This window comes from Rattus norvegicus, chromosome 16 (genome assembly GCF_036323735.1).
Source record: "Rattus norvegicus strain BN/NHsdMcwi chromosome 16, GRCr8, whole genome shotgun sequence".
In the NCBI taxonomy this organism is placed as follows: domain Eukaryota; kingdom Metazoa; phylum Chordata; class Mammalia; order Rodentia; family Muridae; genus Rattus; species Rattus norvegicus.
In genome coordinates this window covers 83,515,668-83,625,788 of record NC_086034.1, presented here as the reverse complement: position 1 = coordinate 83,625,788, position 110,121 = coordinate 83,515,668, and the positions used below count along the sequence as shown (strand labels likewise).

Sequence of the window (110,121 nt, the reverse complement as noted above, 5' to 3'; positions counted from 1 at the left end):
GAAACGCCTAGATTTGCATGGGAACTTTAAGTTCCGTGACTTTCCTGAACACTTCAAATGTGTGGGTCCCCAGAACAAGTGTTTAAGTAATATGCAATTTTAATTTAAATCTAAGTGGCCAATTGGCCGCTTGCTCTCCAGCTGCTATGAACGGACAGTTGGGAGGCAGCTTTACCTAAGCCCACTAACCATGCTCCTAGGTTAATTGGCTGGCTGTGGAGAACTGAGATGTTCCAGGTTGGAGCCAAATTACCTTTCGTCTCCTGAAAAGTCCATTTCTGTGTCTGATTTAATATCCACGTGACTATTAGGCAAATCCTTTTGAAACATACTGACCTCTAACTTCTGCCAATTCAACAGATAATTGTGTCATCAGACAGCATCTGAGGCCTGTCACAGAAGCTTCCCCACCTTCACGTAACCCACGGTCTTGGTTAGGGTAAACTATCACTACAATAGAACATCATGACCAAAAGCAAGTTGGGGGCTGGGGGAAAGGGTTTATTTGGCTTACATTTCCATATCGATGTTCATCACTGAAGAAGTCAAGATAGGAACTCAAACAGGGCAGGAACCTGGAGGCAGGGGCTGATGCAGAGACCATGAGTGGTCTGCTGTCTACTGGATTGCCCCTCCTGGATTGCTCAGCCTGCTTTCTTATAGAACCACCAGCCTAGGGGGTGCCACCACCCACAATGGCCAGGGCCCTCACCCATGTAACATTAAGAAAATGCCCCCACAGGTTTGCCTACAACCCGATCTCATGGAGGCATTTTCTGAATTGAGGTTCCCTTCTCTCAGATGAATTTAGTTTTGAGTCAAGTGGATATAATACTAGCCAGCATGACTGGCCTCTTGTCAGCCTGGCACACAAACACATCAGTGGTAAACCACATTTCCTTTCTTGTTCATCCCCAAGATCACACACTCATAAAGAGTATCTGTAAAAACATTTTACAGATTTTTAAAGTCCCACTGCCTTACAAATTCAAACGCCTTAACGATGGTTAGCTCTTTTCAAATATCTAGACTCTTCTAAAAACAAAAGTCTCTGTGAAACTCCCAAATCTCTTTTAAAAGTTTGAGTCTCTCAACTGGGGGGCTCCTGTAAAATAAAAAAATAAATTACTTTAGGAGAGAACTAGGGGGCAGTCACAATCTGAACAAAGCAAAACCAAACTTCAACAGTGTAAATAATTCAATGTCCACTGTCTGGGATTCACTCATGATCTTCTGGGCTCCTCCAAAGGGCTTGGGTCACTTGTCTGACTCTGCCCTCTGTAACACACACAGATTGTCTTGTGGGCTCCAGCTGGCTCCACTCCACCACAGCTGCTCTTCTCGGCAGTCATCCCATGGTACTGGCATCTCCAAAATGCTGGGGTCTTCGGCTGCTAGTGGGCTACTCTTTCACCAGTAGCTTCTCCTGTGCTCTCTTCATAGCTCAAAGCCTCAACTTTTCTCAATGACCCCTAGAAATCCTGAGGCTTCAACTGACACTCCAGCTGCCCTTTTCACTAATGGCCTCTCCTAGCCTCTCACGGTGCCAAGCCTCAGCTGCTCTCCACAATCCCTTCATGCCTTCAAAACCAGTACCACAGTTGGCTGCCAGCATGAGGTACAACCTCGGCCACCTCCAGACCACAGCTTCTGCGTGCTGGCCCTGAGCAAACACTTGCCAGAAGATTTCACCTCAGCCACGCTGGTCTCTCCTTAATCACTGCCAGTTTCTCAGCTCCAACTGACCAGCACCTGTGTCCCAGTAAAGCACATGTTTTACTTGAGTGGTTCTGGACTCTTGTTAATCACAGCTGAGTCTTCAGGTCCAGCTGACCAGAACCACAGACTCCTCACAGAACAAACCTGGTAGAATCTTTACTTTCCCCAAAGCTTCCTAAACCAGTCCTCTGTAGTCTACAGTGCCCTCAACATTCCTGTCTTCCAAGCTCCTACAGAACAGCCACTGGCTTTTCTACCCCCAAGTTCCTTCTGCAATCCTCCCCCAAACTACGTGGTCAGGCCTGTCACAGCAGTATTTCACTGGTGCCAATTTCTGTCCTAGTTAGAGGTGTCTTGGGGAGGAACGGGTTTATATAGCATGTCCAGAGCCATGATCCATTGAGGGAAGCCAAGACAGGATCTCAATCAGGGCAGGACCCTGGAGGCAGGAACTGATGCAGAGACCAGGGAAGGGTGCTTCTCACTGGCTTGCTCCTCATGGCTTGTTCAGCCTCCTTTCTTATAGAACCCAGGACCACCAACTCAGGGGTGGTGCCACCCACAATGGCCTGGGTCTTCCCCATGGACCATGAAGAAAATGCCCCACAGGCTTGCCTCCAGCCCCATCTTAAATGGGGGCATTTTTCAGTCAAGGTTCCCTCCTCTCAGTCATCTTTAGCTTGTGCCAACTTGACATCAAATTCGCCAGCACACTTATTCTCAATACTTAAAATATTTTTAATTATCTGTATGCATTCATCTGTGGGTTTGTACATATGAGTTCAGTACACACAGAATCCCTGAGTGTTTGAGTGCAGTACATACGGTATTAAATTCTCTGGAGCTGAGGTTACAGAAATGTGAGTGTCACCCGATTGGGGTGCTGAGAACTGAACCCCAGTCCTCTGCCAGAGAGGCACACACCTTAACTACAGAACCAACTCCGCAATCCTCTTTGTTCTGCTGCTGCAAACATTTCATGAAACACTTACCATGTTGAAGCATGGGTACTGGGGTCTCCTGGCCCAGGGTCAGAATAAGCTCCCTCTCTGCCCTTTGTTAAAGTGGGGGCTTCACTTCCCATGTCCATGCTCCCCAGCACCTCTAAGCAGTTACTGTGCCCCACAGGGCCCCACGGCTCTCCTAGGACAAGTGTCATGGGTCCTATCCACTGCACCAGATGTTTTCCAGTGTGTCTCCTGTCCTTAGAATTCCTTGGACAGCAGAAGCAGCCACACTGCTTCCTGTGGAAGACAATTTTCATCTGGATCTCAAAGGCTAAAAGCGTCGGGCTGGCGAGATGGTTTAAAAATCCATCCGGCTGTTCAAAGTGGCTGACTACTTGTAAGAAGAGCTTTCTAGTTGAAGTTCCTCAGCTCCGTTACAGTCGTGGGGATGGAGTGTTACAGAGGGCGGTTCTCCTGTAACAACACCCCATAAGCAAACATGGGCCTCAGGGTGTGTCTGGGAGGGGACCTCGAGGCAGCCCCAGCTCCCTCACAGAGTGACCTACATGCCTAGCTGTCACGGTAACCTCCGAGCAGAGTTTGTCTTTCCTCAAGACTAGAGGTGACAGATGTGACTGTGGGAACCAATATAGAATGAAAAACAGAAGTGACACATTTAAAATATATTTGTAATAACTAATAGGAAAACTGGCGGGTGTCTTGTCAACTGCTGAGGCCGGCAGGTTCGACGTGGGGGACATGAACAGCCAGGCTCTGAGCTACAGTCACAGAAAGGAGACATCCCCTTCCTGAGGGTGACAGTCTTTCCCTCTGCTTGTCTAGTAATATTGTTAATTTGGGGACATCCAACTGGGATCCGAAAAAAAGAAAATACGTGGCTGCTTTGAGCTAGCCGTGCGGACACAGGAACCTTCACGTGGCCAGCTGCCCACAGCCCAGGTCACGGACTGGCACCTGAGACAAGCCAGCACTCTGCTTCTGATCCAGGCGCTGCCCTTGTCCAGGACCTCAACCACTGTCCTGCACTGCCTCCCCATGGATCCTCCAAAAACAGCAGCCACGTTGCCAGTCAGGGAGGTCGGATCTGGCAGGAGGCCACTAGAGGGCCACAGCTCACCTGGTCCTCTGGGTCCCACACTCCCACCTGAAGGCTTTTCATACCTGACAGGAGGCACAGGGTCTCCAGCACTCCTGCCCCTCAGCAGCTGTCAGGAGGACCTGTTGCTTCACATCCTGGCTCCCCAATCCTATCTCAGTGTGTCTGCACCAAAGTTCACAAGGGACACAGAACAGGCCGCAGCTGACCCTGAGAGACCTTTAAGGATTTAGGGCTTGTCTGGTTTGCAGATGGACCTGGTTTGAGACCTTCCCCATCCCATCCACAGAGACATGCTTTCATGGCGGGAGGGACGAGAATAACAGGGCTGCCCTGTGGTCGTCAGGTGCATCTAAGGGGTCAAGCCTGGGAGGAGTCACCAAGGATGTTCCCCTGACACCATCCGTCCAGCTCTGTACACACCACCAGATGGAACCATGAAAAGTGATGCCAACATGGCCTTCAAGAAGGAAAATGGTTGAAGAGCTGGGAGCAGAACAGGGAAGCTGGAAGGTAAGAGCTAGGTGTCACTGGATGACCTATAATGACATTTTCCCTGTCTGGGACAATGCCCCCCTTCATTACAGCATAAAATCTAACAGGGACTGTAGGACAGCCCCATGGTGGACACCAAGGCTTTAGTGACATCCTCAGTGTGTCTACTCACTGCTGGGGATGGGAGAGGGGGTGGGGGGACACTCTCCAGAACTCAGGGGTGCTGGACACCTGGACAGGGTCCTGGTGATCGGGTCCTCCCAGGGTAACCCTGACCCTGTGGACTGTCTCACAGGGAAATAGGCAATTCTGGTCTCATCCTGCCTGTCTGTGACCTTGGTGTTCTCTCTGCGAGGGTACCCAGAGCTGAGACAGCTCTGAGGTTTTGCTCTCTGGAAACATAGTGAACTAGCTGCCAGAGTTTCAGGGGTGCGGGCAGAGGAGGCTAGACTCCTCGTCACTCGGACAGAGGCACCCTGATAGTTTCAGGGTTGCAAGCAGAGGAGGTCAGACTCCTCACTCAAGCAGGAGGCAAAGGCACCCCGACCTCCTGATGCAGAGGACACCAGTTCTCTCTCTGAGTCAGCCTTAAGAATTAGAAGTCACCATCTCACTTTCTGAGCAACAGATGTGGCTGGACGGGGTGGGGGACATGCTCATAGGTCTGCTGGGCTGATCTGGGCACAAAGCCGAGGGGAGCCAGGTGCTCCATGTGCAATGTGGCATGAGCTGCAAGTGACCTCCATGATGAGATTGTGGCAGTGCCTGCAAGGACAACCTTGGGTCCTTCTACACTAAACATGTCTTCCTGGGCTGGGTACCTGCACATGCCCCTCACCCACTGCACTCCCAACACTTCCAGTTGTCCCTGCAGCCTGGGTCTGGGTGCCAGTTGAAAGCGGTAGCTGTCCCTGCACTGTTTAGTGGCAGACGGAGCAGCCGTGCAGAGGGCTCCTGGTCCGCACGGTATTTCTCACTGTCTGCGGCACACAGCAGGTGTATGAGGACGGCAACCTCTCGTTCTGATGACTCGTGAAGGCTTCCAGCCTCTGAAACCCCACATTGCAAGCCTTCCCCCATTCTGCCCCTGCCCAGCATCTCCTTGCATTTCTTGTCAAAGACACCCTGGTGTCTCTTCCCATTGCACTCCCTGGGGACTCAGGCCCCATTCCATCAACTTTCCCCACCTGTCACTGAGCACACGAGGACCTCCACGCAATTTCCACAGCTTCCATCAGAAGAGTTGGGTAGGGCACACTCTCACCTCCCCTAAGAAGGTCTGGGTAGTTTCTATCACATTTGAGTCTATGGCTGAAAGTCTGTAACTTCAAGGATCTTAACACGCAAAGTGAAAAAAAAAAATCGGCAAGTCACAGTAGATCCCCGCTGATGTGTTATCTATCACAAAAGCTGTTTCCCCCAGATTTGTCAACTTAGATACTTGTCAATGTGTTGCACAAACACAGCTCTGGCTGGTGTTGCAGTAAGGGGATGCCTGAGAGGACCATGCAGATTTTCTGCTGCCTCCAGATCCCACAGGCCACCGTGTGCTGTAGGGACTCTACCCTAACCCCGTGTGCACAGACCTCCAAAGACCCGGCACTGGCAGCAGAGTTCCATAGAAACTCTCTTTGCTCCGTTCTTTCTCCTCAGGGTCTGTTAATTTGAGCACCATCTTTCTCAGGAGGGTTTGCTCTGGGCCTATGACTCTGCGTCGCCCACCAGCTTGGCCCCCAAGCTCATCAGAGAGAGCAATTCCACGCCTCGTCAGACAGGAAAAAGACACGTGGCCAAGGTTTCAGCTTGGAGTTAAAGAAATGGGCAACTGTTTAAAACATGCTCCCCTCAACGGAGACATACAGCAAACATGCTCTCCTCACCGGAGACATACTGCTCACTGCTGTCTGCCATACAGAAGGTATCTGTGGGTGTGAGACCCCAGGAGCCGTGGAGGGAGCATCCCTGTCCATGGAGCCTGCACCTCCCCTCACCACCATTCAATACCCGATGGGGGCATTGACACAGCTCTTTGAGCCCTTGTTCTATTTTTAAACTCTCGATCTGTGCCTTCTCGGTTGGGTCTCATTCAGCTAAAACCCGCACTGTGTGCTCAGCTGAGCAAGGGTAAACATCCCCCAGGCTGTGGCAATGTGTTTGCACAGACCTCAATTACAAAATTAACAGGGCAGATTGTACTGTCTGTTGAGCCGAAGAGATGACAATAAAAACCTCTAATGAAGGGAGACATGAGAAATAAGACCTAAGGACAAATACTCAAAAGAATGGCCTGTTTATTTATCAAATCCGATTTACTAGCCAGCTGTGTGACTCCAGTTTAGAAACACCCCCCCCCCCCAGAGAGAAAGGTCTCACTCCACTGCAGCAGAGCCCCAGCCTCAGTCAAAACAGGAGGGAGAGGAGAGGGAGGGCAAGGCAGAGACTGGACGAGGGCTGGGTCATACTGGCCCAGTGCAGAGCGTCACGTGAGGCCTGACAGCACTAGACAGGCCTGCCTGATGTATTCGTGGGGTCACAGGATTGGAGGGAACAGGACTGAGGCTCATCCTCTCTGGTGCACTGAAGTCAGGAAGCCTGGCTAAGAGAGCCATAGATTCCGCAGTCCCACTCCGCAGCCCTGTCCAGAACGCCTCTCAGACTCAAGTCACAGAGGAATGCACGTCAGGCAGGATTGGAAGGTACCCAGGAGCCTGACTCCCCACAACGGGGAGGACTGCAGGTCCAGCCCCAATGCAGAACCAGTGGCATGACGGGAGCACACGCCTGTGTCCCGGGTCCCTAGCTTCAGGCTGCTCCATGCTGGCATCTCAGGAGGACCCAACTGAACTAAGTGGATGTTCTAGAGCCATCCCAGAAGTTGGTCTCCTGAGTCCCTTCAGACTAGGCATCCACGCGGTCCTCTGAATCGCCTGATCACAGGGCGGCAGAGATCCTGATTCTCCAACTCTCCAGGACTCAGCCTCTGAGGGGGAGGCTGAGCACGGTGTCTGTAGACAAAGAACACGGTCTCTGAGCCTCAAGACCACAGCCTGTGGAGCCACAGAGCAGCAGGGAAGGCATAGGCTTGGCAAGGGGTTCTCGGAGGTGCCAGGCCGCTCTCTGCTTAGCAGGAAATTAATAAATGTGTGTAAACTACACCAAGAGCCCCTCTGAGCCCGCTGCAGTGAGGGTTTGAGATGAACTGTGGGGGAGCTGCCAGGTACTGACTGCTAAGGTGTCAGGGACAGGGGGCTGGCTCAGCAGGGACGTCCCCAGATGGACATCCCGTGAAGCCAGACAAACTGGTCTCCATCCCAAGTGTGGAGGCTCCATGGCAAATTTGGACACGAGACTGCTACTTAAACTGTACTATGTGCCTGTGTTCTCTATCCCATCCCGCGAATCCACGCGTCTATTCCTGTCTAGCATCATGGTATCTTGTCATGACTCCCCCCTTGGGGACAGACAGACCACTGTTGGAAGTTATGCCTGCAGGCTGCCAAGACTCACATTTGTAACAGTGTGGACAGCAGTCTTCACTGGACGGCTGACTCTCAGAACGCCTCAGCGTGGTAGCTCTTCTTCGTTCTCTACTCCAAGCCCAGACCCCAGTCTGGGAACCGACTCATCCTGGGGTCACCTGCTGCACTGCCACGCACTCCTGACCCCTCCCATTTGCTGTATAGACAACACTTCCAAATGCTCCCCCAAATGCCAGGTCAACATTTCCCAATTTCATCTCCAGGAAGAAACCCCAGCATGGCCTGGGTAGCCCAGTGGGTAGATCACCTTCGTGTTCTCCATGTTCTATGTCCACCACATAAAACCCAAAGGACATCCCTGCCCACTTCATCCTGCCTCAGGGACACCACCTGCAACCTCTGAGCCCTGCTGTGCTGCTTGGGGCGTATCCAGTCCTTTCCCAACCTGGAGTCCGGTCTGACTCCACAAACACAAAAACACAGGGTGGGCCCAAAAAGGTTCTCCTGTGCACGGAGGAAAAGACATGAATACCGGGTCCACCACCTCCTGTGGCTGTTCAGCCCTGCTCGGACGGAATGAATACACGCACATGTATGGGGCTGGGGACACGGGGCAAAATGAGCGACATCATACCAGGAGTCTTCGGAAAACAGGGGGATTGGAGAGGTGGCAATCTTGTGTGTATCTGGTGACAAGGAATGCAGCCATGGGTGACTTCAAGGTCTGCCCATCTATCGAGACCGCATTGAGCAAATCAGCACCGGTGCACAGGAGGGAGGTGTGTGCACATGCATATTCCTGCAGGGTCTAAATGACCCATTAGGCCCCAAATACATTCAGAGTCCTGCTGACCAAGGAGGTGGGGACTGGGACAGGTCTTTCCCAGTGTCCGGCCTGAGATTTCTCCCATCCCCTCAACTTCACCAAGAAAAAGGTCAGAACAAACATCGAAAGGGGAAGTATGCTGCTCTCAGAATGGCCCTTGTCTGTCCATCCACTCTGCCTATGGCAAACAAGCCACAGGGCAGACCCACGGTGGCACGAGCCACAAAAGCCTGCTGCCTGTTGCCTGCAGTCATGCAGCGGCCATCGTCTAAAACATAAGGAGAGACAGAAGGTAGGAGACTGTACTATTTAACGTATCTGAAACATTACCAATTCAATATAAAGGGGAGGAGTAATACCTTCCCCGGGGAAGACTCCCCACACTCCTGGCCCAACAGTTGTTGCCACAAGCTCCTGCAGTCCACCCCTCGAAGATGTCAGGGTTGGGACTCAGGCCAGTAGGCGACAGACCTTCATACCAATTTCATGGGCATCATGACTGCAGGCTTTGATGCGCTTTCCCCGAGAGACACATAGCGGGCACCGCCCCCCAAGCCTCCCTCATCGCCCTGGTAATCTGTCCGTCCCTCAAGGGGCTTCTGGGGAGATGTCAAGGAAGGGCTCCCTGCTCAGGTTACACAGCACAGGGAGGGGACCACGTGCTTCTGGATAGCCCCGGCTGAGACGTCTGCCCCTGTGGGACACAGAACCCCATCCTCCCAAGATCCCAAACTGACTGCTTTGAAAAATGTGAAGGCAGGGCTGGCACCCGGCTGCGGTCCTAGCTCCAGGGAGGCCCAGGCAGAAAGAAGGGCAGCGAGTTTGAGGTTGAGTACAGGAAAGCGTTTGTCGAGAGAACTGTTAGAACACTGCGCGCGCACACACACACACACACACACACACACACACACACACACACACACACACGCTATTGAACTAAAACAAACCCCCAGAGGACAAAGACGAAATTTTAAATCTTGTTAGCCGCCATCATTTCTTCCTTACAGGAAAACAAGAAGAGCGGGTTTAGTGGGAGCTATGAAGAGGCTTTCCTGTCAGACGCACTTGGATTAACACTGCAGCAGCGCATGGTGTGGACTGACTGATACATCAGGCCAGTGGGTTTTACTCCTTGGTTCTCATGACTGTGATGCCTCGGGGATGGGGGTGGGGTAACGGTTCCCCAGAAGGACAGAAGGCAGGCCAGAGGAGCCATGCCTCAGCGGCTATGCTCCAAACTCACCAGGTGTCCACCCACACCGCCAACTCTGCTGGGCCTGTGTTGAATTGGACCAGTAAATATATCTATGCTCTGGGGTAATGTGCTAAGCTATAAATTTTGACAAGTAGTGGCAGCTACCAAAACTCACTGCCTTGAGCGTTCTGAATGAGTTTTAAAATTGCATTTCTGTATTTCAGAAAAGGCAGAGACACACATCATCTTTATCAAAAAAAAAAAATCATAAAATTTTGTTTCCGGAAATCCATTTTCAGAATGTTTCTCATAGATGCGTGTCTGTCTTTTGAGAGGTGTTTTCTTCCCCGTTCACTGTCAAACCATCACTTGTAGCATCTACCCAGGGGAGGGGGATATGGTGTTTCCATGTTTTTCAAAATCTGCCCAGGGGCTTACTCACGGTGCCATCTGCTACACACATAAGACTGGTGGTTTCTTTTCTTCCACACTTAGATTCTGTGAGATGAAATGCCTGTTGCACAGCTGTCTCCTTGCCATGCCACCATGAGGTCGATGGCAGACCTGTTGCGTGCCCAGGAGAATGTCGAACACTCTCTCTGAGCCCGCACCTCCCTCTCTGTATGGTGAAGGTGTGTGTTCTTGTAGATCTTAGAGAGCAGCAGTCATTGGTAAACCCAGGTAGTGCATAGTCCGGCTGGGCCAGCCAGCCTCTCCCGACTCCTTGCCCCAAGGTTGCCTCTCAAGAGCAGGGCGTGGGGCTGTTATCGAGGACTGACCCCAGAGCAGCTGCGGCCAAGACAAAAGCAGTACTCATCACAGTCGAATGACACTGGAAATTCCTTATGGAAATAAACCACACACCAGAATTTCTGGAAGGTCTTGCAGTAGGGAAACTTGCTTCTAAGTTCTGATTTTATGATTTTTTTTTCTCTTGAGGTCTCATGTATCCCAAAGGTTTTCAAACTCCCTGTGTGGGAAAGGGTGACCATGAACTCCTGGTCTTCCAGCTGCTACCTACCACCTGCTGAGGTCACAGGCATGGGCCTCCACACCCAGCTTTGCATTTGTAAGGTTTTAAGGTAAAATTAAATTAAAGCTATGTACTAAAAACTCCTGGTCTTCATCATGTATTCACTACTGGAATACCAAGACTTCCCAGTGCCCTGGAACTTTAAACAGAGCTAGACGTGCAGTCAGCTGGTAGAAGGGACCAGTGTGCAGTAACGACTGCTTGTGCTCCATTGACATTCCAAGTGATATACACATTTCACAAGTTATAAACCACTCCCCACTGTAGTACAGTCGATCAAATTCCATCACTTTCCACCCACAAACCCAGCAAGTAGACAGTTTTTCCAGACTACTCATAAACCACGTGAAACACCTGAAAGATAATGGTTTTTAATTCTCTAAGTTATCACTTATGCAACATAAAAAAGGCATAATTATATGACTGGATAAGACATTTTTACAAAAAAAAAAGTTCCCTCCATCATCTGGTCAGTAGTATATAAATATTTACAATGAAAAAATAGGCAAGGAGAAGGGAAACCTTCAATATCCAAGCTGACTTCTTCCTAACACTTATCAGAACTTTGAAAATAAAACAGTCGGCCTGCTTGGTTCACATCCGCTCAGCTGGTGGTCTGTGGCTGGGCGAGCCGAGGAAACCTCCCTCCACATGGCTCCCGCTCTTTGAAATGTGATTTGAAGGGTAAAGTAAATATAAAAGTGTAAACTCTGGGAGGAAGTGACAACAGTGGGGGGCGACGCTTGGGGTGGATGTCCTCACGCAGGCTCGTGTTCTAAACACTGAAGCCAGGTAAACAGCCTGTGTATTTCTCAGAGACATGTTTCATTTAGTGTCATGATAACAAAAACTGTCTCTACAGAATGAGAAAGAATAGCGGTGACATTACCTTAGTTTATGAACACACCACTGACCTAGTTTTTTGTGGTAAGAAACAGTTTGTTGTTGTTGTTGTTTTTAACTGACAAATATAAATTACGTGGTGGAAGTAAGATGTTCCGACATATCACAGCGTCTTTCGACTACGAAGACTACATGGTAGGTAAGTGGCCTGTTGAACTCGGTGGTGTTACAGACACGCAAGTCCAGTGGATAACAAGACTTCTTCAGCGGACATGGTGCTGAACACTGTGGCCTGTGTGCAGACAGGAGGCTCCTGCAGCTCACACCAGCCTGAAGGTCCCGGCTTGAGTAAGCATCTACTAGCCCGTGCCAGCCTCACGTGTGGGAACTGCGCCGCCCCCTACTGCCCAGAGAAACCCGCAGCCTGGGTTCTCTGGCTTTGTAATGTTCATTGAAGTCCAATCTGAAGCTGAGAAACTGGAGACTTTCATCAGAGCTGGTTGTGAGCAACACCAGAAACTGCTGTACCACACCCTGGGATGAAAGCACAGGGAAGTCAGTCAGAACACTGCCCGCCCACACATAGCCCCTCAAGACACACTGGTACCAACAGGCCTCCAGCAGGAATGAGCATGGAGTCCAGGGTTCACAGGCCTGTGTTGCTCTCCTCAGATGCCGTCTGCACAGAGAGGTAAGCGGTGCACACATTCTGTGTCAAAGTAACTGACCACCTGACTTCCTCTGCACTCACACTGACCACCTGACTTCCTCTGCACTCACGCCGACCACCTGACTTCCTCTGCACTCGCACCGACCACCTGACTTCCTCTGCACTCAAGCCGACCACCTGACTTCCTCTGCACTCACACTGACCACCTGACCACCTGACTTCCTCTGCACTCACACCGACCACCTGACTTCCTCTGCACTCGCACCGACCACCTGACTTCCTCTGCACTCCCACGCTACAGGATTAAGCAGTCACGGATGCTAAGCACCCTTCTCTGTGGTGAACAGAAATCTCAGGGCTCCCCTGCTAATCTCGTTCATCTCACTGGCTGACTAATGTGTGCTCAGTCATCATCTAGTGGGGGAACAGACTCCAGACCACTGTGAAAAGCAGCCTTCCTGTAAGACATAAGTTCTGACAGATCGTGATTTAGTAAAGTACTCATGGCTCCGATCTCTCACTGCCCACACACTGCCTGCACCATCCAGGCAACGGTGCTCTGATGAGCATACGTCACAGGTCCCCAGTGCCTATCTCCCATCGAGGCTCTCTCATCCCAGGTGCACGGCTGCCCCGAGGAGAGCCCAGCACTAGGGCACCGCCCCCCAGGAACTCCATCCCTAGTGCTGCACATCCCCAAACCTCTGGACGAAAGCACTGGTCCCAGGAGACGACACCACGCCTCACACTTACTCACCTGGTAGAAGTGCGTCAGTATTCGCAACTGGGAACACATTTTTGGTATGGAGTCCTGGAATTCTCGGATCCTCTTGTTCTCTTCCTCTTCCTCTGCCGCAGTCACTCCCCACTGGCCCTGGTTGATTAGAAACAGCAAGTTTAACTGTTGGATGCCTCCTTGCTTCAGCACAATGTCACTGTGAGATCTTGTCTTTGTGGCTTCATGCATTGTGGTACAGTGGGCCCCGTGTCCCCCCACATGCCCTTACTCAATGGGCACAGAGGGACTTGTCAGTTCTGAGTGCTGACAGCCTGACTATCATAGTAACACCAGACAATCTTACTGGACCTCGCTTGTTGTTTCTGAGACATACATCTACTCTCGTTCTAAAAGGCCATTTTCAGTCAGACATGCATGTAGCCCACACCCACAATCCCATCTGAGGCATGAGAATGGTTAAGATGAGGCCAGACTGGGCTATCTACAGTGAGACCATATCTTAACGCCCTTTGCCCCTCCCCTCAAAAAGAATGTTCAGTGAGTGGTTCAGCCAGCCTGTATGGGAGTTACCAAGTTCTCTTTTCATCTGTGAACACAGCAAATCCCATTTACTAGATTTTCAGATCTGAGCCTTGGCATTCCTGGCATACACTCTGGTCTTGGGAACATGTTCCTTTTGCTAGGGCCTCTTACTTGCACGTTATATGAGTTGCCCATTGGTATTCAGAACTCAGACTTGTTCTTTCTGAGTCTCACTGGCCTCCTCAGGTGCTTCACAGTCTGGCGTGGCCCTGTTGGAGCTGTGGCCTCACGGGAGGGTCCCCAGCAGGGCCAACTGTACTTTCTGCAGTTCGCATCCCCACAGCACAGCTTCCTGCAGCCCACTCTGGGCACCCGCAGACCATCCGTGTCCCTCACAGACAGCACTGTACTTACATGCACTTAAGGAACTGACATGCTAGTCCTTCCCACTTTCTTACACGTGCACTTTCACCTCTTACTAGGCCTTAGACTAGTTCACAGCTTGTTTACCCACTCCCTCCGCAACCCAGGCCTGGCTGCTGAGGCCTCCAAGAACAAGGACCGTGTGGACATGGGCCAGGGACAATCCTATGATATTTCCGTAAGGATCTGGCTTCATTTTGCCACCACCACCTTGAGATCTTGACTGAAGCCGAATTGAAGATAATGAACTATTTGTTAGAAAAGTGTGTGGACAAGCTTCAAGTCTTTGACAAGGAAGTGCAGACAACAGAGCAGCTACAGGGATCAACACCATGAGAAACCTGGACATCTGCACTGGGACGTCAGGAAAATGTCTCCTCACGGTCAGCACACACAAGCTCAGAGAGCTGTGGTGCATGGTGGCGAGGCTGCACCTCTAAATGGTGGCTCTGTCTGTGTGCTGTTGGTCTTGAAAGTGTGAAAGACACAAGAAGGAAGGAGTGGTGGAGAGCAGCTGAGGTCAGGCACCGTGTGCAGTGTCGAGGTCCCCAGAGAGAAGCTTAAGCTGTGGTAGAGACCTAAAAGTGTTGGGGATGCCAGGATCACAGGACATGTGCTGGAGAAGCTTAGGGCTGAAGGAGTGGGGCTGTCTGAACCCTCTGGAGCCCAGGCAGTTTCACCATGAGCCCAATGCTGGACAGGACGGCAGGGTTTGGTTTGGCCACACTGGATGGGGATTTGGGTGATTATCCTCGCTGTGCCCTTGACTGTTTCACTTTAGAGCTGGATGTTTAACCTGTGCATTGTATGCCAGAAGTGTGCAAGTTCATTTAACCTGTTTAATCTGTGCATTGTATGCTAGAAGTGTGCAAGTTCATTTAATCTGTTTAATCTGTGCATTATATGCTAGAAGTGTGCAAGTTCATTTAATCTGTTTAATCTGTGCATTATATGCTAGAAGTGTGCAAGTTCATTTTGATCCTATAGGAGTTCACAGTTCAGTCTCTGGACCTCTAAAACATTGGAAAACTATAGAAACTTAAAATTGAACTGTATTTTACGTTATGAGAATAACATAAGACTTTGGGGAGAAGGGTAAATGGTGTGCTGGTTAATTTTATGTCAAACTGGCACAAGCGCTTGTGATCTGAGAGAAGGGAACCTCAACTGAGAAGGTGCCTCCAGAAGACAGTGCTGTAGTCAAGCCCGTGGTGCATTTTCTCAGTTAGCAATTGACAGGAGAGGGCCCAGCCCATTGCGGATGGTTCCATCCCTGGGCTGGTGGTGCTGAGTTCTACAAGAAAGCAGGCTGAGCAAGCCATGAGAAGTTCTCCTGTAAGCAGCGCCCTCCATGACCTCTGCGTCAGCTCCTGCCTCCTGGCTCTTGCCCTGAGTTCCTTTTGGTGACACAGTGATGTGGTAATGTAAGCCAAATAAGCCTCCAAGTTGCTTTTGGTCACACCAACTATGACAGAAAGGTGTGGCTTAAAGTAATGTGTCCATGTGTCGGGTGGACAAAGCAGGGAGTTGTAATGAGTCGTTCTAGTTATCAAATTGACAAACTGTGTGATCGCCTGGGTGTCAATGAAGACCGCCTAGACTCGGCTGGTCTACAGGCAAATCTGTGAGGGGTTTTCCTTCAGTGAGGTGGAAGGGCTCACCCTGGCTGTCAACAGCACCCTCTATTTGCTAGGTCCTGGCTGATGCACAGGAAACCATGCACTGAGCCCTGGGACACTCACGTTCTTCGCTCCCTCAAGCTTCTACCACTGTGACTTCACCACTGAGAAAGGAAGCTGGCCCTGTGAGCTGAAGCTAACCCCTTCCCCTGAGTTACTTTCATCAAAGTATTTTGATCCACAATTGGAAAGGAAACTGAAGAGCACCAGGACCACAGCGGGATGGGCCCAGGAGCCCTGCTGGAAGCAGCCATCTACGTTTCTTATCGGATGTGCAGGCTACATTGGTTTTTAGTGGCATTTCTTTTAAACTTTCATCCCAACTGCTACTGATACAAAGAAAACAGACTGTTGCATATTTGATTTACAGATACCCAAACAAACTCACTTTTACATTCCAATAATTCACCTCAAGGTTATTTTAAATTTTAACCCACAACCAACTTTTGCAAAAAAATCTGTTTTCTCTGTCCCGCTTCCCCCATGCTCACACTGGCGGGACCAGCAGTTCCCCCTCTCGCTCTCATCCTGCTCTCAGCTCTTCAGTGACAAGCAGACCTGCCATACAGCTCTTTAATTTGGAATTGATTAACTTTTCTTCTTTATTTTGCAAATGTGGGTTATGACAATTTTATTAGACCAATCAAAGAGTTCTGTATTCTTGGATAACTTTGAACATTCTGTAACCTGTTTCCATTTGGTACTTCAAGTAGTAAAAGTCTTGGAGTTTCACATTCATGTTCTGCTACACAGAGAGCAGCAGAAATGTAGCCAGTTAATCTGAGACGACAGGATAACGCTGCAGAATCACCACTACACAGGACAGGGTTATGTGGATTCGGAGCACACTTACTTGGCAGAGTAGATTCTCAGCAAAGTAGTACTAGTCACTGGATTTCACTTACGCAGCTGGTACTGCTTCCTGAGTCTTACTGAACAGGGGCGTGTACAGAAGTGTGGGCGTGAAAGGCAGCAGGAACTAAGTATGCTAATGCTAAAACCCGGAGTGTCAATGTATAAAATGTATTTCTTAAACTAAAAGAAGTAAAAGCCCTTCAATCCTAAATTTGAATTGGAAATATCATAATAACTGAAGGTTTTTGAGAAGAAACGTGGGAAGAGAGTGAAGAAGAGCCATGAATTGCAGAAGGAAGGCCTCTGGGACTGCCCCGCCAACAGCGGCATGACAGAGTGCGGAAGCCAGCCCTCGTGCGAGGCACTCAGGATGCTGAAGCCCTGCCGGGAGCCGGCTCCGCCTCTCACAGGTTCAGTGGACCCACACCTGAATGACTGCTGCACACTATTTCACCTTTTGAATTTAAGTTTTGCAGGTGGTTTCAGCTTTATAGCTCTCCCAGGCAACCACGCGTCTCCGAATGAAACACAGTGGATGACCTGCACTTGGTGTGTGGCTGTGTCCCTTCTGTGCTGACCGCTGACATCAGGTGAGACCGCCACTGTGCACACAACTAGCCACCATGCTAGTATCACAATGGCAAATCGTGTTTGTTTGTTTGTTTGGCTGGTTGGTTGGTTCTTTTAGGACAGGGTCTCACTATATACCTCTGGCTGACCTGGAACTCACTGTGTGGACCAGGCTGCCCTCAGACTGGGAGATCTACCTGCCTCTGCTTCCTGAGTGCTGGGGTTAAAGGTGTGCACCACCACTGTCTGCCTAGAACAACAGACTCTAGAGGCTGGTTTCAGTAGGTTATAATATACAGTAAGAACTTTCTAGAAGGGTGACAGTGAGGTCACACTGAGTATCATGATTACAAGTCACACCACAGATAACAACTGTCACCATAGAGACATAAATGATAGCTAGGGCAGAATCCTGGGCTTGTCAGTCACACACAGGCTGGGCATGGATCAGGAGCTCATGTGTGTGGAACCCCATGGCTCCTTAGGGTTACTCACAAACCTCTGCAGTCAAGAGCTATACCAGCAGCACCAAAAGGAGACACACTTCTGCTTCCAAACATCACGTTTTGGCGCCTGTGATGTGGCTGCTAGACACGGCTGCTCACATGGGCACTGTTACTGCGACAGGCTCAAAAGTAAAACCAACCTGACTGTGCCAACCACACAACTTGCCTTCCACTACCCCAAGAGCAGGTGCCCAGAGAGAGAGAGCAGAGACCCAGAGAGAGCAGAGGCCCAGAGAGAGCAGAGGCCCAGAGAGAGCAGAGGCCCAGAGAGAACAGAGGCCCAGAGAGAGCAGAGGCCCAGAGAGAGCAGAGGCCCAGAGAGAACAGAGGCCCAGAGAGAGCAGAGGCCCAGAGAGAGCAGAGGCCCAGAGAGAACAGAGGCCCAGAGAGAGCAGAGGCCCAGAGAGAACAGAGGCCCAGAGAGAGCAGAGGCCCAGAGAGAGAGAGAGCAGAGGCCCAGAGAGAGCAGAGGCCCAGAGAGAGCAGAGGCCCAGAGAGAGCAGAGGCCCAGAGAGAACAGAGGCCCAGAGAGAGCAGAGGCCCAGAGAGAACAGAGGCCCAGAGAGAGCAGAGGCCCAGAGAGAGCAGAGGCCCAGAGAGAACAGAGGCCCAGAGAGAGCAGAGGCCCAGAGAGAACAGAGGCCCAGAGAGAGCAGAGGCCCAGAGAGAGAGAGAGCAGAGGCCCAGAGAGAGAGAGAGCAGAGGCCCAGAGAGAGCAGAGGCCCAGAGAGAGCAGAGACCCAGAGAGAGCAGAGGCCCAGAGAGAGCAGAGGCCCAGAGAGAGAGAGAGCAGAGGCCCAGAGAGAGAGAGAGAGCAGAGGCCCAGAGAGAACAGAGGCCCAGAGAGAGAGAGCAGAGGCCCAGAGAGAGCAGAGGCCCAGAGAGAACAGAGGCCCAGAGAGAGCAGAGGCCCAGAGAGAGCAGAGGCCCAGAGAGAGCAGAGACCCAGAGAGAGCAGAGGCCCAGAGAGAGAGCAGAGGCCCAGAGAGAGAGAGAGAGAGAGCAGAGGCCCAGAGAGAACAGAGGCCCAGAGAGAGAGAGCAGAGGCCCAGAGAGAACAGAGGCCCAGAGAGAGCAGAGGCCCAGAGAGAGCAGAGACCCAGAGAGAGCAGAGGCCCAGAGAGAGCAGAGACCCAGAGAGAGCAGAGGCCCAGAGAGAGAGAGCAGAGGCCCAGAGAGAGAGAGAGAGAGCAGAGGCCCAGAGAGAACAGAGGCCCAGAGAGAGAGAGCAGAGACCCAGAGAGAGCAGAGGCCCAGAGAGAGCAGAGACCCAGAGAGAGCAGAGGCCCAGAGAGAACAGAGGCCCAGAGAGAGCAGAGACCCAGAGAGAGCAGAGACCCAGAGAAAGCAGAGGCCCAGAGAGAGAGAGCAGAGGCCCAGAGAGAACAGAGGCCCAGAGAGAGCAGAGGCCCAGAGAGAACAGAGGCCCAGAGAGAGCAGAGGCCCAGAGAGAGCAGAGACCCAAAGAGAGCAGAGGCCAAGAGAGAACAGAGGCCCAGAGAGAGCAGAGGCCCAGAGAGAACAGAGGCCCAGAGAGAGCAGAGGCCCAGAGAGAGAGAGAGAGAGAGCAGAGGCCCAGAGAGAACAGAGGCCCAGAGAGAGCAGAGGCCCAGAGAGAACAGAGGCCCAGAGAGAGCAGAGACCCAGAGAGAGCAGAGGCCCAGAGAGAGCAGAGGCCCAGAGAGAGCAGAGGCCCAGAGAGAGAGAGCAGAGGCCCAGAGAGAGAGAGAGAGCAGAGGCCCAGAGAGAACAGAGGCCCAGAGAGAGAGAGCAGAGGCCCAGAGAGAGCAGAGGCCCAGAGAGAGAGAGCAGAGGCCCAGAGAGAGCAGAGGCCCAGAGAGAACAGAGGCCCAGAGAGCAGAGACCCAGAGAGAGCAGAGGCCCAGAGAGAGCAGAGACCCAGAGAGAGCAGAGGCCCAGAGAGAGAGAGCAGAGGCCCAGAGAGAGAGAGAGCAGAGGCCCAGAGAGAACAGAGGCCCAGAGAGAGAGAGCAGAGGCCCAGAGAGAGAGCAGAGGCCCAGAGAGAGAGAGCAGAGGCCCAGAGAGAGCAGAGGCCCAGAGAGAGAGAGAGCAGAGGCCCAGAGAGAGCAGAGACCCAGAGAGAGCAGAGGCCCAGAGAGAGAGAGCAGAGGCCCAGAGAGAGCAGAGGCCCAGAGAGAGAGAGCAGAGGCCCAGAGAGAGCAGAGGCCCAGAGAGAACAGAGGCCCAGAGAGAGCAGAGGCCCAGAGAGAACAGAGGCCCAGAGAGAGAGAGCAGAGGCCCAGAGAGAGCAGAGGCCCAGAGAGAGCAGAGGCCCAGAGAGAGCAGAGGCCCAGAGAGAACAGAGGCCCAGAGAGAGCAGAGGCCCAGAGAGAGCAGAGGCCCAGAGAGAGCAGAGACCCAGAGAGAGCAGAGGCCCAGAGAGAGCAGAGGCCCAGAGAGAGAGAGCAGAGGCCCAGAGAGAGCAGAGGCCCAGAGAGAGAGAGCAGAGGCCCAGAGAGAGCAGAGGCCCAGAGAGAGCAGAGGCCCAGAGAGAGCAGGCGCCCAGAGAGAGCAGAGGCCCAGGCTAGCAAGAACAAGAACCCCCATCAATTCCAGGTCACTGGGAACACACAGAAACGTTCTACGGAAACGTAGCTCATGTGTGAGCTAGTAAACAAGTCAGGGTCCCTCAGCTTCAGGTAAGTGACAGAGCAGCAGGCTGACTGGAGGCTGCAGTAGACACTGGGGCACCACCTTTGTGGGCATTCTGAAGCTTGACGATAGCAGTGAGAGGAGCACTCACTGACAGCACGCAGAACTTCAGTAGACTCACAGTGGACCGCATGCTGCCTCAGCAGAAAAGCTACTGCCACCGCTCGTGGTGACTGGCCAGCCATGAGAAAGCAGGAGTTAAAAACCTACCTCAGTTTCACGCTGTTTCTTCTTCTCTTCAAATTGCAGCCGCCTCTGCAGCTCCTCCAGAGCAGCTCTGTACATTGTGTCTTGGGCGTTCTGAAGTTCAATGATTTGATCAAACACGGCTCTCAGTTGGTTTAAAAGCACCTGAAAAACCAGCATTTTAAGTGAGCCTCAGATGCTAGCAAGGAGTGTCTGCTTAAATACACATGTGCTTTGGGGCTGCCTCCTCTAACACTCGGGGAGACACGTCCCCAGTATAGCCATACTGGAAGAGTGGTGGGAGAGTGGAAGCACTGGGCCATGAGGCCTCCACCCTAACAAGGCAGCTGATGCCGTTCACAGGTGGCTCTCGACGACGCTCACAAAACTGAATTCTGACTCTCGAGAGTGGACCGCTCTAAAGTAACATCTACTGCACAGAGTGTGAACTGAGGACATAGACATATTAATACCACATGTGTGCCTAGACTTGTGTACACATCTCCAGAGCCTCACAGCAACACAAAAATGGACAAGTTCCTCCTAGTCCTTGCTTTGTGTCTGACTGTTCTGTTGCTGTGTGGAGACACCATGATCAGGACAGCTCATGAGGAGTTTAATTGGGGTTTGTTTACAGTTTCAGAGGGTTAGTCTGTGACTAACATGGTGGGAAGCAGGCAGGCATGGCACTAGAGCAGTACCTGAGAGCTTTACATCCTGATGCCCAAGCAGCAAGCGGAGTGGGGGACACTGGGCCTGGCATGAGCTTTTTGAAACATTGAAAGGCACTCCCAGTGACATACCTCCTTCAACAAGGCCACACCGCCTAATCTTTCCCAAACAGTTCTACTAACTGGGGACCACGTCTTTGAGCACAGAAGCCATCCTCATTCAAAGCACCACACTTCTCTCTAGCCAGCCTAGTCCTAGAGAGAAGGATATCCCACACTCCAGTTAATGAGCTATTCCTAGCACCCACCTCTGGGCCACAAGAGTGCCCTGTCCTGTTGAGATGTCAGGCAACACCAATGACGGCTGAGCTACCTGTGTACCCAAGTGAGACTGCAGCAACTCTGAGAGCATGAGAACCTAAGAACACAGGTACTGCAGAGGGACCAGTGCACAGTTCTCATTTACTGCAATGCATTGTGTGAAACAGGGCCTTCAGCCTGCACAGTACTGCAGGAGACAGAGGGCCTGATCAGGTGATGTCACTGCATGACACAAGCCATGTGGATCCTGCTGAATGCAGGCTCAAGCAAGTGTCCTGTTCTCTGTCTAGAACACTGCGTCTCCTCAAGGTCACTAACTGATACTTCACTTAAGTGGAGTATACGCTGTGGGCTTCTGCGTCTGCTCCAAGGGCCTGAAGTGCACACTCTGAGCTGCCCTTTACACTGCGCTGCACAGGTTTTCTCCTCAATGTTGCACAATCAAAGGGGTATCTGCAACTGGATCATGACAACTGATTTTTCTCACAACGTGAAAATATGAAAATACCATATTTAAAGTTAATACGTCCAAAACAGATTGCCTTGTTTTCTATACTAGACTTCTTTCCTAGGAACAAATAATGACAAATCACTCCAGAGCCAGTTACGTGGCCCATACCTATAATCTCGACCCAATGGAGGCCAAGGCAGGAAGATCACAGGGCCCAGGCCACTCTGAGACCCTGTTTCTAAAGCAAGCAAACGACACCCAGTTGGGTTACTACACAGCCATAAGGCACAACCTCAAGGCTAATGGAGTCTAGGGCAGAGCTCCTTCAGTGCAGCTGGCTGGGACCAACCCCAAACACAGAGCACATGGACTTTGCTCACACCCACAGCTACTCTACAAACTCAACAACTAGGATGACCAACTTGGCTCACACAGACACTGCCCAATCGTGTATGAGCTCAGCCCGCAGGTTAGCAGAGCCGTAGGGTACAGTGGGCCAGTGTGGGTGCAGGTCTTAGAATTCCAACATTTTCTGAAAAGCAATACACCTGGTGACTTTCACACCTGCTTCCTATGCAAAATGACATAAAATGTGACTTGTGCAGCTTGAAAAGAGAAGCTGCTACATTTATGAGTTGGTTACCATGGTATCATATAATTTAATTCCCACAAGTTTACACTGTGCCTCTGAAGACAGGAGAATCTGGAGTCACAGTAAGAGGCTGGCATCTGCCTGAGCGCTGACTTTGACCCATGTAAGGGTGCTTCATGTCTTTGGCACGTCAGAGAATGGTCAGGACCTGTGGGACCATTATGTGCTCACCACCATACTGATGCCATCACAGACACCTTCATAACAAACATAGGTGCCAGGTAACAGACGTGAAACCCACCGTACTATCAACCTCACAGAGAACGGACTTAGTAAGAATGGACAGCAGGGCCCCAGGCGACTTCAGGTGCCCATTTCATGAGTTACTAATTCTGTTCAAAGGATATTAGCGCTCTATGCCACCTTTTCAGCATCTAGAAAGCAAATTCCGTACCTTCAATCACTAGACACTGATATATAAACTCTTTAATAATTAAGTTTAATCCAAACACTTCTCCCCAGCATAGGCTAATGCAGACGAACAGAAGACAAACAGAAGTCTTGGTAAAGTAGGCAGAAGCTAGACAGAGACCTGGAATGTGTCTCAGGCCGCTCACACAGTGAGAAATGCTCTCGGGGAGTCAACCTGAGGCAGTTTACCTGCCTGATGCTCAGAATGTGTTCTCTCTCAACCCAGACCTTTAAAGGAAATCAGAACTCCAGAAAGCCTCGCTACTCAAAAACAGGCACCTTTCTAGAAGAGGCTCTCTACAAGAAAAGAAACCAAGCCAAAAGCCCTGAGCTATCAGGTCCTCACAGCCCTGTGCACACAGTCTGTTTAAATTCAGGCAGCCACATGCCATTACGTAAAATACCACTATCCCTAGACTAAGAAAAGGAAAGCAGGAGTAGGGTGTGGTCACTGTGAGAACGCCTGTCTAGGCTACACACGGCCTAGGGCTGAGCCCAGCATGAAGGAGGAGGAAGATGCCCGAGCTCTAGATGCCTCCCTTTACACAGGCCACCACCTGTTCCAGTGTTTGGATGCCCTTCAGCGTCCATCCTGTCGCAGCTCCACAGGGTGGCATTCCCCATGACTCTCCTACTCCGCACGCCATCAACAGTGTACTGTTGCTTCCCATGATGTCACCGCCATGTCAGATGTCAGAGCACACTCACTCACCACCTTTATTCCAGTTCTGCTAGGAAGTGATTCTCAAACCCCAGTTTAACAGACCTTTCTCAATCACTGACGCGGCAGCCCCGGACAAATGGCAGTTTCGGTCCCGGCAGGCAGGACTGAGCCTTACCCTGGAGTTGCTGTCCAGGAGACAGCGGGATGTGATGGTGTCCAGGAACGCCTCGTGTGCCGCGATAATGTGGTCCAAGTCCTGGGCTTGCTGCACTCTGTTCCAGAGCTCATCCCAGGAGCACTCGAGAACCTGGAAGGACAAGCTGAGACTGTGGGAAGGGCCTGCTGAGCTCATACCACTGCACCACACTGCAGGGCAGCAAGCTGACTCACCTCAAAGGTGATGTAGTACTGCATCTGATGGATGAAGTGCACCATCTCCGAGGCCAGGATGTGGCACTGGTGAAGCACCCCGGAGAACTCTGCAAAAGATGAGTGTCATCAGGGAAGGGGGTGCTGGTGTTTGTACAGACCCCTATGCACGCAAGCCTCCCGCTAACAAGGCCGTAAGTAAGCCTTACTCCAGATGCCAGAGACCAGAAGCTCTCCGCCCACTCTTGTGCCTTAGCGAAAGGGCTGGACTAAGAGTACTTGCTTTGAAGGCATGTGGACTCGACTTCACACCCCAGTACCCATGTAACGGCCTGAGCATGGTCGTGCCCATAACTCCAGCATTGGAGGGTCAGGGAAGATCTCAGGGGCTGGCTGGGTGACAGCCTAGGGAATAAGGTGCAGAGTGACAGAGAACAGCACATGTCCTCTTCCTCTTCTGGGGCTCGCTCACTGGCACATGCAAATGTATGCACATACACACACACACACATATCACACACACACACATACACACACACACACACACACACACACACACACACACACACACACACACACGGCTAAGTAGGAAAGTTTGATTTATAGAAATGAGCACCATGTCTAACTAGAAGCCTTATTTTATGTTATCTGCAACTAGCCCATCTACCACGCAAGGAATGGCTATTTCTCCCTATTTATTCAAAGACAAGAGGGTCTCGGGTGGGCCCTAACTCAGTAGGAAGAAAAGGGAGGGATCCCAGGGAGCGGCCCTGCATGTGCAGCCCGAGGGAGCAGAACAGTACTGGCTTCAGCTGCACTGTGGATCTCTGGCCTATAGAATGTTAAACAGGATTAACATCTGATGGTTTAAGTGACCCAGCTTGTAGTGCTGGGCCCTGATAAATAACGTCAGTCTTCACAAGTGACTATTAGGTGACAGGTGAGGGGCTCTGAGGGACTGCGGCCCCCAGAGAGAGGATGACATCAAAAAAGACGCACCTCTGGGGACAGAGACCAAGAGGCACTGCTGTCCTAGGGCAGTGAGCACATTTGCTCAACAGAGGAAAGATCAAAACACAACCCCAAGTTTAAAACAAAACAAAAACAAACAAAAACCTTAAATTCTTCGATGACTGTACCCAGAGCGTAACACAAACCAGCGTGTGCACACAGACTGCACATGAGTGCACACAGTCACAGGAACAGGCAGCAGCAAGTCTGACCCTAATGAATCTGAGGAGGGGTCAGGGAAGCAAGCCTTTAGAAAGTGAGAGGGAAACACAGAAGGCGGAGACTGCTCTCCTGGGCTTCCTGATGAGGGTGCCAGACACTGCAAAACTACCCTCTGGCCATGAATGGCCGGTGCCATTTTCAATCAGAGCAGCTGTCATCAGCCAGACTCTCACAAGGTGAAGCCACCAACAGCTCCTAGGGAACAACGGTCTACAACCTGCACTGAGTGTTCCCAGCCCTTCTCCAGGAACACAAGCGGTTACCAATCACTGGAGGGACAGGAACTCTTCTTGTTTAGCCACATGGAATGCGCCCTTACTCCTGGGTGTAACCCAGTAAGTCCAGTGATTCACCCACCTGGACTTCAGGGTGAAGAGACTGCCCAGGAAGGGTGAGGCAGCAGATGGGCACAAGGTTTGTACAGAGGCAGGCAGTCCAAGGACTCCCCACTGACAGGCCCCAGGGTCCCCATGCTTCCCTGGTCAGAAGTCACAGCTTAGTTGTTAGAAATGTATCTACACCTTCCTTAGCAAACACCAGAGTCCTCAGACCGCTCAAGAGAGCTGTGTGCCCACACCATAGGTGTCATTCCCCCGTGGCTATTAGTCGCCTTTGACCAGAAGTGTGGCCATCCAGCACAGGACCCTCAGAAGAGCAGCACACTCCACAGGTCTCCCCCACAATATCTATCAATGAATACAGCTGATCTGCAGCAATTTTCTTTGAATAGAAACAGTCCCAGCAGACAGAGGAGGGACGTGAGACAGTTAGCAAATAAACTTTCACCGTCCAGAGAGGCTGGGAGGTCCATCTTTATAGGAGCAGTAAACAACTGGCTGGGAGGAGGCCTGCCAACCTGTTGAGCGGCCTGCATGTCTACAGGGTGCAGGCTCCAGGAACAAGCTCTGGTTAGTGGTACCCAAGCCAGGATGGGTCTTCAGTGATGCAGCTGCATTTGAGTCACATGTGCTCCTTCAAGTAGCCTCTCGCCAGTACCAACCCCAATAAACTCACTGCTTTGCTACGCTGGACTCAAGGTAACTGTTACTTTGGTCTGTCTTGGTTCCCTGTCTGGAGTGAGCAGACATCCGTTCCCATCTCCCTAGGAAAATGTCACACAATGATGATCTGACAAGGGGGGTACGCTTCCCAGTTCTCTTGAAGGTCTAGAACAGTGTGGTTTTCCCCATTGAAACTAGGCTATCTAACCCAATTCTCTAGTCATACAATTGACTTCTGTTTCCCACACAGAGGACATAGCCACTCTATAGGCATATACGTTTTACAGCCTACTTTAACAAGGGCTCAACCTGCCCTCTTGCCCACCACCCACTAGAAGTTATTAGGATTCGGGGGAAGTGGACCTGTTTAGAAATAGTTCTTTGGGGGCAACTGCAATCTTTGTTGTCAGGATATCAGCAGTCCGGTCCTCTAGCAAACACCAACACAAGTCGGCAGCAGCAGAGCCTACTCAGCAAGCACCACCCAGGGATCAGCAGGGCAGTTCAACCACAAGAAACCATGAGGCTCACCAACCCACCAGAGACCACTGAGGAAGCGGTAAGAAGCCACAGAACCTCACGAGAAGCTCTTTGGTCAGTTTCTCTCTACAACATTACCACAAGCAGAGCTCAGCAGCACAGTGTAAGGTGAACCAATATACGTGTGTAGGTTAGAGAAGAACAGCGAAGCAGAGCAGAGCAAACCAATGCTTGAGCCCCGTCCCCCACTGTCTGTCAGTCATATTTATGTTCCTTCTAAATATCACGTGTCCTTTCATGTGTCTGCTATAGCAAAACATCCTTTCACCTGCGTACCCCAGCAAAACATCATTCGACATAACTGACTTCCAAAGAAACCGGAAGTTTCCACTTTACCACCCTCTGTCAAGAGGCACTCAGTCACGCACGGCAGTGCTCAGTCACGCACAGCAGTGCTCAGTTATGCACAGCAGTGCTCAGTTATGCACAGCAGTGCTCAGTCACGCACAGCAGTGCTCAGTCATGCACAGCAGTGCTCAGTCACGCACAGCAGTGCTCAGTTACGCACAGCAGTGCTCAGTTATGCACGGCAGTGCTCAGTTATGCACGGCAGTGCTCAGTTATGCACGGCAGTGCTCAGTCACGCACAGCAGTGCTCAGTTATGCACAGCAGTGCTCAGTTATGCACAGCAGTGCTCAGTTATGCACGGCAGTGCTCAGTCACGCACGGCAGTGCTCAGTCACGCACGGCAGTGCTCAGTCACGCACGGCAGTGCTCAGTTATGCATGGCAGTGCTCAGTCACGCACAGCAGTGCTCAGTTATGCATGGCCATGCTCAGTTATGCACGGCAGTGCTCAGTCACGCACAGCAGTGCTCAGTCACACACAGCAGTGCTCAGTTATGCACAGCAGTGCTCAGTCACGCACAGCAGTGCTCAGTTATGCACGGCAGTGCTCAGTCACGCACGGCAGTGCTCAGTTATGCATGGCAGTGCTCAGTCACGCACAGCAGTGCTCAGTTATGCATGGCCGTGCTCAGTTATGCACGGCAGTGCTCAGTCACGCACGGCAGTGCTCAGTCACGCACAGCAGTGCTCAGTCACACACAGCAGTGCTCGGTTATGCATGGCCGTGCCCCCAGAAGAAAATACTCTGCAGATCTACTGTGAGTTTTCACCAAGAGCCAGATGGAAAGGAGACTGCCTCTCCCAATTTGATGGAACTGTTCCAGGGGATCCTGAGCACGGCAGTGTACCCTAAAACTTCCTTGTGTACTGGAGTATGTCACCTCACGTTTGTGCACTGTGAGGTTCTACAGCAGCCTCCAGGCTGGGCGATCCCTAGGAGAAACTATGCATGCACATTCACCCCAGTCCTCAAACCCCGCCCACAGACCTGCGTGACAGAGCTAACACTCGTGCTCGTCCTTCAGTCTCCACTACGTGATGGACATGGTTTTCTTCCTAGGAAAAGCTGTCCCTCAGCCCGTGAAGGAAACTGCATTGAGAACATGGCCCCCAGGCATGACTGCAGTCTGTTACCCTCGTAGCTGTCCTTGTGGCAGCTCTGTAGGCTCTGAGGACCATGGACTTGATTCAAAGTCCTTTAGCCCTCGAGATATAACCTGTTATCCCTTAACTCTCTACCCAGCGTCCTGAAAATGCGTACCAAATGCATGCTTAAAGAATGTTTCATGACTGGCCCAGAAGAACGGTCTTGGTCAACACCACACTGAGGTACAATGAACACACAAGTGTGCCCTACTGGCTTTACACACAAACTTAGGAATGTCTATGGGGGGCTGGAGACATGGCTCACACTTGTTGTTCACCAGGTTCAACACCCACATGACAGCTCACAACTGTCAGTGATGCCGACTTCAGGGGAGCCGACTCCCTCATCTAGTTCTGAAGACATCAAGCACACACGCGGTGCACATACACGCATGCCAGCAAATACATTAAAATGAAAACAAGGACCTTCCTTCCCTTCCACTTATGTATCTAGAGATGGATTCATTCCTGGTTGTCTACCGCCCTCTAAAGGCCACTGAAAGACCTTCAGTGTGAGCTGAACCAGCGGCTCCGTGGCCCAGGCATGTTCAGCAGGACATACCTGCAGCAGGAGACACGTTACCACCCAAGGTCCAAGATTTCAGTTTAAAGAAATACCTTAAATCCCCTCTGCAACCTGCACTTCCCATGGTGCTGCTCCGTTTAAGGTGATGAAATAAAGTCCTGTCCATTTTCTTTTCCAAAGCTTTGGATTTAAAAGATGCTTTAGGAGCCAGCACTTTTCCGCATGGCTGCAGTTCAGCCCCCCTCGCCCTCGTGCCCGTCCTAACGGCATTCGGCGTGTGAGAATTACAGGCAAGTGCCACTCACAAAGACAACAGCTCACTGTTGGGCTCAGGCTGGGTCTGAGGACCTCTTTGCAAGTTTAATCCCAGAGACCCAAGGCAATGACACTGTCAGAGCCAAGGCAGGCACAGAGAGCTGATTCAACATGTCCTTAGACGACACCACCTTTGTACGATATGTAAGACTAAATACATCGCCACAAAGGAAACAGCTGCCCAGAGGGCTGGTCCGTGCTACACCCAGTCTGCAGCTCAGCCACTGCTCAGCGCCCGCCCTCTCCATGCCGCCACCAGTAATGCACACTGCCCTTCCTACACCGCGGCCTAGAGCCACTGTGCCACCTTTCCAAAGGCAACGGCCAAGGCTGCAGCTCAGCAGCAGCAGACACACCCCGAGAAGTAAAGGCAGAGCAACCATGCTTACTTCAGAAGTGATAACTGCGGTTAAAGGAAAACCGACAGATGAATGTGGAGAGCTAACCCTTGGCTGCTATGGCTTCCGGTTTGGCCTTCCATTAGGCTTGAGAGTCGACCCTACATACAGATATTCAGCAACAGGATCCTGCCAATGCCTTCCCTAGCTCAACCTTGGACTATTGTCCACTGGAAGGAAAGAAATGTAACAGTGAGGTCTCTACAACGCCTCCTGGGAGATGTGACTGACGGACAGCGCACCTGAAGCGGTGCCTCCAGGGCAGACCCAACTCTCGGCAGACAGCCAGCAAGGGCGAGCGTTATAGTGCAGTAAGAAAGGTCAGAGAGAGAGGACCATGTGGTACTTCATACACATTATTGCAAACAAATTATTAATTTCTTTAGATTTATCTTTACTATTTAATGATTTACTATTAATTTATCATTAAAAGTAATTTATTAATTTTATTATTATTATTTTATTATTATTGCACAGCTGTTCTTCCTACATGTATACACATAGGCGTCGTCGGGTACCAGAGGCTGTCAGAGAGAGTGTGGAATCCTCTGGGGCTGGACGCTGGGAACTGAACCTAGGTCCTCAGGAAGAACAAGAGCTCTAAACCACAGCCGACTCTGCAGTCACTTCCACCTCTGAAGCTCACCGAGTTCTGCAGTCTGACTGCACTGCACTCACAGACTGCACCCACCACCCAGTGGACATCGTCACCAGCCACCCCAGAGGATTAGCAGTCTCCTGCACTTCTCTAAAGGCCTATGTCTAGACACTTTTCATCTCAACAAGTGGGCAGTTTAAACAGAAGGAAATACAGCTGCAGGGTCAGACTTGGGGGGCGGGGAAGACCCAGGACACCTCACTGCACAAGTCTTGCCTCACCTCCACAAGAGGACCTTGTGCTCTTTGACCTTGAGGACCTAGAAGACCATTTTCTCTGTGGAGAGAAGTCTCTGAAGAAGACCAGTTTGCCCACCACGCTGTCAGTCACCATTTCAAACAGGCAGAAAGCTACATTTCCTTACTTCCTTCTCGGCCACCGACAAGGAACCAGCTGTCAGTGAGTACACAGAGTGGTAAGACCCAGGTAAAGGCCAGTCTGCTGTGGCCATGCTGGCCTGGGTGGCCGCCACTGCCTGCAGTCTGCTGTAGCCATCACTGTCCAGACCTTTGGTATTTTAGAGTTAGCCTATGACCCGCCCAAACAGTAGCGACGAGGGAACCTCTTCCTTCAGACACCGGTTCCACGTTATCCGTAACAACTGTTTTATTGATCGAAGGGCAGGTTCACCTTAGTTGTTCCTTAGAGAGGTTTATGAAATGCTCTAGTAATCAACTTCCACATAACGAACTCAAATCACTCATAATCGAAGTCATTCAATATTGTAACATTAACAAAATCTTGACTGTCTAAACTATAATTCTAAACTATAAAATGTAAAGCACGTCCACATACTGGAGTATGCTGAAAAGAAAAATTCACAGAGAGCACAATTAAAGCACTAAGTGAACTTGGAGTAACCAGGGACCTAGTGAAAGGCATTCCTTCTTTGAAAATTGGTGATTAAAAAATTGAACTTGGGGCTGGAGAGATGGCTCAGCAGCTAAGAGCACTAGCTGCTCTTCCAGAGGTCCTGAGTTCAATTCCCAGCAACCACATGGTGTCTCACAGCCATCTGTAATGGGGTCTGATGCCCTCTGTTGGTGTGTCTGAAAACGGCGACAGTGTACTTATATATGTAAAATAAATAAAAAAACTTTAAGGAAAAAAATTATACTAAGGACTAGAGAGACGGCTCAGTTTAGATTTCTAACACCCACATGGCAGCTCACAACTATCTGTAAGGCCAATTCCAGGGCATGCAATTCCTGCTCTGCCTCCATGTGTACCAAGTGCATACACAGATTCAGGCACTTATACATGTATTCATCATCATCTTCATCTTCTTCATCATCATCAAACTACACCCATTGTCATCGTCATCATCATCATTAAACTATACACATGATCATCATCATCATCATCTTTGTCAAACTACACCCATGAACCAAATGCAATTTTAAAAGAAACTTCATGTTGTGAATCCAGTGTGACTTAATTTCCTCTTTGTAATGAAGTCCAGGCAAGGATACAAAGAAGGCCCTCATAAACCAGACTCACAGTGCAACAGTGAGTCCGTTCACTCATGAGTCCGTTCACTTGTGAGTCCGTTCACTTGTGAGCCCGTTCACTTGTTACTTTAAGGCTTTAATGTCTGATGCAGACTCAGTTGGCCTCTGAATTTACCTGGCATGTTCCTCAGGAGTTTCGCATTGCACATGTGTCCTTTCCGGATGTCAGTGAGGATGTACTCCATGCGCTTGGCCCTCCACAGGAAATTAAACACTCTCAGGTAGTGGCTCATGCACTCTCGTGTGAACACCTAGAAAGACAAAAGATGGGTGTGGCTCTTGTGCAAAGAAGCTCCTAGCCCAGGCCCTAGCCTTCCGATAATCAGCAAACACAATTCCAGCCTGGTCCACACACACAGAAGGAAGGAGAGTTGACAACAGCCACCTCGTGTCTTAGGTGCACAGCAGAAGCTGCCAGGTATGTCTGCTCAGGGTGGACACAGGGCTGAAGGTGGTGAGACAGCACAGCTCAGTGGGACTTCTTCCCCTCCAGTTCTCTGTCCTGGAATTCATATGCAGACCAGGCTGGGCTCCAACTCAGAGACCTGCCTGCCTCTGCCTACCAAGTGCTAAGATTAAAGCATGCAGCACCATGCCCAGCTTTCTTTTTGTAAACTGTTTTATGCTTTGTATTTGCCGATATGTGTGCCAATGTGCCACATGCATGCCTGGTCCCCTTGGAGGCCAGAAGAGGACAGTGGATCCCCTGGGACTGTAGTCACAGACGGTTGTGAGCCATTGTATGAGTGAGTACTAGGAGTAGAACATAGGTCCTCTGGAAGTGCAGTGATCTTCCTAACCCCTGAGCCAACTCTACAGCCATAACTCTCCAGAGCTTTAGACCCAGTCCACATCAGTGTAAACTTAAACCCTTGACTGCAACCCCCAACCTGTAAGAGACACAGGCAGAGGACTCGCTTGCTTTAATGATAACATTTCCAAGGGCAGAGGCAGGCACAGCAGCACTCCACCCTGACAAGTCTCAGGTCCCTGTCACAGGCCTATGGACTCAGTACCACAGACATGGCTTTTCAAGCAGGTGATGGGTCCTGGTATAGAGACTGTCTTCAGCCCTCCTGTCTGCCCTCCTGTGCTGGCCAAGTTTTCAATTGCTATCCAATTATACTTCAACATCAGGAAACCCATGAGTAGTTCAAGTAAGTGCCCTTCACACTAGACAGTGAAGGAACACACACACACACACACACACACACACACACACACAGACACACACACACAGAGCTACAGACAGTTACAGCTGCCTGCACTGACTCTGCCATGGGACAAGGGCTCATTTCATTCTGAAGGAGCTCTGATCTCCAAGAAATCTTGCTGCATTCATGTCTGTCCTCAGACCTTTCCACAAGACCCTGAAGTGCTCACCCTACCTTTTCACTTCACCTCCTCCCAGTGAGCATAGGACTCACACCAGTGAGCACAGAGCATTAATCATCCTTGCTCCTTACACTTTAGCTTATCTTGTTCTTCTGTGTACCTCATGCATCTGTGTAACACGGACTGCCTATGCATCCTCCCCTCTGACACCCAGTGGTAAATCTGGGAAGGTGCATGATGAAGACGATGACAGACAGATGGACAGACAGGTAGACTGACAGACAGACAGACAAGCAAACAATGAAACTGCTCTGAAGTAATTCCAAAATCAAATCTAAGGGGATTATCCCAGGGGATTATCTGTGTACTGCTTGCTTCCTACACTGTTATCACTCTTGTGATAACAGAATTACGGATGGCTGATTCAGATGTTACCATCAGTCATGGGATTCTTCTCTATAGCCATGATACATCGTAGAGTAGCCTTTGAAGTTCCATAGTCCTATTGCTTTCAAACGTTCAGTGAAGCCGTGGTCCTTTAAGCACTAACTACGTAAGAGGAAGACGTCTACTGCTCTGACCTGGAACCACAGCAGTTTTACCAGGTGGCTACGCAGTTCACTTAAGGGAGACTACAGTCCGGAGATACAGTAAGCTTCAGACTCCTCATCTGCAGAGACCTCAACAGCAAGAAAGTCTCCAGCTTGTTCAGTGTGGGAGAGCAGCCCTGATGAGGCCCTGTTCTCAGCCTCCTCACCAACCTCAGGCAATGCACACAGCAAAGCCCTCCAAATCAGTCTTCTGTAGCTGGAATCGAGACTCAGTGACCTCGCCACTCTTAAATCTGGATGGACTTTACCACAAATAACTTGAGACTCATGAAAAGCAGGGTCAACCAGAAATACTGCACATAGTTAACGAGCTGCATTTAGCTAATGCGTTCTTCTGCAACCTGGGTTGTGAATTTCACAATGTCCCAAATTAGACTAACCCAAAAATCTCACTGACATTTTACATCTTAGAATTAGTAGAAGCTAATGCTGCTATTATACGAGATATAATTATATGATTGCTATAGGATATATTCCTACTATAATTAAATTCTGTTCAAAAAATGACAACCTCAATTAATGAGAATAGAACGGAAACAGGTAACACACAAATTAACCAAGGGAAAAGCAGAAAAAGGCTGTATTTATACACTAGGCTTCCCTTATCTTTTGTGTACTTTTTCCTTCTTGCATGTGTGTACATGCCTGGACATAGCTGCATATGCATGCAGATGCCTTCATCTTCTACTGTTGAGACAGAGTCTCTCTGTCCTTGAACCCAGAGCTCGCTAATTCTGCTCAGCCACACAGCCTGCCCATTCTGGGGATCTCACTTCTGCTTCCTGTGCACTGGGACTGCAGGGGACTCCAGAACCACTCAGCATCTCCATGAGAGCTGGGGACCTGGACTGCAGCCATCAATCCTGTACAGTAAACTCACTTAGCTGGCTTCCTACACCTTCTTTCCAGCCTCAGTAACATCTACAATTAAACCTGACAGACAACCGCTAATGCTGATTTGAACACATGCGCTTTTGCAATAATAAGCCCATGAGGATAGCAATGGTAAAATAATTCACCACCCACAAACAGAAACACCACAAGTCATGCAGGAGAACACGCCCGGCACTCTGGTCCTGACTAAGCTATCACACCACCCCTTCTTTTTTCTCCATCAAGCAGACCAGGCTGCTGACACAACCAACTCAGCTGGTGTCTGAATGGATACCTGTGGGCCAGACTGGGCTGTCACAGATATGTCATAAAATGTTGTTCTTCAGTCCTGCTAAAGATGGATTCAAAACCTGAGTTTTAGCTATCCACAGTACACGGTGTGCAACTGTGGCATGCCAGTGAGGTGTGTGACACCATCAATAAGTAATGGCCTGGAGATGGAGCGTAGGAGCCACTCAGACACACTAGGGGAGTGCTCCAGTACTGAGCTGTACCCTGAGCCTTACTGTGTCCTTTATGCATACAAATAAATACTACAGCCACAATCTAAGAAAGCACATATCAGTCCTAACTTGCTGATGTAGCACACACTTGGGCACAGTCCACCACACAGAACAGCAACTCACAGCACAAGCCCAGGGCCACACTGAATATGGTAGTGGGTAAACTTAAGAGCAATTGTGGAGTTAAACTAGCAGCTCTGACCTGATCAAAGTCAAACATGGAATCCACAAGTCAAAGAAACCTCCTGAAGCTCTCAGGCCCCGTGGACTTACGACACAGCTCTGGGTGGCACTCTGTGAATGTGGCCTACACAGAATCATGCCAAGGGACTCGACTTATCACGCAGAAGGGACAGTCATGAAGCCACCTGCGACACCCACTAGAGAAGGGATTTTAGAGCCCAGTCATGCTTAGCAAATGTCCCCAATAATAAAGGAAATGTAATCTATTTCCCTAGCATTTCAGACGCAGAAATGACTAAGTCTCAGTTAACCCTACAGGGCGGGAACACGAGCTGGAGGCGTGTGGAGGCAGCTCCTCCAGCCGACGCTCCGTGCCGCAGACCAAACCGCCCTCCTCAGTGAGTGAGCGAAGGAGCTCACTACGGGACAGCTCTCAGCTCATCAGCCTAGATGAATGCTAGATATCAAACTCACCTAAGGAGAAAAAATACGATTCTCCTAAAATATACTTTATGCTTCCTTTCAAATTATCCTACATTACTTGCTACAGTCTAAGAATAATGGCATAAAATGAACAATGCGTTTAATAAGCACCTGCTGCAACCTGTGACAGAACAATGATATTTCTAAGAATTCTTAAAATCACCGAGCGTTTCCGCTCTCATTAATAACTCTCTGAACACAGCCTTGGCTTATGCAACCCACTCAGTGGGTAGACCCTGACATCACAATTCCTTTGAACCTTAGCTTTTAGAAAAGAAAGCCAATTTGAAACAATAAAAAGCCCAGCAATCCAAACACTGCGCATACTTCACACAAGCACACAAGCACACAAAATGACCTTACAGTGGCAATTGGTCCGTCGACGTGGTAATCCAGGCTGAAGACATCCCACCCAGTGTCACCAGGAGAGACCTAAGAGTAATAAAATAAAACAACAAATACTGGAGAGGCTTTGTACTCACTGCTAAGGAACCTGCCAACTGCTCTAAGGAAGGGGAGTACAGGAGGTGCAGGCTTTAAGACCAGGAAGCGCTCTGCTGTGCGAGCAGGGATCTGCCCCGTTGGCACCAGCTCAGAGCGAGCGAGGGGAGAGTAGCGGAGCACATCCCAGGCGCTCTGTGATCATGTGGGAATGAGCAGCACTGTTCTGAATGAGCAGTACAGACACACGCTCGAAGTTCAACCTTTTCATGATGAACCCACACTGTCTCCTATCAAGCTCAGAAACTTAAAAACAAAAAGCCAGTGGGTTTAGTGATGAGGCAGATCAGGCAGTGAAGACTCATGCTCATGCTAAGCACAGCCCTCCTACCAGACCAGCTCCAGACTCCCGTGGTCTGAGGAGCAGACACAGTCCCTGCCTGCTGACCACATGCATGCATCACCTCCAATGTACCATTAAATGTGGTTCACGCCACTAAGCACCGTGATGCTCCCATGACCTATGGGGACCTATCCCCTCAGAAAGATGTGCACCCTCACACGCCCCCAGCACGCTCATGCACCCCAGCACGCTCATACGCCCCCAGCACCCTCACACGCCCCCAGCACCCTCACACACCCCCAGCACCCTCACAGGCCCCCAGCAGCCTCACTTACTTCCAGCAGCCTCACATCTAGTCTCTTAAGGATCTCCGGGCTGTCAAACTGGGCATTGGTGGCTCTTACAGCAGTTTCAAGAATCCCCGTCAAGTTATGCTGATACAAAGTTGTTGCGGGCCGAACAAGTTCTGGTCTTTTAAAAAGGTGTTCAAAATTAAAGATACTATTACTTAAAGTTTAAAAAAAATAATTAAAGAAGTAAAAGCTCAGAAATGGAAAAGGAGAACAGTTAGACATAGTTATGAAAGCACCATGGTCCCAAGCAATTGCTCTGTGGTCTCATTCAGGTTTCTGAGAAGGCTCTAAGAGCATTGCTCCAGACCTTGTATATGACCACTGCAAAGACAACAGAGAGACCCTCTGAGGCGCCCACACCACACTTTGGAGTGTTTTACTGTCTTCCTGCATGCTTCTTTCTCTTACCCGTGTTCACAATTTAATAAAATGCTTTTAAAAACCTCACTTCTGCTTCATTAAGAAAAGCTCGGGTTGGGGATTTAGCTCAGTGGTAGAGCGCTTGCCTAGCAAACGCAAGGCCCTGGGTTCGGTCCCCAGCTCCGAAAAATAGAAAAAAGAAAAAGAAGAAAAAAAAAAAAAGAAAAGAAAAGCTCATGACATTTACTGCCAACAAGGTTGTAGAAAGCACATTTCTTCAAAATATTAAAAACATTAATTTTCATTCAGCTTAGGCTGAGAGTACTTATGTGTGCTGTAGCATTGTGATAGTTTTCAAATTATGGCTGGCCTACTACAGGATCATTACAAATTCCTACAAAGACCCTAAGTCTAGGCAACTAAGTATGACATCATAGCTCCAGGGGGCCCAGCACCAGCACGCCGTCATCCCAGCACCCAGGCACACATCCTCAAATAGACCTGCAGCCACCAGGAGACAGGCGGATGGCTCTGAGGAGAGAGCACTGCACCACAGATGACACACCAGGAGGGGAGACAGTAGCCGGGGAGCGATGCCCAGTGCTGAGCAGACCTGCGCTCTGCTCTGCCTGGCTAGGCTGCCTGCACTTGTCCACTCTGCACACCCAGGCCTGTGACTGCCACTGTGGGTCGGCACCACGAGAGCATCTCTCTAACAGCTCGCGTCCTCTTTAACTCTCCAAGGACCCCTCCTTTACAGTGTGGAAATGCTCTACACTCGTGGGCTTGCTCCAGGGCACTACCACCCAGACTCCCCACTGGATGAGACAGGACAGCTGGGGACACCCTGGGAAGTCAGACGAACCTCAAGGTCACAGGCCCAAAACATCAGCAAGGTGTAAAGGTTTCTGTCATTTATTTGTTCTGAGGGGAACAACTTAGTAAGTTATTAAATTATTATTAAAGTGAATCCTGAGACACAGCAAGGATGATGCCCTTCAAAGGCTTCAGTGAAAGCACTGGACCTACTGTGACCACATGAGGCCACTCGCCATCAGCCCTGTGCAGAGCCCTGGGCTACCCCAGGTCTTTATTCTCCACAAGAGGAGGAAGGCCAAAGGCAGTGAAGCGGGCAATGCTGTCAAGCGGCATAAAGCATGGACTAAGACACCAATTCAAAATACTTATCTATCAAATTAATTTCAAACATTAGCCAAGCTAACTGTTACGAGCTCCTGACTCCACCCACGCAGGGAGCCACTGCACACATCGTGATATTCACAGGGACGTGAGGCCTCCCGTGAACTTGGCCTGGTACACATCTGATGGTCTGCTGGCTGCCAGACACAACTGTAAGGAATTAATCCATGAAACTCTTATCTATGTAAAGCTTGCTTTAAACACAGATTTGTAAAATCAACTCATTTCCTCCTGATGCTACTTGTTCCTTTAAAGAAAACCCGTTAGGTCCTTATCATGTTAAAGACGGAGCTTCTCACTTTAGCAGATCCATTAGGTGCCGTATGAAGTCTCCTTGGCCAAGCAGCAGGTACCGGCGCATGGCCTGCATGTGCTCCAGCAGACTGTACTTTCTGTTGAGGACATCCAACAGGTATTTGCTGGTCTCAAAATAAGCAGCATCAATTTTCCCTTGAAATGCATTTTCTAAGTCTGTGAATAAGTCCGCAGCTGTAAAAACAAGAGGGACAGGCACACGTCCATATGCAGCACGTATCATAACAGAGGAACAGTAAAGGCATTATGGAACCCAAGCTAGCCCATCAATGTAGACCCAACCCAGGCACGGTCAATGAAGGCATAGCAGTCATGAGCCCAAGAGGCCAGCGCACCTTGGACCAAGAGCAGATGCTGGCACTTGCTGTCCAGGAGGAGCGGCCCCAGCACTGCGCGTAAGCGCAAGGCTCACCCTGCAGGCAGTAGCTAAAGTTGTCTCACTTATCTTGTCTCACAACCACAGAGCATCAGAGTCCCAGCAGGACTGAGAATCTGGGGGCCACCTGCACCTCGTGCATGATCTAAGCATGGTGGAAAGGTCATAACTCCAATACTACAGTCTTCCAACTTCTTAACTGTCTCTATCTCTTAAACACAGGGATCTTCCCCAGACTCAAGATAGCAAGAACACTAGTAACCTGGAGATAAGCTGCTGGGAAAACAGAGGCTGAGGCAGGAAGCAAGAGAGAAGAGGGAGAGGGACAGGTGGCAGATTTCCACTAGCTGCCAAGGGAACCTGTAAACTGCGGCAGGCAGATCCTGGAGTCACGCCTCCCACCTGCCTTACCTATCAACCGTCTTTTCATCGTCACGGGAATAAAGCCATGCAAATCACTAAGGAGGTAACAGCTTGCTTGATTCAATGCCACTAACTCCATGTTAAAAAATTTGAGTAACCACACAGTAATAGGTATTTCACACGTGTTCACATACACTCTGTATGAACGTATTTTAGTGGTCCAGGTATACAGATGCTACGCAGGAAAGAGCTTTAAGCAACATTATCATGGTCACCACTAGGGTTCCTACCACTGTCCATATCACCCTCTCACACCATCATAACCACATGACCACCCCCACCCCATCCCTACCACCCCCACCCCATCCCTACCACCACCACCACAATCACCACTACCGTCACCACCACCGTCATCACCACTACAGCTGCCATACCGTCACGAGGTGACTCTGCCGACTTGGTCACAGCTATCATTTTTGTAGTAGGTGTCTGATCATGACAAACTTGGTGCAAGAAATTTATTGACTTTCCTATCAAAAGGACCTAAAAAGAAAAATAAGCTATGATTCATCTTTACACAAGTTAGTGATCCAAACACATCGAATATTCCCACATTGCACATTAGCTACGGATTTTAAAACACAGGACATAAGCACTGGATCTCCACCAGGTAAGTTCTAGGAGCTCAAACAGCACACCAACAAACACACATCACCATGGGCCACCAGCAGAACACAACCAAACTTCCTTAAGTGACGCTCAGCTGCCACCCACCTAGTCCAAGCACTGAGCAATGGCGGTCAACATTGAATGGGGGTGTCCTGCCCCACCTACCTTCCTAGACTGGTCCATCGTAATAAAGGAAGGGATCATTGATTTCCTCAGGGTGTACTTGTCATGCCACAGACGGTCGGTTTTAACTGTTGGATCTGACGCCACAAAAAACTAAGAGTAAAAGAACACTGGGCGTTAGAAATAGCTCTGAAAAGACGTGGTGGTGCACACCTTTAATCCCAGCACTTGGGAGGCAGAGGCAGGTGGACTCTTGAGTTCAAGACCAGCCTGGTCTACATGATAGTTCCAGGTCAGCCAGGGCCAAACAGAGAAACTCTGTTTCAAAAAACCAAAAATTAGAATGAAGAAATACTTGTGAAAATACTATAGTAACAAGGACATTAATATAGTTACTCTATAAGTAAGTTCTTCAGACACAAAGAGTCCACTCGCTTACACAATAAACTTATTTAACAAAGCACTCTGGATGGAAAGCTAGGCTGTGTTCCAGATAATTTAAACCAAACCACAACAAAAGCAAGTTGCACTTCTCCGTGAGGACTCAGGAGTTAGATCCAGAGTGAGGGCAGTGAAGCCTCTCCCTGGCAGCCTCCAGGACCCGTGTCCCGAGGGTTCTGCTGCCGTGGCATCCGCACGAAGCTCCAGCACTTTCTCAGCACTCAAGACCAGTGGCCCTCATTTGTGCGCTCATGACCACCTCCACCTCAGAGTGCAGTGCCACAGGCTGGAGCAGCAGCTGACACAGTGTCCACAAACGACAACACAAGACAAGAGTCCACAACACAAGAGCTCCCATGCCAAGGCCACCAGCAACCAAGCAGCCAAAGGGCGCTAAAGAGACTTTCTTATGAGCCTCTCCCGGCACTACCTATGAGAAACACACCTTCTCCCTCATCCAAGTCACAGGAAGAAGATCCCGCGGCCACTGCCCCCCTTATCTACAGTACAAAGAGACCACTTTCAGGTGAGCTACGAGGCTTAGTACCACTGCCCTGATCCCTACCAACCCACTCTCCAGAAGCAGAACTGACGAGTGAGTTATGTCCAATTTCTATGTATCTGACAGCACACACTTGTGTGCTAGCACGCCCACCAGCAGGGCCCCTGTATTCTATACCCTTAGCTAAATGAGACAGCAGACGGCCACAGTGCCAATGCCCTTTGGTGGTTCCCCCGGGCCCTGACCTGGTCTGGTTGCTGCTGTTAGAAGTGTAAGCTTCCTATTCTCATCCCACTTTCCAGATTACAGAAACAGCATTCAGTGTACTCTTACCACTCTATTTTGTCCTGTATTATATCTATCGCTATTTACCTTCAAAAAATATTACCCTTTCATTAGGAAAGCTTTTTGATTGAAATACATTACACTCTAACATGCTACTAAATGTCAAAAGCAATCCGGGGTAGTACATGCTTTAATCCCAGCAATTGGGTGGCAGACATATCTTTGCAAGTTCTAGGCCAGCCAGGACTACATAGCAAGATTTTTGTCTCAAAAATAAGTAAGTAAATAAATAAACAACCTGTAAGTGAGAAACTACTAGATTAATTAACTCCAACAGTGGTTTATCTTGGGTTTTGTACTTAAACAACAACACAGTTGATAATAAAGCCAGAGTTGCTGGGGAAATGCCAAGAACAAGCGAGCATGCCAATGACCCGTAACGACCATGTGAGCACTAACACAGCCTCTGACTTTGTCACAGCCTTCCAAGGACTCAAAGAAGAGTACTAATCCTTCCAGGAAAAACAAGATGCAAATTTACATTTATAAATACAGGGCATACTAACAGCTAGTCAGGATTTCAAAGGAACTTTATAAGAACTGGATGAAGAATAGCTGAGTGTCAGAAAGTGACACTCATCATTTACTTCCAAGAAAAAATGAGGTAGGACATGGTGCACAGTCCATGTGAAACTGAGAAAACACAGCACACTCCCAGGCTAACTTCTGCTAGAAGTGCTTACACCAGCAAGACATTTAAGTTGCACAACTGTGTAAACCAGAAAAGCTTAATAACTGACACCACATAAACATTTTGCTGTTTTTGTTGTTTTAGATGGCAACATTCTCTCAGAGCAGTTAACGAGTTTTCTTCTGCAGAAATCCACTCTGAGATGATAACTGTCATTTAAGATGAGGTCTCACCCATGGGTTTGCAGGCTAAGCTTTTGAATGCTGACACTCTTGTGACCAGATTATTTGTTTCTAAGGGATTATTTGTTTATAAGTAACTAATCTAACTTACACTCTTGCTTAAAATACATTACGGAGGCAGCTTGGAGAAATAAACGCTCCATTAGGATGAGGTTATCATGTAGCACATACTGAACTAGGAAATGCTCTAAACCCACCGTAACATCTCCCTGGCGACCTTCACCATGCCACCACTGCCCTTTGGCTTCCCATTCAACAGATTAGATTAATTGCATATAAATTATATTCCTGTGATTCACTTAACCACAAGAGCTAGTTTTTATAGACAGCACACCAATTCATCCTGATAGTTTGAGTGCAGCTGGGTTTCCATCAGTCTGAACAATAAGAAATTTTAATTTAAACTATTAAAAACCTCCCAGGCAATTCAGTCATCTTTGGAAGTCATGAACACATTGCTTCATCTAGGGCACAGGAGCGTGCAATCACTCTACGAGCAGCCAGTGGCGAGCACAAAGGGTGTGCTCATCTTTAGAATATAATGAGCTCTGTGAGACATATATGGTGGCAGAGGAAGGACCAAGGTCGGGATATAATTGCATAAGTCTGCACTGTAGTGATGCACTGCCCCTCAAGGTCCTTTAATTTCTACCATTGTGTCAATCACAGAAAGAATCCAGGAAAAAATAAAACGTCATTGTACCCTGATTTCTCATTAACTGCTAGACAAAGGCACACTCCCACCCCAAAACAGGAGCAGAGGGGTGATCCTCAGCGTGCAGCTTCGTTTCTAGGAACCAGACACATCGGCAGATGACAGAGGCTCCCACAGCAACCTCCCTCTCCCAGCACCCACTCAGGGCTCCAGCTTAGTTCTTAAGAGAGCTCACGTCCCCTTCCGAGGTTGAAATCCAGCAGCTTCCTGATCACAAAGGTCATGGACAAGGCAAATGCTCACAGAACAGTACTCAAAGGGCTTGGTGGGCTAAACTCAATCCAAAGCATCTCATGTGTGGGATGTGGGTGGAGCTGTTTTCTTTATGTCGTGTTGGCAGCATTTACTGACATAGAGAAACAAGGGGTTTTGTCACTGTCTGATGGTCCGTGAGTCTGACCACCTCCCTCCCGATGTACTTCCACACACACACGATGTACTTCGCCTAGGGTTTCCTCATGATAAGACCACGTGACCTAAGACGGGCTAAGCCAATTTCTTCCTATCTTTTCTCCCGGACTGGATCCCTCTCCACTCCTGTCTTGCCAGAGTGAACACAGTGCTGAGTAGGAGTGATGGCAGCATACACACTGTCACGTTCTTCAACCAGAGACAAGTGGGACAGCCTCTTACCAGTCAGACTGTAACTGACTGTCCCAAAGCCAGACCTTTTCTGGTGAAGGTTTTACCACCCAATTGTGCTAAACGTCAATAGACAATTCTCTAACATCAACAGAGTAGACTGGGCCCCTAAATTCTTATCATGCCTGTCACGATGGTAGACTAAGGTCCACACCTATGTAATGAATTACTGGGATAAATCTCCGTTTGATAACAATGTTTTCAATATGTGGAATTCTAAATTCTGCTTTTAGAGGCTTCTACACCTAAGAGAATATCACACATTTGTCTTGTGTGGTGCTACGCTGGCCTCATAAAATGAACTTAAACCTTCCTTCCTGTTGTACTTTCTTAAGTTTGATATGCAAACAAAGGGACTGGCAGACAAAGGACTAGGGACCTTGGTCTTGCCCGTGCCCTGTGCGAACTCGGGTTAGACATTGGTCTCTGACTGTAGAATCTTTAGTGTGGGGAGGTGTGGGTAAACTGATGGATCAACAGAGGAAGATGCTAGCTCTTAGCTAATCCAGGAAAGGGTCCAGGAGATATTTGCAGAACTCATAGAACTTTCTTAAACTAACTCAAAAGAAAAGCTTGAAAACAATATAATCTTGCCGAGGGATGAGAACTGATTTTATGCTTGCTGAGTGCAGAGATGGACTAACTCTGGCACTCAGCAGACAAACACGCTCACTGAGTAACACATAAAGCCCAGGGCTGGAGCCCTGGCTCAGTGAGGAGGGGCAGCTCCGAGCTTAAGAGCAGGTGTCACAGTTGCAGAGGATGGAGTTGATCCCCACCACCCACAGTGGATGGCTCACAACTTCCTAGAGTTCCAGCTCCAGGGAGCCAGAGCCCCCTTCCATGGACACCGCGCTCACCCACACACAATTTACAAATATGAAACAAGGCTCTTTTTTCTTGGTCTCACAGTCGTTTGCATAAATGTTACGGTTTCCAATGCTGTTGTGAGACTTCTGTCTGTGCCTCTGCATCTTTATGTTTCCGTGTCCTTCCTTTGGCTCCTTTTCTTCTGTTTGTTCACTTATTTCTCCTATTCCAGCATATTCGTTTTTATTTTACCATATTTTATTATTTTCTAGATGCCAATTTGTATTCTAATGAGAGGAAAGGGCGGGAGAGGAGGTAGGGAGGACCTGAGAGGAGCTGGGGAGGGGAAACCATAATCAGAATATATTATATGGAAAAAATAGAAAAAATAATAATATCATTAAAAAACAGAAGCAAACACCCTGGATATAGTGACACATATCTGCAACCCACATACAAAGACACGCATGCACCCATGCATGCTCACAATAAATCAAACGTTAAGTCTTACTCGTATTTCAAGCAACCAGGTATCTTCAGAAAAATACCCCACATGTATACCTACAGCGAGCGCATCAGTCTGAGAAACGTAATCAACAACTGTGTACGCACATTTCAGAAATCCAGACAGAAGCTTGGTGATACAGGTCAGTGGAGCGTTTGTCTGGCAAACATGGCCTGGATTCAACCCACCGCCCACCTAAAAAATATCTTCTCCTACACCCACTTCTGCAGCAAACAGCAGGGTTTCTGCTGTGAGTGCTGTACATTGTGTCTGTGAACGCCTCAGCCTCTTAGCATACGTGGACTTACGATACAGCTCTGATCGTGTTTCCGTCTTTCCTTTCTTACTGCTGCGGACAACACTTTTGAGTGTGTTGTCCCTGTTCCCCAACAGCCAAAGTCCTCTGGTTTACCACACAGTCTGTGCCAGGTATCTTAGGAACTCACATGTTGCCTCACACGTAACTACTGTTTTCAAAAGGAAAACAGACACGAATGCAGTAGCTTGCTTTACTCAATCAGCAGCACCTAGGGACCAGGTTTATAAAACAGCCATGTAAGAAGACCGCTGCCCTGGGCTGAGTCGCCAGGCCCCAGAAGAGCCGCCCTCCCTGTGCCATCAGTCCGCTGACTCCCAGCACTGACACTGGAGTGCGGGCACAGTGCGGTTCAGAGCGGAGATAATGGCTGAGAAAGGCACACTGCAGAGGTGGTAGCCATGCCCCGTAGCCCCAAGCCCCCATACTCACTTCATGGTAAGTGTCCTCCAACTCCCCGTCGTATATCCATCGGTAGAGGAAGCTCAGGACAGGGTGAGACACTAAGCTCAGAATGTGCTGCACCAGGGACTTCATGTAGGGGTCCCCTGTCTTTGTGTAGGCGTGAACAGCAGAGGCCAGCTCACCCCCCTTCCGTCCTAGGGGAAATGGGGGAAAATACACAGAAATAGCCACATTTGAATTCATGGCACAAACCAATCAATAAACACTAACCAAAGACAGCCAAGTAGCAGAGATAAAATGCACCTGCTTTCTTCAGTTAGCGAGGACTTCCTATATTCAACACAGCAGCAGCGGGCCATGCACACGGCCTGGGCACTAAGATTCAGAATCTGGCTTTATACAGAAATACTCAAGGAAGAGTCAGCCAAGAAGTTTGTCAGGTGTAAAACCAGCTGCCCAGCCTAGACACTTGAGTTCACACTTCATGTTGCACTTTAGTTCACATCTAAGTACCCATGAGACGCAGACGGTGTAAGGATCAGGAGTGACAAGACTTGGGCTGTGGCACACAAGGCCCAACTCCCTGCAGTGCAGTGCAGTGCAATGGTTAGTGTGACACTGTTCAGCAGGACCCCTGAGGAAGGTGCAGAAGCCACAGAACCGGGTCCCGGCAACACAAGCACAGCAGTCATCAGTTTGTGTCAGAAGCTGAGGGCTTTACATGGCCCCTAGTTTTATACAGACTGCTCCGATGTGCAAGTAAAGGAGTATGAACAGACACCCAGGATTCCAGGAGCAGGTCTTACAGCAGTGTCTGCGAAGACCAAACAGGACAGACAAGACTGCTGCAAGACACAGAGCAGCCTCACACAGAACACCTCCTTCCCAGCGTCATCTCAGGCTAATGGCAGGCTGCCCTGGTCCCAGGTTACTTTCCCTGTGAGCCTGTAGCTATGATCTGCAGTACCCTCAGCCAGAGCAGAATCACAGGCCCTACCTACAGACAAGTTTTCACTCAAGCATGTCTAGAAGCACAGAAAAGAGGAACTCAGGAGACCTTGGCAGTGATCTACCAGCGCAGCAAGGGTCTTTAATCTTATTTTGGGATCATATGTCCAAACCAGGAGGCGCCGCAGTGTGAGGCTACTCTCCAGTCCCACATTCACACCCTGATCATCTTCTAGCTGGAGCTAAAAAACAACAGGAAAGGTTAAGCAGAAGTGAGTGAGTACAGCCCATCACCCCTAAACCCACACACGGTGAGAACAAGGCCTCAGCTACCCTAACAATAACGTCACAGTCGTTTGTAAAACTACAGCACTCCCAGGCTACATATGGTAGACGGGCCCGGAAATGGACAATTAATTGGCTCTAGGCTGCAATGAACAGATCTGATACTATGGAAGCCATTACTCTTGTATACGTACGAAGTAACAAATCCTCTCTACATTATTGATTTTCTAACTCTTGAAACTTGAAGGACTCACAGGGGAAGTCCTTACCTGGGAGTGCAGAACAGAGAGGAGCCTGTAGTATTCTTTGAGCTCTTGGTGCAACGCAGCACAAAAACTCTGTGAGGGAAGACAGGCAAGGTTAAAAAACACGCACACACACCTCGCTCTTCGAGAGGAGACAACGCCTTCCCACAGAGCTCAGTGCAGCTGAGATCCTGAACCTGTAGCATCTATTTTGATAACAAGAAGCTTGAACCTTACAGAAGAGAAATGGAGATGTGTCGGATTTTCATGAAGCTACATGTGTGGGTCACTTCAGAGAACGGCCCTTTAACATGGCGTCCTTTCTAAGTTTTAGCAGTTACAATAACTTTCTTGAATGCTTTTCCAAGCATTAGGAACTTCTGCCAGCCTCAGTGTTGACACGATTTACTTTCCCATGCAGAGCACTGAACACTGCCTGCTCTCTGCATCTCTGACCTGAACTAAAGACACTGTCAGAAGTGGGAAAGAAGGACCCGCTGGCCTGCAGTCCAGTGAAAGTGTCCTCTGGCATGAACCCAAGGCTATAAACAGAGCACACAGTCCAAAGTCTGTCTGCAAGACACGCTACCATCAACAACCATAAGGCCTGAAGCCTTACCCCATTAAATAAATATGTGGGCTCCATGGCTCCCCACCTTAGGGCTATGCACCAGCTCATAAATCATGGGCCTGTTTTGCCACTCAGAAGAATGAAATGCCCTTTTAGTTTTAAAAATGAAACTAAAATACAAAATACCCTTCTGGTTAAAAAATGAACACAAAAGGAACATTTTAATCTCCTGTAGTTATAAAAATAAGCTTTGCAAAACACACCAGCCTTGCAGACACACAACAACACTTCAAAGGTCAGACTTGCAAGATGAACTGCCCCAACCTAGGGAACCACAAAGTCCTCAGTGAAGTGCTGGGCTCCCAAGGAAGGCTAACACTTCCAAAGCTCCCACTCCCACAACCACACACATACACACGTGGATAGGTTTTATATACAGAAATAACTAGCATGGGACATAGAAATCCTCACTGACTAGCAGTTTCACTAATGTTCACAGAGGCAGCAATGCGGAATTTGTTCAGGTACAACATCTCATTTTACAAAACCACCACCCCAGAGTCCAAAAGGACAGAACCACAAACATATTTATATAAAATATAAACAATTTATCAAATGATCAAGAGTTCACGTTGTAGTCTGATGTGGAAAATGCAAACATGCAGACTACACAGCTGAAATTACTAGTTGGTCCACATCAAAATGCCACACAGCAGGGTTCTCTCAGCACATTCCTCTCCCACAGCCAGAGGGAGCCAGTTGGGCCGCCTGGGCTTGCCAGAGGAGGAGCAGAGCTGAAAACTGTCTGTCCTAGGAGCCAGTGTCCCTCTGCACAACCCGTCCCATGTTGAGTCTGAGAAGGGCTCTGCTGAGGCCTCAGGGAGAATGTGCATAGAAATGACCAAGACAGGCACAAAGAAGACAGTCCAGCAGGAAGATGGATCCCCAACAAGAGCAGTCAAGCAGGCTAACACGGACGGCCATAACTCCTTGACAGCAGCAGCAGCAGAACAACAGACAGAAAAGGCTTCATTCAGTACAGGAGTCACATCACCCTACCTGTGCTGTGAGACGCTTATGATGCTACTACAGTGGTAAAGTATCTAAGATACACATCTGACAACTTGTCAATACCCAGGCTGTATAAAAGGGTGGAGAGAGCCACACTGTCTGAGTTTCAAAAGAATAGAACTGGACATTTCTCAAAAGGCAAAGCCAATAAGCATATGAAAAAAATGTCCAAATCACTAATCATCTGGGAAATGCAAATCAAAATGTGAAAGACTCCAGTAAGAGCCGGAATCATCAGGCGGACAGGGAGGAAGGGGAGCCAGCACACTGCTTGTTGGGGTGAGCCCTGGGTCAGCTACTAAGAGGCTCCGCAGGTAAGTACCCAGCACAACTTCAAGTGGCAACACGCCATGGGCCCTGCAGACAGTCAGTGTGCTGAGGGGACAGCGGCACTGTCCATCCTGGCTGCACTATTCACAACAGCCAAACGTGGACGTGGGTGTCACAGGCAAGACACACCACATCTTCCACACGACCAGAAAGGAGTGAGACTGTCATACAATGTCATACATTCTCCTAGACAGGACTACGAGTGAAGCAAAGAATGGACTCTGCCTCTGTGCTACAGGCGCTGGCCCCAGGCAGGCCTGCTTCTAATATCAGCCCTCAGAGGAGGAGAGGAGCAATGGCCAGCAGGCCAATTTCCTAGGCAGAACCAAGAGGAAACTGCTAGGCTCAAGGCCAGGGGCTAACTACGCAGTCTCTCCTCACCTTCAGTTATAGAAAGAAACTATGGTGAATGAACAGAATCTGTGTAGGGTGACAAATCTGTGCTGTCAAACTTGAAACTTCAAAGTCCTATTCCTGACCACAAGCCATGCAGCCCTCCCATGCTCCTGACCACCAGCCCCACTGCAGCATCTCTCTGTGCTGTCTCTGAGAGCCTCTCAGTAAATTTCTGTCAGTAACACCAGCAGCAATTCCTACCTAAGAATCCAACTGAGACCAAAGGCATGGACCACTAAACCTGTCCAAGAGGCTGGGGCTCTGGAAGTACTCCACACTCACATTTTATTCTGCTGCTCCCTCAAGATCCAGCAGTCAAGAGACAAAGGTGCCTGCTTCAAGTGACACTGCAGTAGGTCCCTCAGTGCCCACCGTGGACACCCTGGCAGTGACACCTGTAAGTCCCCACTTCCCACATCCGTGGCATTAGAAATGGCAGTGATTTCTACAGGGCAGGCCCAAGCTCTTCCACTTCAAAGTCCCTCCCCCTCTCAAGCTCTTCCCTCTGGCCTTGAGGGACCTCCCTCTGCCATCCCCTCACAGTTCCTGCACACTCCCGGTGGCTCAGGACTGACACTTTCCTCAAGAAGAGCCCTGACGGTGTCTCATACTTGGACCTTACTTAGATGAAGCACCTACCTAACGAGGATGAACATACCTGCCCTACAAGTCCAAACGAGCGGTCCAGACTCCTCTGGTCAGCATACTTCCTGATTTTATTATGTAGCCACCCCAATTCAGCAAGCCGGACCGCCGTGTCCCGCAAGGACTTACTTAGATTTGCCTGAAAAGTAAGCACAGATAAAGTCAAAACTCAAAGATAGCGGTAGACTCATCGTCAGCCCTGCCACTTGTCCTAATATCCTCACGTTAAACACGAGCACAAAAGGTGGTTAAGTCACCAGCACACCACAAGCTGAAGAGAGCACAGGAACAGGGAGGCCGAGGAGAGGCTCCAGGCTCCCGCTGTGTGGCTCCTGCAGGACCACTCTGGGATGCCCATCAGGAACCCTGATAGTCCTCAGAGACTGGGGGACGTGATGACCTCTGTCCTGCTGAGAAGAGCTGAGAGCGGGCAGACTCTCGTGAGCAGGGATGTGGGAAGACTGCATCAGGGAAGCACTGCCACAGAGGGACTGTGACCTCAGCCACAAACGGTCACAAAAGAAGTCAAACCGGGCTGCGAAACTTGTTTACTGCCAAATCTGCCCAGCCCCAGGCACAGCACTGGGAAGACTGTGTGGACGCTATCTCTGGACGCTACAGCGGGGCCTGTCGCTTACCTTCGCTTCCACTTTGTAACAGTTTTCAGTGCTGCTCATTTTGATGTTTTTGCCGTCAATGCCCTGGAATACGTAGAGAATGTCTCTCACAAGAGCTGCTTCAGTTACTTCCGATGTGCCTGCAGAATGATTGCAAAGAAAGTAAGGAGCACTCCTGGCGAGCGGCACGACTGATTAGCACCTCTTACACATCTGCTCCCAGATCACATAGACCAACTCGGGAAGTGGGCTCAAGAAACAAAAGAAAGGTCACATTTCGGAAAGGTGAGGGCTTTCTGAGGGGCGGTGCTCCTACAGGGACCCCAGAAGGCCTCTTCCTGTGACCATCAGACAGGTAACAACATAAATGAACCAGAAGGAGTGTAAGATAGGGAGCTTGTAATACCAGCTTACTACATGGTGACAGCAGGACAGGATCCTCCTAACGCCACTACAAATGGAGTTCAGAGTTCAGAGAAGACATCGGCCTCCCCACTTCTTCTGAACAAATATCACAATAAACTTAGAGTGTTAGCCAAAAATGAGGGCAAAGAGGCACAGCACCCAGAACCTGAGGGAGCCCGAGATGGTCATGAGGAGTCAGCACTCAGAGCCATGGCAGAGAGAACAGCTGGGACACATCCTCACGCTGTGGAGAGGGCTGTTAACCCTCCATCGGGTTAACGGCGCCCTTCCCATCTCACATGGCATCCCTGTCCATCCCCACTGGGGCTCAGCTACTGAGAAGCAGCTCACATGGACTCCTCTGCTTTCTTTCCCCTACTAAAGCTCCTTCAAGAGGAGACCGTCCCTGTTCTAAAGGCCCACCTACACCTCGATGCTTCAAGTCTCTTCTACAGAGGCTCTGCCCCTCTGTGGGTAGTTTCACAAGCATATACCATCCACCCATTTACTTTTAACCTGTTTGCAACTCTCTACTCAAAATATATCTCTTGTACGCAGCAGGTACAACTCTGGAATTATTTTTTAAAACTGTCATTGAAGAGAAGTATTTGTGCCTTTAACAAGTACACCTAGGTTAAAGCAGCCAAATTGCTGTTGTTCCTACTCACCCCACCTCCCGCCCGCCTGCCCATTTCATGTAGTCCACTCTGGCTATATGGGAAGCACAGGTCTGAGGGCTAAGGACAGGCCACTGGTTTATTCCACACACCTGAGTGCACACCCTTACACACTGCAGGATAATGTGGCTGAGAAGGTTCTGCATGAGGACAGCTGCACGGGCAAAGGCTTTCATATACCTTGAGCTACAAAGGGCACTGGCCCCTTGGTTACTCTTAAGGAGAGGAAGCAGCAACCCCAGCCTCAGGATCAGCAGACCACGAACCAAAGCAAAGCCCGTTTCACAGTACTAGTGACTCAGAACTAGTGACCTGCCAAACACTGCTACATTTGGCACTCATGAAAGACACAACTCCCTGACAGCCTAACGCAATGGTAAAACCCTTACAGAGGTCTTCATCTCACACCTCAGAAACACCTATGAGCTCCCTTCACAGTACAGGCACTGTGATAATCCCCGCCCCACAAACGAGGTGGATACCACCCCCCTCAGACACAAGCAACCTTCCTGACTTCCTGTGTGGCTTCCCAGGAGGGATGACAGATAGATAGAGATGGGAAGGGGACTGGGTCAAGGAGGCATCAAGGACAAGAGAGGGAATAGACCAAGCAGACACCAGTGACCAACAAAAAGTGACCTCACAAGGCATCTGCCCACAGGGACCCCGGGTTTCAGTCCATGAACACTAAGGAATCACTACAGATGGGGTGCTGAATTCTAAATAACAAAACATCTTACCACCTGGATCCCCTTCTCTCCTTGACCTTGTCAGGTTTCGAGAAAGAGCATTTGGGAAAGCCTTGGAGGTAGGGGTCTGTGAAGGCTGATTTCCAGTCAGAGTCCATGCTAGACGAGGCCCCAGCTGCTGCCGAAGGCCGTCACCCACTCCTGGAGCTTGATGAGACTGTCTAGAGAGTAAGAAAGAGACATTTGTGGCTTCAGCTAAGCAGACTACCCACGAGAGATAGAAACGTTCCAGGGATTCGCCTATGTTATTATACTATGTTACTTTATAGATCTGATACAGGGCTCTCCAGAACCACATGTCCCCATAACAGTTGGTTCCAGTCCCCTGCACTGACCCGGTTTTCAGACCTACTCCTAACTGGGCATCTCGTCCGACATCCATACTTCTCCACTCGAATTCTCTACAAACACACAGCACACACCACGCCTACACAGAGAAAGTTTGAAACCCTAGTTTAACTACAAGATCATGGCCTTTCATTCATTCGACATTTCCCGAGCTGAGAGGTCTTAACACCTGGGCCCTGTCCCATCTGTGGTCACTAGCCCCCACCCCACCCTGTGTGTATACTATGAAAAGTGACCCTGCAGTTTAACCCATTTGAAAAAATATACAAATACATAAAATGAAAGGCAAAAGGAACCCAGAAAATACAGTCGCTCTGTGAAAATCTAGGAGCATGATGTTTATGTTTAGTGACAACTGTAACAAAACTCCTGCTTTTCAGGACTGAAACAATCACAGGCATTCAGGGCACCTGCTCTCCTAGGGGCCTGCACACAGGGGGCCCGTGTACTGGGGACCCTCCCTATGACAACTACCAGGCCTGTCCTACACTACACTCGGTGGGCACAGGCTTGGCAGCAGCATTCAGTAATACTGTGCATCTGAAAAAAAGTATAAATGAAAATGAAAGCCTAATTCTGCTCAGAATTGTCTTTACAACTTTTCACAACATCAAAAGGCATTCTAAAGTCCAAGGTCACAGATGAGACGCTCTCAGCCAAACATGGTCCTTGGGTCAGCTGTAACTGCTGTTGATCAAGGTGACAGGCTTGTCACAGAGCAATCTGTGTGTGGTACACACAGTCTACCCTCAATACCATCGTGCAAGTTTAGGACTCAAAGTAACATGTGATTCCACTGTGCTCACGTGGAGAGCACCAAGCCTTTGACGCTGATTCTCTGGTCAACGCTCCTCTGGAAATCACCAGCTCAGTCCTGTCACACTGTGATCACCAGGAGTGCCAATGGCATGAAGCTCACCCTGCCCCGCTTAGCTGCACATCGATGGCTGCATCCTTTTTGCTCACAGCACCAACTGAGAGTCTGAGAACCTCAGCCTACAGAGGACTCACCTGCTACTTAAGACTTGAGTTCAACAAGAACAGCTTGCTAAAAGCCTGGGAACAGACCTAAAACACTGAGAGCCACACCCACACCCTGGCTGGTTTGTGTGTGCGTGTGTGCATGCATTCGTGTGTGTGTGTGTGTGTGTGTGCGTGCGTGTGTGTGTGTGTGTGTGTGTGTGTGTGTGTGTGTGTGTGTATTTCTGTCTGTGTATACGTGCGCCCGAATGCTCGAGTTACCCGGGGAGGAAAGGCTGCACAGGTGTGGGGCCGCTAAGGCCACACATGCCGATACTGCTGATGCCGCTGCTGCCCAAGCTGCCAGAGCTCTGTGTGCTGCGGTCCTGGTAGTTCAAGGGGAGGGTCTGAGGCCTGGCACAGTAGTAAGGCGTCGAGTGAGCGTCTCTCGGTAAGGCTTGTGCAAATAAGGAGGCATAGCTAGTTACCTGGAATGAAGCGCACTGTAAGCACATAGGTCAGAGACTGCAGGTGCGCTCGCCCAACCCACAGGACTTCACATGCCTGTCCCATGCTATCTCTGCAACTGGATTTGAATTTCACACTTATTCAAACAAGTCAATGAAAATGCTCCTGAAATTCGTAAGTGAAAATATCAGACATTCTCTAAACATCACCATAAAGCACAAACAAGTTTATAAGTACACCCCAGCTACACAATGAGGAGGTTGGAGCGAATCCTCCATCCGTACTCCTCAGGATCTTGCCAGTCAAACATCTGCTGTGCTGGACCCCACAGCCGGGAGGAGCCCGAGGCTCAGGTAAATCTGGCAGGGCATTCACAGCAGGAAGCCTGCTGGTAAGACAGGGACAGGCTCTCCCAGCTCAAGAGCTGCAGACCTTCCAGGCTGATGGTCCTAACGTAAGTGTCAATTCTCTGACCACTCGGGCTGCTCAACGACACTGCTGCATCAAAAAAACAATTTTGAAACACATCTTCTGGAAGCTGCCACTGGAAAAGAAGAAATGACGTGGCTTCTAGGGTTGGTGGGCCTCTTACTTTGCTCCCGCTATTTTCCTTCCTATAGACTCCCAGAGCTCCCAGGGACTAAACCACAAATCAAAGAGTACACACGGGAAACCCATGGCTCCAGCCGCAGATGTAGCAGAGGATGGCGCTGTCTGGCATCCCTGGGAGGGGAGGCTCTTGGTTGATGCCGCAGTGTAGAGGATGCTAGGGCAGTAAGATGGGAGTGGGTGACTGGGGGACACCCTCATGGGGAGAGGGGGATGCAATAGGGGGTTGCAGAGGGGAAACCAGGAAGGGGGATAACACTTGAAATGTAAATAAATAGAATAATCGATAATAAAGAAGAAAAGAAAACATGGTATGGCATGCCACAGGACTCCGCCCTCCCGCACCCACCTTGCTGGCTTGCTTCCGAGGATCCTCACTGAGGTTCAGCAAGAGGTAGAGGATTGACCATTTATTCTTCAAAACTCCCTGTTTAGGTAAAAATATTACAAGAGCAATTGTATCAACTTTGCTTTATTCTCGCTTGTACTTATCTCTGAAATAGAAAACCATTCTAAAGTCCGCCCATCGACAGTCACTCCATGGGTCCCGCATGGGACCAGCCCCCCAGCAGACTGGATGCTTCAGTCTTTTCTGGGGCCAGCACCTGGTCCTTCACTCCACAGGAACAAGCCCCAAGGTTGCCTGGCTTTGGATTAGCAAAGCCCCCCAGACTAACTCATGGCGAAAGGAGTATCAGCAAATAGCCGTGGGTGAGCTGGGCATCCTGGTGCACACTTTTAATCTCAACACTTGGGAGGCAGAGATAAGCAGATCTCTGTGAGTTTGAGGCCAGCCAGGACTACTGTCACCTGTCTCAAGGGGGAAAAGTGGACTGGTTTTCTTGGTTTACACCCCATTTGGAGCAAGGAGTGTCAAGGGAAGAAAAGACAAGAATGGAAAGAACTCCGCCCTGGTGAGCACCCGATGCTTCCAACAGAAACAGACATGCAGCAAATCACAGAGCTGGAGAGGGTCCTGGAGAATCTCTAGAAACTCGGCCATAAGGAGCAGGAACCAGACAACTGGGGCCCACACAGAAATCCAACGACAGGATCTGCATGGCACTCAGGGAAGGGCTGGAGCCTTTGCTGTGCTCCTCAGGATGTAGGGCTTCATCCAGCATGGGAGTGGGTGGAGGGCTACAGCAGCCTGAAAGGTGACAGGCCTCACAGGGTCAGTGACTTGCCAGGACCTGTCTGCCCACGCAGTCCTCTCTCCCTCTCTCCCTCTCTCCCTCTCCACCTCTCTCCCTCTAAGCTGATCTTCCCTCTCTGCCTCCCCAGTTCTGGGATACGGGAGTGCGCAGTGTGCCACCACACTGGCTTAAGAGCAGCTCCTTTTAACACAGGGACAGGTGTGGTCAGCCAGGTGAAGAGGCACAGAGAACAGGAAAGGGGAGCTACCATTCCAAGGAGCCAAGATGGCTTCGCCAGGGCCATCATCAAGCCATGGTTCACCCTCGCCTCCATCCTCCCCACCCAGCTACCTCCCCGGGACTACAGCCACTCCCTGCTGAAGCTCAGAGGGTAGCGAGCAATCCGCCTGAGGGAGCAGAGAGTGAGGACAGACACTGAGCTCCCACAGCCAGCCCTCAGACCAGACACCTCAGACTCCTATAGAAGTGCCTTGGTACAGACACGGCTCCCTGCAGTGTGTCCACTTGATTCTTTGTGTAGACAGAAGCATCACCCTAATGTGAAGGGATATGAAAGCAAAGGTTTACCCAGCAGCACCTGCCCACTGCCGCCTTAACTCACCACACCGTCATCCCCAGCTACACACAGGGCTCACTCCCCAGACAAGCCAGCGCCCACGACTTCGCTGCAGGCCACACCGGATCCTCCCTGCCCCAGCTCTGAAAACAACTGCACCCTGACCCTTCCTCCCACGGCATACACAGCGAACGAGAAGCCCTCACTGAACAGAAAACAGGACAAAACAGTATCAGGGAGCCTTGTACTTTGAAGAGCTGTATGGTTTTGTTTTGTTTTTTTTTTTTTTTTTTTTCTTTTCTTTTTTTCGGAGCTGGGAACCAAACCCAGGGCCTTGCACTTGCTAGGCAAGCGCTCTACCACTGAACTAAACCCCCAACCCCCCCCCCTTTTTTTTTTAATCAAAAAGATAGACTATTTATCTGGGCATATTTCCTGTTTTAGTATTACACCATTGTCTCCCAGTTCTTAAATAATGGTCCATCTCCAGACCGAAAAATTCAACTAGGCTTGTTTTGTGGGCTAGCTGTGGGAAGCTGGCCACCGTACACAACAACGCATAGGAGCCAGCTGAGGTGGCTTCTACCTGTAATCCCAAAACTCAGAGACTGGAGCAGGAAGACTTCCATGATTTCAAGGCCAACCTGGGCCACACAGAGAGCTTCACACGGCCTGGGTTAAACAGACATCTAAGGAGGGCAGGGGGAGCCAGGCAAGCAAGCAAAGGAATAAACAGAGCTTCAAACGAACTTAGAAAACAACCTTCTTAATTCAATTTCCCAAGTGCACCTCCATCCTGTGGCCACAGTGACAGGCAGGACAGGCTTTGCTTCATAAAACTATCTCCCTGATCCCATGGGGCCAAGCAGCAGCCCCACCTACAGCACACTCAGCTCCTGCGTCACCACTCGCTCGGGTGCAGAAGTCATTCACAGCTGCAGAGGTGGAGACAAGCAAAAGCCATGCTACAGGGCTGCACAGAAAGCTCGTGCTGCTTACTTCCTAAGCTCTGCCAAGATGGAGAGGTATTCCTCTCCAGTGAGGAAGTAAATGAAGCTGCACTGAGAATCAAAGCTCTCCGCAAGCACAGAGCCCTTTCCAGGGTGTGAAGAAGCAAGGACTGGGAGAACCCTGGCTCAGTCTCCACAGCCCGGGCTGACAGCACTTGCCGAGCAAACATTAATCCTCTGGGCCCTTATTCTCTCTGCAGAGGTGGGGAGAACGCTGGGTGTAGCAGTTCCTTATGGTGAGAAGCCACAACATCTACCTTATGGTACAAGTACCTCTTTGACTGAAGCTGAGAAATCTTTATCAAAACATTAGATTGAGAAAATCTCCCCTTTGGTTACCATGACAGCAATAAAATGAGCTCAGAGACGGCTGCATCAGTCGTGGGAGCTTCTGCGTGAAGGGCCAGGTCTGGACATCCACCAGCCTACTCCTAGCAATGCCATCAAGGAATTGCAATGCAAATAGGAGAGTCCAATACCTACCCAACAGGACACACATCGGAAGTTTGACAGGAAGCCCAGCTAACACTTACTTCTAATACTGAACCTCCCAAATGGAAGCACTCTCTACAACTAAAAGGCTTAGTGATCCCAGGGAGTTTTAAAGGATAGCACCCAAGGGCATCCAAGCACTCTCCACTCACAGACTCCCAGAACACCTCACTGTACCTGCGAATGAAGCTTTCGGTGGAGCTCTGAAAACAGTGCGGCGTCCGCTTCTCTCCTTTGTCGAATAACTGAAAGTTTAGAAAAGGAATTAAGTAAGCCTGTTAGTTGCACACCCCACGACTCAGTATTAGGAAAGTCACTGCATCTGCGCTAACGGACTGGGACTTGCCAAAAAGAATCCTGAGCCCAAGAATCCAAAGACCGGGCAAGGAGACCTTTAGCAATGTTGATTTGGTCAGCTCACCTTGCCTCTCTGACATATGTAAAACATGGAGACTCTCAGGCTGGGAAAAAGACAGGTCTGTCTACACATATGGATCCACAGTGAGGCAAACTACCCTCAACCCTCCTAACTGGTAACAGGTACCTGGAGGGAGGGATGGAGAGTGAAGTATAATTCACAGGCTCAGCAAACTTGACTTCGTCTGACTCAAAAAGCCACATCGTGGGCAGGTGTGGTGCTGCATGCTTTAACCACAGCACTCCGAAGGCGGAGGCAGGCGGACCTTGTAAGGTCAAGGCCAGTTCTACTGACCAGCACGGCTACACAGGGATGAGACCTTGTCCACTCACCCCAACGAAAGTCACATTCTAACATTTTTTGCCCAGATGTGCAGGAGTATTCTATCTTGCTTCAAGATAAAATAGTCACTGTTTCAAACTAAATGTCAATTCATTAATGTCATTATTAACTTTATTTTCAATATTATTTTTATCCATTTATCATTCTTGATTATTATGTGACTTCCTTGGTACTCTACAGTAATGACTTCGTTATGACACACACTGGCAATAATCTTACCAGGAGGTCATGAAATCAGATTCACAAAGGAAATTATGATTATATGACACCTAACAGTCAGGGTTCTTGGTAGTAAGCTAGAGCGTAAGCAGTTTGGAGTTCACGAAAAGAATTCACATTTTCATGAGAAACTCGACAGGCAGAAAGGGAAAGTAAGCTTCAATATTGAGTAGCAGGCCAGATACCCACTGTTATTTCTACTTATTTAACCAGTGAGATAGGGTCTGAGAGCCAGGCCTGGGGGTGCCTGTAACCTCCGCCTATGCCAAACCCCAGTCTTTCAGTTGCAGGGAGCACTCTGGTTTGCTTTAGCATAACTGATTTACAGGGGTCAGTATCCTTATGCGTTGGGGCCTCTAAGAAAAACAAGGCAGCCCACATGGGTACCTCCCTAGCTTCTGGGGAGGCAGCCTGGCTATGAGAAGCACGGAGCACTGACAGCAGCCCTGGCTCTGGTGACTGAGAAGGTAGCAACAAGACTCATGGGAAAAGGTGGCAGCGCACAGAGCATGGGCATGCTGAGCAGAGATGGCCCCTAGGCCAGCAGGCAGCACACAGAGCATGGGCATGCACAGAGCATGGGCATGCTGAGCAGAGATGGCCCTAGGCCGGCAGGCAGCACACAGAGCATGGGCATGCACAGGGCATGGGCATGCTGAGCAGAGATGGCCCTAGGCCGGCAGGCAGCACACAGAGCATGGGCATGCACAGGGCATGGGCATGCTGAGCAGAGATGGCCCCTGGCCGGCAGGAAGCAGTGGGGTGGGTGGTATGAGATGTCGACACACACATCCTCAGGATGATAGGCCAGTTACAGTCTGTGCATCATCTGTTTCCGGGGTGTATTTTCTCACCACTACTTTCCAACCATAGTGGAGTATGGGTAACTTAAAACCACACAGTACAACAGCTGACAAAGCAAATGACACTGTAGGCTGCCATGCCAGCTGCTGGGTCCTTAGAGTGACCCTGCTCAAGTCCTCAACAGGCAAAGGCACTGGATCAGTCATCGTGGGGCCACAGCCTCCACTCTGTCACCAGCCAGCACTCCCTGGCTCTGGTAAGCTCTGAAAGGTAACACCCACACAGATCTCTGGTCCTCACAATTCCTAATGCAACAGCTCAGGGCAGGATACTATGCCATGCAGAACGACTTCCTATGAGTGCTGTGGCCAAACTGGCAAACATTTAGAACCGAATTCAAAGTCCACTTCATTTGGGAAGTTTAGCAATAGGAAGAAGCTGCAAATATCCAAGGCCTGTTTTAAGTCCCACTAAAAGGCCCCAACTGCACATGCTCACACACCCACAAAATACGCTCTCCAAACCAGGACCACGACGGCTCTCCTACAGACTGCTGAGGACTGCCTGCCACTCAGAGCCTAGACTCCACGAAGCACTCCAGAAGCAGAGAGGGGTGACAGAGCCAACCCAATCCAAGTGCTGAGTGGAGGGGAGCCTGCTTCTCCAGGGGCTACTGCTTGAGAGAGCCTGAAGTGCCATCTCGGAAGTGAGATACTCGCACTGCTCTAAGTGCTGCAAGTCTGACGGTGACAAGACGCAGTGATGCCTCCGAGAGCAGTTAACTGTTCTGTTAGATATCGCAGATCGGAGAGGCAAGAAGTGACAGTGAGTCCTTTCATCTTTTGTATTCAAAAACTAAATTACAGAGTTATGACAGTTAAAATAAACCTCCACCGTGTTTTAATAATTATAATGCCAAGGAAAAATTAAACTGCCCTTATTTTTAATAGTATCTATAATTAAAACATACTTGAGAATAGCATACACTATTCATAGCACATGCATATATGGGCATGCATGCAAACACATGTAGTCAGATATGTACATGCATAAATATGTGGATTCACACATAAATCCAGATAGACACATAGACATACATATGTATATATACGTATAATACACGCATATATGTGACCACACATACATAGACACACATGTGCACATGTATACATGCATAAATACAGAGACACACATACACATGTCACATAGGAATTCTTAAGTTTTTACAAGTTACATAATAGTTAAGAAAAATACATACGTTCTTTCTTGATTTTTTCAGCTACTAGAAATTCATCTCTTTCAACAGTTGGAGCAAAGTTGCTTCCGATGACTCTCACAGCAAACTGGAACTGCTGAGCAACATCGGCTGGAGGGGAGCGAAAGGGGCAAATTATAACCCGACAGTTGTCATCACCAGGCACACGGGTCAAGAGCAAACCACTCTCCCCAGCCTTAACAAGTGAGGAAGCCATATGAAATCAATGACCTGAGCAAAAGAGTTCTATAAAATTTGTAAGAAGAGAGCAGAGATATGGAAAACTCTAGAGGAAAATCAAACTGGACCCATAGCCATTTCAAAGGAGTGATTGAAGTCACAGGTCAGACAAGGCTTAGAAAGGAAGCCTGGTAAAGAGCCTTTGAGCAGCACTCAGCTCCAGGAAGAAAGGCAGAACTTGTGTACGTGCTTCTAGTTTATGAGCTATGACACAGGTTTGTCTCTGCCTTCTTTTAAAACACACATGCACACACACACACACACAGAATAAAGCAGCTTAAATAAGGTCATACACTTACCAAGGCAGAAGCAAAGCCAGAGAGAAAAACTAGAGAACAGATGGACATGTGGCACGGACTCAAGAAAACCCAGTGTCTACAAGGTCAGGAATGGGGAGGGGAGTGGGACTGTCTTTCTTTTTGGTGTCCTCAAATACTGTAGCAAAAGTAACTCAAGGGAGAATATGTTTATCTGACTCAAAATTCTAAGTTACAGTTCATCACTGAAAGGAAGTCAAGGGCTAGGGACTTCAACTGGTCACATTACATCCACTCAAGAAAGCAATGAATTTAAAATTGTATGCCCAGCTCCCTTTCTCTGCTCTTAATAAACCCATGATCCTCTGTTCAGGGAATGGTGACACCCACAATAGGCAGGACTTCCCACAAATCAAGATAATTCCCTACTGACATTCCAACAGACCAACCTAGACAATCTCTCATTGAGACTGGCTTTTCAGATTATTCTAGACTGAGTCAAGATGATAAATAAAACTAATCATCACAATTTCATCTCTTGCCAAGTTGACCACGAACATATCATTTTAACCTATACCCTTCTTCTCTTTGTCCCCAAAGTCTAACATTACCCTCCATGATAGTCTGAATAGAAATGGCCCCCAGAGGCTTATATACTTGAATGCTTGGTCATTAGAGAGTAGTGCTAATTGAGAGGAGGAATTAGGAGGCATGGTCTTGTTGGTTTCAGAAGCCCAAGCAGGAAATGGCCCTTGCTCTTCCTGATGCCTACAGATCCATAAGTAGAACTCTCAGCTCCTTCTCACATACCATGTCTGACTATCTGTAACCACAATTCCCTCCATGATAATAATGAATTAAACCTTTAAAACTATAAGCAAGCCCCAGTTAAATGCTTTCCTTATAAAAGTTGCCATGGTCATGGTGTCTTGTTTTACAACAATAGAATACCAACTAAGACAGAAGAAATTGGTACCAGAAGTGGGGTATTGCTAGGACAGGCCTGACCATGTTGCTTATTAGCAGAATGTGGACTTTGGGATTTTGGACCAGGAAAATAGTTGAATGCTTTATGTGGCTAGATGGGCAATATTAGTAGAAATGTGATAGACAGTAGTGCTGATCACAATGGAGATTTTGACAGCCCACCCAACTCAAGAAGTTTCAAGAAGAAGAATATTAGTAAGTGTCCTAGAGACCACTTAATGATATTTTGGCCAAAAACATGGCTGCTTTTTGCCCTTGTCAGAAAAATCTTCCTGGTGGTAAATTAAAAAGTTTCAGATTAATGGCACTGGCAGGGGAGATTTCAAGACAGTCTTGCATTGACTGTTGCATGGTTATTAGTAGCTGCTCTTATACAGATCTATAATGAAAAGGAGCATGCTGAGCAAGGAAAACTACAAACTGTACAGTTTGAGGAGAATAGGAGCACCAGAAAGTATAATGGAGCTAAGTCCCATGCTCAAGGAGATGAAAAACTTAAAGAAAAGCATGGAATAAAGGGAGTGGTGATCTCAGGATAAAACTGGACACAGTTAAGCTTCCAACTTGTGAAAAGGAACTAAAGAAAAGCTGAAGCAGTGAAGAAAACCATAGAAAACAGGAATCTGCTGAAAATACATTTGAATAAAGGGGCCAAGTTCCAGCCCTGGCAGCTTCGGCTATGTGGTTCTAGCTTTAGAGTCAAGGACAGAAAGGGATGTTATGGAATCTCCCTCCACAGCCAAGGAAAGCTGCAGAGGCCAGGCTCATGTCAAAGGTATGCCTGCATGGAGACCCAGAGAGACCACTGTATAAAGCTATTAGAGTAAAATCTGGATTGCCCCAATTGGAGACCCTAAGATGTTGGAGACAGCAAAGCCATGGGGTGCCTGCAGAGGAAAGCTGCTATGAGGGAGTAGAACTAGCCCCAGAAAGAGAGAGAGAGAGAGAGAGAGAGAGAGAGAGAGAGAGAGAGAGAGAGAGAGAGAGAGAGAGAGAGAGCGCTGAAAGAAGTTGGAGATCTGAAGTGCCTTTTAACATCAGACTTGGAGATGCAGAGTTTGGAGTTTGCCATGCTTGTTCTTGGTCTTGCTTTGGTCCACTCCTCCCTTTGGAATAATAATGTTTATCCTGTGCCATTGAATGTTGGAAGTACATGATCTGTGTTTTCATTTTGATTTTATAGGTGATGACAGTTAAGAGATTGGCATGAGTCTCAGAAGAGACTTTGGACTTTTGAAGTTGAACTGAATGCATTTTGCACTATGATATGACTACAAGCCTATGGGGGCCAGGGATTAAAATGTGCTGATTTGAATAGGAATATCCCCTCCATAAACTCATACAGTTGAATGAGGCCATTAGGTCATTAGGGCCTAGTGCTGCTTGAGAGGGATTAGGGAGGTGTGGCCTTGTTGGAGGAAGTGTGTCACTGGGGATGGACTCTGAAGTTTCAGAAGCCCAAGCCAGACCCAGTGGCTCTGCTCTTCCTGCTACCTGCAGATTCTTCCCCTCCACCACGGCTGCCTACCTGCCACTATGCTTCCCCCCATGATGATAATTAGGGCTTAAACCTCTGAAACTGTAAGCAAGCCCAAATCAATTTTTTTTCTTTATAAGAAGTGCTATGGTCATGGTATTTATTTACAGCAATAAACACTGACATCTTCATACTGTAAATGTAACACGCAGTCCAATTTTAAGTCTCCAAAATCTTGAAATTTTTCAATATTTTAGAAATTTAAAACATTGAATATGGCCAAAACCAAATCCTGTAGTCCCATGTCCAGCATTTGGGCTCATGAAAGTGGCTGGGCTCCAAACGGTTCAGACAGCCCCATTGCTTCAGCTTCTCTTTCAAACTTAGTCCAGCTCCACTTCATGCCTATAGCTCTTCCTGGCACATGTCCCATGATCCTGGCATCTCCAACACTCCTAGGTCTCTACCACAGCTTAAGCTTCAACTTCAAGCTTCTCACAGTGCCCTCTGAGGCCTTGCTTCTCTCTGGGGACCTCAACCCTGCACACAGTGCCTGACCCCACCACTCCTTCCTTCTTGTGTCTTTCACACTTTCAAGACCAACAGCACACAGACAGAGCCACCATTTAGAGGTGCAGCCTTGCCACCGTGGGCCACAGACAGAGCCACCATTTAGAAGTGCAGCCTCGCCACCACGGACCACAGCTCTCTGAGCTTGTGTGTGCTGACCGTGAGGAGACATTTTCCTGAAGTCCCAGTGCAGATGTCCAGGTTTCTCTCTCACGGTGTTGATCCCTGTAGCTGCTCTGTTGTCTGCACTTCCTTGTTAAAGACTTGAAGCTTGTCCACACACTTTTCTAACAAATAGTTCATTATCTTCAAATTCAGCTTCAGTCAAGATCTCACAGTGATGACAAAATGAAGCCAGATTCTTACTGAAATATCATATTGTCTCTGGCTCATTTCCTGACACAATCCTTGTTCTTGGAGGCCTCAAGAGGCAGGCCTCCACTGTCCTCATTTCGTTCAGCATTGTTTTCCAAGCTTTCAAGAGAAAGCCCACTAAACTCCACTCACAGCATTCAATGGCTTTTCTAGCCCCAAATTCCAAACTCCTCCACATCCTTCCCACAAACAGTTCCAAAGACCCAAAAGCCACATACTCAGGTTTTCCACAACAATATCTCCCATCCTTGGTACCAATTTCTTAGCTTCTTTTCCCTTTGCCATGATAAAATACTTTTACAAGTGCAATTTAAGGGAGAATGGGTTTATTTTAGCTCAAAGTCCAAGGAACAGTCCACCACAGAAGGAAAGTCCAGGCAGCAGAGGAATGGGACATTCCATTTACATTGTACCACACTCACAGTCAGGAGATGGACATGCTAGTGTTCAGCTCACATTCTCCACTCTTAGACACTCCAGGATTCCATGTGTAGAAGATGGTGCCACCCACAGTGAGCAGGTCTTCCCATTTCAATTAATATAACTAAGACAGTTCCCTACAGTCATGCCCATCCGGTACTGACACTCCCTCCCCAAGTGATTCTATATTGGGTCAGGATGACAATTAAAACTAACCACCCACAGGGACAAATGTCAAGAAGAGTCGTTATACATTCTGCAGAAGCCCAGGTGGCTCAGCAAGGAAGGGAGTGCCACGTCTCTCAGGAGATATGTACCAAGGGAAGGAGCTGTCTGTGTGCAAGAACAGCCAGTGCCTGCCCAAGCCCAGGACTCCTGACACCACTGATCCCATTCAGGTAAACCTCAAAGGATACAACACACAGCAAGTCAGCAAAGAACTATCAGTCAGAGGCTGACCTCAGAGACTAAGGAAGCCAGGAGAAAAGGCAGTGGCAGGTGAGGCTCCAGCACTAGCTGGGCTCCCAACAATTCCACTACAAAGTATGACAGCCAGAAAAGGCTGCCCTGACCACCCCCATGCTTAAATACATTTGAGGACAGCATACAGAACAAAACAACGCTTTGTACAGAGAGGAGAGGGAAGGGAGGGAAGGAAGGAAAGAGGAAGCTCCTGGGCCAGCTAGCCTGGTGAGCACAGAAGCAAAGAGGTCATGTTTCAAAAAAAGAGGGAGGCAAGGACTGGAACCACAGGTTATCTTCTGATCTCCACATATGCATGTGTTCTCATTCTCACACATGAATGAACATGCATATCAATATGTGTGTGACTGTACACACGGGTGCATACAGAGTTTTAAAAAGTAATTGCATTAGCAATCATATATTCTCCAACACTAACAAGGTTACACTGGATATCAGAATCAAATCTGAAAACAAACCACCAAGTATATCAGTTAGGGTTATGATTGCTGTGCCATGACCAAAAGCAGCTTGGATAAGGCTTACAGTTCCACACCGCTGTCCCTCAATTAAGGAAGTCAGGGATGGAACCCAGACAGTGCAGGAACCTGAAGGCAGGAGCTGATACAGAGGCCATGGATGGATGCTGCTTACTGGCCTGCTTCCCAGGGCCTGCTCCTCATGGCTTGTTCCACTTGCTCTCTTATAGAACCCAGGACCACCAGCCCGGGATGGTACCACCCACAATGGGATAAGTCCTCCCACACCAATCAGTAACTAAGAAAATGCCCTACAGGGTTGCCTACAGCTCCATCTTAAGGAGGCATTTTCTCGATCAAGGTTCCCTCTTTCAGGACTACAGACTGTGTTAAGTTGATACAGAACTAGCCAGTACACCAAGTATTTGGAGGTCAATCAATTCATACTATACATGCCCCCCCCAAAAATCATAAAATTCCGAAAATAAACTTAATGAAAATGAAAGTCTGATATACTAGACAGTCTTAAAGTCAATAATCTTGGTTTAATTAATAATAATAATTTGTTTATACAACAAAATCTACAAACCACACCTAAACTGAAAGTGTGCATTAGGAAATAAAACTATGAGGGTATAGTGGCACTGATCCCACAGAAACCTGAAAAAAGGCCTAATGTTAATATTCTTGTGGAAACACCCACACCAGGCAGAAAAGCCAAATGCTTGGTCAATGAGAGTAAAGACGCCCGCCAGAGTGAAGCTGTCAGGGCCAGCATTAACAGTAACAGTGACAGATCATGCTATGCTTGCCACCGTGTGGTGAAAATGGCACTCAAGGCCCATAATTTCCATCCCCAAGACAGAATCCCACTCAATCACTGGGAAAATATCCGACAAGTCTACAATCTCTAATCTTCAGAATTGCCAAGCTCACCAAACAAAAATGAAACAAAACAAAACAAAACCAAGAAAGATCCAAGTCCAGAGGAGCCCAGGGAGACCTGAGTAAGAATAACAAAAAATAAGAGCACGTGGTCTCACACCAGAGAGAGCCCTGAGTACTAAGCAACACCTGAAGGACACTACACAGCACGCTACAAGACTACAAGGCTGACTAATTAGACCTCCTGTGATCTCAGAAAGCTGGACAGAACGTTGCAGGTCTCAAGCTAATATGCTGTCTTGGCCATCTATCCTTAGCCTTATTAAAGGCCATTCACTGTCCACCTGTGTCGGAACTACTATCCACCCTTGAGGCTAATTAGGTAAGTGTTTGGAATGTAGAGAACCCAGCCTCCACCAACCCTGACATGAGACTGTCATCAAATAGTACCTGAGACCGATAACAGAGATGCCCACTTTGCTTTAACCCACCTACATTATGTTCACGCCAATATATTTGAAAAGTACCTTGATTTATGACTTTATGTGATTCTGTTACTAAACTTCATACAACTGTTAACCATGTTGGGATAAGGCATTAGGTGTAACCTGATGAACTAGAACTGTGTTCCTAGTCCACAGTCACTTACAGTTCCAAAATAAATCGCCTCTGACTTCCTTTGAAGTGACAACTGTGTTTCTGCATCAACAATATCAATGTATTACTACTGACTGTGGCACTGCAGCTCAGTAAGTGAGACACCGAGACCAGGAGAGGTGGTGCTGGGCAAAGGAGAACCATGTGTGTATAGTTTTCTTGTAAATCTAAACCATTCTAAAACTTTATGTGCTTTTAAAACATGCGCTGGCACCAGGCCCTCTGCTTCACAGACACTGGCTCTTACTGGTCTGGAATGGACCATGCTATCAGCATTCTTTAAGGTTCCACTTCAACACTTTGTTTTCAAGACAAGAGTAAGACAAGCATAGTTGAGGGGAGGTGGGTCCTTGGGTAAGCTCAAAAAGAACCTCAGCTTGTACCATACAACAAAAAACTAACTCACACTGCACAAGACAATAGAATATAGCCTCCTCATATCGCACATGACAATAGACTATAACCTCCTCATATCGCACATGACAATAGACTATAACCTCCTCATATCGCACATGACAAGAGAATATAGCTTCCTCATATCGCACATGACAATAGACTATAACCTCCTCATATCGCACATGACAATAGAATATAACCTCCTCATATCACACATGACAAGAGAATATAGCCTCCTCATATCACACATGACAAGAGAATATAGCCTCCTCATATCACACATGACAATAAAATATAACCTCCTCATATCACACATGACAATAGACTATAGCCTCCTCATATCGCACAAGACAATAGACTATAACCTCCTCATATCGCACATGACAATAGACTATAACCTCCTCATATCGCACAACACAATAGAATATAGCCTCCTCATATCGCACAAGACAATAGACTATAACCTCCTCATATCGCACATGACAATAGAATATAGCCTCCTCATATCACACATGACAATAAAATATAACCTCCTCATATCACACATGACAAGAGAATATAGCCTCCTCATATCACACATGACAATAGAATATAGCCTCCTCATATCACACATGACAATAGAATATAGCCTCCTCATATCACACATGACAAGAGAATATAGCCTCCTCATATCGCACATGACAATAGACTATAACCTCCTCATATCACACAAGACAATAGAATATAGCCTCCTCATATCACACATGACAAGAGAATATAGCCTCCTCATATCACACATGACAAGAGAATATAGCCTCTCCTAGGGAAAAAGATGAAAAGAGAGAAATCTTCATGACTTTGTGGAGTTCTTCATGCAACACCCAAATCATAATCATTTTAAGTGTTTTTTTTCCTCTTCCGGGGAAGGAGTTGGGGGGCAGAGTAAAACTCAAAGGATTGCTTTTGGGGATCTATTCTTGCCTCCCTCCTTGTGGAGAAAGCGGCCTCTCCTGCTGTTTTTATCATTGGAGCAGCAACTCCAGGCTAGCTGGTTCTTAATGCTCTCCTGTCCATCTCCCACACTTCCTTAGGATGCTGTTATTACAAATGCACTCGACCATGCAAAGCTCTTCCATGGGTTCTATAGCCTGGAGAGCAAGTGCTCTTACCTGCTGAGCCATCGCCCTGCCCCCTCCCCTTTCAATGTGGATAAACTGGGATTCATCACGATTTTAGGGCTAGAGAGAGGGCTCCACAGTTAAGAACACTATTGCTCTTCCAAAAGAGTAGCATCCAATTCCCAGCACGGGGCAGCTCACAATCATCTGCAACTGGGTTCCAGGAGATCCTGCACCCTCTTCTGACCTCTGCAGACAAGGTGTACAGACAGATGTACAAGTAAAATACCCTTTTCAAAAATCTCTACATGAAAAAAAGCCTTTTAAAAAGTTTACTCTGCAAAGAAAAAAAAACTGTTAAGAGTTAAAATACTGGAAGGGAAAAAAAGTTTTCAAAACAGAAAACAAAGGACTTGGACCCATATAAACAAAGAACATTAAAAATTTTAAGGGTAGGCAATCTAGCAACAACATAAGTTATGAAAAAAAGAGACAAAATACAACCGTAGGGAGAACTGAACGGCCAAACAAGAAGTCATGAAAAGACGCTGGGCAGCATCAGGGAAGAGATGAAAACAAGCTATTGCTACACACCTGTCAGAACAAAATGGCAACAAAGTGTGTGAGGACTGAGAATCCGGAGGACTCTGTGTCTCTCAACCCCATCAACAGCCAAGGCAGCATCATCCTTAATGAGTTTTATGGAATATTTTATCCTGGATCTCTCTGAAAGACCAGTGATTCACAAGACATGATCACAAATGGGAGTGGGAGAACGGGAGGATGCCAAATTTCAAAGTGGCATTTCAATCACGTGTAGGCTGTGACGCTTCTATCAAAAGGGATCTTAATGTAAAATTCAAATTTAGAAATTCATACTGAATAACTTCAAAATCCAGTTATAACCGCAAGGTTCTTTCTGGAAGGTAAAAATTCTGGACCCAGTGCAATAAAGGAAAAATGACAGTATGGTGTGTTAACTCATACCTTAGCTATCTGATTTCGCCTAAGACTGGGTCACTTCCATCAGAAAAGTAAACTGTCCTCTCCACTCACACTCTCCCCAGATGCTGGAACGACCCTCACTCACTCTTACCAGTCGCTGGAATAGGGGCTTAAATTCCCCATCTTACTTACTTTCCCCCAAAAGACTTCCTTTCCCTCTAAGCTCCTCCTATCCACCCACCCCCAGCGCTTTATCTCTTACACTGTGTTCACCAACGCACTAGTCACATTCCCTCCATTAGATAGGAGCATTTCTTATGGCATAATAGGAGCGAGGGAGACTCAAAGATTTCTTACAGGAATAAACTGCACAGTGAAACACTACAAAGTATAAAGCAAGAACTGTGCTAAGTCAACGGTTTAGTGGTGACAGAGTAATTCATCCTCTACCCCGACAAGTTGTTGCAAATTACGAAAGATCAAAAGGCTCCCTGAGTTTTTAAAATGCAATTCTGTTTAAAGTCTTCCTTGAAAACCGGAGCAATTTGTCTCTAACGTGTAAGGAACTTGTAACCCAGTCACGTCAATTACTAAAGCCTTTTCTCATTACGCGTCCCCATTCAACTCCAAAATGAGCTTCAAGAAACCAGATCCTTGACATTTTTTCCCCCAACTACCGCGGCAACAATACGGATAAAGTAAGCAGAACTGACTTGGGGTCTGGCTTCTTAGAAGCACTATTCGCTACTTGAACTCTGCAGGAATAAGCTAGCACCATCCAACCTGGACATCACCAGAGGCAAAGGTGACAGCAGAATGGGAAGCACGCAGAAGCAGAGCTGCAAGCCACGCTGTTCTCTGGACCCGGGAGCAAAAACCAAACCCTGGTGCTAGAGCAGCTCCCGCCCTGCCCCTCAGGGCAGGGACAGTCCGCGAGCCGCACCCCTTTCCTTCCAGGGGGCCCGGGGGAACAGCACCCGGCCGGCGGGGGTCATGGCGCTCAGCCTCCACAGTCCTCGGCCCGGCTGCACGTACCTTCGCTCCGGCCTAGGATCCGGCAGCACAGGTTCTGCAGCAGAACATTGGGCGACTTCTGATCCGGTGTCGCCATTACCGCTCCCGGACTGCGCACTGCAGCCTCCCCGTACCCCAGGATCTCGCGCCCTGACTACGGCGCCGCCATATTCGCGGAAGCGGCAAAAGCGCGCGCCTCCCATAATGCACCGCTTCCCGCGCGAGGCGCGCATGCGTCTCCTCTGCGACTGCGCTCGCAGCTTCTCCGCGCCGGAAGGGTCACCGCAACGCCGGAGCGGTTGCTGGGCGACGCTCGCGGTAACTAGTTCCCGGGACTGCAGTGCGCTTCCGCAGCTTGCGGTCTGGGCGCCTCTTGTGAACAGCACTGGTTGGAGTTACATCTGGATGCCGAGTCCGAGCGCGCTTGAGCCCCAGGACAGTGACAAGAGCTAAGCTGCTACGCAAGGCTCTCACAAGTGAGTTATCTGGGGTCTGGAACCTCAGCACCTTGACGTCACCAGCAGGTAGTCCTGGAAATGGGGAGTTCTGAGATGGAGATGCTTGATGGAGATGCTCGCGGAGCTGTGCTGCAATGGAAAAATCGGACGCAGACAGGAGAAGATCCATGGTGTCTGGAACGCAGAAAGAAGAGAGTCCTCTTCGCTTGGGAACCTAGCTCCGCCGCCCCTGCCGGGGTGCTCAGTGGTCGGCAAATGAAAGCTCCTTTCTTGGCCACTGACTCAGGACTATGATGGCAGCGGAACTCACCGGGAGTTTAATGGAGAGCATGCCCTTATCCTTCTTTTGTTCGCAGACCGCTTAGCCACCCTTCCCTGTCCGCTCTATGATATACAGAATGCTAACGCACTCCTTGGACAAATGGTACCTAGTGGGGGCTCAGCCTGTTGAAGCCAACGATGGAAAACTGCAAGAGGGGACTTCCGGCTTCAGCCTGGAATCTGACTATGACTCTTAACAAGCTGAGATTCAACGCCTCTGCTCTCAGCCCATTCTTCCTCGCTGCAACCTACTTTGTATCACCCACACAGGTGATGCCCCAATCAGAAGGTCTAGAATAAGGCCATATGACTAACGTCAGGCTTTCCTGGTGTTTCCTCCACCCCGGGAGCAAGAGCAAACCTTCAGGTGTTCCACTTTTGTTTCCATCAGCCACATAACCAGATCTCCATCCGACGTCTCTGTAGACTCTGTTTTGTTGACTGGGTCCTAGCACACCTCCTTTGGTAATAGGAGTGATCCCAGCAAGAAGTCTTAGCATGGCTTTCTGAACTGAACACCCCCACATCTAACTGCAGATGTATTGACAATCTTTTGATTGAGTCAGGAAAAGCTAGAGTGGTTTGCTAGTCAGTGTGGCTATTTGAGGTGAAATGTCAGCTGGTAGATGAAAACACTTAGAAAGTTAAATAGCTGCTCCAGACAGGCGTTTGGATAGGAACATGGTCTTGACGGCAGTTGGCGGCTGTTGTCACCAAGCCTGATGACTTGAGTTCCTCAGGAACCGTACTGTAGGAGAAAAGCAGCTACCTCAGTTGGTCCCCTGACCTCCACATGTTTGCTCACACACACAAAATGAACTTTAAATTTTTTTTAAAGTAATAACCACATGACCTAGCAGGAAAATAGAAATGTTCATGGGCCTAGTCATGGCTTCAAAGAGCATGAAGCAAGAGAGGCTTTCTAGACACAGTGGATTAAAACATCACCAGACCCTCCACGCACAGTCCAAGTCAGGCAAGTCAGGACACTAAGTCAACTAAGACAGTGACAAAAACACTAAAAGACTTGGTGGCACATGCCTTTAATCCCAGCACTTGGAAGAGGTGGGTGATCTCCAAGGTCAAGGAAAGTCTGATCTACATGTTGAGTTCCTAGACAGCCAGAGCTACAACACAGAGAAACCCTGACTCAAAAGTAAACACATGCATGCACACATAATGGGTTGGGGAGATGGGTTAGGGCTTAAGAGCACTAATCACTCTTCCAGAGGACCAGGGTTCAGGTCCCTGTACCCACATGGTGGCTCACAACCATCTTGTAATTCTAGTTTTATCTGTTGCCCTCTTCCTCAGGCCTACACCAGGCATGCAGGCAGGCAAAACACATACATAAAATAAATGATTGGATCTTTATATATGTGAATATATAAAGCACTAGCAGCCCTCTTGGCTGGCTGCTCCAGCCCATCTCAAGACACAGTCAGTTGAGGACCATACTGTTTCCCAGTGGTCAGACTTGACCCACAGTAAGCAGACTGAATAAGGGACACGTGGTTCAAAGCCGTCCTGGAGAAGAAAGGCCTGCTGGGAGACTATGATGCTCCAGTCCATAGTCAGAAGGACTTGCCCAGAACACACAGTCCTGTCGGGGTCCTCTTGTTGGTTCCAATGGCTGGGTTCAGCGTCAACATGGGAGCTTCTCTGGATGTTGCAAACCTTTGAATCAGCGTTCCACTGCTCTGATAAAACACATGAGAGAAACAATTTTAAAAGAGGAAAGATAGGTTTTGGCTCATGGTTTCATCCCAAGTTGCTTAGCTCTGTTGTTTTGAAGTCTGGAAAGCAGTACATTATAGCAGAAGAGGGCTGTTCACTTCATGATGTCCAAAAGGCAAAGCAGGAGAGAAGAAGGGGAGGGGCACACCAGCAGTGACTGACTTCCTCTGCTAGGCTCCTTCCCCCCAATAGCCCATTAAGCTATTGAACTCCACTGATGGGTATCATATTTCCTTCATCTCTATGATAAAATTTCCTGACTATAGCAACTTATGGGAGAAAGGGGTTATTATTTATTTATTTATTTATTTATTTATTTATTTATTTAGAGTCCATTCAATGGTACAGTCCATCGTGACCATAGGTCCTTGTGGCAGGAACTTGAAGCAGCTGGTCACATTACGTCAACAGAAAGCAAAGGTGTGAATGTCCGTGCTCAGATAGCTTCCTCCTTGATCGCAGTGTAGGACCCAAGCAGAAAGAATGGTACCACCCACTTTGGGGGTGACTCTTCCCACTTCACCCAACCCAATAAAATACATAATCTATCACAGGCATGCCCAGGGGCTTGTCTCCCAGGTGACTGTCGATCCTGTCAGGTTGACAATGAATATTAACTTCACATCCATTTACCGAGTCCTAGCCTTTGCAACCGCTTTTAACCACCGATTTCATCGGACGCCAAGCCTTCAACAAGTGCGCTCTGGGAGGACATGTAAGATGCAATCCATGGCGAAGGTCTTTGAATAACATAGATCCCATCTCCCAGAAGAGTCATGCTTCATTCATCCCCTTAATAAAAAGAGCAAAAAGGGCTGACCTAAGCAAGATGGCTTCTACAGAGACCATCTATGCTGCAGATTCAGTCCAGTTAGCCCCACATGGCAGAGACTACCTTAAAATAGTCTCATACGCTTTCATACAAGAATGTCTGAGATGAGCACCCCATAAAGTGCTGACTGGGACGTCAGCCGGACAACAGACTTAAGGGAGACATAAGGCTCATTTGACCATGTTCTAACCCACTCACGGAGCTGTCAGTGCAGAATGAAGTCACTCCAGGCTCTGCCTGAGTCAAGACATAAGTGCACAGAAGCTGTGCAGACACAGGAAAGACCCGAGAAGCCAGGTATAAAATCAGATGAGAGTCTAAAATGAATGCAAAGAGCAGTCACCCAACACAAGGCACCAGTTATACAGTCTGAGTCCATGAAAAATGGTGTAAACTTACAGACACATGGAGTAATAATAGCCGGGGCAGCGTGGGTGTGGGGCTCAGCCGTAAAAACCTGAAAAGTTAAGGCACAACCGTAACCAGGCAGATGCCCACTGTGAAATTAGGTTTCACAGACTCCACGTGTATATATACACACATAATTGTATTACTCAGAACATTCTAACGTTCATGTCTAAGATATTTTATATTCCCATGTCATCAAATAAGGTAAGGCCTGACGGTTAATGATCCACAACATTTCACTGAATAGGTAAACTGTGATGTATAGGGCTGGTTGCTTTGCATTCTCAGGCACTTCCTGGGCTTCAGCATTATACACACACATAGACACACACAGAGACACACACACACACACACACACACACACACCATAGTCACAGACACATACACATAGACACACACAGAGACACACATACACACACACACCATAGTCACAGACACACACACACACCATAGTCACACACAGACACACACACCATAGTCACATAGACACACATACACACACCATAGTCACACACACACAGACACACATATACACACACACCCTAGTCACACACAGACACACACACAAACACATATACACACACCATAGTCATATACATACACACCATAGTCACATAGACACACATACACACACACCATAGTCACACAGACACACACACACAGACCCACATATACACACACACCCTAGTCACACACAGACACACACATACACATATACATACACCATAGTCATATACATACACACCATAGTCACACAGACACACATATATAAACATATACACACACCATAGTCATACACATACACACACACCCTAGTCACACACAGACACACACACACATATACACACACCATAGTCATATACATATGCACACACACCATAGTCACACACCATAGTCACACAGACACACACATACACATGCACGCACATCCACATCCACCTGTGGAGTCTCGAGGCTGTAGCTTCTCTCTCTTTCAGGTTTCTAGGTCTGAATCACAATTGTTTCTCTGAAGATGAATCCACCAGCCAGTGCAGAAGCCAGGACAAGAGGGAGCAGCCATGCCTTATGTGAGCCTTTGGTCACTGAGTCCCGTTCTCCTGTCAGCAGCACTGGGAAATGGAGAGACAGTATTCAGGGAGGCACACTTATTCCTGCTCCACCATCACCCTTCTATGTGGCTATCACAGAGCCAGGTAAGTACCCTGAAACATAGCTAACAGAGCTGTAGTGTGACTGCCACCAGCACTGTGACAGTTAATCCAAGACCTACTAAACAGCTGTGGAAACTGCGTCCTAACAGCCAGAACCTCCACTTTTGAATGCATCGCCCCCTGAGGAAGACCTGCAGGTGAGACTGTTTCTCTCAGCAAACACGGAAACACAGGCCTCATCCTGTTGGACTTGCCTATGGGGAGCGAGGGCTTTGTAGAAGCTCCTGTCCTGGCAGAGCTCAGCTTCCTCGATTGGCCAGATTAGCATGACCACCACAGCAAGCACAGCACACCCAAGGGGGACCGTGCCACAAAATAAAACACCAACAAGAGTTTAATTCTAAAGCCCGCATGGAAGACGCGATTGGCTATGAGATACAGCGCTTCTCATTGTAACACATTAATAATAAATTAGAAGCTGAAAGGGAAAAAAAAAAAAAAAAAAAAAAAACCTCACCAGCTGACCTCACCGTGACCCAGAGCTATGGGTGCTGCTCAGAGTTCTATAAAAAGTAACATGCGATCTTCCCAAAGCCCTCTGTTTGCTGCAAGGAAATTTCAGTTCCTTGCAACTCTTTTCCTAGCTCCCACGTGTAGCCTTGCCATGATCAGAACTATTTTGGAAAGATGTCCTTTAACACAGTTCATGCAGGGAAACCCCACACTCCAGCTACAACAGGGTGAGGCAGAGAAGACCTGCTTGTGGTCCAGAATCTTCTTTTGTCCCATCTCCAGGGTACACCAGAAGAGAGGGAGACTTACCATCTTCTTTTAGAACCTGAGCTGTTGCAGCTGGGCACACCCACCCTGAGCAGGTTCAGTGGCTGCACCACTCTGTCCTGCTTCACACAGGTGGCTGAGGCTGGAGGCAGAGGCTCAGCGACTGATCCACCCATCAGCTGTCCTGTGCTGCCCTCTGCCGGCCGGTGGGGGACAATCCACCCATCAGCTGTCCTGTGCTGCCCTCTGCCGGCCGGTGGGAGATGAACAGCCACCTAAGACAAGAGACCCGGAATAGGAGCCAGCTGACTGCTTTTACAAACAAACTGGTAAGAACCGGTTTTCGAAGGAGTTCTCTAACACGTGAGTCTTGGTCTCACAGAGAAAGGGTAAGGCTGGGAAAGCGACTTCTTTTCAGAAAGTCTGTGAGGCCCTTCCACTCTGTCGCCGAAAGGGAGATCAGGAAGCAGCAGTGTTCTGAGAAGCCCTTTAACTATTGATTTCCAATCTCCCCACCAGTGGTAAAACTCCCAGAAGGCCGCAGCTTCGAGATTCAGGTTTTCCACCTTTAAAACAGAGGAGATTGTGAAATTGTGGAATTCTAAGAGGGTGAGAATTTCTGAAAAGTGCCAGTGAGGTGTGCAAGCCCCCTTCCCTTTGTGAGTGTAGCTGCCGGCGCTCATCAAAGAAGCCTCTCTTTACAGCTAAGGGAGACCATCCCAGAAGACTGCGCGATACAATGAAAGATCAGCAGATCCTAACAAATACATCTACACCACAGCTCCTGCATCTACGGCTGAGGAAACTTGGAGGAAGTAGTCGTGGGAGGATGTAAAAGCCCAGCACCCCTGTCAGACTCACAGCTGCCAGTAACTGCAGACCCAACACCCTCTCTGGCCTCTGAAGGCACTTGCATTCAATATGCTCATACCCCACACGGACATGTAATTTAAAATAAAGCAGATTTTTAAAAGAAAGAAACATATCAACACAGGGGTGGGTGTTATACCATTTCATGTATTAAAAACAGACCAAAGATAACTTAAAATGCAGCCAAGAACCTGCACCGGTGACCTGCACCTGGTGGGGCCAGCCAGCCCTGACTGGGTGACAACTCACAGACTCTGCCAATGGCCCTAGTCTTGTGCACATGTCCTGGAGCCTTCAAAAGTCACAAATGACCGTCACATCACATTGTCTTGGGATTTCTACTGCAGTGACGCCATAACCAGAGCAACTTGAAGAGGAAAGGGTTTATTTGGCTTACACTTCCACATCACAGTCGATCATTGAAGGAAGTCAGGACAGGAGCTCAAACAGGGTGGGAATCTGGGGTTGATGCAGAGGCCATAGATGGGTGCTATTTACTGGCTTGCTCCCCATGACTTGCTCAACGTGCTATCTTATAGAACCCAGAACAACCAGCCCAGAGATGGCACCACCCACAGTGAGCCAGGCCCTCCCTCACCAATCACTAATTAATAAAATACACTGCAGGCTTGCCCACAGTCCAAGCTATGGAGGAGGCATCTTCCCAACCGAGCTCCCTCCTCCAATGACTCCAGCTTGTGTGTAGCCGATATAACATTAGCCAGCACAGCTGTTATCCCGTGCACCTAGACCTCGGGTCTCCCACGAGCATATCATGCGTGAGGCCCACATTCACACTGAATTTTAACTTTTGCGATTGTCAGAGGTGCTGGGGCTTGCACCTAGGGCCTCATGTACGGCAGGCAAGTGCTTTTAACTTTTGCAGACACAGCCTCACTAACTTGTCTAGTCTGGCCTTGAACTCTCTCTGTAGTCCAGGCAGATTTGCAGTCTGCCTAACTCAGTCTCCAGAGTAACCTCAACTCTGCTGAAATATGACGTACAACCGCCAGGGCCTGGAACCTAAATTTGTCATTTTAGTTAAGGTTCCCCCAAAAGGAGTGCTGGATAGTTTCATGTCAAGTTGACACAGCTAGAGTCATCTGAAAGAAGAACACCTCCACTGAGAAAATGCTTCTGTAAGATCCAGCTGTAGGAACTTTTCTTAATTAGTGATTGATGGGGGGAGAGGGGCTCAGTCCACAATGGGTGGTGCCATCCCTGGGCTGGTAGTCCTGCGTTCTATAAGAAAACAGGCTGAGCAAGCCAGGAGGAGCAAGCCAGTAATCGGCACCCTCCATGGCTTCTGCATCAGCTCCTGCTTTCAGGTTCCTGCCCTGCTTGGTTCCTGTCCTGACTTCCTTCAGTGATGGACTAAAATGTGGAAGTGTAAGCCAGATAAACCTTTCTTCCCCAACTTGCTTTTGGCCACAGCGTTTCGTCGCAGCAACAGAAACCCTAACCAGGGCAGAAACAGATACCAGGATCATGGGATTTTGCTGCGTCAGATGAGACCATGTTGTTTGGGGGAGGACTGTGGAAGGACTGTGTAACTTTGGGTAAGAAAAAACATTGAGTGTTCAAAGCTTGGTGAGCCGGTCTGTGGGAGTGTCAGAAGAAATCCAGACAATGAGAGCCTGGCTTGTGAAGTTCCAGAAGAAAGTTAGAGAGCTAAAGAGTTTCAGGCTACTGTGTATTTGCTACGTAATTCTGGTCAGCTCAGGCCGAATCAGCCATGATTAACAAGAGACCAGCACCACTGAGGTGAAATCTTCTGGGAAGTGTTTCCTCAGTCAGCACACAGTTGTGCCCCAGAGGCAGTCAAGGTTGTACTTTGCACTAGCAGCCAGAATTAATAGTGTAAAAGTCACTCGGGTGGCACTGATTTTGAAGGTGTGAAGGGGGCACGGAGAGCAGCCGAGGCTGGGCACTGTGTGGCAGGGCTGGGTCCCTGAAGAGAGGCCAGAGGGTGCTATTCTCTCACAGCCCAGTTGCGGCAAGAGCCCACGGCGTTTGGGAGATGACAGGGTTGTGGAATGGCCACCAAGGGCAGCAGAGGTGGCATGGAGCCTGACTGAGCCTGGAAGACCAGCTGTGTGTCTGCAGAAGGAAGGGCTGGAGAAGTGACCGAAGTCCCCAGGAGGAGCCCATACGATCCTGAGGGAGTCCCAGACACGGGACATCGAGGTTTTACACTGTTGGGGTTTTGTTTCGCTCAATGGTGAGCGACAGGGCCCTGGCGCTTCCCTCTTGAGGTAAAGCTTTTAACTTATTCTTTATCTTACAAGAAGCCCCTATGTGAGAGACTTTGAGCGTCTCATGAGATTCGGGAATTTTACATAGAACAGTTAATCAAATAACATACCACAGAACAAACCTTTTTGGTAGAATTATCTGACCATGTGTTTAAAGGAACCATTTTTTTTTTTTACTTTTTTTTAATTTATTAACTTGAGTATTTCTTATTTACATTTCGATTGTTATTCCCTTTCCCGGTTTCCGGGCCAACATCCCCCTAACCCTTCCTCCTCCCCTTCTATATGGGTGTTCCCCTCCCCAATCTCCCCACATTACCAACCTCCCCCCAAGAATTACGTTCACTGGGGGCTCAGTCTTAGCAGGACCCAGGGCTTCCCCTTCCACTGGTGCTCTTACTAGGATATTCATTGCTACCTATGAGGTCAGAGTCCAGGGTCAGTCCATGTATAGTCTTTAGGTAGTGGCTTAGTCCCTGGAAGCTCTGGTTGCTTGACATTGTTGTTCATAAGGGGTCTCGAGCCCCTTCAAGCTCTTCCAGTCCTTTCTCTGATTCCTTCAACGGGGGTCCCATTCTCAGTTCAGTGGTTTGCTGCTGGCATTCGCCTCTGTATTTGCTGTATTCTGGCTGTGTCTCTCAGGAACGATCTACATCCGGTTCCTGTCAGCCTGCACTTCTTTGCTTCATCCATCTTGTCTAATTGGGTGGCTGTATATGTATGGGCCACATGTGGGGCAGGCTCTGAATGGGTGTTCCTTCTGTGTCTGTTTTAATCTTTGCCTCTCTATTCCCTGCCAAGGGTATTCTTGTTCCCCTTTTAAAGAAGGAGTGAAGCATTCACATTTTGATCATCCTTCTTGAGTTTCATTTGTTCTGTGCACCTAGGGTAATTCAAGCATTTGGGCTAATAGCCACTTATCAATGAGTGCATACCATGTGTGTTTTTCTGTGATTGGGTTACCTCACTCAGGATGATATTTTCCAGAAAGGAACCATTTTTTAAAAACGTTTCAACAAGTTGGATACTATAATCTAGTCTTCCAGAGCCTGAGATAGGAAAGTCAACCTGGGTCACACAGAGAAACCCTATTTCAGAACAACAACAGTGCTCCAGTGGCTGGCCTCTGTCCAGGGACCCCAGCCCCAAATTCTGTTGAAAGAAAAGAAAAATTGGAAAAGCTTAGTAAAAAAAAGTAAGTTTTTAGAAAGGACCAAAGTATAAAACTAAGCCTGCGGATACAAATTGGTGGTACAGAGCTTGTCTGGTGTGCACAAGGCTGGTTTCATCTCCAGTATCCCCAGAAAACAAAGTACAAGACTGAACAGCAGAGTAAACAGGGAAGACATGCGGGCGAGCCATGATGAGTTAAAGACCTCAGCTGTCAGAGCCAGTGGGCCTGGCCACACTCTACAGGATTCACTCAACCCAAGCAGAAGCCAGAGGACAGGTGGACACCCAGGACCCTGCTCCAGGAATTTGCAACACAGTAAGAGGAAATAAAACTCTATATCCTTGGAGTCTGATAAAGTGAGGAGAAAGGAAACTGCCCCTGAAATCTTCCAAGTTTGGCAAAAGACGAGAGCAAACAGACACAAGAACCTGTGTGAGGAAGCGCAGAGGAGAGAGCCAGTATAACTCACACCCAGGCACCATGGAACAGAGCATCTCTGATGCTGTAGACAGAAAAACAAGCCCAGAAACAGCCAGAGAGAGCTGCTGCAGTGAAACCCACCCAGACCAGACTAGAGCCGGTAAGGACCAGCGTCTGGGAGGAACAACATCCACATGCCAAGTGAAAAGCAGAGCTCAGCAAAGTAGACTTAAAACAAAATGGAAGCAGCCCAGTTACTCGCTGTTAGAAACTTGTTCAGAGTATTCACAGCGATTGGTGAGGGAGACCGGGAGACTGGACTGGAAAGGACAAAAGACCTCTAAAGAGCTGGTGTGTCTTCAGAGCAAGGAAGTCGCCACAGAGAAGAGGGATACACACCGAAAGAGGCCTGGCCACCAAGAAGGCACTCTGTTCCTAAACGTGTGGACACTGGAGAGAGGAACTACGAAATAGCAATACACAAACACGGAGGTCTAAAAATAGCCAAACCCAAAATTACTTCTCAGGGAACTCAATGTCTCACATGCAAACGCTGACAAGAAGCCAGACAAGAATCAGCAAGGTTTAGAAGTACTGCCCTCAAGCAACAAGGTGTAGCTGACGCTCCTGAAAGCCAGCTGTAACCATCACAGGATGCACTCTGTCTGTAAGCACCATTCCACTCTCTCAAGATTAACCAGACTAAAGCTGAATCCAATCAATTGATCCGAGAAGTGGCAGCGCTCCTCACTGCCACCCCAGTGTTCTGGGTTCTCGAACGAAAGACACATATATGCACACGTTATATCTTGATACATCTAAAACAGCTCAGTGGCTGGACCACTTTCTGATCTCTATGTGGCTAACCTACCTTCTGATACCCCCAACTCATCTTTCACTAAAACCTGTATCCATCTTGGCTGCCCTGACCCAGACCCGCAGCCCTCCTGGGCCGTATTCCCTGACACCTACGTGTTTGCTATGTTCTCTGTCTTCTGCACCCCTCAGGTGGGTTGTCTCTCCTCCTTCCCCAACATAGCGGCTCTTTCTTTCCTTCCTCCTTCCTCAGTCCCTTGTCCAGGAATCCTAAGTCTCACCTCTGTCTCCCTGCCCAGCCACTGGCCACAAGCAACTATATTTCCCAACCAACTGGAGGCAGGGTCCCTCGGTGTCTTGTGTACAGATGTGCAGATTCTCGTGTAGTTTTGGGAGGGGGGCCCAAATTGACATAATAAAAGCAGCATTAGGCCAAACCCACTAGAAGCCTAGGTCACAAACCTGACCCCAGTGAAGTCCATGGAACCACTGTAACGACAATAGAATTGAATCAGAACTCGGCAGGGACAGGAAAAACTCCAACACGCAGAAAGTAAACAACAGAACAATGGAAGGGTCAGAGGAACTTTCAAAGGGAAATCTGAGTCAGGCTTGGTGGACGTGCCTGTCCTCCTATCACTAGGAGGCAGAGACAGGATGGGCACCCAAGGCTCTTCAGAAATCCTCCAAAGAAAACAGAGAGGAAGGAAGAGAAGGAAAGATAGGAGAAAAGGAGGGGGAGAGAAAGAGAGGAAAGGAGGGGGGAGGAAATCTTGAAAATACATAAAACCATATAAGGACAAAAATGCAGCCGTTCAAACTCGTGAATGAAGCTGAAGCCGATGGGCTCAGACAGCTGTCAATGTTGATGTGGTAGGACTGAGAGAAGGCTGAGAGGAGGCCAAGCCTCACAAACATGAAGGTTCCCCAGCACCTATGTTAAAAGCCAGGCACAGGAGTCCATGGCTACAACACCAATGCATGATGGGTAGAGACCAGTTGCTCCTTGGAGTCAGTCTGGCTGAATCAGTGAGACCAGAGTTCAATGACAGACCCCCTCCTCCAAAAAAAAAAGTAAGGTGGAGAACAACTAGAAGACACCCAGTGTCCATCTCTGGCCTCTACTTGTGTACACTGTGCATTCGTGTGCATACGAGTACACACACACACACACACACACACACACAAACACAAAATGTTTATATTGTAAAAGAAAAGAAATTGCAATAATATAAGTTTCCAAGTCAAGAAATCTGGAAAAAGAAGGCAAAAATAAATCCACAGCCGGATGGAAGGAAGAAAATAACAAGAAATCAATAGGATTTTTAAAAGGAAAAAGGAGAAAACTGATAAATTATAAAGACAATTCTTTTTATAGAAAAAAATCAATGGGCCTCTGGAAAGGCAGGAAAGGCAGCCTCAGCTCACCAGCGCCAGGTGCCCGACAGCGAGCACAGCTTCAGCTCCTGCAGCCACACTGCACGCATTCTTGCAACACAGAGCCAAAGCAGACTTCGGGCCCCACTTTGCACTTGCTAGAATGGTCGCAACCCTAAAGACCGATAACCTCTAATGTTGCCTCAAACACAAGGCAGCAGAACTCTGGCTGTGTTAGGACCATCACACGGACGCAACTACTGATACATGTGTCATAGTTTCGCACTAGACAGAGCATAAATAAAACAGTCACGGAGACAGGGGTGCTCAGAGCAGCTCCATTTGCAGCACCCCCAAAGTGAAAATGATATAGCACCATCCCCAGGAGAACAGGTCAGCAGAGTGCCATAGATCACACGGGACCCTGCTTGGTGATTTTTTTTTTTTGGTTCTTTTTTTTTTCCGGAGCTGGGGACCGAACCCAGGGCCTTGCCCTTCCTAGGTAAGCGCTCTGCCACTGAGCTAAATCCCCAGCCCCCCTGCTTGGTGATTTAAAGAGAGAGCACAACAAATAAGCCACACACAAAGGTGCGCACTCAAGTGGCCTTTGCTTGACCTTGACAATGACCCGAATTTCATCAAGGGTGGCAGGACTCAGAACTGGTGCTCATGGTAGTGCAAAAAAACTCTGAGGAGAAGTCGGGGTCCATCTGGATTTCGTGGATCCTGTGAGACACGCCTTGGCCAACCCAGCACTGGGTGTTGATGTCTGGACCAAGTTCCAGTTCCTGAGGGGCCTCAGGTTGCAAGGAGCAACATTAGGAGAAGACTATGTTTATTACCCGAGCTGTGTGGAGCCCCAGGCTGCTAACTCTTCCCCAGGCTTGCCTGCTGCAACCCTCTTGAGGACTAATGTTTTTTGCCCGTGCCACATGCAAATTTAAGCAGATGCACTCAGCTTTAGAGGCGACATTTGCCTGTGTCATTAAATATATACTCCCAGGGGTTGCCTATTCAGAGCATCACCGAGGGGTTTCTTTTGATATCAGAGAGTAGAATAAAGATGTCCCCTGAAGTTGCTACTGTATTGCGTGAGTCTGGAGCTCCCAGGAAGCCCCAGGAAAGAAAGCAAGCCAGGAGGGAAGTGGAGAGGAGGACATTACTTACTAGTCTGTGGTCGGTGTGTTTAACTAGAGAAGCCTCGCCTGTGCTAGCCCTGATGGGACACAATGACTCAGCTCCCCAGCCAAAGGAGCAATGGACCCTGTGAATCAAGGGGATGACAAGGGTCCCTCAGAGACACTGCCATCTCTCACCAGGCAGCTTCCTGCTGTGGTGTTTGTCTGTCTGTCTGTCTGTCTGTCTGTCCTTGTGTGGTTATAAAAACGCAGTAAGGTGTGTGAAGGAGGGAAGCATTGGGTAGGTGAGAGAGAGCCTGCTCAGGACGTGTCCTTGCCCTCCACCCCCAGTTCCTTTTAGCATCTGGTTAGGATGAAGAGAAAATGGCCCTCTGATATTAAATCAATATCCGAGCAGGCTGGAAAGTGGTTTGTGTCAGGCCTCCACAACGCCAATGTCGAGTATGCGATAACTCCAGGATGACACTACCAACAATAGACTCAAAAGTGCCATTTTGGCAAAATAAATAAAATGATTTTTTTTAAATGGCTCTGTTTTTGACAATGATCTCATAGGACACAACGCTGGGAATCAAGGACAGATTTCCTGAAGGGCTTGTAGAACTGGGGAAGGTGATTAAAGCAAGAGCCGTTGTAATGACTTTGAATAACAATACGGAGAAGGAGCAGAGCCCCCCTCCCCCTCCCCCGAAGACTTATGTGGTGCCAGATGTGGTACCCCAGGTAGTGCTAGGGACTGAGTTGGCCCGGACATGGACCCACCGTTCCCATTCTAGCATGACCAGTCCAGAACACGAGGCTACCCCTCAGATCCTGGACTCACGATCAGTTCTGAAAGCTCCCCAGGGGATTTTAAAGTGCATCCAATGTTTGACTCTCAGTCCACAGAAAGTCCACCCCACCCTCAGCCTCTGTTCCCACCTCAGGGTCAGGTTTCAGGCTCTCCCCTCCATCCTTCCTGGCACTGCTCTGCACACCTCTGTCTCCACTCTGACGTCTGGCTCGACTTCCCTTGAAGAAAAGCCTAAGTTGTGTCTATGACTGTGTCTGCAAAGGTCCCTGGAGCCCTGTAACGTTGTCCTCTGCCTGGCCCCAGCCTTCCTTTTCCATCTGAGCATACACACTCACACTCACACACACTTACACATGTGCACACAGACTCACATTCACACACACGCACGCACGCACGCACACCCCGACCCCCAAGCAAATCTGACTGTGACACTCTTTCATCTGTAATGGGCAGCAGTGCCTGTCTGTTGACCAGGAAAGCGCGTGCTCCTAAGATGAGAGCCAGTGGTCTTTCATTTGGAAGGCACTGTCCCTGTTCTGCAGTGACACACCTCTGAGAAACCAGGATGGCAAGAATATCCCTGTCTCCTGACATACGCATGGCAGGACAAGTGCAGAATCCTGTGTGAACGGAGGATGCCGAAGGCCCATGGCAGACCTTGCAGAGGCGTGCAGCCAGGCTGTACACGGAAGGTACTGCCTGCCCAGCCCCCACACGCTGCCTGCCCAGCCCCTTCCTTTTCCTCTTCCTGACTAAGGCCACCTTGCCTCATCCCAGGACACCATGAGCTCCCACTAGCCTAGCTCAGAAGTCATCATCCAGCTCGAGCACCCCTCAGCCTCGGACCGTGTGCATTCAGTCAGCACCTCCCGGTCTTGCTTGTGGACCACCTTCCGGGACCTTCTGTCAATCACCCCGGAGCTCAGGCTTCCCAGGCTTCCACCCTAGAGCTTTGTGGCTGTTACTGGAAAGACAAACTCTCATGTAACTCTCACTGCGTAGCTGAAGAAGACTTTGAACTTCTCAGACATCCAGGTCTGTGATGCTCCTGGGGTAATTAGCGCCAAGTCTGCAGGCTGCTTTCAACGAGCACCCCCAGGAAGGAGCCCACGGCCCGCCGCAGCAGCACCCACCCGCCTCCCTCCGTGGCAAGGCAGGGCCTGAGAGAGCACTGTGAACTGGTGTCATTTTCATAGCTGACCATGATCTCCCTGAGGGCAGAGGTCACACCTTATTAATACCTCAGTATCGATACATTGCCATTCAATCAGCATTTGCTATGAATAAGTAAATGAAGGCACTTAAGGGAGAGACTTTTGGAGAATTATAAATATTTAGAGGAAGGGCCAAAGAGGTACATACTCAAAGCACTTTATAAGGCTAGGATATTTTAACTCCCCGATTTTGGCCTTGTGATAGAGGGGAAGAGAAGCATGAGATGCATTTGTTTGGCACAAAACTACTCACTTGCAAATAGCTATTTCCTCCGATTGAAAAGGATTTCGGTTTGCCTGAATACATGCTGTTTCCATGGAGACAGGAGCATCGTCCACGGGTCCACAGGTTATGTCGGCAGTGACCCACGATCCAGCCAGCCTAAGGCCCGGCTCATTAAGATAGGGACACGATGCTCAGTACACTGACACACAGCACACCCAGTGGCACCGTTGCTCTCTTGGCTGACGTGAGAACGTTAAAAAGCCGTTTTTTCCTCCACAGTGCTTGTCCGCTGATCACATACTTGTGAATGTTACTCCTTTAATGGTTTTCGTTAGCCATCACAGGGTGTCTCTATGGGGTTGTTGTGCACATTGTGGTCCTTCTTGGGAAGCTGGTGAACTTGCCCGTCTAGTGGAAGTTCTGGGATCCCCAGTGGAACGGGAAGTCCTGGAGTGAGAAGTCTGTTCACACTGCCTGGACCTCAGATTCCCAGAGCTCAGCCTGCCTGAAGGCTACTCACGCAGCCTGGATTGCCGGGCTCTCTGTTTCCCTCCTGCTGAGTGAGGCCATGCATCTGCCTGCAGTACCTGTTTGGTTTTAGTTTGGACGAACAGCATACAAAGCAACACGTTTCCTTAAGGATTCTCAAGCCTAAGTTATTTTTGCTGATTCTCCTCCACCTTCCTTCCCTTGTATTCTCTCATCCCCAGGAACCACCTCTCTGCTTTCATGTGCTGTGTGCCCTCACTGCCTCCCTTCCTGTGAAGCCCCTTCTGTGGTCCCATTTCTAGTTTCACAGCCTATCCCCACCATCACCAAACATACACATATTTAAACATTAAAAGCTAGGACCCCCCCCTCCCCATATGAGAGAGAAGATGTGACTTTTGTCTTTCTGGGTCTAGGTCACACTGCTGAATGTAGTGTTTTCTAGATTCGTCCATTGTTCTATAAACGGAAATGGTCCTGAAAATTAATTTTTCTTTACAGCTGGTTAAACGCCCATAATGTGCATGTACTGTATTTTTGTTATCCATTCATCCACTGATGGCCATCTAGACTGGTGCATTCCCTTGCTAAAATGGAAACGGCAACACTAAGTATGGGCGGGCAAGTGTCTCTGTGGTAGGACGTAGAGTCTCCAAGTATATGCATAGGAGTGGGATAGCTAAGCCATACAGTAATCCTATTTCAGTTGTGTGAGGAATCTCCACCCTGCTTTGCACAGTGTCTGCACAAGTTCACACTCTCACCAGCCAGGAACCAGGCTTGTTCTTCCCTTGCACCCCCCAGGGCACCTGCTGTCACCCATTTTCTTAATGGTGGCCGTTCTGCCCATGGAGAGATGGACTCTCAGTTGTAATTCCTGCAATGCCTTTCTGAACCACTCTGCAGTCCTCACAAACTGATGTCTACGAGAGACAAAACCCAGATTATTTCTGTGCTCTGAACTGCCGACATGCACACAGGGCACGCAGGAGACCTGGGCAGAGCCCAGACATGTTTTTGGTTTTCCAAAATGTATTATGAGTGAAACGTTCAAGGATAGAGGAACCAGAACCCGCAGGGCGAGGAGAGACCTTGGCCCTCCCTTCGACGCATCTTATTCCTTCCAGCTGGACCTATTTAACTGACCACAGACAAGTAGAAATTAATGCTATCCTTAAAGACCTTCAGGGAAGGTGAGTCCACATTCTTCCTCAGCAATCAATTCTTATGGGAATGTCTCCTTTGTGTGACCCGAATCCATCAAGCCTGTCTGGAAGCAACATCTCTCCCAATTTGCCCAGTAACAGGGTTATATTTTTCTCTTACCGTTTGCTGAGTCAAGGTGGTAACTACACTCTTTCCTACCCTTTGTGAGCCGACTTCATCCAGTCCAGGGCCTGGGAGTCTACATCCTCTGGAGGGTTCTCCAACGTGCCCCCTCTTCACTTCTCTGGAAAGGACCAGTGATAGACGGGGCTGTGCGTGCATCAGACCTGATCCCCATGCAGACTCCTCTCTCTGGCCTTCAAAAGTAGAGAAGAGACACTGGGACCTTGAGACCTTCTCAAAGGCCCTCAGGAAGCTGAAGCAGATGGGGTGGACAATAAGGAGCAGAAGTGGCCTGTCACAGCTCCCCTGAGGTGATCCAGATGCAAGAACTGTCCAGTTGGTCAGTAACCGATTCCCACTAGGCAGTGTCTTCTTCAGCCTTATGAGGTAACCCAGCAAGGTCAGAGCCCTGGTAGAATTTCCCTAAGTCTCAGAATTCACCCCAGCCCCTTCATGTGACCCCACTCAAGCAAGCCACTCCAAGCCACCTTCTTGAGTGGAGTCTCCACTGGAGACTGGAATTAGCCTTCATAGCATGGAGGGACAGGAGGCAGAATGTGAGTCCTGTGGACCAGGTCCTTGATCAGTTCCTCAGCTATCCATCTGCAGGTAAGTGTGATATAGAAAAAGCAGGGGTATGGTGGGCAGACATCTGTCAGGTGACAGCCACATCCTCTCGGCTGTCCAACCCCAGCTGAATTAGGTAATCTTTAGGTATTGACTCTTTGAAGCTGCGGGGTTCTAAGAATTTAGAGGTTTCCAACGTTATGCACAGACACCTTTCAACGTTGGTTAGTATACATTGTCGAGGTCAGTTCTGGCTGAGTGCAGGTCCGTGATTGGCAGGGTGAGTTCTGGCTGACCATGGCTCTATGTTTATCTCCATCGGGTCCTGAAATGTTCAGGGTTTATGACTAGAGCTGGCTGTCTGACTGTTGCTTAAGACGCCCAGAGCTGACACAAAAAAAACACAATAAAATAGATGCGACATTCTGACACGCCCGTGTGTTAGGGGAAGGTCACTTTAAGGGACAATTTCCATTATTGCATCTATATCCCTTAGTGAAAGTAAAGAGCCCCTCATCTGGGAGAAGACCTAGGTAGCCACAGCTACTGCATCATGTCACCAAATCCTAATGGATTACATGTTTGCTTGATCATCCAGAAAGCCTTTGAGAGACTCTTATTTCTTTTGTTCAAGGATGATCAATGGAGGCTCTAAGAAGTTAAATGAGTTTCTGAGTCGAGACAGACAAGGTGAGGAAGGCTGGGGCAGATGGCCTCAGACAGTACAGCACTTTCTACTCAGTCTCCCCAGGGTGCTACAACACTACACCAAGCTTCTGTTAGTCTGAAGGACTCTCTGCCTCAGCTCTTCCTCACCACTACCTTAGCAGTGGTGCTACCTCAGGCCTGTCAGGGCTCAGGACTCCTTCTATAAGGCATGCTGACACAAGGAACACTAAGAAAGACACTGTGCCCTCCCCCCAGGAGTATGCTGGTCCTCCCTGACTAGGCTTGGCCCTGTCCAAGCTCAGATGGGGGTGGGGTAGAGGTGAATGTAGGGATGCCATCGGCAAGTGTAGAATTCAGGCTTCCTTTGACTGATGAAAAGCATTTTCCCAGAGTAGGACTCCATTGTCTTCATCGATTCGGCAGTTTTGATCTGACACCATGGACAATGTTGTTTAATAGAATAATGTGCCCCTAAATATTAGAGGCGGCAAAACAAAGCAGGAAAACATCACATACAATGAAACAGACTCCAGGACAGGACGAAGACTTCAAAGCTCAGGATGCCAAAATGGCTTCCGGGAATCGTATTGGGCATGCATGGCGTCATTCTGCGGTAGGACCCAGAGTGGATCTGAAGCCATGTCTCCATCTCTGTGACAGATTGACCCTGCAAGTAAGTCTTCTGCGTGATTTCTTTTCTTGTTAGTGCTGACATTCCTGGAGACAGTTGTTTTCATTTTTCAAAAATTACCTTTGTGGCGCATCATTAAATTGATCAGCTCATTAAACAGTGAATCAGTAGCTAAGACGGATTTGTTGAAAACAGAAGAAACACGCTCTGAAGACTGCAGTACTGGCGCTTTGTGTCCTCAATCGAAAGAAGGAATTGGCTCGGGGAAGCACAGAGCCAGCAAGGTTGTCAATGTTTTGCAGGGGCCACAATGAACCCATTATGATGATATTGCCTGCTAGAGTTTTATTGACTCAAGAGTCTCTCTTACTTGACTTGTTTTAAGTGTAAGGACTTCACAGTTGGTCATTAAGACATTTTTTAAGGAACAGCATATTAAAAAAACGTATGGTGGAACTGCAGAACTTTTTATTTGTCTTGTGTTTTGAGACAGGTGTGAAAAGCAATAGACCTCACTTCATAATAGGAGCACTGGAGACTCAGTGTAGAGAGAACAGTGTAGAGAGAACATGGGTTTGCAAAGCAGGGTGTCAGGTGCACTGACTGAACACAGAACAGTTGTTAAGCATTAACACTAGCAAAGCTGCTTCCTCCTCCCCAAGTTTGCCCAGTGACGGGGGTGGGAGGGAGAGGGGACAATCTTACACACACATTATCGACATATTATCCCCTCCACTGCTTCCCTTTGTGTTTCTCAACAAAGACGGTGTGTGGCCTCTGGACTTCACACCCCTAAAGCTCATCAGACATGTGACTTTCTGGGCCAGTGCACCCATTTGTAACGTTCCGTTTAGGGGGCTAGCTTAGCAGAGTTTGAGCATGAGGGAATAGCTAGCAGACATTAGTAGAGGTCTTAGGAGTTCTGCTTATTTGTAGCTGGACCTAACCTGGCTCTAGGCATCGTTGAAAATCAAACCTGAGATCTTATTTCTTACACAGGGTCTCACAAAGTAGGTCAGGGCATCTTGGAACTTATCACCATCCTCCTGCCTCAGCCTCTATCCAGAGTGCTAGAATTCCAGGCATGAACCACTGTATCCAGCTTCTGGGACTTTTTTCTTTTGAGATATTGATATCTTGGGAGGTAATTAAATTATAAAGATTGTGAAGCTTAGTATATGAGGTCATACTTCTTTTGTTTCCAGAGCTCTGCCCGCCTGGAGGGACGGGTGACTGGGACAGTTTGGTCTCTCTAAGGGTCAGTGGATGGGGAGAGATGCTGACAGGATTGAGCATCCCAGGGAGTGATGTGTGGATGTGGGTGTCTTCTTTCTTTACATCACACTGATTCTGGCCAGACTTGATGTCTGCTTTCCATGCAAGTATTGCTCTCAGTGATCCCTCCACCTGCCGCCATATTGTCTTATTTCCCTTGTGGTGGTTTGAATAAGAATGGCCCCTGTAGGCTCCTATACTTGAATGCTTAGTCATCATGGAGTGGCACTACTTAGAAGGATTAGTAGGTGTGGCCTGGGAGAAAGTGTGTCACTGGGGGTGAGCTTTGAGACTCTAGAAGCCCAAGTCAGGCCCTGTGTCTCTCTTCCTGCTGCCTGCAGATCTGAATATAGAATTCTCAGCTACCACCATGTCTACCTGTGCACCGCCATTTTTCCTGCCATGATGATAACGGACGACACTTCTGAAACTGTAAGCCAGACCAAACTTAATGCTTTATAAGAGTTGCCAGGACCATGGTGCCCCTTCACAGCAATCACAGACTGACTAAGATATCCCGCAAAGGACATCTTTTATTTGTCTAATGCCCAACTGAAAAGTCAAAACTTTTTTTTCTCAAGGATGGGCAGGATGGTGAAAGCCTGCGGTGGCATTGCTTACGACACGGAGACAGAAATATCAGGAAATCGGAGTCACCCTCTGCAAGTTCAAGGGCTACAGGGTCTACATAGCAAGTCTCAGGGTAGCCAAGGGTACATGAACAGATCCTATCTCAGAAAGCAAAATCAGAGAGAACATAGTTGGGACAGTAAAGACTCAGAGGCATGGCTTAGTGGCTTCTAAGTCTAGTCTTTTCACAGAGGTCTCTGCACACTTGAGCTGAGGGCTGCCGATGGCCTTGTTACTTACTTCTGGGCTTGGCAGGAGAGATGCTGCCAATTTCTGGGTGCAGAATCAGCCGGAAGCTGTTTCTTCTCTGCTTCCAAACGCTTTGATTCTCAGCCATCTCCTGTGGTGTTTCTTGTTGAGCACAGCAGTCCATGGGGTTTCGATTTCCTTGCCTCAGCTGGAACATTTGCTCCCAGGCTTCTCTTGACCCTACCCTGAACTGTCTGGAACAAGCCTCTTCCTTGCCACCAGCATGCTTTCCCCGTGCCCGTCCTCCCCACCAAAGCAAGGCTTGTGACCACCCTTAATGCCTCCGACCTGATCCCTGTCACCCCCATTTCCTTTCTGCTTATGGCACCGCAGCCCAGATCACCCACTCTCTCATAAATCCATGCAGGAATTTATTGTGTTCCAAGTCAGGGTCTGTGATGTACCGGACTCAAGACAGCAAAGCCCCAGCCCTGCCCTCAGCCCCTCGTGGGCTGGGTGAGCACAACAGCACATGGATGCTGTACAGAGTGGGAACTGGTGCTGCTTTTGCAAGTCATGGTGATGGGGTCTGTCTTGTTCCTCAGCCTGGTGCACAGAGAACATTTGGACTGGATTTTTGTTTTGTTTTTAATACTTCCTAAGAAGCTTGCTTTTGGTGTTCTTTTAGAAAGTTTCTTTCTTTTCTTTTCTTTCTTCCTTTCCCCTTCCTTTCTTTCTTTTTTCTTTCTTCCTTCTCTCTCTCTCTCTCTCTCTCTCTCTCTCTCTCTCTCTCTCTCCCTCCTCGTGTGTGTGTGTGTGTGTGTGTGTGTGTGTGTGTGTGTGTGCATGTGTATGTGTATATCACAATGTATTCATGGAAGTCAAAGAACATCTTGTGGTAGTCAGTTCCCTCCTTTCCTCCATCCTATGGGCTCCTCACGTCTTTATCTGCTGACCCACCTCACAGGCCTCCAAATTTACTCTTTTAACTAATTTTTAAAGCTGGCATATAGTGATGGGCTTCATTATGGAATTTTCATGTGTGTGTGTGTGTGTGTGTGTGTGTGTGTGTGTGTGTGTGTATGTGTGTGTTACTATGCTTTTGTTTTTACTTTACATGCATGGGTGTTTTGCCTGTGTGTTTGTGTATCTGCATCACCTCTATGCTTCCCTGGGGAGGCTAAAAAAGAGGGTGTCAGACCCCTGGAACTGTAGTTAGAGACGGTTGTGAGCTGCCATGTGGGTGCTCGGAATCAAACCCAGGTCCTCTGGAAGAGCAATCAGTGCTCTTAACCGCTAAGCCATCTCTCTGGCCCCTGTTCTGAGCTTGTGTATTTCCTCTTCCCGCTTTCCTTCCCCATCCTGTCCTCCTTTCATATTTGTTGGTAACTCCTGTCTCAGAAACAAAAATGGTGAGGGAAAAAAGGTAAGGGAAAGACCATGCACTCAGCCCTAAGTGTCCTGTGACCAAGAGGATGGAGCCTGTAGGTCGAGCCGTCTACTTCAAACTTCTCCCATTCCAAGTCCAGCTTTTGATACATAGGTGCTTTGAAAACTCTCTGAACCCACCATGATGTCACCCCCTATGACGCCCGTAAAACTATGACCAGGAACTCACATACTTCCAGAACAGAGTGGAAGAAAATGGAGGGTTAAGAGAGTTTCAGCCATGCCTCTCCCCTAAGACTAACACTGAGAAAGTAGTCTGTCTTGGTTCCCTTTCTGCTCCAAACAGATCAACAACATCTGCTCCAGGTACCTGATGATGCAGGTGTGTGCTGCAGATGTGTCTCATGATGAAGGGCAGACCTACCTGAGGGTTAAGAAAGACAATCACCCTGCTTTTTGTTGTTATTGTTGTTGTTGTTGTTGAGGCAAAAGAGAGGAGTGGATGGGGGTAAGGGAGGCAGGAAGAACTGGGAAGAGAAAAGGTTGAAAACTGTGGTTGAGACGTAAAGGAATAGATTTGCTAAAGAAGAAGGGCACTGTCTTAGTCAGGGTTTCTATTCCTGCACATACATCATGACCAAGAAGCAAGTTGGGGAGGAAAGGGTTTATTCAGCTCACACCTCCACATCGATGTTCATCACCAAAGGAAGTCAGGACTGGAACTCAAGCAGGTCAGGAAGCAGGAGCTGATGCAGAGGCCATGGAGGGATGTTTCTTACTGGCTTGCTTCCCCTGGCTTGCTCAGCTTGCTTTCTTATAGAACCCAAGACCACCAGCCCGGGGATGGCACCACCCACAGTGGACTGGGTCCTCCTATCTTGACCACTAGTTGAGAAAATGCCTTATGCTGGTTCTCATGAAGGCATTTCCACAACTGAGGCTCCTTTTCTGTGACAACTCCAGCTTGTATCAAGTTGACACACAAAACTAGCCAGTACAGGCACCTTGGACAACACAGTAAAAAAGAAATGGAGGAACAGATGAAGAAGTAAACAGCACCCAGAGAGGACACTCCTTCTCTGAGGAACGTAAAGTGTCATGTATTTTATGACAGATTTAACATCAGCAGCAGAAAAACAAAAGCGTGGGGAAGAAGAACAAAGAAAGACATTAAGAAGGAACCCAGTTCTGAAGTCAAGTGCACAGGTGACACATGGTAAGACTATTTCCACACAAGCCCTAAGACGTATCCTTTGTGGGTTGAAATGTATTCTTGGTTGTTGGAAGGGTGTAGTGTTGGGGTGTACTGTGTGAAGGTTGTCTCTCCATATTGGATCATTGATTGCTGTACTGGCAGAGTGCTGAGTACTGGCTGGTTTTGGTATTTTGCCAGGAGCCATCAAGGAGAAGCTAAAAACTAGCAGGTGATCTTCCTGAGATGGTTCTGCCATGGACTGTAAAATTAATGACAGATTTTTTCTTTAGGCAAGGCTGAGGAGATTACATCTGAGGAAAGATTCCTGCTATTACCATGCTTTTCCTGCTCTTATCAAATGTATAACAATCACTCTGTATTAGCCCACCCTTTTGAGCAGATCTCTGCAGAACAACGAAGATGTACTTTCTTCCCCACCACCACATGAAGAAGTTTATTGAGAACAATGGAGACAGAAAGGGGAGAGAAAGAAGAAAAAGAGGAAGATGAACTTTCTTGTAGTAGTGCTATACAGACAAATTGATGATTTCTTAATTAATGATGGTTCTATAAGAATTCCTAAAATCATATTAGTAATTCTTAAGCTCTATTATTATATAAGTAATTATATTAGTAATTTTTAAGCTCTATTATTATATTAGTAATTATAGTAGTAAGCATTAAGCTCTTTCATAATAAGACTCTTTCATAATAATAAGCATTAAGCTCTTTCATAATAATTAGGTTCTCTCTGATAATCAAAACTGCATTGAGAACTCTATCAGTCTTTAGTATCACAAGTTAATTGCTTCTGAGATAGCAGGCAGGCATTCTGCAACTTAGAACAAATTCCAAGAAGTTGTAAAACAATTAACCAAAGGTCATAAAAAATGAACTAACAATTTACTATAGGTGCAAGGACAGAAGATAAAATATGGACTGGGTTTATCTATACAAAACTTCAATGATAACTTAGTTATGGTCTCTCTTTGAACCTGTAGAGCTAGTGACAAATAGTGAACGTCTAGTCTTAATGTATATGCATGTAAACATTCTCTATTGTAAACTACTTGTTCAACTTAGGATTTGGATTTATATGTAAACTCGTGATGAACTTTTTATCATGTGATCATGTGTTCTGAAAGATGTATCAGTGCTGAGGACAGAGGCTGAAGACACACACCCTCCTCCTTTCCCCCTTTTCTTAGAGAACTTTCATAGGAAACTTTCTAGAGAGAACTTAGAAACAAAAGCTAAAACCACTTTTCAAAGTGTTCTTTTTTTCTTCCTTCAACCTGCAGTCTGGGTGTTAGAGCCCTGCAGTTCCTGCAGAGAGAGAACAAAGGCCACTTTACTTAATCCCCTGCTGTTTCACTATGAGGTGTTAACCGCCAGAGATTGACATTTTTTGGCCTCAGAGGAACTCAGACAAACAGGTCAGCTACCTCAGCAAAGCGACTTAGATTTAAGACAGGTAGACATTATGAAACAGCGACTTTAAATATCTCTGAGACCAAGACCAAGTCTTGTCCCTGCCACTCTTCCCCCTCCGCTACCTCCAAGAGGGAGCTAGAAAGAGGAACAGCCGGGGCTAGCCCCTGGCAGGGTTTCACTCTTATGGTTCATCACCTGCCTCAGTACTTTATAAACACTCTTCCTCTCTCACCTGTTGGTTGGCTTAATAAAGAGCTGATGGCCAATAGAAAGGGAAGGAGGGACTTCTGGGTAGGGGGTGGACGCAAAGGTGGTCAGAAGTACTAGGACTGAGGGAGAGGTAAGTGGTGGACAATGGACTAGGATAATAAGATTAAGTTAGTTGAGCTAGCTGGGAGGTTGCACAAGCTATACGTCTAAGTTATAATAACAAGTTAATACATCTGTATGTCATTATTTAACCTCTAGCCAATCCAGAAAGTCCTGCTATAGAAAGGAGCTTTATTGACAGGGGGAGGGGAAACAGTGATAGAGAGGACCCCTTCTCCTCTCTGCCCGCAATTACTTTATGCTATTTTAATATTGCAACAACCAAGACACACAAACTCCCAGAGACATGAAGCCACAGGGAGCATCTGGATCACACTGAGGCTTGGGCTAACACCTATGTCTATTAGCCACTTCCCTTATAATGGCAAAAGGAAGAGGTAACTGGACCCATGCAGAGACTGGACCAGGGACGAAGCTGAGATCTTGCCTTTGTCCGTAGGGAGCAGCTGATACGCAGTTAGACCAATACCATTGGAGGAACGATCTGGAAAGAGATGTGTTTGTCTGCTGTGTATCTGCTACCTGAAAACCAGAGCCCCACCCTCGAAAGGCAGGTATTTACTGTTGATTGGCAGCCTGACCCTCCTATGGGAGTGGCTTCTCAAAACTTAGCAGAGCTGCTTGCTCCTTTGCTTGACTTGAAAAGTATAAGCAGGGCTGGAGAGATGGCTCAGTGGTTAAGAGCACTGACTGCTCTTCCAGAGGTCCTGAGTTCAATTCCCAGCAACCACATGGTGGCTCACAACCATCTGCAATGGGATCCGATTTCCACTTCTGACAAGTCTAAAGAGAGTAAAAGTGTATTCATGTTACTCGCTAAATAAATAAATAAAGTAAAATAATAAATCTTAAAAAAAAGAAAAGTATAAGCAGTTCCCCTTTCCCACAGCACTTTGCAGCTAAGCACGGGTGTGTGCTCATGTGTCCTGCCTGGGTGAGTGAGTGACCAAGCACGCTCCTGTCCCCACTCACTCCATGCCACTGCTGCGACTCCCGTGTCGCTACTCAGCCACGCACTGGAGGAGAGTTAGAACCATGCTTGCCGTGGGCTGGTACCGTACATAGCAGGAGCAAATTGGTCTTCGAGATACCTGAAGCTCATTCTCCAGAAGGAATACAGCCACTATCTAGAGGTAGAGAAAGAGGAGGATGTCCTGTGTGGGACACAGAGCCCTCTTTCTGCCATGTCTGAGACCTGTCCCCACCTCAACTGGTTATAGCCAGGACAGTCACCTAGGCCTCTGGGCATCAGGTTCATGGAGGTGGAGGTGCCACAGTGTGTCTATGCCCTGGGACATTGGACCTTGGATTAAGACTCACCCTTATATTGCCAACTTCCTCCATCAAACTGCTAGTTGACACTTTTACAAAGACTAAAGAATCTACAACTGGTGGAAAGAGACGCAACTGGTGTAGAAGAAGAAAAGGAACATGTGGCCGAGGACAGCAAGCCCACCAATCCAGAGGAAAGCCTTCTCAAAGAGGGGAACAGTCCCAAATCAGACTTCCCATGAACAGAGAGAAGCCAGAGTGAGTGGATGGCACAGACACTGGTGAGGAGGGATTCCCCCTTCCCAGGACAGGTGATCCTGTGTAGGATTTTGGCCCAAGGGTGGTAAGGTATAGGTAAATGTTCTATAAATGGTTCTGCCCTCAATGAGCTTATAGGGGCAGACGGGCTGAGCGCCCGTCTCAACTTCCTCTTCACCAGCTCTTAGAACCTTCTTCAGTTTATGATTGGATGCTGGGTCTGAGGATGGACTCAGTGATTAATGATCACAGAACATGGGGTGGGATAATCTGCAGGGCAGCAGTGGGAGGTGCTGCAGACTTGGCTTTTGGAAATAGAGGTGTCTGAGTGCCAGGAACGGCAGGGTCTGGAGACGTAGGAAACAAGAAGAAATCACTAAATCGAGTCAGTGAGGAAAGTATTTTGACCTCTTCCCCTCAATAAATATAGCACGAACAGAAGGGGGCACAAAACTGACAAGGGAATAATATCAGAGTCTCAGCACGTCACAGCCAGACGGAGTTGGAGTAGGATGTTGGATGTTGGAGTAGGCCTTCAGGTCCTACTGGAGAACCCTCGGGAGTGTACACAGCTGGACACAGGACATTACTGGGGCCTGGGACGTCCAGAATGGTGGGTTTTAGGAATAGATTAATGTGGATAATCTAGGTGAACAACAATGGGTCAACAACTAATTCTGCAAAAATTCCAATACGTAAAAACAGTATAACCATGGGGCAATGGTGGCCCATGCCTTTAAGCCCAGCACTCAGGAGACAGAAGCGGGTGGATCTCTGTACATTTGAGAGCAGCCTGGTCTTTGAAGTGAGTTCTAGGACAGCCAAGGCTGTTACACAGAGAAACCCTGTCTCTAGAAAATCAAACCAAAACAAAAGCCAAACAGTATAATCTACTTTTGTCATTTTATCACCGAAATCAATTTTCTACTTCGATAATCAAGAAAGGTATTTGGGGAAGCACAACCCTCCCGGGGAACCAGGCAAGTGACACACAACGCAAGCACACACTCCACTGTTTCTTCTCATGTTCTCTCAGGCACCATCACGCTGAAGTAGCTCAGTTGGTAGCATGCTTGCCTAGCGTCCACGAGAACCTGGACTCAATCCATAGAAGCACACACCTCAGCCATGGCGGCCCAGCCATGGCGGCCCACACCTTTCCTCTCCACTTGGGCAGTGGAGGCATCAGGAGTTCAAGGTCATCCTTGACTATATAGTGAGTTTGAGTTCAGTGTGGCCTATATGAGATCCTGTTTACACAGAGGGACGGACAGACGGATGGACGGAGGGACACACACACACACACACACACACACACACACACGAAGAGAAGCAAACAATGGAACCTCTTGGTGACTCTGAAAGACCTGAAAGGTAGGGCAGCCTTCCCTGGTGAAGAGCAAGAGGACTGCTCCATACCTCAGCTGTGGCTGCCCCTTCCTGTGCGGTTCAGCGCTTGCTATTTATATTTCCAAACATCCTGTGGGCTCTGGAGGTACCGACTCCATCCTGCCCATGCCCAGCCCCTGAGGCAGGTAAAGGTCCCCTCTGAGTGTGAAACTCTCTGCTCCCAGAATCCAGAGTAAAACAGAACTCAGTTAACCAGGATGCTGGGATCTGAGACAGGAGGGCAGCTAGGACACTGACCCTGACTGTGACCCTGACTGGCACTGTATGCATGGGGCAGGGGGCTGACAAAGTCACTTTGGGAGTCAGTGCCTTGTTTAGTGGAAAGCCGGGCTGTCTGAAAGCTGTGAGAAACGCGTGTTGCTCACGGAGGTGGGCGAGCAGCTCCAGTAAAGCTTTAGGAGAGCTGAGACTGGAGCAAGTCTCCACATGGCGGAGAGAAGAGCCGGGTTCTCACTAAGGAAGGGCCAGGCGCCACTGACAGCGCGGAAATGCTAGAACACAAGGTCATTATGGTGGCGGCTCTGCCTTGTCCTGTCCTTACAAGGAACCAGGGCAGCCAAGTGTAATGAATTGGCTCAAGTCAGAGAGCCTGAGGAACCAGGACAGCCAAGTATGGCTGTCTGGCTGGCCCTCTGGCACAGAAAAGGGACCTTTCTAGGGAAATTGATGAGGTCCAAGTAACGCCTGGGGTGTAAGAGCAGCTATAAGCAATGCTTCCAGAATTGACCTTCCTGTGGGGGCACCAATGGACATGGCCTCATGCAGACAGCCCAGCCTCAGGATCTGTTCTGGCAGAAGAGTTTCCATGATATGTACCAAATCCCACTGGTGGTGGCATTTTTTCCAGGGGTGGGGGTAGGGGCTATGTCCAGCTCCTTGGAGTCACAATAGGGGGGCAGGATGTACACTGAGGTAGGGTATGCTGGGTAGTCAGAGGCAACAACCCCAGGGCTCACCAGCCATCGACAACCAATGAGCATCTGGTGAGTGAGACTCCGTGGTGCCTCCCATCCTATTCTCCTGCTCAGGGCTCACTTGTGCTCCTAGTTCACATGGAGGCAAAGCTGTCATTCTATGCCAAGATTCAGGCTGGTGGGGATGAGGGATAGTTGGGTTGGAAAGGCTCGAAGCCATCACCGTTGAGTAAAGCATGGAGTTCTTGAGTCCTGGTCAATGCCAAGGCTACATCTGTAAAGCACATAAAAACAGAACACTGTGGTTCAGAGGGAAAGCGGAGTTCTTTGGACTGTTCCAGTGGGAAGTCAGGTATAATGTGTGGCTCCAGCACTTGAACTCGGGGAACAAGGAAGTTGCTTGTAAACCAGCCAGTACATGTATAGTTACAAGTTCCAGGAACCAGTGAGGAGGAAGTGTTCAGAGGAGGAATCCTGGGACACTGTGCTACCCTCCTTGGCCCTACCCTAGAGTAGATGACTCAGGAAGCCATTCCATAGGGTCCTCCCGAAGGCCACTCTCTAAGCTGCTTGTCGTGCCTTCCCGTTTCCTTGCCGATTCACTGGTCTTCACATGAACTGTCTCCCAAGAGCCCTTGTCTCCATCTCTACCCTCCGACACCCAGGCTGCAAAGTCCCAGTAAATGCATCCCTCGGGGTGGATTGGTAGACTCATTGCTTGGGTGGGTAGAGGAGTACCCACATCAGCCCACGCTGTTACAGAAAAATAACCCTGGGTGATGAGTTGTTTCCCACTCTCCTGGAGGCTCGTAGACCAAGATCAAGGTGTCAACATAAGGAGGGCTTCTGGTTCCTAGACAGCCACGTTCCCTGTGCATCCTCATGTGGCAGAGAGATGGACATAGTTATGGGGACCATGGAGACAGAGATGATAAAGATGGTGTTGGGGATACAGAAGGGTGGGGTGGAGCTGGGGGTGATGGGGATGCAGAAGGGTGGGGTGGAGCTGGGGATGATGGGGATGGTGTAGATATAGATGGAGATGGACACAGAGATGATGGGTACCAGTTGGTGCATAAACAGCTAGGGTTGCAGGGTTGCAGGGGGATGGAGATGAAAGGTAAGAGACAGAGTCAGAAGTGATAGGACAGAGATGAAGAGACGGTGAGAAAGACAGATAGTAGGACAGAGTGGAAATGATGGGGGACGAGGATTGGAGAGAGGGCTCAGCAGTTTAGAGCACCGACTGTTCTTCCGAAGGACCAGGGTTTGATTCCCAACACCCACACGGTTGCTCACAACCATCTGTGACTACAGTTCTGCGGGGCATCCAATGCACTCGTCTGTCTCTACAGGTCCCAGACATCCATGTGGTGCACAGATAGGCAGGTAGGCAAAAGCTCATACACATAAATGGAAGAGACAACAGGTGAGAGGAAGAGAGCCGGAGCTATGGGTGAGAGACGGTGGGGTGTGGTCGATGATTGGTCTTCTCACAGGGACAACTGATCCCATGACTGGGGCCCCATCATCACGATTCACCGAAACCCAGTCACCTCCCACACACTCTGCCTCCGCTGGCTGTCACATTAGTTATGAGGTACAGGGCCTCCATCACGAACCAGAGAGGACACAACCGTGTAGTGGGTGGTGACACTACGGCAGATGTCGCAGCTTCACCAGGGGTGGGCAGGGCGAGGGCAAACAGCAGTGCATTAGCATCTGTGGCCTCTGTGGCTTCTCCTGGCAAGGAGGAAATTGCATTAGAAAAGTGCAATCGCTGAGTTTTAGAAGGCCCTAAGAGGAAAATGTGGCCCGGGATTAGCCAACCTCCGCTCAAGGCCATTGCAGAAGTCAGAAAGCGCTCAAAGAGGGGAGTTTGCCGTCTGCAGCTGCAGGGTAGACTGCATGGGACACCGGGCACCTGAGTCAACAGCAGACAGCAAGTCCACCGTGACAAGGTGTCTAAGTCGACAGACAACCCCACAAGGTATTCACAGCTAGACTACAGCATTAGATGCCACGGCACCCACTGAGCAGAGCAGCCCCTCTCCTGCTGGAGGTACAATCAGCCTTCTGTAGAGACTGGAAATGTCAAGACAATTTAAAGCAATAAATGTTTTCATTTAAACAATTATAAACTCCCTGAAGGGTCTGCACAGTGGCCCTAAACAGGACAAAACCTTGAATGAAAAGAACGGCCTCGTGGTGGTTTATTTGCTGCACAGCCTATGACAAGGTGCCCAGGTGGGGTGACAAGAACAGTAGAGCTTCCTCGGTCTCCATCCTGGAGGCTGAAAGCATGAGCTACCGCTTACCATGGTGCTCACAGGGGTGGGAGGCGTCCTCATGCACTCAGCCCAGCAAGTGTTTGATGGTCTGCTGGTAACCAGAGGCAGGTAAGGGGGCTTTCACCCACAAAGAAGGTATCTATGTAGGGTTTATTTTAAACCTAGAGTTTGTAAGAATTCGACTCATTTTCTTTTTTTCTGTTTTTGTTTGCTGGCGTGTTTGTTTTTGAGACACTCTCTCTATGGAGCCCTGGCTGTCTTAGAACTTTCTATACAGATCAGGTTGTCCTCGAACTCTCAGGGATCCACCTGTCTCTGCCTCCAGAGTACTGGATTAAACATAGGTGCTGGCACACCTGACCTGATTTGGGGAATTATGTGAGATAGAAATTCAAACCTTTAAGAGATGATCAAGAGCCCCGGAAATCATCGGTGTTTGGAGAAAAGTTAATTAACTGCACACTGTGGTTTGGGTACTTACACACAGAATGCCTAAGACAGCCCAAGTGAAAGAGATGGGCATGGGATGTCTGGGGTATGCACGGAGGCACGGCTCTGTCTACATCTTAGAAAATGCTGCTGCAGTTATGACCGTAACATGGTTAAAAAACAAAAAACAAAACAAAACAAAACAAAAACCAGTGCACTCAGCCCTCAAATCAACCTCTAAACAGTTGAGTTCAGATGTAAATGGAAAGCAAGTAATGACATAAAATGGAAGTCTCGAGTCTCATCCAACAATCCTAAGGAAGACGTGGAAGGGGGAACAACCAGAAAACCCAAACGGGGAATCCTAAGACTATCATGACAAAGCCCAGCGTCAACCCTCTGGTTCGAAGATTATCAGAATGGCTTTCCGAAGCGAGGGCCAGCTAGCAGGGGCTACCCAGAGCCATAGTTTAAGCAGGGCAGCTGGAACCCAGTGATGAAGACTCTACCATTCAAACGATCCTCACCAGAAGGTGGCTGTTGGAGCTTCAGTAGTCTTCAAAGCAGAGAACTAAAGCAACCGACGAGAGACACTTCCCAATAACGAAGCAAACCACCACTCATAAAGACAGAGGGAGCATAAATATAAATTTATCTGGTGACAGAGAGCCCAGCACATAGAGCCAATGTTGAGAGAACGAAAGGAACAGACACTTGCATAACAGTGAGTGGAGATTTCAGCAGTTGGTATAGAAATAGATGAAACAGCCAGACGTGAAGAAAGAGGGAGGAGAAAGGGACAAGCCCGAGACTGGGAGAAAATATTTACAAAATGTTATCTGGAAAAGAGTCATCCAAAAATCCACACAGAACTCTTAAGACTTGATGAGAAAAATTTAAAAAAAAACTCTGATTTTAAAAAATGGGCAAAAGATTTGAACATCATCAGATGACAGACAGAGAGCAAGGAGGCTATGGAGGAATATGGAGGGGAGCTCCGTGTATCGTCAGGGAACTTGCACACCCATAATGGCAGAAATCTGAACCCCCAACGACCGCAAGTGCCTGTGACAATACGAGGGACACCTGTGCGCTGCTCAGGGTGATGACGGCCCAGAAGGACAAGCAGACAGTGGTCTTCCCATTGGACCCAGCAGCCACAGCCTTAGGTACTTTCCCAACGTCTCTGGAAAACTATGTGCACACAAACGATTGCCACAAGTGTTTATGGTGACTCTTTAATCATCGCCGTGATGTGGAACCCCGCCCTCTGGGCATGACAGAGCAGCTGTGAGCACTCAGCCGATATCCTCACGAGATCGAGCCACCTAACACTCCCTCCAATGACTGTGGAGGCTGTACAAGGGGGATCGTGAGGCCCTGGCTATCTTCAAGGACATCCAAGGAGCTAATAGTCGCTGTGGAGGGCGACTCTTCCTCTATGGTGTAACTACGTATAAGTTGCTCATGCCTGTAAGCCACCCTCCCCCATGCTACTGTAAGTAATCCCAACTACGCTCATTGGTTACTGAGTCAAGCTTAGGTCCAACCACTTCTTGATTCTTCTACTCATGGAGAACAAGCTCCTATTGGGTGTGGTTTGTCCCCTCGAATCAACCAACATCCCCAATGCTGCAGACACAGAGTGGTGTTCTAAAACTCAAGCACAACGCTAAACACCCAGGACCAGGACAGACCACAGGGGCTGAGAGTTAGCCCCATAAGACACCCACTTCAGATGCCAACTGAACCTCCCTGGGTTGCTTCCAGTTCTGCCTAATTTGACTACAAACAGGGCTCCCTGATCTCCACCCCTCACCCCGTTATCCACCCCTACTTTGCTTCTTTGTTGCTGTGGTAAACATGTCCTTAGTTAATGTGAAGAGACACCATGACCACAATAACTCTTATAAATGAAAAGATTTAATCAAGGCTGGCTTACAGTTCAGAGGTATAGTCCATTATCATCATGGTGGGAAGTGTGGTGACAGATATGGTGCTGGACAAGGAGCTGAGAGTTCAGTATCTGGATCTGCAGGCAGCAGGAAGAGAGAATGAGCTGCCATGGCTGGCTTGAGTTTCTGAAACCTCAAAGTCTGCCCACTTTGTCACACTTCCTCCAACAAGGCCACATCTCCTCTCTATGAGCTTTAGGGAACCATTTTCATTCAAACTACCATAGACCTTGGGGAGGAAAGAATATATGTGCTCCATGACCCTGTGTTGACATTTGCCCTGTATCCTCTTTCTCAAGGTCGATACATGTGTTTTTTCTAAATGTAGAGTGGGCTGTGTACATCCTGAACACTTCTCCTCCAAACATTTGCCTTCTAAATATTTCCCAAGACCGTGGACACCCCCTAAACACCCACAGTGCATCTACCGAGTTCGGTAAATTTAACATCAATACGATATTCCATCAACTCTTCTGTCAGCATTCCACTTTTATCCCGACCCTGTGGTGACCTTCATTGTGTTTTCTCTCCAGCACGGATCTATTCTAGGCTCTGGCTATGCCTCATTCTCCTTGCTTCTTAATCCCTGGCTTGTCTCTGTCTTGATGACACTGACAGAGTGTTAGCCTTGATGATCATAAAGGAAGCATTTATGTTACTGCAGCCCTGTGCTAGGAACAGGAAGAAAAACAGCAGTCGCATACCACAGGGGCTTGGGGGTGGCATAGGCCAGTGTGAGGCTGGCACATTCACAGCTACACCTTCCCAGCCTCTTCTAGAACACCGTATGCTGTTCCCACCATGGACAGAACCAGCGGACACCTGGCTTGCAATCAGAGGGCTCATCCACTGGCTTTGACACCATTTCTGCTTGACCACCATTTCTGTTCTCCATGCTCAGAGAAGGCAGGGAAAGAAGAGGCGTCAAGGACTCGCATGCACCCCTGTACCTCACTTACAGGAGTCAGGGTCTTACAGCATCCTCCCATGTCAGGCCTGGCTATATCCTGTGACCTCCTGGGCTCATGACACACAGGGGTCAGACCAGCTCCCCACTTACCTGGAAGACCCATGCAACACTGTGAGCAGTCATTCAGGGAAAACACCTATAAATGGTGACGTGGGACATTTTGGTTATTCAGAACTATCGGAACTCCCGGGCCATACACAGCATACAGAACTTGAAGATCTGAGGAAAAGCTGCAGGCCTGACAAACATGATGCCCATCCTAACACGAAGGATGAGTATCTGTGAAGGAGACATAATCTAGACCTTCCTCATTGCTACCTCCTATGACTGTGGTACAGGGGTGCATGTGAATCCCTGAAGCCTCTTTTTTTTAATTGGATATTTTATGTATTTACATTTCAAATGTTATCCCCTTTCCCGATTTCCCCTCTTGAACCTCCCTCTCTCATCTCCTCTCCCCCTGCTTCTATGAGAATGCTCCCCCTCCCATCCACCCACTCCCCCCTCCCCTCCCTAGCATTCCCCTACACTGGGGAAATGGAGCCTTCACAGGGCCAAGGGCCTCTCCTCCCATTGATGCCAGACAATGCCATTCTCTGCTACATATGTGACTGAAGTCATGAGCCCCCGCCCCATGTGTACTCTTTGGTTAGTGGTTTAGTCCCTGGGAGCTCTGGGGGGTCTGGTTGGTTGATATTGTTGTTTTTCCTATGGGGTTGCAACCCCTTCAGCTCCTTCAATCCTTTCTCTAACTCCCCCTTTGGGGACCCCATGCTCAGTCCAAATGGTTGGCTGTGAGCCTCCGACTCTGTATTTGTCAGGCTCTGGCAGAGCCTCTCAGGAGACAGCTATAACAGGCTCCTGTCAGCAAGAACTTCTTGGCATCCACAATAGTGTCTGGGTTTGGTGTCTGTATATGGGATGGATCCCCCCTGGGGGGCAGTCTCTGGTCGGCCTTTCCTTCAGACTCTGCTCCCCGAAGTCTTTTATGCACCACATCTTTCCCTGCCTTCTATGTACAGCTCTTCTGCTCTGTGCTCCATGGTGGAAAGAATCTTGACTGTTTCACAACAGATCTTGGATGTTCCTTCATTTGGTGCCTAGTTCCCTATTCTTCCGAACTGGTCCTCTTCTGGTCTTGGCTAACATGCAAGGCACCCTTTGCCTCTGCCGCACTGTTTCTGTCAAGCCTTGCTCAAGAATTCTGGTTACTTATGCGAATTCACCAAGCTGCCCATGCAGAATTATAATTAAAAAACAAAGCAAAGTAAAACCGAGGTCTCTTATTTTGATATGGAGTCTGAGCGTAGAGGAAAAGGGCTGTCAGTCAGCGTGACCTCAGCAACAAGCAAAATCCCGAGCTCAGGGGTGCTGCTGGTGGGGTTCACTCTGAAAGAGAAGTGTTGCCTAGAGAGAGGGTGAAGATGCGGACAGACTGGAGGACAAACAGCTGAAATGAAGCGCCAGTTTCTCCCTTGGTTGGCCACAGAGCATCTGAAGACCCACAGTGCCTGTGGAGGTTATGTGGGAAGAAGGAACCATAGCAATGAAGGGGCAGGGTCAGGCTTTTCCTTCTTTCCTTCACCTGGGCATTGGAAGAAATCCAAGATACCCCTGGGGGAGGGAGCTTGCTTGCATTTTTGTATGGTTTTATGTTTCACCATTTTCCTAGCAAGTGTGTGCTTTCCACAGTGACTTTGGACTCAATTTCTCACTTATTGCCAAGTTTTACTATGCACGTTGTCAGGTCTTGCTACCATACATTCTTAGCTTTTAAACTATTTTGCCTGTGTGTATGTGTACTATGTACATGTATGTGTACTATGTGCACGGATGTATACTATGTGCATGGATGTGTACTATGTGTATGTATGCATACTATGTGCACATATGTGTAGTATGTGCACGCATGCGTAGTATGTGCACATATGTGTAGTATGTGCACGTATGTGTACTATGTGCACAGATGTGTACTATGTGTATGTATGTGTACTATGTGTATGTATGTGTACTATGTGCACAGATGTGTACTATGTGCACAGATGTGTACTATGTGCACAGATGTATACTACGTATATGTATGTGTACTATGTGCATGCCTTGAAAGCTAGAGAAGGAAGTCAGAACTGGAGTTACAAATGGTTGTGAGCCACTACATGGGTGCTAGGAATCAAACCTCAGTCCTCTGGAAGAGCAGACAATTCTCTTAACCACTGAGCGATGTCTCCAGCCCTATCACACCTCTCAGAGTATAGTTATTGTGGAGCATGTGGCACTCATGCACACTATAGCATACATGTGGAGGTCTGAGGACAACTCTGTAGAGTCCGTTCTCTTCTTCCACCATTACACAAGTTCTGGAGACCTCTCAGCCACTTTGCCAGCCCTCGTGTATTATTTTGATGCTGTTCTATGACTATGGATCTAGGAGCTTTGTAGCTATGAAGACTGTCTACTCACGAGCCGGTCCATCAGCTCGCCGTGGTTTCACAGATGCTGCCAGGAAGCACCAGTATCCTGGGTCAGTGATGATGGGCAAACAGCACAGCTTTCCAAATCGTTGTCCCCGAGCCCCTCAGTGATGTGGCCAGGTCTATCTGGATAGCATCACACTGTGAGCACGGCTGTCTCAGAGGGCTGGAGTCCAGATATTTGTTAACAGGCAGGGAGCCACTCCTCTCTGGAGTATCCTTTGAGTCTGTTTATCATGTAGGCCTTCTGGAAAGGACCACTTGGGACAAAGGGCAGTCATTTGAAAAATGTGCATAAATGTGAGACTCCCGTGAAGGTACCTAACGCACCCCACAGCCAGCTTTAACTAAGGCTTCGAAGCTGACAGTGTAAGAAACAGCCACAGTGCTACACATGGTGGCACATACTTTTAATTC

At 48.6% G+C, this 110,121-nt stretch overlaps 1 protein-coding gene and 1 long non-coding RNA gene across 5 annotated transcripts; one reads left to right on the top strand and one right to left on the bottom strand.

Moving 5' to 3' along the window:
* Positions 1–11,162: 11,162 nt before the first annotated feature.
* Positions 11,163–71,839, bottom strand: Tubgcp3 (tubulin gamma complex component 3). 3 transcript variants are annotated; one of them, NM_001107323.2, is made up of 22 exons: positions 71,658–71,804; positions 61,379–61,486; positions 58,515–58,582; positions 55,472–55,549; positions 54,328–54,533; positions 52,729–52,898; positions 50,928–51,046; positions 50,303–50,428; positions 47,301–47,369; positions 46,856–46,988; positions 45,826–45,992; positions 40,287–40,397; positions 39,887–39,995; positions 38,698–38,887; positions 36,821–36,956; positions 36,065–36,133; positions 31,808–31,943; positions 24,038–24,126; positions 23,823–23,954; positions 20,502–20,642; positions 13,082–13,198; positions 11,163–12,188 (listed from the first exon to the last, which is right to left on the bottom strand). In NM_001107323.2, the coding sequence occupies exons 1-22, from the start codon at positions 71,731–71,733 to the stop codon at positions 12,030–12,032; spliced, it is 2,709 nt and encodes a 902-aa protein (NP_001100793.2). In that variant the 5' UTR covers positions 71,734–71,804; the 3' UTR covers positions 11,163–12,029. The 3 variants fall into 3 exon arrangements, with proteins under 3 accessions (NP_001100793.2, XP_063131531.1, XP_006253503.1); XM_063275461.1 differs by having other exon boundaries at positions 11,167–13,198; positions 71,658–71,839; XM_006253441.5 differs by lacking the exon at positions 61,379–61,486 and having other exon boundaries at positions 11,167–12,188; positions 71,658–71,839.
* A 49-nt stretch (positions 71,840–71,888) lies between these two features.
* On the top strand, positions 71,889–78,304 carry LOC134482533 (uncharacterized). 2 transcript variants are annotated; one of them, XR_010058762.1, is made up of 4 exons: positions 71,889–72,685; positions 76,370–76,585; positions 77,339–77,652; positions 78,028–78,304. It is a non-coding gene; the product is annotated as an uncharacterized LOC134482533 (long non-coding RNA). The 2 variants fall into 2 exon arrangements; XR_010058761.1 differs by having other exon boundaries at positions 71,899–72,685; positions 76,370–77,652.
* Positions 78,305–110,121: the final 31,817 nt, after the last annotated feature.

What these genes read in the sequence shown, in the direction of transcription:
- Tubgcp3 (XM_063275461.1), bottom strand. Translation starts at nt 71,733, where the DNA reads ATGGCGACACCGGATCAGAAGTCGCCCAATGTTCTGCTGCAGAACCTG. An exon ending in TGGAGGACACTTACCATGAA is followed by an intron (nt 40,398 to 45,825) that starts GTGAGTATGGGG and finishes TTTTACTCTTAG; the next exon opens with TTTTTTGTGGCGTCAGATCC. An exon ending in CACCTAATGGATCTGCTAAA is followed by an intron (nt 36,957 to 38,697) that starts GTGAGAAGCTCC and finishes CCTTTTTAAAAG; the next exon opens with ACCAGAACTTGTTCGGCCCG.